Raw genomic sequence first — 144,179 nt, 5'->3', positions numbered from 1 at the left:
GTTTTCTCCGTCTCCGCATCTTTAATAAATCAGTGAACTGTTTCACTGTCTACTGCTGATCGGTAGTGATGAAGGTGAGATTGCCATTGATAATGTCCTAAATATGGTGATTAGTTGACACTGAGGTTTCAGTGAGTCAGGCTAACTGGGTACTCATCAACAAATATTGCAGAACTACCGATTTCAGGTATAGAATTTGCAAGTTTGCCACACAAGGCTGATTTCGAACTTCTATCAGCGAGCATGTCATGTGGGGGCCAATTACATAGGAACATAAGAAATAGGAGCCAAAGTAGGTCATTTGGCCCTTCGAGCCTGCTCTGCCATTTAATAAGATCATGACTGATCTTCTACCTCAATTCCACCTTCCCGCACTATCCCCATATCCCTTGGACCTCTAAGAAACTCCACTTACCTGCACCCACTGAAGGAGGACAGTCACTGTTGGAGAGTTGTGTTTGGGTACCTTACAGCGGACCTGACTGCTTCAGCCCAGTTTGAAAGTATTGTAGTTCTCAATTAAAACACTGGAATTGAATGCTGGCTGACCTGACAGATTTCAGACATTAACAGCTACAGTAACTCATCTTGGTTTAAAAATGTGCCCAATTTGATGTATATAGCCTCATATGTTTAAATGGAATTGCAGGCTATGGATCTTAAATGCCACTCATACATTTCCCCACTGCTGACAGCTCTGTGAGAATAAATTATTGCTGATTTCCTGAACAAGCTTAATGAAGATTTATGTTTTATATTATACCATGCAGTTCTGTTTAAAAAGATCCATCACAGAAGCAGAATATTACACACCAGAAGTAATAAGTAGTTTCAACTCGCCGTGTCCCTCATTATGCATTTGGGGATCGTAGGGAATAATTATATATAATTACAGTGATCAGTGAGTGCAACATGGTGTATATAAGCCAGTTAGACCTCTGAACTACCAATTGGTACTCAGATAAAGAAAAAAGAGACAGCCACCCAGGATCTTAATTATAGTGTGCTGTCTGTGTCTGCATGCATGTTTTAAAAGGGAAAGTATATATTGCACAAAATTGGTACATAACACCTGTCCACTTATCTGCATCTCTGAGTCATCTCTTGTTTCCCTACTTTATATTTCACGAACTGCTGGTTACAGGTAGACTGGGAACAGACATTTGTGTCAATGTTCGCCTCCTGTGCCATCACGAATGGGCAATTCTTCTGTAATCCACTGTTTAATGAGGTCGCGTTAAGGCATGGTCTGTAAATGATGATATAGGTTAATTAGAAACACTGCGTGACTGTCTCTTGCAACCTTACCAAAATGGTCAACAATAGAGAAACTGAATGAGGAGCTATGTAAATTAGGGAAACACCCAAAACCTTAACTTTAAAAAGTCTCCAGAACGTGCTTCTGGCACAGGACCATGCGTTTTCTATGAGTGGTCAATCAAAACTGGAAATGAAGCAGAGAGATAGGCACAAGTGTGATCAGTATCCCCTTCAAAACATTCTTAGCAATTGCCTTTACTCCTTTAAAGCAAACCTGAGCCTGCTTGAAAGAGAAATGTCTTTGGACCTGAGCCCTATCGCAATACACCTACGTGGAAGTGATAGCTCCCAGACGTCCATGGTGCTGTGTATACATTAAATAACCTGAACAACAGAGAAGTCACAGATTATAGTGTAGCCCACCACCCTCACCAGTTGACAAGACCAAGGAAAGCAACAGGTTAGACTCCGCTGAATTTAATAATCAGACCAAAGCCGAACTGCAGGGCATTACACAGCACAAGGGAATATTTGGTTAAAGGGGTCGCAACTTGTGAAAAAGTACTTTGGCAAACTTTTCTCCATTGTATACAAATGCACAACATGCTACTGTCATGTGTTTAACTGTCATTGTTGGAGCATAACAAATTTCGGGCTCTATCAAAAGCCCTTTCCTGGCTGTCCCCCCAGACCTATTCACGACCTTTGCATAGGAGCACGTGTAGCGGTTCTAACAGCATGCTCAATTTGGGAAGAAAGTTACCAAAATAGTTCAGGAGCCCGAGGAACGAACGCAGCTCCGTCGTGTTACGGGGTCTGGGTGCTCTCTGGATCGCTTCTGTTTTGGATGCAGTAGATCTGATCCCGTCTGCTGCTACCCTCATCCCTAGGAATTCTACCTCTGGAGCTAGGAAGACGCACTTCATCTTTTTCAGTCGCAGACCTACCCGGTCCAGTCTGCGTAGCACCTCCTCTAGGTTATGGAGGTGTTCTTCAGTATCACAACCCGTGATGAGGATGTCATCTTGAAAAACCATTGTCCTTGGAATCGACTTGAGGAGGCTTTCCATATTGCTTTGAAAGATCGCAGCGGCCGAGCGAATCCCAAACGGACTCAAACAACCCCTTGTGTGTCATGATGGTGGTCAGCTTCTTCGATTCACTCGCCAGCTCATGGGTCATGTAAACTGAGGTTAGGTCCAATTTTGAAAAAAGTTTGCCACCGGATAGCGTCGCGAAGAGGTCCTCCGGAGGACGGTCCCGTACTGCTGAGGAGGAGTTGGCTGGCTGTCATGAACTGGAAATGGGGCGATGTCAATGCAATTTCTTCTGTGGAGCGAATATCATGTTCACAGGTCCTGGACAAATTTGACTCACTATTTCAGCCCGGCATTGGCACTTTCATGGGGACCAAGGTAGTGATTCACATATGCCAGGTCAGTACACCACAAGGCCAGAGCGGTGCTGTACGTGATGCGGGAAAAGAGTGTACTTGGAGTAACACCCGATTGATGGTGGCCCACCACATATCCTGACCGACCCCTCCACCTTGAGCACCGGCACAATCGGGCTCGCCCAGTCACTGAATTCGACTGACGAGATGATACCTTCATAGAAAACATAGAAACATAGAAAATAGGTTCAGGAGTAGGCCTTAGAGCCTGCACCGCCATTCAATGAGTTGATGGCTGAACATGCAACTTCAGTACCTCATTCCTGCTTTCTCACCATGCCCCTTGATCCCCCTAGTAGTAAGGACTACATCTAACTCCCTCAGCAGGCGGTCCAATTCGCCTTCTATCTTTTCCCGCATCATATACGGCACCGCTCTGGCCTTGTGGTATACTGGCCTGGCGTCCGAGTTTATGTGAATCACTACCTTGGTCCCCATGAAAGTGCCAATGCTGGGCTGAAATAGTGAGTCAAATTTGTCCAGGACCTGTGAGCATGATATTCGCTCCACAGAAGAAATTGCATTGACATCGCCCCATTTCCAGTTCATGAGAGCCAGCCAACTCCTCCCCAGCAGTGCAGGACGGTCCCCCAGGACAATCCAGAGTGACAACCTGTTCTCCGAATCTTTGTGGGTCATGACTACCGTGGTGCTGCCTAGCACCGGAATGATCTCCTTTGTGTATGTCCGTAGCTGTGCATCAATTGGCAATAATTTTGGCCTCCTGGCCTTGGATGCCCACAACTTGTCGAACTGTTGGATACTCATCAGGGATTGGCTGACCCTTGTGTCTAGCTCCATTGATACTGGGATGCCATTGAGGAGCACTTTCATCATTATCGGTGGCGTCCTGGTGTATGAACTGTATATGTACTCCACATGAACTCGCTGAACTTCAGCTTCCAGTGATTTCCCCCAGTGTCCATTTGGCCTTGTAGGGCTTACATCATCCCCATCCTCCTCATACATCAACCTGGCTGCAGGCTTCCTGCACATATGCGCCAAGTGACCGCTGACGTTGCAATTTCTGCAGGTGTATTGCTGATACCTGCAAGCTCTGGCTGTGTGTTTGCCTCCACACCTCCAACATGAGCCTTTGTTGGAAACAAAAGGCCCATTACCAGTCGATCGTCTCTGACTGTCTGTGTAACTGTTTTTAAGCACACCATTAACAGATGTTGATGGCCCCATTACTGGCCGCATTGTGCCTTGTGATGGCATGAATCGCCGTTCAGCTAGCCATTGTCTCTGTTGAATTCCCCCTTTGGATTCGACTACATGCTCGGGCATATCCGATTGCCCCTGTCTGCTTGGGGAACTGTGTGCCACGTTAACAATGTTGACTCCCTGTCCATTTGCTGCATTTAAACCAAGAGTTTTGTCAAACATCATTCTGGTCTCTTCCTTCCCTGAAATAAATTTCTGGGCCATCAAAGCCGTTGTTTCCAGGATCAAGTCTTTGGTCTCGATCAGTTTCCTGAAAACCCCAGCGTGCCCGATGCCCTCAATATAAAAGTCTTGCAGTATCTCCGCTCTGTATACATCTGGAAACTTACATAGGCTCGCCAGTTGCCGGAGGTCTGCCACAAAGTCTGGAACGCTTTGCCCTTTTCACCGCCGGTGCGTATAAAACTGGTGCCTCGCCATGTGCATGCTGCTCGCCGGTTTAAAGTGTTCCCCGATCAACTTACTGAGCTCTTCAAAAGTCTTGTCCGCCAGCTTCTCTGGCGCTAGAAGGTCCTTCATCAGGGAGTAGGTCCTGGATCCACAAACCGTCAGGAGATGAGCCCTGCGTTTGTCGGCCGAATCCTGTTCCAGCCATTCCTTAGTGACAAAACTTTGCTGTAGTCTCTCAATAAAGTCGTCCCAGTCATCACCAACACAGTACCTCTCATCTGTGCTGCTAGTGGCCATGCTCGCGTGGTTTAAATCCAAGTTTCTCGTCGCCAATGATATGTCCTTACTATACAGTACAAATGCACACGAGGCCCATGCTTGAGAGAAGTTCACTCTGTGACCAGCAACTTTAATCCAGCACTGAAGTGATGAAGGTGGGTGGAGCTTCCCCTTTTATACCTGAAAGACCAGGTTAGGAGTGTTTCCCACAAATTCACCACCTGGTGGTCAATGTTCTCACAGTGTACAACTAGTCAGTTTATACATGGGTTACAATGATAGTTAAATACATGACAGCTACTATAAAGTAAAGCACGACTGAAAATTACAAGAACAGTCAGGGGTGACAAAAGGCCATTTGGCCCGTTAAAGCGAATCCATTTAGTACTCTAAATATGGTTTTATATATGTAATCTCAGCACAGCCAGGAAGTATCTCACTGATACCACTACAAAATCACTTTACGGCTGCACTTGCATCATCTTTAGCATTACAGAAGCCACTGAAGTGAAATTCCCAAACTGCAAATCCCAGGCTGCAGTGAAAACATGATTTGAGTTTAAAGGTGCAGAGTGGAATGTGGAATACCATGATGTAATGATGTTCTCTGTTAAGCTTGCCCATCTACTGCTGAAAGCTGTGTGTTTATTCTCAGTCCTGCAGGTTACCAGCAGTTACTCTTTGTCTATTATAACAGAATTTTGCCAGCAAGACAGGTCAGATTTCTTCCTGATTTTTAATTAAATTTGCCATTAAATATCTGTCCAAAGGATAAATAGGACATACTTTCCAGTATTGGTAAGCTTGGCAAACTTTCGTAAATGTGTACAAAGTCTTGAGCAGTAAAAGACCAGGAGAATTGGAGTTTAAGGTCAGTGGAATTTAACTTTCTTGGGAGTTTAGTCTCAGAGAAAGTTCAACATTGAGGTAAAGTTACATTTGGCCTAAAATTACATTTGAGTGGTTTCATTTGATTTAAAAGTTTAATCTAGTATGGGTGGATAGCCACAGTGGGGTATAATATAGCTAGGTATAATGGAGATGTGGTTTAGGATTGGACAGAGCTGGGGATGTAATATTTTTGGTTATAGCATTTACAGGATAAATAGAGAAGTTAAGGGATGGGCTGCCAATATTAATGAAAGATTCTATAAATAATGATGGAACATAAGGACATTCTAGTGGGTACAGTGAATCCACACGGATAGAATTAAGGAATAGGAAATGAAATGATACAATTCTCAGTGTGCATTACAAGCCACCAAACAGTAGAGATAAAATGAAGGAGGAGATCTGCCAACAGTTCCGAGGAACCTGTGAGAACAACAGAACAATAATATTAAATGATTTTAACTGTCCCAGGATAGACTGTGATAAAAGTAATACTTCTTAGAATGCTTCCTAGATCAATATGTTTCTGGTCCAACAAAAAAAGGAGCATTGCTTGATTTCATTCTGGGAAATGAAACTGGGTGAATAAATCATAAGAGAAGGAGAACAATTATGAAATAGCAAATACAACGTATTTAAGTTCACTGTAACAATAGAAAAGGATTTTGAGCCAATTGTACCTGATGTGCCGGATTGTAAAAAATTTAGTGAGATAGCAGTGATAGCTCAAACAGGAGATAGAAAGAGTACAAAATAGATAGAGAAAAAGGGAGTTCCATGGACAACTTGATGAAAACTAGGCTGATATAAAAGGGAGACATTATAATAAAATGAGGATAAAGAGCAGTAAAGAAAATCATGAGAAATAATGAAGATGCATGATATAAGAGGAAATTTGCAGCACAGGCATAAAGTTGTCTATGAAAGAGTTAGATAAAGTTTTCCAATAAACAGAAAACAAAGTGTTGGGGTTAATTGGTGTTGCTCAGATTGGGGAAGGGTTTAAAGTGATGTATCCAAGCAGTCAGTGCTTAGTTAACTTTTTTCCTCGATATAATAGATTATGTAAACTTGTACGTAACGGGCAAGATAATGATGAAATAAATGTGGGTGGGTGGAGGGGGGAAGGGGGGTAGTGAACAGCAAAGAAAATTGTAAAAGGGACTGTACATCAGTGCTACCTGCATATCAAGCTGATATGAAGAATATCAGCTGTGCCAAGACGACAACAACTGGAATGGTATCAATCTACGAACATGTAAGTTCTATGAGCAGTTGCATGTAACTATTGTTCTAGGTATCCAAACTCATCCAGCAGTTGTCCATGCTATCTCACTCCAAAAGACAACAGCCATTGCGAAAGGGACTGACAACCACAACTATTCCATATACTGAGATTGCAGATGGGGACAGTAGATCTGACGTAGATTCATTCCACGAGATCAAAACCAGTCAAACCTGCCACATTGCCAGTAATTACTCCTCCCTTGCAAGAGGCCACATCTTGAGCAGTGAGTGAGTCCATGCTTCCCGAAGACAGAATTTCTCGCATTATGTGGTCACTGCTTCTGATATACTTTGCATTTTCTTGCATATTATGCAGGGAGCATGTGCCAAAGGGCTATAATAAGAAGACTGAGATTTCCCCTCACTTCACCAATAGGGCGTAGTATGCAGACTTTGCTGCAGCAGTCAGAGAATCATTTAGGAGCAAATACTCAGCAAATGTGTCATATAGATTCATACAGAAGGAGGCCATTCGGCTCATCGTGCCTGTGCTGGCTCTTTGAAGAAGCTTTCCAATTAGTCTCATTTTCCCCATAACCCTGCATTTTCCATTTTCAAGTATTTATCCAATTCACTTTTGAAAGTTACAATTGAATCTGCTTCCATCAGCTTTCCAAGCAGTGCATTCCAGATCATAACAATTTGATGCTTTCAAAAAATTTTCCTCACTCCCTCTTTTTTTTTGCCAATTACCTTAAATCCATGTCCTCTGGTTACTGACCCTCCTGCCAGTGGAAACAATTTCTCCCTATGTACCCTTCAACATTTTGAATAACTCTATTGAATCTCCCCTTAACCTTCTCTGCTCTAGAGAGAACAAACCCAGATTCTCTAATCTCTCCACATAACTGAAGTCTCTCATCCCTGGTACCATTCTAGTAAACCTCCTCTGCACCCTCACCAAGGCCTTGACTGGTGACTGAATTAAAGCTAAAAGAAGATAGAACTGTGGGGGGGAGACTCCCTCCCAACACCCCCCCGCCCCCAGTGGACATAAGTTTTTTGGGAACCTGGCTGGTAATCCCACTTGGAGTCAGATGGTCAGAGCTGCCAATATATAATGGTTGGTCAGAAAGGTAACCACTGCCAAGACTGTTGCTGCAATACTGAAATTGTCTCTTTATGTTGTCAGTTTGAAATGGCATTATCACTTCTAGGAAGTCGTCTTTGAGTTTTGCTTTTACTTGCATAAAAGCATTGTGAAAGCATCTGCACATTACAAATTTGTCACTTTATTGTTAAAGCACCATGATTTTCTTGTTCGTTTTATAATCATTCCGAATGTGGTCCAGCCTCTTCAAAAATAAAACAACTGAAATTCTCTCTTTCCCCAAAATGCCAATAATGCACGAGAGAGTTCGAGCAAAGTGACTGAAATCACAAAAGCAACTACAAATTCTGGGGCGGGGTTTATTTGCTGTCTTTACTTTTCTGTTCCCATGAACCACATTCCATAGTTACTAGTGTATGTCCTATTTTAGAGCTGAGGTGGTGTAAACACTTGTGAATTAGGTTTGGACCCATAGACTGGCTTTGGTTTGTCATGTAAATGATTCATGACGGAATGCTCGTCTTTGTTTCCTCTTACACTAATGTTTATTCCTTTTCTTTGAATCTGTTTCCCCTACAGTCTTATATTTTCAGTATGTACAGAATATTGTTTGAAATTGGTGTTCTTTAACAGCACCTAATCAATACAACCGATCGAGCTCTAACAATTGGTATTAGTGTGAATCTGCTAACACTTAAATTAATATGCAGCTGAAACACAGGCACATACGTTTAGACTATAAAACTGTCATTTGAATAAGATTGATTTAATTCAGAGTTTAGTATTTCTTGCATCATTGATTTAATGACAGCATTTATCAGTACATCTTATCAATTTATTAATGCATCTCCATTTTGCAAGTAATTAGGTTGCAACAAGCTGAAAATCATCAATTTCGTGTCCTCCTATTTGCTTCTGCTTTGAAAAATCACTTGGTCTGCACAGACAATCTACTGTTTTCAGGTAGACATACCTCTTTCTGTCTTAAAACTAATGAAACATTTCAAATCTTTAATTGCTTTGTGACTTTTATCAGCCAACCACTATGGAATGGAAGCTCAGGCTGAAAACTATCACCAGTGCATTCATGTCGAGCCTGACAGTGAACAATGAGCTGACTCGTGGGTTCTGCCTGCTTAGCAGAATGACTTCACCCCTGCACTGCTGCAGTGAGATGTTCCAATTACCACACAGTAGGGTCAATCGGGTTGGAGAAGTGATGGGCCCACATCGATTAATCTGTTTTGATGGACTGAACAGGGAAAATACAAATTAGTTCCACTAATGTGTGTTAATTATCTGAGGTTTTGGAATGCAGAATAAGATGGAAGTCAGTTCTGTAGTAATATATTCTTAAGATTGAGGTCTTGACTTTAAAAAAATCTTAATTATGACTCTTTAAGATTTACTGACAAGCTTATCAGTTTGAAACATATGGAAGTAAATATGTGTTTCAGCATCAAATGAATCCTCACATCTTGAGAATGAAAGCCTTATTCACTCAGAACACATTTAAGTCTTTTAATTTATGTTGGCCCATTTCAAAGCTCTCTGTTTAAACCTAACCTATAGTAATTAATATGTTGCAATTGTGACTTTCTGTTTATCTCAGGGGACAGATCCATAAAGGTGATTAATGCGGAAACAGCATTGCCAGCCTGAATGAGTGTGCTGCGAGTTTAACTTGCCCAGAACAAAGTGGCATAAGGCATTCATCATCATCATCATCGTCATCATCGGCAGTCCCTCAAAATCGAAGAAGACTTGCTTTCACCCTAAAAATGAGTAAATACGTCGACTCTATAGTGGACGTATTTACTGAGGCGCACAGGCTCCCGTATTGGACTGTTCAGCCACCAAAGAATTCACTTCAGGAGTGGAAGCAAGTCTTCCTTGATTCCGAGGGACTGCCTATGATGATGATGAAAACTGAGTTCTCAGGTGACTGTATAGTCCAATACAGGAATTACAGTCTCTGTTACAGGTGAGGCAGATAGTGGTTGAAGGAAAGGGTGGGTGGGGAGCCTGGTTTGCTGCACGCTCCTTCCGCTGTCTGCACTTGATTTCTGCATGCTCTCGGCAATGAGACTCGAGGTGGTCAGCGCTCTCCCGGATGCTCTTCCTCCACTTTGGGCAGTCATGGGCCAAGGATTCCCAGGTGCCGGTGGGGATGCACTTTATCAAGGAGGCTTTGAGGCAAGAAGGCATTCAACATAACCAATGGCACCTATTTACGTTTGTCTCTCCTGTCTCCACACCACTTCCTCAGTGGAAGAAACAAAGATTTCCTACTTTGCAAACTTGGGGCCTTTGATTTGATTTCAACCAGGCTATCTGTAGCAAACCCCTATGCCTAATCTCCTTCGACAATCCTTGGACAGGCTTTGGTTACTTTAATGTTAAAATATTTTATTCTATCTGCAGTGATTGAGTTAACATGTAGGATCCCAGGATTTTAGGTTGTGATTTCTAACTACTTTGGCAGAAAAAATCGAAGAGCAAGTTATTATTTAAATGGAGAAAGATTGCAAAGTGCCGCAGTACAGCGGGACCTGGGGGGTACTTGTGCATGAAACACAAAAGGGTAGTATGCAGGTATAGCAAGTGATCAGGAAGGCCAATGGTATCTTGGCCTTTATTGCAAAGGGTGTTATATATGTAAACCTGTAAATACCATGTTTAACCACCAGAAGGCTCATCCCCACAATCCCTTGGGAGCACCTGAATATAAGGAGGCCTCACAGGCTAGAAAGGTACTCTGGAGACCTGTAATAAAGGACTATTGTCACACATTACTTTGAGCTTACAGTATCTGATCAGATTCTTTATTCAAGACATAACAACTGGTGACGAGATACAGATGACGAACCCCACCGCAACAATGCAGAGAACCGTGGGCATTCTGGAGAAATTTTCAGAGGGAGATGATTGGGAAACCTTTGTGGAGTGACTCGACCAATACTTCGTGGCCAATGAGCTGGAAGGAGAAGCGAACGCTGCCAAAAGAAGGGTGATCCTCCTCACTGTTTGCAGGGCACCAACGTATGGCCTCATGAAAAATCTGCTCGCTCCAGCGAAACCCACAGACAAGTCATACGATGAGTTGTGTACACTGGTCCGGGAGCATCTAAACCCGAAGGAAAGCATCCTGATGGCGAGGTACCGGTTCTACACGTGCAAGAGGTCTGAAAGCCAGGAAGTGGCGAGCTATGTCGCCGAGCTAAGGCGCCTTGCAGGACATTGCGAATTTGAAGGACACTTGGAGCATATTCTCAGGGACTTTTTTTATTTGGCATTGGCCATGAAGTGATACTTCACACACTTTTGACTGTTGAGACCCCAATCTTGAGTAAAGCCATAGCGATACCCCAGATGTTCATCGCCACCAGTGACAATACCAAACAAATCTCTCAGCACACGAGTGCTACTGCAAGTACTGTGAACAAAGTAATCTTGTTTTCGAATCGTAACATACAGGGCAGGACTCACATGCCTGCAGCTGCATATCCGCAGATGTCTCAGAGTCCACCATCAGCAGTGGTGAATACAAGGCCATTAACACCTTGTTGGCACTGCGGAGTGATCATCGCTTCCATTCATGCCGCTTCAAAGGATACGTTTGCAAGGGCTGTGGAACAATGGAATACCTTCAACGTACATGCAGGCAAGCTGTAAACCCTGCAAAACCTGCAAACCACCGTGTTGCAGAGGAGGACAGATCCACAGTGGATCACGATGAACCAGAGCCTCAGATTGAGGAGGCAGAGTTTTATGGGGTGCACACATTTATCATGAAGTGGCCCCCGATAATGCTGAAGGTTGAATTAAATGGATTGCCGGTGTCAATGGAACTGGACATGGGCGCGAGCCAGTCCATAATGAGCAAAAAGACTTTCGATAAATTGTGGTGTAGCAAGGCCTCAAGGCCAGTCCTGACTCCCATTCATACTAAACTGAGAACGTACACAAAGGAACTGATTCCCATAATCGGCAGTGCTACCGTAAAGGCCTCCTGCGATGGAGCGGTGCACAATTTACCACTCTGGGGGGCACCGGGCAATGGCCCCACACTGTTCGGCAGGAGCTGGCTGGGAAAGATACGCTGGAGCTGGGACGACGTCTGAGCGCTCTCGTCTGTCGTCGACACTTCATGTGCCCAGGACCTAAACAAGTTCCCCTTGCTGTTCGAACCAGACATCGGGAAGTTCCAAGGAGCAAAAGTGCAGATCCACTTGATTCCGGGGGCGTAATCCAGCCATCACAAGGTGAGAGCGGTACCATACGTGATGAGAGAGAGGGTGGAGATCGAGCTGGACTGGCTGCAACGAGCGGGCATCATTTCGCCGATCGAATTCAACGAGTGGGCCAGTCGGTTTGTTCCAAACCTGAAGGAAGATGGCAGTGTCAGAATCTGTGGCGATTACAAAGTGACTATCAATCGTTTCTCAGTGCAGGATCAATACCAGCTACTGAAGGCAGATGACCTATTTGCGACACTGGCAGGAGGAAAAACGTTCACAAGCTGGACTGGACTTGACCTCAGCCTACATGATGTAGGAGCTGGAGGAATCATCGAAGGGCCTTACCTGCATCAACATGCACAAAGGGATTCGATCAACCGCAGCGATATTCCAGAGGAACATGGAAAGCTTGCTGAAGTCGGTCCCGCGCACCATGGTCTTCCAGGTCAACATCTTGGTTACAGGTCAGGACACCATCAAGCACCTGCAGAACCTGGAGGAGGTTCTTAGTCGACTTAATCATGTGGGGCTCAGGTTAGAATGCTCAAAGTGCATTTTCCTGGCGCCTGGAGTTCCTGGGGAGAAGAATCGCGGCTGATGGCATCAGGCCCATCGATTCGAAGACGGAGGTAATCAAGAATGCACCGAGACCACAGAATGTGACGGTGCTGCGGTCGTTTCTAAGACTCCTGAACTACTTTGGTAACTTCTTACTGGGTCTTAGCACATTGTTAGAACCACTGCACTCTTTACTACATAAAGGAGATGAATGGGTATGGGGTAAAAGCCAAGAAAATGCCTTTGAGAAAGCTAGGAAACTGTTATGCTCAAACAAATTGCTTGTTTTGTATGATCCATGTAAGCGTTTGGTACTAGCATGTTATGCGTCGTCATATGGTGTCGGGGGTGTATTGCAACAAGCTAATGAATTTGGGAAATTGCAACTGGTTGCTTATGCATCCAGAGGTCTGTTTAAGGCTGAGAAGGCCTTCAGCATGATTAAAAAGAAGCGTTAGCATGTGTTTTTAGGTGAAGAAAATGCATCAATATCTGTTTGGGCTCAAATGTGAATTGGAAACCGACCATAAGCCACTTATATCCCTCTTTTCTGAAAGTAAGGGGATAAATATGAATGCATCGGCCCGCATCCAGAGATGGGCGTTCACGTTGTCCGCATACAACTATGCCATCCGCCACAGGCCAGGCACAGAAAACTGTGCCGATGCTCTCAGTTGGCTGCCATTGCCCACCACAGTGGTGGAGATGGCACAGCCTGCAGATTTAGTTATGGTAATGGAAGCATTCGAGAGTGAGCAATCACCTATTACTGCCCGACAAATTAGAACCTGGACGAGCCAGGACCCCTTACTGTCTTTAGTAAAAACTGTGTGCTCCATGGGAGTTGGTCTAGTATCCCGTTAGAAATGCAGGAAGAAATAAAGCCATACCAGCGGCGCAGAGATGAAATGTCTATACAAGCAGACTGTCTCCTATGGGGTAATAGGGTAGTGGTGCCAAAAAAGGACAGGGGCACCTTCATTAGTGACCTCCACAGCACCCACCCAGGCATCGTAATGATGAAAGCAATAGCCAGATCCCACGTGACCCGGTATCGATGCAGACTTAGAGTCCTGCGTGCACAAATATAAGACATGTCCACCCAGGGAGGCACCACTAAGTTTATGGTCCTGGCCCTCCAAAGCATGGTCCATTGTCCATGTCGACTATGCAGGCCCATTCTTGGGAAAAATGTTCCTAGTGGTTGTAGATGCGTACTCCAAATGGATTGAATGTGTGATAATGTCGGCATTCATGTCCGCTGCCACCATTGAAAGGCTGCGGGCCATGTTTGCCACGCACAGCCTGCCTGACGTCCTTGTGAGTGACAATGGGCTGTGTTTCACCAGTGCCGAGTTCAAAGAATTCACGATGCGCAATGGGATCAAACATGTCACATCTGGCCCATTTAAACCAGCGTCCAATGGTCAGGCAGAGCGAGCAATGCAAACAATCAAGCAGAGCTTGAAGAGGGTAACTGAAAGCTCACTGCAGACTTGCCTATCCCGAGTCCTGCTTAGTTACCGCACAAGACCCCACTCGCTCACTGAGGTTCCCCCCGCTGAACTACTCATGAAAAGGGAACTTAAGACAAGGCTCTTGTTAGTCCACCCTGATCTACACAAACAGGTAGAGAGCAGGCGGCTTCAACAGAATACATATCATGACCGTGCAAATGTGTCACGCAAAATCGAGATTAATGATCCTGTATTTGTTTTGAACTATGGACAAGGTCCCAAGTGGCTTCCCAGCACTGTCGTGGCCAAAGAGGGGAGTAGGGTGTTTCAGGTCAAACTTTCAAATAGACTCACCTGCAGGAAACACTTGGACCAAACCAAATGCAAATTCATGGACTATCCAGAACAACCCACAATAGACTCTACCTTTTTCGACCCTCCAACACATACACAAGTGGCAACCAACCCAGCGGTTGACTACAAAGCAGAACTCATCACCCGCAGCAGCCCAGCAGGACTCACCACGCCCAACAGCCCAGCAAGGCCAGCTGCACAGCAGCCCAGCAAGGGCCCAACAAACAACTCACCAAAACCAGCATTTGCACCGAGATGATCAACCAGGGAAAGGAAGGCCCCAGATCGAATCACCTTGTAAATAGTTACACTATTGACTTTGGGGGTTGAGGGGGGGGGGAGTGTTGTTATATATGTAAACCTGTAAATACCATCTTTAACTACCAGAGGGCTCATCCCCTGGAGTCCCAAGGGATTCCACAGTCCCTTGGGAGCACCTGTACATAAGGAGGCCTCACAGACTGGAGAGGCACTCTGGAGACCTGTAATAAAGGACTACGGTCACACATTACTTTGAGCTTACAGTATCTGATCAGATTCTTTATTCAAGACATAACAAAGGGGATGAATTATAAAAGCAAGGAAGTCTTGCTACAGCTATATAAGGTATTGGTGAGGCCACACCTGGAATACCTTGTGCAGTTTTGGTTTCCATATTTACGAAAGGATATACTTGCTTTGGAGGCAGTTCAGAGAAGGTTCACTAGGTTGATTGCGGGGATGAGGGGGTTGACTTGTAAGGAAAGGTTGAGTAGGTTGGGCCTCTGCTCATTGGAATTCAGAAGAATGAGAGGTTATCTTATCGAAACATATAAGATTATGAGGGGGCTTGACAAGGTGGATGCAGAGAGGATGTTTCCACTGATGGGGGAGACTAGAACTAGAAGGCATAATCTTAGAATAAGGGGCCGCCCATTTAAAACTGAGATGAGGAGAAATGTCTTCTCTCAGAGGGTTGTAAATCTGTAGAATTCGCTGCCTCAGAGAACTGTTGAAGCTGGGACATTGAATAAATTTAAGACAGAAATAGACAGTATCTTAAACGATAAGGGAATAAGCAGTTATGGGGAGCGGGCAGGGAAGTGGACCTGAATCCATGATCAGATCAGCCATGATCTTATTGAATGGCGGAGCAGGCTTGAGGGGCCGCATGGCCTACTCCTGTTCCTATTTCTTATGTTCTTATGTCCTTATGTTATTGCTTTATGTGATAAGTTTGGGCTGTCTTCTTCCTTGTGCTGCTAAGTTTGCCCAAATTAACCTGTCACATATGATAAGGATTTTCGGTTGCATGCTTCATAAGGCGCTAATGGCAGTGGGGCGGTAAATTTTGCGCCGCGAAACGGTTTGCGTCGGCATCCACAAAATTCAGCAGCTGGTCCCTGAGTGTGGAGCGCAGTGTCGGGTGAGCAACTGAGAATCTGTTGATAAAGGACAGCTTTGTAGCGCCCTAAGAGAGGCCTCCCTGCAACAAAAAAAAATCGGCACACAAAACACAGAAAACATTCCCAATATATTACTGACCCCAAATAATCATAAATGGCAAAAACAAAAAAAAGAACAATCACACTTGCCTCATGCAGTCATTCCGTCCCTCACTGCTGTCGGGACAGCTCAGACCGCCAGCTTTCCCTGGTGGTCTCACTGCAGGGTTCTACGGGTGCCGTGCCAACCAAGTATCATGCTGCTGTCGAAACCAGGGGCTTTGCACACCGACGCGCTGCTCCCGGGTGGTACTGCTCAACGCCGCCGCAAAACCGGCACCAAATTTCCGGGCAGGGTGCTGGAAGCTGGCCGCCCAGACAGAAACCATTTCCAGACCCATTACCGCCCCTCCAGGCCGCTAACAGAGGCACAATCACAACGAAAATACAACCCTATAGCCTGTATTATTTCTTAAACTTCTCGGGCCCAATTTTGGCCATGACTTGCATCAATTTTTTTGGAGTAAGTTGTTTTTTCTGGCGTCAGTTAAAAAATGCTATTTTCACCCCCAAATTTTCTCCAGAGTAAGTCAGTGAGGTCCGATTTTTTTTTTAGTTCAGTTTTTTTTCAAAAGAGGCATTCCCAGCCACTTACGCCAGTTTTGGCCATTTATGCCACTTTGGCCAGCTAAAACTTACTCCAAATCGACTTAGGTCAATGTATGTGGCCAGCTCTGAAAAACATTGCGGGCAGTTAAGAATTCGGCGCAGGTTAGTATATTTAAAGCACCAAGACTTACAAAGCACTAAACAAAGCACAAAAACAAGCATTCAATAACAAATAAAAAATACAAGGAAGCTGAGGACCTGCACCAAGACTTACAAAGCACTGAACAAAGGCCAAAAAATAATAAGCAATTAATCAATAACAAATAAAAAATAGAAGTCCTATCTTTATGCCAGAATCAAGTTTTTTTCCACTTCCACCCCCTCCCTCCGCCATCAAAACATTCTTTCTCCCCCCCACCCTGCTCATCAAAACAATCTTTCTTCCCCCCTGTCCCAATCAAAACACTCTTTCTCCCCCCCGCAAAACTCTCCTCCTCCCCCCTCCCCAATCGAATCTCTCAAGCACAACCATCAATAAATAAAAATTAAAACTGAAGTCCTACCTCGGCCCAGGAAGTCAGCGGGCCGGCCGGCTGGTGTGGGAGGCCACTTGGCCCGGGATAGGGTGCGGCGAAGATCGGGGCGTCCCTTCGGCCAGGGATAGTGGCTGTGAGCATCGGGTCCTGCTCACAGCCCGCAGGACACCCTGGGAGGGCAGGACCATTCGTGCAGACTTCACTGCGCATGCGTGCAGCTGCCGGCAGTGCTTTCTGCACTGGCCTGTGGCTCCGCCCCCCACTTCACTAGCTACACCATGCTGGGACACCGGAGACTCGGCAGAGCGGGCAGGATAGGGCCCCTTTTTTTCAGCGCCGTTTCCAACACGCAAAGTCGCCGCATTTAAGGTAAGTGCGCCGAAAAAAGGGGTTCGGGAAAATTGGGCCTATAATTTTGGAAAAAAAAAACACTGTTCATTTTATTTTAAAAGCACTATTTCTAAAGGTGCACAATATCAAATGAGCTGGGCATAGATATGTTATCTATACATACATGATATACCTGTACTTATCATTTTATTTAATTGCAGCACAAAAATGGTATATAAATTTGTTTTTGCTGTCCACAACTCTAAATTTGGAGGCATGAAGGCAAATGAACTTGCTGCTTGTATCCTGCGCTTGATATCAAAGATAGCTGGAAGAAAACCTTTCTATGAAATGGTGTGTGTGTTATTGGAGGATAACAGCTGTCAAAGGCAGTGTTGCTCAATATTTTCCTCCTTATCTGTTTGTGATCCAACTCTTTTTCAAAAGAGATGGTTTGGCAGAAGTATGAACATCAGATTTGCCTGTTAGTTCTGACTTCCGAGTTCAAGCTGCACCCCAGGACATAATCTAGGCAGACACTTTGGTGCAGTATTGAGGGAGTGCTGCATTGTCAAGGGAACCTGCTGGGCATTTTAAATGCTCCAGTTGGCTTACCCCCTCCTATCCTGTAGCTTTCCTGTGGGACTTGATGTTAACCTGCTCTTTGTCATTAGGGCCCAACTTCAATCTTAACCCAGGCCTGCACAGGAACGCGCAAGGCCAAATCTGTTGGGAAGAGCAGCCGGGGCCAGAAGTGACCCAGAAATGTATGTTTATTTTAATTATTTTAAATTTCCTTGTGCATCAGGAGAAGCAGAAATTCTTCTCCAGGTCCCACTTGAAAACCTTGGGCCTCCCCCACCCTGGGCTATCCTCTCTGCCCTGATCGCGAAGCCCTCACAACAACCCCGCCCATTCCTGACCACTCACTTTATTGCTGGGGACTGTTCCCTCCTGCCACCCAAAATCCCGCTCCTGCCCACAGGCCACTTGGTGATTCACGTTGGCTTCGAGTGAGAGTCCCAATACTAATATGCAAATGAGGCCCGGGAGTTCAAATCTTCTGGGCCTCATCTTGCGGAAGGCCGGATAATTTCCCATCCACCTTGCTTTCCCCCCCGACCCTTAGCTTAACTGGCTTTTGCTATTTGCGGGACTTTTCTACATATCAATTGGCTGTCGCATTTGCCTGCATAACAACAATAAGCACCCTTGAAAAGTCATTTTAGCATCGGGTGTGAAGCGTTTTGGAATGTCCTGAGGCAATGAAAAGCCTTTACATAGAAACCTATTTTTCCCCTTTCTTTCAGCCTTTCCTTGATTCTTTCTTCCTTCCTTTCTTTCTTCCGGTGTCTATACGAAATAGAGATTGCTTTCTAGGTCTTGCATTGATGGTGTTGTAATTCCTAAGAGGTTTTCTGTTGCTGCCTTTAATGTCAACGTTGACCTTTATAACATTAAATATATCGGTACTAAATAGAAAATTATTCAAAAAAGGAAAGCAGTGAAAATCATGAAGTTGAAATATTGCACATATCCTGATGTTTAACAGGCCAAGGCAATTAGTAAACCTTCAGTACATTCATGCTTTCTCTGTCATTACTGTTAAATCTTTAAAGCACGTTTGTATACGTTTACCACAACCTTTAAGACTACTTTCATTATGCCAAAGGAAATTTGCTCTGGACCAAGATTTGTTCTTCAAAGATCTGTTATTACATTTAGAAAATGCTCATGCAATCCTGATTTATTCGGCACTAAATCTGGCTAATGGGCTTTACAAATGTACATTCTGCCCTCATTAAAAGGCTATCAGTTATAATGTCATGGATTGCGTTTTATGTGCATGCAGCGAGTTAGCATCAGCATGATGCAAATAATGATTTTCTCACCGTACTGCACACGCTATTATTTGACATCCTTTATTAGCACCTTGCTTTTCAAAACCTGATAAATATTTAAATGAAGAAATAATTGCACCTTCCTGTGATTTTATTTGCACAAAGTAACAGAGATGGATTGTTGCCAATGGCGCTTTGGGCCATTCCTATCCTCAAATATTCTATTTTTACAAAAGCTTTTCTTTCTCAGTTTTACTTTAGCTCTCTTCCCCCCTTCATTGAAAATAGTGAAAGATTCGCAGCACAGGCACGATTGGCCAAATGGCCCCCTTCTGTGCTGTATCATTCTTGTTTTCAAGCAGATGTCTGGGATCCTGTTGGATGCATATGTGTGAGCTGACATATTGAACATTGTCGGGCTATTTGACTATGGGGCAACACATTTTGAATTTGTCTTTCTTTGCTATTCTCATATATGTTTTACAGAAGGTATCATTAGTTAGTGATGAGGAGTGGAAACAAAGGGTGTTTTAAAAAACAATCTATCTCCCTAGCCCGAAATGCAGAGGTAAGCTGAGGTGCTCCCATTTGAGCCTTGCCAAATCTAACTTGCTGAGCTCGACGAAAGTTAAGATTTTCCTGATCTGTGTGGCTGAGTACCATGCAACTTTGGAAGCCAGATAAACCAATATTTAATAATAGACACGGTTTGATTCCACAATGGCTTTGCATATCAACAGAGCTATCACCCGAAATCTAATATCAGGATCACACCCTTACACTATCTATTTACATTTTGAAATGTCTGCACAGCCACTTACTGCTGCGCAGCCTAAACTTAAGTTTAGCTGTCCCTTCTAAATACAGAACTCCAATCCACTTCACAAGTCTAAAACCCAAAATACTATTTTTACCTTGTCCTTGTTTCCCCCAAAAGCCTTTGTGCCAAGCTTTGTGCCACAGAGATAACTCATTTCATCAGGCAACATCAGGCCCCTTCTCTTATAATGGGCCTGAATTTGCTGGACTGGCGTGTTTGATGTCGCACGCCCTTATTTGGACTTTTCTGTTTGCCTTTCGTATCGATCGATATTTATGCTGTACTTTGCTGGAGCATCGATTCAGCGATGCCGTGGCCAGGTCAATGGCGAATCAGGGACCCTGTGGACAGAGCAGCCAATGGTTAGCCCCGCAACTCAATCACATGGAACGACAAATAACTGGGACCAGATGCATGAGTCAGATCGAGATGTGGCACTGGGGAACTGCAACTCCTGAAATAAAGCCAAATCATAATTTTATAGTATAAAAAAAAGTTTTGAAAAGCTGTAAAAAAATACTCTCTAGTGTCTGCATATCCTCGTTGTGAGTGCTTCCCCGATGCTCTGAGTTTACATGCAGAATCCTGAGCTGGGCATCGCAGACAATTCGCACATTAGGTGAGTGATAGCGCCTTCTGTTGATAAAAGTGACAGGTTCCTCAAGTGGAGCCTTTAGCGGCACGTGGATGTCATGGATAGCCCGCTGCACCCTGGGGATGCCAGCAATCCTGTTGAAATGATGGCATCGTCTCTTTGCTGCGCAGGAAACTTGTCGTCTTTAATGAAGTCAGATGCCCTGCGGAAGAAGGCATCTGTCATGTTTTGAACTCAGCTCCTTGGCTGAGAGGTCCCCAGTGCCTGACTGGAAGGATGCAGAAAAATTGTAGAAATTGAGGGCCGTCCTCACCTTCAATGCCGCCGACAAGGCCCCGTGGGAGCTGAACCGCAGCTTTAACTCTTCATGGAGCATCTCATATAGGTGAAGGCAGTCTACGCATGCACAGCTCTTCCGACAGTGGCTCAAACAACATCCGTTCCCTGTCCACTCTCTGTGAGGGTAGTGACGAGATCTGTTCAGTCTCCGGCCTTGGTACCACACGACCTTGCCTCTATTCCCTCTGCTCCTCCTCCGCGTCGTCCACAATAATCAGGGATAAGGGAATGCCCAGTGATAGACCATTGCAATGCTTTTGCCTTCCTTACATGTAGAAATAGGTGGTGACCCTGAAAGTAATTGCCTACAGTTATTTACAGCACTCTCGAAGGGAAAGCTGGCAAGACTATACTGCCAAAGCTGAGAGATATCGGAAAAAAATACTCAGAACAATTTCCGGACTCCTGAGGTTCTACAGCTCGAATGGGCCTTTGTTGACCTCCTCGGCTGAGAGTCATGTCTTGGCCATAAATCATGTCGTTACCAGGTCACCCACGCCATGATTTTTTAGTCTAACTGGCTGTGGCATGAATAATGGCTCAAATCCAGCAAATTGACGATTGCACACGACAGAGAGCTGAGCGTCGAGAATGGACTTTTATCAACTTTGGTATGGCTAAAGGGGATTAGTGCCAGAAAACTCCGATGCAACCAATGGCTAAATTCACTTACTCCATTATTTCTTGGAATCTTTACGTATTAACAACAACAACAACAACTTGTATTTATATAGTGCCTTTAATGTAGTAAAACGTCCCAAGGCGCTTCACAGCATAATTTAAGACAAAAACATTTGACACCGAGCCACATAAGGAGAAATTAGGACAGGTGACCAAAAGCTTGGTCAAAGAGGTAGGTTTTAAGGAGTGTCTTAAAGGAGGAGAGAGAGGCAGAGAGGTTTAGGCAGGAAATTCCAGAGCTTGGAGCCTAGGCAACAGAAGGCATGGCCACTAATGAATGAGCGATTATAATCAGGGATGCTCATGAGGGCAGAATTAAAGGAGCCCAAATATCTCGGGGGGTTGTGGGGCTGGAGGAGTTTACAAAGATAGGGATGAGCGAGGCCATGGAGGGATTTGAAAACAAGATGAGAATTTTGAAATCAAGGTGTTGCTTAAACAGGAGCCAATGTAGGTCAGCGAGCACAGGAGTAATGGATGAATGGGACTTGGTGCGAGTTAGGACATGGGCATCCGAGTTTTGGATGAACTCAAGGTTATGTAAGGTAGAATGTGGGAGGCCAGCCAGGAGTACATTGGAATAGTCAAGTCTAGAGGTAACAAAGGTATGGATGAAGGTATCAGCATGTATGAGCTGAGGCAAGGGCGGAGATGGGCGATGTTATGAAGGTGGAAATAGGCAATCTTAGTTACGCTGCGGATATGTGGTCAAAACCTCATTTCAGGGTCAAATATGACATCAAGGTTGCAAACAGTCTGGTTCAGCCTCAGACAGATGCTAGGGGGACGGATGGAGTCAGTGACTAGGGAACAGAGTTTGTGGCTGGGACTGAAAACAATGGCATCCATCTTCCCAATATCTAGTTGGAGAACATTTCTGCTCATCCAAAACTGGATGTCGGACAAGCAGTCTGACAATTTAGAGACCGTGGAGGGGTCGAAAGAACTGTGGTGAGATAGAGCTGGGTATCATCAGCGTACATGTGGAAACTGACACTGTGTTTTTGGATGATGTTGCCAAGAGCCAAAATGTAGATGAGAAATAGGAGGAGTCCAAGAATAAATTGCACACAATTGGGATATGGTAGGTAGCATTGTGGTTAATAATTCAGAGGCCTGAACGAATGATCGAATTAGTTCAAATCTCATCACAGCAGCTGGGGAATTTAAATTTAAATAATTAAAAACTGAACTAAAAACCTAGCATCAGTAATGCTGACCATGAAACTATTGGGTTGTCGTAAAAACCCATCTGGTTAACTAATGCCCTGTAGAGATGAAAATCTGCTGTCCTTACCTGGTCTGACCTATATGTAACTCCAGACCCAAAGCAATGTGGTTGTCTTTTAACTGTCCTCTTAAATGGTCCAGCAAGCCACTCAGTTGTATTTAAGAAGGCAGCTCACCACCACCTTCTCGAGGACAATTAGGGATGGGCAATAAATGATAAGCGCCTGGCATTAATTTTTTCTACTTTTAAAAGTTGACGCCCCAAATTGAGTGCTCCCGAACTTCTCCCCCAAAGTTTCTAACTGTGGGCTCCAAACTTAATTTTTTGCTGTGGATTGAGACATACATTGCGGCTTGGATCTTTTTTTTACAATAGGTCAGATGTTTGGCTCCTGCAACCTGTGTTAAAAATGAGGATGAGGTATAATTTACAGAGCATGCCGAGGGAGGTTTAGTGCCAGTAAGTTAGTAATTTGTAAATATGATCAGCATTTACTTGGAGAGGGTGTACTTATCACTCAGTGGCTGCAATATTTATCTGGTGACACACTGGAGCGTGCAGGAAACCCGGAAGTTGCAGCATTTTAACCCAGCCATGCGTTTGCACCTGGCTTCCGGGGTTTCCCGACCAATTAAATTGACTGGGTGTGATGACGTCACACATAGGTCTATTTCAGCTGATGTATTTAAAGGAACGCTGCAAAGATGATAATTGAAGGTTTGTGGAGGTGGGAGAAAGATAGCGAACTGTATCCAATGGATTCTCAATGTTCAAAAGCTGCCCTTCGCTTTAGTGATGCCTCCCTGGACCTCATGCTGCAAGGTGTAAGGGCCCACAGGGATGTTTCACTCCCTGTGGGAGGAAGATGATTCACTTACGAAGAAGGCATGGCTGGAAATAGCGAAGGAGGTCAACAGCAGGAGTGCCACACTCCTGGATACAGTGCAGGAAGTGATATAAAGACCTCATGAGGGCAGTAAAGATGAGTACAATGTCACATTCAACTGCATCCTGATGTGCGTGTCTCCCCGACCCCCTCACTCTGCCTTCCTAATTCTACTCCTGCAAATCACTCCTCACACCACTGACACTCACCCTCATCTTAATGTAATGTTACGCCTCTCCCTCATAGTCACTCTCAATAGATGTTGTACATCCATTTGTTCCACTCATTCCATTGAGACTCTTTCTCAAAGGTCTCTTGTTTCCCTCCTTGCAGGAGAAATGAGCACAGAACACCAAGGAGAGGCAGAGAACTGGAGGTGGCCCTTCAGTATTCACCAATTTGAATCCAGCAGAGGAGAAGGCGCTTGAAATCTCTGAAGTTGCCGAGCTGTTGGTGGTGAGAGACGGAGAGAGGGGGAACTCCCAGCAACCTGGTGACAGATTTAAATCTCATACAGCCAGAGGAGGAAGAAAGCTCCTCAGAGGAAGTTGCTAACTCTGAGGGTGCACCGTCACAGGACACATGCACACCATGCACCAGCTCAATGTTGGTGGGACTATCAAGACAGACAGTAGTGTTGTCACCTGGTGCCTCACACCTCACATGTAAGCAAGAGCAGATGGTGGAGACAGAGACAGCAGTGGAGAATCGAAGGACGCAGGATGCGCCAAGCTCCGCTCAGCTGATGCTGAACCTCAGGGGCCATCGACAAATTCTGGAGCAGCAAAAAAATGCGGGGTGAGACTCTGGCCCTCATGAATTGCTTGTACACTCTGAATGCCACCTTAACTAGAATAGATCAAAACCTAGCCTTGGCTGTTCAGCACCCCACTGATGTGCAGCAAAGTGCTTTCCAGGTCATTGCTAGCAAGGAAGGGCTATGAGAAGGATGATGGCGAAAATTATCACATAGAAGTGGAGACTCTGCTCAAAGTGTTTCCATTTCTCGCATGTTGTCCCATAACACATATCACATGACTTCAATGGTGGCAAAGTGTACATAATGCCTGCCCTGGGAAACAAGACATCGGTTGCCTGTGTTATTCATTTGTGTCCAGATGACTGCAAAATCCTGCAAATGTCTCCTGCAGGTCCCCGGAAAGAGCCTGAAGCAAATAAGTTGAGGGCAGTGGTGACTTTGGCAGCCATTGATAAAGCATGACCACCAGGCCCAGTTGGCAGCAGGTTTTGTTCCAGCAGGGTGCAAATGTCTGCCATGACCTGCCATGTGTCTGAGCCTTCTGAGGCACTGGTGTTTGGACATGTCAAGGGAGCTGATCTTCTGCCTATATACCCTGTGTTGGGTGGTATTGCTTTTTGCGAGTTGTAGCTCTATGTTGAACCCCTCTCTCCGGTGGAGCGGCAGGTCGGTGAGGAGAAGGCTGCTGCTCTTGCTGGTGCTGCTGGTGCTCATCTTGGTCCTGATCTGAGGTCCAAGGTGAAACAGCATAAATGGCACCCATACTGATCTAATATGACTGATTTACAGTGGAGATCTGATGCACAAACCTCCAAAGTAGTGAGAGTGACCTCCAACATAGTGTATAGTGAAAGACACCTCCAAAGTTAGAGAATTCACCTGCAAAGTACTGACAGCAAACTCACAGAACAAGTGCAGTGGGTAAAAGCCTTACTTCGGCAAGGAAGCAGGTGTGAGGGCTCAGTACATATGGAATTTTTGGACCTGCCATTTGCCAAGCCCTCTCAGTTGCACACTGTGCTCTCGCCTTACTTTCACTGGCGAGGTCTAGGAAGCTCGGGAAACTTGTGGACACACAGTGAAAGTTGAAAACCCCTGTTAAAAAGCCTGTTAACAATCTTTTAATTGCTTTCCATTGGTAACCCGCCTCTCCCGAGGTGGTTTCTCACATGCTGCCGCATGTGCTGCAATGAATTGCGGAAGTCGGCGGGTTAGAACCTTCCCGACGTGCTGTCAATTTCAGTGCATTTTACTGCCCACCCACTCCCAAACCCACTCACTCTTTGATGTTACCATTCCCCCCAATGTTACCATCAACAAACCATTATAGTCTTGACTGGAGGGCAGAAAATGTAACTTGAACAGCCCTACATTTAAGATTATAGTCTGCAAAATCTGATTTTAAGCAAGATTTTATTTTTGCTTAAGTGGACTCTGCTCTCCTTAGCATTATTATTTAATCAAACACCACCGTTGTTGACCCAAAACTAGGTCACGTACTTAATGTCAATGGAATTCAATCAATACCCAAAGATCAAAAGCAGTCTCTTAAAAAAAAATCAATTTAACAATTTTGTAGAAAATCAATCTTGAACAAATTAAGTAACAAAGCATTTGTCTTTACATTTAATATTTAAGATTGGAATGGGTGATGTTGTGAAAAGATGAAAACTTGGTTACATTAATAAAAGTCCTCTTTTGTTTTTAAGATATTAATTTGTTTCTGTTAGTGCAACCATTGTTTTTTATATGACAGTGGCACCGACCTTGTCATGCTAATGCTTGGTGTAAGAATTGATTGATAAATGGGTGAACTTACAATGAGTGATTAAAAATGCAACTATCGCAAGCCTCCTTTTACAAATATTCAAATTATATTTTGGCACACCATCTTTAAAGGGAGATGTTGTCTAAATGTAACATTTAATTATCCCGGGCTACTAATCAAGTGAGTTTTACTGTCCACTCTAATTGCTATGTTCTGAAATACATCAAGAAGGTTAATTGTATTCTTTCCATACAAAACTAGGAATGTGGCATCATTTCTAATTGCACGGATTCCTGCTTTTGAACCAAGGCTGCATTATAGAACTAGAGGTGAAATGAAGCCACCCGTAACTGCCGAAGCCTAAATTAATTGAGCCATTAGGTTCCTCAGACCTATTACTGTATAGATTGGTATATAGCAAGTCCAATGCTTAAAACAACACTCCAAAAATCCTAAACCCTGCTTGAAAAAAACCTTGATTGTGCCGTAAGTTGCAGATGAACTTTACAAAATTTCTGCCCACAAATATTGTATCTCTCTCTCTCCGTTTTCATTTCAAACAGTGGAATACAGTCACTCTATTACTCAATGACTGATATGTAAATAGCAACTCTCCATTCCAAACTTGCACTCAGGCTCTTGCTGCTGGTCTTTAAATCTTTTTTGCCTGCTAGACTGTCTTTATTATTTTTTTCAGATTCCTAGTCCAAGGGCACTGTGGCTAATTGCTGTGCACCTACTGCCGCCTTGGCTGAATTAAGCATACGCAGCACCAACTGGTTCCTTTCTGATCTGTCTGACTGAATCCCACACACTGCGCAGTATACTGACCAGTCAAACGGAAAGAGACTGTTGAATGAGGAAGTAAAGGATAGAGATAATAAACGTAAAAAAGCACTGAGGCAAATACTGAGAGAGAATTTAACAACAAGAAATTGCATTAATATAGCACCGCTAATTTAGTAAAACGTCGCGAGACACTTCACAGGTGCGTTAGCAGACTAAATTTAACACCAAGGAGCTATTCGAACAGGTGGCCAAAAGTGTTCCGCCACCAGGGAGTGCATCCTCTGAAGTCCCAAAGGGATCCTACCATCCCTTGGGAGCACTGTATATAAGCCGACCCCAAAGGCCTGTTCCTCACTCTGGTGTCTTAATAAAGACAGAGGTCATTGTTACTTTAACCTCCCTGTGTGCAGTCTCATCTGTGATAGGAACAAAATAACTGGCGACGAGTATATCCAACGCAAAGATGCAACAAACTGTGGCATCCTGGAGAAGTTCTTGGAGGGTGAGGACTGGGAAGCCTATGTCGAATGGCTAGACCAGTACTTTGTAGCCAACGAGCTAGACAGAGAAGGAAGCGCTGCAAAAAGGAGAGCGGTTCTCCTCACGGTCTGCAGGGCACCAACCTACAGCCTCATGAAGAATCTTCTGGCTCCAGTGAAACCCACAGATAAGTCGTATGAGGAGCTGTGTACACTGGTTCGGGAGCATCTTAACCTGAGGGAGAGTGTGCTGATGGCGAGGTATCGGTTCTACACGTGCCAGCGATCTGAAGGTCAGGAAATGGCGAGCTACGTCACAGAGCTAAGGTGACTTGCAGGACATTGTGAGTTTAATGGCTACCTGGAGCAGATGCTCAGAGACTATTTTGTACTGGACATTGGGCACGAGGTGATCCTACGAAAACTTTTGACTGTAGAGACACCGACCCTCAGTAAGGCCATTGCGATAGCACAGGCGTTTATGTCCACCAGTGATAACACCAAACAAATCTCTCAGCACACAAGTGCGAGCAATGTTCATAAATTAACTGGAACTGTGTTTGTGAGCAGAAATGTACAGGGCAGAAATCACGAGTCTGCAACTACCAGCAGGCCTCAGGTGACCCAGATGACTCAAGAGTCCGCAACAAAGGATGAATGCAAGGCAATTCACACCTTGTTAGCTTTGTGGAGGCTTCCATTCAGCCTATTCATGCTGCTTCAAAGGGTGTGTTTGCAAAAGCTGTGGAACAATGGGGCATGTCCAACGAGCTTGCAGGCAAGCTGCTAGCTCTGCAAAACCTGCTAACCACCACATGGCAGAGGAAGATCGGTCCATGGTGGATCAAAGCAATTTCGAGCCTCAGAGAGAGGAGGCAGGTGCTGAAGTACACGGCGTGCACACATTTTCAATGAAATGTTCACCTATAATGCTAAACGTAACATTGAATGGCTTACCCGTAGATATGGAACTGGACACTGGCACTAGCCAATCCATCATGAGTAAAAAGATATTTGAGAGACTGTGATGCAACAAGGCACTCAGCCCTGAGCCCCATCCACACGAAATTGAGAACGTGCACCAAAGAGCCTATCACTGTCCTGGGCAGTGCCATGGTCAAGGTCACCTACGAAGGTGCGGTGCATGAACTGCCACTCTGGATTGTCCTGGGCGGTGGCCCCACACTGCTTGAAAAGAGCTGGCTGGGCAAAATCCGCTGGAACTGGGATAACATCCGAGTGCTATCACATGTCAATGAGGGCTCATGTACCCAGGTTCTTAACAAATTTCCTTCCCTTTTTGAGCCAGGCATTGGAAACTTTTCCGGGGCGAAAGTGCGGATCCACTTGGTCCCAGAGGCACGACCCATTCACCACAAGGCGTGAGCGGTACCTCACATGATGAGGGAGAGAGTGGACAGGCTGCAACGCGAGGGCATCATCTCCCCAGTGGAATTCAGCGAGTGGGCCAGCCCGATTGTTCCAGTACTCAAAAGTGATGGCACGGTCAGGATTTGCGGCGATTATAAAGTAACTATTAATCGTTTCTTGCTACAGGACCAATACCCGCTACCTAAGGCAGACGACCTATTTGCGATGCTGGCAGGAGGCAAGATGTTCACCAAGCTCGACCTGACTTTGGCGTACATGACGCAGGAGCTGGAGGAGTCTTCAAAGGGCCTCCTCACCTGCATCAACACGCACAAGGGACTGTTCATCAACAACAGATGCCCATTTGGAATGTGGTCGGCTGCAGCGATCTTCCAGAGAAACATGGAGGGCCTACTCAAGTCGGTAACACGCACGGTGGTTTTTCAGGACGACATATTGGTCATGGGTAGGGACACCGTCGAGCACCTACAAAACCTGGAGGAGGTCCTCCAGCGACTGGATTGCGTAGGGCTGTGGCTGAAGAGGTCAAAATGCGTCTTCATGGCAACAGAAGTGGAGTTTTTGGGGAGAAAGATCACGGCGGACGGCATTCGGCCCACAGATGCCAAGACAGAGGCTATCAGGAATGCACCCAGGCACAGAACGTCACGGAGCTGTGGCCGCTCCTGGAACTCATCAACTATTTTGGTAACTTCCTACCGAGGTTAAGCATCCTACATGTGTTATTGCATAAAGGTGAGAACTGGGTATGGGGAAAAAAACAAGTAATTGCTTTTGAGAAAGCCAGATACAATTTATGCTCCAACAAGCTGCTTGTATTGTATAACCCGTGTAAAAGACTTGTGCTAGCATGTGATGCGTCGTCGTGCAGAGTTGGGTGTGTATTACAACAAGCTAACGTTGCGGGGAAGTTGCAACCTGTCGCCTATGCTTCCAGGAGTTTGTCTAAGGCCGAGAGGGCCTACAGCATGATTGAGAAAGAGGCATTAGCATGTGTGTTCAGGGTAAAGAAAATGCATCAGTACCTGTTTGGCTTCAAATTTGAGCTGGAAACCGATCACAAGCCCCTCATATCCCTGTTCTCTGAAAATAAGGGGGTAAATACTAATGCCTCAGCCCGCATACAAAGGTGGGCACTTGTGCTATCAGCATATAACTATACCATCCGCCACAGGCCAGACACCGAGAACTGTGCAGATGCTCTCAGTCGGCTCGGGGGTGGAATTGGCGCAGCCTGCAAACTTGTTGATGGTGGCACAGCCTGCAGAGTTGTTACTGGTCATGGAAGCGTTTGAAAATTATAAATCACCTGTCACAGCCTGCCAGATTAGGACTTGGACCAGTCAAGATCCTCTGCTGTCCCTAGTAAGAAACTGTGTACTGCATGGGAGCTGGGCCAGCATCCCCGTTGAAATGCAAGAGCTAATCAAGCCGTTCCAGCGGTGAAAGGACAAGCTGTCCATTCAGGCAGACTGCCTGTTGTGCGTTAACTGTGTAGTGCTACCCAAAAAGGGCAGGGAGACGTTCGTCTCGGATCTCCGCAGCATACACCCGGGTATAGTAATGATGAAAGCGATAGCCAGATCCCACGTGTGGTGGTCCGGTATCGACTCTGACTTTGAGTCCTGTGTACGGCAATGCAGCGTGTGTGCTCAGTTGAGCAACGCGCCCAGAGAGGCACCACTAAGTTTGTGGTCCTGGCCCTCCAGACCATGGTCAAGGATCCATGTCGAGTATGCGGGCCCGTTTCTCGGTAAAATGTTCCTGGTGGTGGTGGATGCTTTTTCAAAATGGATTGAATGTGAAATAATGTTGGGAAGCACCGCCACCACCACCATTGAAAGCCTGAGGGCCATGATTGCCACCCACGGCCTGCCTGAAATACTGGTCAGTGACAACGGGCCATGTTTTACCAGTGCTGTATTTAAAGAATTCATGACCCGCAATGGGATCAAACCTGTTACCTCGGCCCTGTTTAAACTAGCCTCCAATGGGCAGGCAGAGTGGGCAGTACAAACAATCAAACAGAGCCTTAAACGAGTCACAGAAGGCTCACTCTAAACCCGCCTGCCGGAGTACTGTTCAGCTACCGCACGAGACCCCACTCACTCACAGGGGTGCCCCCGGCTGAGCTACTCAAGAAAAGGACACTTAAAACCAGACTCTCGCTGGTTCACCCCAACCTGCATGATCAGGTAGAGAGCAGGCGGCAGCAACAAAATGTAAACGATGGTCGCGCCACTGTGTCACGGGAAATTGATCCGAATGACCCTGTGTATGTGTTAAACTACGGACATGGTCCTAAGTGGATCGCGGGTACGGTGATAGCTAAAGAAGGGAGTAGGGTGTTTGTAGTCAAACTAGACAATGGACAAATTTTCAGAAAGCACGTGGACCAAACGAGGCTGTGGTTCACAGACTGCCCTGAACAACCCACAGCAGACATCACCTTTTTCGAGCTCACAACACACACCCAAAGGATCAACAACACCACGCCGGACCAGGGAATCAAACCCATCATATCCAACAGCCCAGCAAGGCCAGGCTCACTCAGCAGCCCTGCAGGTCCAACAACACGCCAGCCCAGCGAGGGCACAGCCAATACACCAGAACAGACATTTGTCCCAAGGCGGTCCACCAGGGAAAGAAAGGCTCCCGACCGCCTCACCTTGTAAATAGTTTTCACTTTGACTTTGGGGCGGGGTGATGTTGTGTGTCTGTAAAACATGCACTCCCATGTTCCGCCACCAGGGAGCGCATCCCCTGAAGTCCTGAGTGATCCCAGCATCCCTTGGGAACACTGTATATAAGCCGGCCCCGAAGGCCTGTTACTCACTCTGGAGTGTCTTAATAAAGACTGAGGTCACTGTTACTTTAACCTCCCTGTGTGCAGTCTCATCTGTGTTCGGAACACAACAAAAAGCTTGGTCAAAGAGATAGGTTTTAAAGAGGAAAAAGAGGTAAAGAGGTTTAAGGAGGAAATTCCAGAGCTTAGAGCGTATACAGTTGAAGATACGACCAATACTGGTGGGGCGAAGGAAATCAGGCATGCACATTACAAAGTGATGAAGCTGCACAGTACTGGAGTCAACTATAGTTCCTTCTCTATGTTCTGAGTGGGAGTAGCACTGGTAGGAAGCATGTGGTTTCATTTGGCCCCATAAGGTCTTACCTGTTAGAAAAGCAATCATAAAATAACAATCAAGGTATTTGTGACTGGTATCACTATTGGTGGTCATACCGAGTTCCTCTCTCCACCAGTTAAACTGAGGTGTCAAACCATTTATCTTAAACAAGTTTAACGCTTCTGTAAAATGGTGGCACGATACATTTGGTATAAGTGCATTAAAGGATAACATCACTGACAGTAATATTTACCCTTTTATATTTATTGGCAAAACCTATTTTTAACAAACAAAAATTTGTGAGCTGGATGTTTCAATTTCGGTAATCACAATTACACAATCGTGATTTAGATTTATAGGTGAGGATAATGTAGCTAATACAAACAGGGTACAATTATCACTGAGTGTGTATTTTATATGTCCAAAATTTCATTTCCACAGCATGCTGGCAACTTATAAAAAATCTGTGACAAATATTGATCAGACCAGGTTTGACAAAATGGTTCTGAATTGGAGGGTGTACAGCCCTGCCACAAATCATCTTTAACTTCAAATTTCACGCTCATTTATGTTTCCTTTCATACATCACAATTTTAATGCATTTAAATGCTTTAAAGGCAGAAACCGAGACTATAGTTCAGAGTGTTGGCATCTGAAACAAAATTGATGAATCATTTTTACGATATATAGCTCATTCAATCTTTTAAAATACATCTGTCCCTTTATTACTCCATTTTTCTTATTTTCCAAACAAGGCACCTCTCTCGTGTTGATTTGACCACAGTGGACTGGAAACAGCTACTTGTGCGTAAATTAGTGTCGGAACAGTGGGAGGCATTCAAGGAGGAGATCCGGAAGGCTCTGGCCAAACATGTGCCCTTAAAGAAAAAGGCTGGGAAAAATAATTCTAGAGCCCCCCTGGATGTCTAGGGACTTACAGGGGAGGCTTAAGAAAAAAAGGGACGCTTATGTCACATATCAACGGCTAAATACTTGAGAATCCTTAGACGAATATAGAAAGTTAAGAGGCAAAATTAAATAGGATATTAGGAATGCTAAGAGAGAGCACGAGAAATTCTTGGTCAGTAAAATGAAGAAAAACCCGAAGATGTTCTATAAATATATTAAGTGTAAGAGGGTAACTAAAGAAAGGGTAGGGCCTTTTAGAGACCATGAGGATAATCTTTGTGTGGAGGTGGAAGATGTTGGTAGGGTTCTTAACGAATACTTTGCATCTGTTTTCACAAAAGAAAGGGGTAATGCAGATACTGCTATCGAGGAGGAGTGTGATATTCTGGATGAAATAAATATAGTGAGAAAGGAAGTATTAAGGTTTGAAAGAAGATAATCCCCAGGTCCGGATGAAATGCATCCCAGGCTGTTGAGTGAAGTAAAAGAGGAAATAGCAGAGGCCTTGACCATCATTTTCCGGTCCTCTTTGGATCCGGGCATGGTGCCAGAGGATTGGAGGACTGCTAATGTAGTACCCTTGTTTAAGAGGGGAAAAAGGGATAGGCTGAGTAATTACAGACCTGTGAGCCTAACCTCAGTGGTGGGAAAATTATTGGAAAAAATCCTGAAAGACAGGATAAATCTGCATTTGGAAAGGCAAGGATTAATTAGGGATAGTCAGTGCGGATTTGTTAAGGGAATATCGTGTTTGACAAACCTGATTGAATTTTTTGAGGAGGTAACCAAGTGGGTGGATGAGGGTAGTGCATATAATGTAGTGTATATGGACTTTAGCAAAGCTTTTGAGAAGGTCCCACATGGTAGACTGGTCATGAAGGTTAAAGCCCATGGGATACAGGGCAAAGTGGCAATTGGATCCAAAATTGACTTGGAGGTAGGAAGCAAAGGGTAATGATTGATGGATGTTTTTGTGACTGGAAGGATGTTTCCAGTGGAGTTCCGCAGGGCTCACTACTGGGTTCCTTGCTTTTTGTGGTAGATATCAATGACTTAGACTTGAATATAGGGAGTATGATTATGAAGTTTGCAGACGACACTAAAATTGGCTGTGTGGTTGATAATGAAGAGGAAGAGGATATCAATCTACTCGTCAGGCGGTCAGAGCAGTGGCTAATGGAATTTAATTCAGAGAAGTGTGAGGTGATGCACTTTGGGAGGGCTAATAAGGAAAGGGTATACACATCAAGCGGTAGGCCACTTAATAGTGTAGATGAACAAAGGGACCTTGGAGTGCTTGTCCAGAGGTTCCTGAAAGTAGCAGGCCAGGTGAATAAGGTGGTTAAAAAGGCATACGGAATGCTTGCCTTTATTAGCCGAGGCATAGAATATAAGAGCAGGGAGGTTATGCTTAAATTGTATAATACTTTGGTTCGGCCACAGCTGGAGTACTGCGTGCAGTTCTGGTCACCGTAGTATAGGAAGGATGTGATTGCACTAGAGAGGGTGCAGAGGAGATTTACGAGGATGCTGCCTGCAATGGAGAATCTTAGTTATGAGGACAGATTGGATAGGCTGTGTTTGTTCTCATTGGAACAGAGGAGGTTAAGAGGAGACCTAATTGAGGTGTACAAAATATTGAGGGGTCAGGACATAGTTGATAGCAAGGGTCTATTTCCATTGGTGGAAGTGTCTATTATGAGGGAGCATAGTTTTAAGGTGGTTAGTGTAAGGTTTAGAGGGGATTTGAGGGAGAGCTTCTTTATGCAGAGGGTTGTGGGGTCTGGAACTCACTGCCCAGAGGAGTGGTGGATGCAGAAACCCTCATCACTTTTAAGAGATGGTTGGATGGACACTTAAAGTCCAGTAACCTGCAGGGTTACGGACCTAGAGCTGGTAATTAGGATTAGACTGGATGACCTTTTGTTGGACGGTGCAGATATAATGGTAAGTACTGCAGGGAATAGAATACGGCCAGGGTGATCTCCTGGACTAGTTTCGATCGCCTGGATGGATCGGAGAGGAATTTTCCCAGATTTTTTCTCCCTAAATTGGCCTGGATTTTTATCTGGTTTTTGCCTCTCCCAGGAGATCACATGGCTCCGGTTGGGGTGGAGTGTAGAATGTTTCAGCATAAGGGGTGTCGCAGTTGTGTGAGGCGGACTGGTTGGGCTGGGTGCTCTTTGCCTTTCCGTCATTGTTCATAGGTTTATATTTAACCTTTAGGGCTGCTGACCAAGGGCCGTGTGGCTCTTTGTTGGCCAGCGTGGATACGATGGGCCGAAATGGCCTCCTTCTGCGCTGTAAATTTCTATGTTTCTATGTTTCTATTTGAACCTTTCTGCATTATATCTTTGTCAGTCCGGCTTTGCCTCATGTTATGACAATGAAGAGAGATATAAGTGTGATATATATTGATCACCACACATTAATATAAGGCACTTTTGCATTTAAGTTGCAGTCTTGGTGCAGTCGTGCTCAAAGGGCGATCTCTGGCCTTCGTGTGCTGTTCTCTCCCCTATTCATCTTTCTTAATGGTACAGCTCAAAATCAAAGGCCAAAGCCATGCGATTGATGGTTAAAAGGGACAGAGATCTGGCTCTGCAAAAGAAATCTAGTTCTCCAATGACATCTGGAATTTAGGTCTCTTATGTTAGAGAGTGTCACCAATGATGGAAGTGCAATGTGCCTGACATCGACAACTCTCCTTCAGGAAGCGTGTGCCAAGAAACTTGGATGAGAAGCAGCTTGATGATTAAGGAGCTCAATTAGTGTAGAATTTCAATTTCAGATCTTTTGAAACATAAAATGAGCATTGCAATATGACTATGTGAATTTGTATTGCAGGCTCCCGGCAAAAAAAATGAAAAGGGAAGTTCTGCCATACCCAGTGTACTGCTGAAGAGGGCAGTGTTGAACCATTAATAGCACCACCGATAAACGTGTTATTTTAAATGTGCTTGCTTTACATTATTACTGCAGAAGTATAATAAAACTGCAGTAGTACATATTTCTCACTTATTAGACAAATGGAAAGCCTGTCCACTGTTACTTTTTATTTCCAAGACCATCAATATTACTTTCTGAAAGATGGAGTTAGATAAAGAAATGGTCTTACTATTTTTATTTAATTGTCCCCATAAATCAGTATAAAGATGCATTCGGTGAACTGAGCTATACTTTATTCTGCTAATTAGTACCTAAAAAGTATATGTTGCAAAAAATATAGATGGAATTCATCAGTTGTGGAGGGTAGCTCCTTCAAATATTCTAGTCCAATTGAAACCATACCCTAGACTTTATATTCACTGCATATCTGCATGAAGACCATGGCCTGGTTTTTCCTCCGAGGACCCGACATTGCATCCAATGCTACGCCCATTTTGCTAACGTCAAAATACACCAAAGCATCCTCCCAATCCCATTAGAATACGCCCACATTTAAAATGGGTGCAAATCAGCATAAACAATCGAGACCCAAGGAAACCCTGATCCCACACCAGTGTATTTCTTCTTTGAGACTTAACATTTAGGGCCCGAAATTGGTCGATGCATAAGGTCCGCCCATTTCTCGGTGATGTTAAATGGATTGAAGATTTTAACTTTGATTTACTTTACTTTCTGCAGAAGAAGACATCTGCAATAGCATCCGATCAGCGCCATATCGGGGGAGGACCCACAACCCAGAAGCTCTGACTGACATCGAAATCCGTGCCCTGTCCCTGGTTGGGGATAGCAACAGTGCCACTATCAGCATTGGAGCTGACCCACTCACACAAGATGGTAAGTTGAATAAAATGCAGTCTGTGTTGTGGTCCTCTCATGTCATGTAATGTAACTGTAACGTTGGCCTGATGTAATGTAATGTAAGTTTATTGCACTGTAATGTTGGCCTCATGTGATGTACTGCAATGTTGGGGGCATGTAACACATTGTCAGTCTGCGATATGTAATGCAGTACATTTAAGTAAGACTGCGATAAGTCACTGTACTATGTACTCATGTAACCCCTCCCCTGGTGCCAAGCATTTTTAAATGTTGTTTTGTACTTCCAGACTCGGGGTGTGGTGCTGCACACCGGCTTGCTAACACCACAGGGAGGTCCAGGTTCAGGGGCAGTGGGAAAGGGAAGGCGGAAGTAAGAAAGGGGGAAATAGTCCCAAGGGTGGTGTAGCTCGCAGTCGAGGATGGGGCCGAGGTTGTGGTCGTGGACAGTAAAGAGTCTTTAGTTCTACTTGTTCACTGAATAATTGAGGTTTGATTTGTAAAAATTTATTAAAGTTGTAAAGGTTTTGTTGAAGTTGTTATTATAGTTGTTAAAGTTGTTGCAGTTGTTTTATAGTTATAAGTTTTACAAAGTTTTAATGTTGTATATTTTTGAGATTTTTACATAAACGTTTGAATTGAACTTATGCACTCTGGTATAGTGTCAAACTTTTGGGGTAACAGTCATCAGGGTCCCAAAACGCAGCTCTCCACATTCAAGCAAAGCGTTCATTTATGCGCTGTTGACTTAACAATTTTGCAGTGGCATACGCTCCGCATGCCATCGACAATGGTGTTGGGGGATGGTGCCATGGGTTCATCTGGAATCTCCTCCTCAGCCTCCTCCCCCTTGTTTTCATCTTCTTCCTCCTCCATCTCCTGCACTCTCTCCTCAGGTGGTCCCGCAGTCCTCTGTGGGAATTCCTGTCCCCGCATGATTGCTAAATTATGCAACATGCAGCACACCACTGTGACCTGTTCAGGGTGGTATTGTAGCCTGCCTCCCAATTGGTCCAATCATTGAAAGCTTTGCTTCAGCATTCCAATTGACTTTTCGATTATATTACGTGTGGCTATATGGATCTTATCATATCGTTACTCGGTTTCTGTCTGAGGGTTCCGCAGGGGGGGTCAAGAGCCAGGTGACGAGGCCGTACCCTTTGTCCCCCAGCATCCCGCATTTACCTTGTGGCTCGGACTTCAACAGGTCAGACACAGTGCTCTCACGCAAGATGTGCGCATCATGGATGCTCCCTGGAAAGTTGGCATTCACTGCCATTATGCGCTGTGTATGGTTGCATATGAGCTGCATGTTGAGGGAGTGATATCCCTTACAGTTTTGCTACACCTCTGCCTCCTGTAATGGTGCTCGCAGGGTAATATGAGTACAGTCAACAGCACCCTGCACCTTGGGGAAGCCGGCAATGCGTGCAAATCCCAAAGTCCTGTCACTCTGTGCCTCCCTGGTCATTGGGAAGTTTATAAATTCCATCCGGCATGCATACAGTGCTTCGGTTACCTGTTGAATGCATCATTGAGTAGCATACTGAGAAATACAGCATATGTCCCCAGCTGATGCCTGAAAAGAGCCACATGCATAAAAGGAAAGTGCCGCAGTCACCTTCATCTCGACAGAGAGTGCAGTAATGTTGGTGATACTGGGCTGCAGGTCTGCCTTAATGAGCTGGCAAATCTCATTGATCACCTCTTTTCGGAGTCCAAGTCTGAGCGCTTCTCCCTGAAAGTCCTTTGTGGGTAAGGCCTCCTCCTCCTCCTCATCAGTGTACGACCTCCTCCATTACCCTTATAACTCTACTCAATCAACCTTTTCACATCTGGTTCCTCCATTAGACAGGTTGTCAGCAATATAGGCTGAGATAGTACAGGCCCCATTCTTTTTAAATCTTCATAATATTTTTTGATGAAAAAAATATAACTAAAATGCCTTCTATCTTAATAAGTTACTCAGTAACAATAAAAATACCTTTTCCACTAAATCACACTGTTCATCTCAGAAATACTGAGGTGCTGCGTTAGCTGACTGTTCCCCATTTAAAAATGGTGACTCCGAGCACTCCATCCATTCCTGCCCACTGAACATCGAGTAAAACCACAATTGCCAGGACGGTATTCAGCTCCGGTGGTATGTTGGCGGTCTTCGATGAAAATCGGAGTTTTTGGGCGGTATGCGGGTGGTTCTGCACGGCAGACGGTGTGCATACCGCTCGGTGGTATGTCAGTGATGAATATTTGGCTGAGCGGTATGTCGGCGTTATGTAAGTGTTTTTTGACCAAACTCGCATTTTTGGGCGGTATGCAGACAGTAGCAGGCAGTATGTCGACCAATTTCAACTCATTTAACCATCGCTCATGCACATCAGGCTCTTGTTTTAATGTGAGTTATACTTTCGCCGCATAAAAACATTCAAAGAAACAGAAAATACAGAGCAGGTCTCAGTGAGGAAACTTTTTAAAAGGTACGCAAAAAAATTGCAATTAGGAGATTGAAAAAATGTCTATTTCCTGCCGCGTCTGAAAATCTGATCATAATGTTGAGCGACCCTTCCCTCCCAAAAGAGTGCAATTGGTGGATACTCGCATCTGAGATTGGTGTCGTGGCTAGTTTTGTGGACGGAGATTCGTTCAGATGAAGGGTTTGATGGGCGGACATAAAAGACTGAGGAGACTTGGGTGTATCGTAGTTTTGCAGGTAACTCACTTACATCCAAAATTGCACGATCTTTTAATGTTGCGTCATTTGTCTGCGCCCAGATTACACGTCCCACGGGTGCAAATGTGATGGAAACTCCAGTCCCAAATATATTGATATGAAACGTAAGTATAGTATATAAAACGTACAGACACAGGAATGATCTGTTGATATCATATTACTGTGTTGCTTTACTCAATCCACTGGCTATTCATTTTAGTCTCCTGAGACCAAGAATAATTGTACAGTGTAAATCTACCTAAAGCTTAATGTGGAGGCTCTTTAAAAGGATCTTTTAATGCACATCTTGTAGGTCCAACCCCACAGAGTAGAGAACCTTTTATCTTGCTATTATCAATATCCTGAAGGTTTTTCCTGACAATTAAATATTAAAGAAAATGCCTAATATTTATTGCTGATACTGCATTCAAGTTCCAACTAGTTCATTGCAGTAGACAATGAAATACAAATCCAAGTAATATTTTGAAAGCAACATTTTCCTAAAAGCTGTAAAACAGTTCAGGATCACAGGATTCTCCTCCTTTATATGTTAAGTTTCTCTGAACTTCACAAGTACAACACATCGGACGTATTAAGTGCATAGACATATTGAAGAAACAGGAATTGAAAATGCTTGAAATAAATAGCAGGGCAGTCAGTATTGGTAAAGACAGGCTAATAATTAGGGGACAGATTCTTCATTATGAACTGAAACACCCATCTGTTGTTTCTCTTTACCGATGGACTTAAAATTTCCAGCATTTGCTGTTTTTATTTTATCATGCTGAGAACTTAAGTTTCGGAAAGGTGAATATATTTGTTTCGTAACTTGCTTCATATTTTTCTCCCCTCCTCACCAGAAGATGGTGGGGCCGAAACATACCTCCGACCGAAACAGGTCGCAGTTTCCACTCCTGAAGTGATTTCTCCGACGCGTCAGATGACGTCGCCTCTTCTGGTAAATTCAGCACTTTGTCATTTTTTTGAAGCGGCTGGGAAGTCGGTCATAATGTTGGCGGAAGTGCAGCAGTAAATACTCTAGAGGGGCAGAAGTGGAGGCGGGACAGAGTCTCCGCCGCTGTCAGTCAGCAGCAGAGCGGAGATGACAACATGGCGCACGTGCGTCACCGTGCTCTCCCCTTCACTTAAAGTGGAGAACTTCGCCATTTTCAAACGTCGGTCACTGGGCCACCAGGGAGGGGTTCGGCTGGGCCAGCGGTCTGGCACCCAGGAGGGGGTGTCAGACTGCCTGTTGGCGGCCTGGCCGAACTCGGGGGCATAATTGTCGGTCCGACCTGGCCATTGGCCAACAAAAAAAACATGGCGGCCGCGGCAGTGCACCCTCCCCTTGAAGGGCTGCCACGCTGCCATGGCTCACAGACTGAAGGCAAGGTGTGCTGACAGAAAAAGCCGCATGGCGGATTAAAGATTTTTGGACCTAAATTTTGCGGGAGGTGCGATGGACGGGCGGGAGATCAACCGTGTGCCCTTTGATGATGCACTTCGGATGGTCGGCAGCATCGGGACAGAGGTGGGAACCACCAGAAAAATCCCCGAGCTAAATTTCGCTGCCAGCGGCCATTGGATCGGAAGTCGGCGGCCGCTAGACTCCGCCATCTGGCCACAGCTTTCTGGCAGTAAGAGCCCTTTTTTGGGAGCTGAATTTTGGCCCCGGTGACTCATGCTGAAGTACAGTGTACGAGGTGGTGGTCCATAGAGCCAATGGCCACCTGAAGTAAAGGACCATTCTTCATGGGGGAACCTGGACAGCACACACATAGACCTTCCTTCAGGGCCATAATAATCATGGATAATAATCAGGAGCAGGAATTTAGATGATTCTTTTTTTCAATTGTAGTAGCACCTACCTCCACAACAACAACAGTGTCCCAAGATGCTTCGCAGGAGCTTCTTGGAGATGACTGAACACCAGTGCCTCAGAAGGTTCAAGCTATCACTGTCATGGCAGACATTTGTAGCCTACTGGACCTGCTGCCAAGTGGACCTAGTGGACACGCATTACCAATGGCTGTCAAAGTGACCACTGTCCTCAACTTCTTTGTCTCAGGCTCCGTCCTGCAGGAGACATTTGCAGGATCTCACATTTGGCCGCCCACAAATGCATCACCCAGGTGACGGATGCCATGTTTGACAAGTCAGGCACTTATGTACACATTGTCACTGATGAAGCCAGTCTGACTAAGTGGGCTCTAGACTTTGTGGCTCTGGCTGGCTTCCCACAGGGTATCAGCAACTTCACACATGTGGCCATCAAGACACCCCCCGATCACCTAGGAATGTTCGTGAACCATAATAGCTTCCACTCCATCAATGTGCAGCATGCCAGCAACCACAAAAAGATTGTCAAGCATGTGGGTGCCAGATTCCTAGGGAGCTGTCATGATTCATTCATCCTGTGCCAGTCCACCCTCCCTCAGTTCTTTGCACCTTCAACCAGACTTACTGGCTGGCTGCTTGGAGACAAGGGCTATCCACTGAATATGTGGCTGATGACACCCTTGAGGAGGCCAAGCAATGAGGGCAAAGAGCGTTACAATCAAAGCCAGATGAGGATGAGATGTGTAATACAGCAAGCAATTGGGATGCTGAAGATGGGCTTCAGATGCCTGGACAGATCTGGAGGACCCCTTCAATACACACCAGGGTCTCCAGAATGATTATGGTATGCTGCGCTCTGCACAACACTGCACAGCAGCAAGGACTATAGCTACTGAAGGAGTAAGGCAAAGAGCGCAAAGCCTCTTTGGAGGAGGAAGAGGTGGTGGAGGAGGAGGAGGTGGTGGAGGAGGATGAGGAGGATGAGGAGGTGAAGGAACATGAGGAGGAGGAGGTGGAGGAGAATGAGGAGGAGGAGGTGCTGGAGGAGGAGGAGGAGGATGAGGAGGGTGAGGAGGAGGAGGATGAGGAGGAGGGTGAGGATGAGGAGGATGAGGAGGATGGAGTTGGTGGAGGAGGATGATGAGGAGGAATGGTGATGGAGGAGGATGAGGAGGAGGAGGATGAGGAGGGTGAGAATGAGGAGGATGAGGAGTTGGTGGAGGAGGATGATGATGAGGAGGATGAGGAGGAGGAGGATAAGGAGGAGGATGAGGATGATGAAGAGGATGAGGAGGAGGAGGATGAGGAGGAGGTGAGAGAAGAGGAGGAGGATGAGGAGGATGATGAGGAGGTGGAGGAGGAAACGGAGGAGGAGGACCCTCAAGTGGACATGACACCAATAGCAGCGCACATTGCTGCCTGGGAGGCCCAGGATGGCCTCACAATTTTAGTGAAATTGAACCAGTGCATCCGTAGAGCACCCAGATGCTGAACCAACATTCCCCTCCCCACCAGCCATACCAACCAAACCATTCCTGTCACACACACCCATTGCTCGAGGTTACATAATGTCTTACCATTCTCTCTCACTGACAAGGCCACTGGCCAGGCAGCAGACAATAATAGACAAGGTGGGGAAGTGGTGCAAATAAATAATTTTATGTGGCTCATAAATTCAACAGAAACTTAACCATCTAATGGTTTATAACACACCTATGTGCATGTCCTTGTGCATCTACAATTGTGTCATCTTTCTTTTTCTACAACTCCTACACCAGGCAACCACTGTGGCTTCAGCAGAGGCAGAGGCAGGCTGCTCTGACTGTTTAGGCACTTTTGGCGGACATCCTCTGGGTTTTGGAGCCTATGAGGACCCCGCCAAAGACTGCACCTCCTGCACCTGTGCAGGGGCAGACTCAGCCATTGGGATATGAGGCAACATCTGGGGCTCTGACTGGGGGATTGGAGGGGGGGGGGGCGGCAGGGGGCAATACGGGAGAAGTGGGGGCACTTTGAGCAGAGTCCCCACTTCCATGATACCTCTCACCATCATCCCTCTCATGGCCCACCACACTTCCCTGCTAGCAAGAAGGTGCAGAGCACTTTGCTGCACATCAGTGGGGCAATTAATGGCCAACTCTAGGTTTCGATCCATCCTAGTTATGGCTGCAATCAGAGTCTGCAAGCTGTTGTTCACAGGAAGCATGCACTCGTTGGACTAGTGCATTTGCTGCTCCATGCAGGTGGTCACCCTTTCCATGGAACAACACATCATAGCCACGGCCTGTGGCATCACGCTGCTCCTGCTGGTGATGGACTCCTCCATTCTCCCTACAATCAAGCACATCACAGCTGGGAAAGTTGCCAGAGCCTCCTACAATTTTTGTTGCTCCTCAAGAATCATCCGTTTTGTTGACGGCCCCCTGAGGTTCAGCATCTTCGTCCAGCTGAGCACTGCTTGGAGGGTCATGCATCCTCCGACGAGGACTCTCCCCGACTGTCCCTGTCTCCACCATCTGCTCTTGCTCACATGTGATTTGTGAGATAACATTACTTTCTCTCTTACTGGACCCACTGACGTGTGCGTACCTGCGCTGGTGCTGGGTGTGCTTGGGTCATGTGACGGTTCACCCTCAGATTCCGTGACCTCATCTGAGGAGTCGTCTTCCACCTCTGGCTGGACAGTGGGGGGCACTTGATAGGCCTTTGGGAGCAAAAAAGCATGAATTAGAATTGTTATGATAAGAATGTTTTAAGTTACCATTATGCACATGATCATATTTCACTGGCTCTGACATCAAGTCAACATGAGTGACTGTTGTATACAATGTGGCTGTGTGATATTTAATTCTGTCACTAGGTAGCTGGGAGGTGCCCCTCTCTCCATCACCCACCACCAGCAACTCCACAATGTGGCTCAGCGCCAGGGCCTCCTCCTCTGCTGAAATCAATGGTGTGGTGATTGGAGGACCAACATTGGTTCGCTGCCTCTCCCGCGTGTTCTGTGCTCTCTTTCCCACAAAGAGAGAACAAGAGGTGTCAGAGTGAGAGTGATGGAATGAGTGTGAGGGATGGATGGGCAACATCTATTGAGAGTGACTATGGGGGAGAGGTGTAATATTGCATTAAGATGAGGGTATGTGTCAGTGGTGGTTGGTCAGATAGCGATGTGAGTAAGTGCAGAGACAGTGAGGGATGGGTGCACCTGCGAGGCACGTTGGTGTGAGGAGTGATGTGCAACAGTAGGCTTGGGAAGGCAGAGTGAGGGAGGAGTTGAGATGACATGCATACCAGGATGTAGGGCAATGTGCCATTGTACTCATTTTTTCTGACCTCATGAGGTCATTGAAGTGTTTTCTATACTAGATCCATATCCTTCCAACAACTCTCCTGCTGCTCACTTCTTCTGCAATCTCCAGCCATACATTTTTTGTCAGAGCCGTTGGCCTCTTCTTCCCATCAGCAGGGTAGATGATGTCCCTGAGGGCCCTGACTCCTTGGGGTAATATCTCCAAGGAGACATCACTAAATCTGGGGTGTGCTTTCTGCCTTTGACTCTGCATAATTAAGGATTTAGTATTATCAAAGTGTTATAACACAAACAATGCCCCTCTGTCACAAGTTGGCTTCAACCTCCACCAGCGTGACATCTGTCCATTGCTCCTATAAATATCGCAGCCGAAGTCGAGTCATCTGTGGCATTATCAGACCTATTCCAGTTCATTGGTCGGGAAACCCGGAAGTCCAATTCAATTGCAGTGGCTTCGTTAAAAAGCCTCTCCAACCTCCAGGTTCCCGACACGATCCATGCCACCACCCACCCCACCAACCCCCCTCGCCCCCTCTGCCATCCACACGCAAAGGTAAAAATTCAGGCCTGTATGTCTGAACAGCCTGTGGTCATGTGAAGAAGCAGGTAATGCAAAACAGGTTGTATTGACACTCAAATCATAGGATATATGACGTTACAACAATCACTACACAACAAAAGTAGATAATTGGCTGTGACGTACTTTGGGACGTCCTGAGGTCGTGAAAGGCGCTAAATAAATGCAAGTCTTTTGCAGTAATTTTTGTGAAAGTGTAATGTAAATACAATGATCCATTTTACTTTATTGTTTTCTATCTTGTGTCCCTTATTTACCTTTCTTCATAGACACACACTGGTCAGAGTGAATTCTGATCTTTAATTCTGAAATCGATTGTTGCTCCCCAGTTTTGGCTCAGGTTTGTAAAGGTACTGCCCACTGTGAGATTGAGACATGCAGGTCAGGACGGTTTGATTCACAGGTGATGAATTTGCAGGCAGCACTATTCCACCTGCCTGTTCGTGTCGGCGTAAGATCCAAGCTATTGCGAAGGCCTCATTAGCACGCCACTGGCGAGATAGTTTTGGACTCCATTCATTTATCAAAGTCTATGTTCACATTATCAACTAATTGCAAAATGTGGAAAAAAAGGCCCAGGAATATTAACACTTAAGAATGTGAGTAAGAAAGTAAGTTTGTGATGTGTCACTAATGGCAGTGTACGACTTGTATGAACCCTTGCAGTACTGTATAGAACTGGGATATAAGGAGACGAGAAAAGGAATTGATATCACAATGACTGTCTGATTGTGCAAAGAAGCAAAGGAAATGAAAACTAAAAGCTAACTGCTAACCCTTCAGATGTGCTGGAGAATTATGTGAAAGGACTTTGTCGGTTAATGATTGCTGCATAGAATTATTAAAAGAAGTTCATCCTTTTGACATAATTTGCAGCTTGCAAGTTCTGGGAGAACGGGTAATTAGCCAGCTCCCACGCACTGAGCTGGAGAGCAGGTTGGACCTGAGTGTGAGGGTGGGCGGGAGGGAGGTGGTTGGGAGAGGGGTGGGGGGGGTGCGGTGGGTGGAGGGGTGCCTGGAGTGGGGGATGGGGGAGGGAAGAAACAATGATCTCATGGTGGGTGGGGCTCTAAAGGGCCTGGAGTGTTTTCCTGGGGTGGGGAGAGGGGAGGCACAGGAGGGACATGCATGCTTTTCCTGGCCCACCCAAAAATAAATAATTGAGCATCCTCCAGCGATCCCTTTAAGGACCACTGCTTAGGCCGTTCAATGTCCGGTACAACTAGTGTGTGCGTGTACGGCACATACTCTGCTAATTTGTCCCTGAATTTGACAACGTTGGTCCTACAACTGGTTTAAGACTCCAATTTGCATATTTAAACAGCCACCTGTCTGTTTCAGCAGGGCCGGCTGCTCGTGCATTTACCGGCCCGTCTGAACATTGCAGTAGGCGGGCCTAGGACGTCAATGGGACAGCCAAGGTGACCCCCACTCCCCTCACCCTCCTGCAGTTTTTAGTTGCTGGCTGGTGGTTTTACAGGTGAGAAACAGATTGGTGGGCAGCTGAAAAACATCTACACATTCTCTGCTGAAGGACTAGTTGAGCTGATTTAGTCAGACGGTGTTAGGGAATGGGGTCCCTGTGCTAGTGTTAAGCTTTAAGATGCCATTTTTGTTCAAAAAGAAATTCATTTTCATGTTGTTTGCACAGTTCCCAGATTTCACAAATATGCAGAAACAGAATTAAAGGCAATGAGCAGTGGAATGTCAGTTGTACTTTGCTAATTAAAAAAAAGGTGCATAACTGAAGTAGTTTTTCTTACTCATGGAGTAAAAAAAATCAATGTTTCACCTCTCAGCACCTATTATACTCGCCGTAATTCAAGCTAAGTGTGCTGACAAGTAGTATACTGCCTCTTAGGAGCAGTATTTCTAATGATAGATTTAAAAAAGAAACAGGATCACCATTTAATTCTTCCCTACTGCTATAAAATGGATTTTGCACAGGCTACATTCTCTGCAGAATTACCATTTATAGTAAAACTGCTGTGAATTTTCACCATAACCTACCATTGTTCCAATTAAATTAATCTGAATTACAAAGCATAACAAAGTGACTTTGATATGAAAAGGCTTCACTAATATGGATCAGTAATAACCCACTAGATCCTAGTTAAGATCACAATGGTATGATTATTTTGCAACTTAGAGCAATCGTAAGATTTATTGTCACAAATGAGACAGTTATTAAGGGTTTTGTTAATTGCTTGTAGTTTTATAAGTAAGACATTTGGCAGTTTGGCAATTGCCTGAAACCTGTTAAATATGAATGACTGGTAATGAGTTCATAATAAGGGCATTTTGTGCATAATTTACATGAAATTGTTATGCTGGCAGTCACAGCTGTATGCTCCAGATGCGACAGTCAATTGGTTTACCTCACAGTAGCAGCATTTGCATAACCAAAATCTGTTTGCCTCTTTAAATTAGTTGATCTTGTCTCAATTGATAGCGAGGCCTGAATGGCCTCCTGTCCTTAATAGTTACTGTATTGTGGATCTCACTTTATTCGATTGAGTGGAATTTACTGCTACATTGCAACATGCAAATTCTTTGGCCTAGAAATTCATCTTGGACAGTGGCGCAAACCGGGTGCTGTTGGATAGGCCGCCCATTAAAAGCAGTGCCTGATATTCAGCTCCAGTGCAGTCAATGTAGCTGAATATCAGACGCTGCATATAACAGGCAGCTGATCCAAAACCGCCTATTTCACACCACCACCCGAGACTAATTTCTTGGTCTTTGAGTTTTGTCTGAAGTTGTTGTTTAGATTGTTTGCTGAAAATTCAATGTTATACTTTCAAAGCCTTCTCTTCCTTGTTACTCTAATTGCTAACATAAATTCCTTCTGACTAGAGCCCACGTCTGTTCTCAGTAACCTTCTCACCTATGGTTCTGCCCTGCTTCGCTCAACTCCAAATCCAAAACATGACTTGCATGGCAACCGGAAGTGACATTCTAATCTTCATCAAGCTCACTTCAGACATTCTTCACACAGCTGAGAGTCACACAAACATTCTATTGATGCCGCGATGAAATTCATTGCCAATGCATTTCCATATGAAGCATGTTTACTATGGAGCAAAACAAGCCTTTTACTATTTCACTGAAATTAAATAATGAATTAGAAGAGCATCACTATTGAGAGCAGTACGACGCAAGTCAGGTAAACTGAACTCCTAAATATTGTCAACTGATTGATGTGGAATAAGAAACATAAGAAATAAGAGCAGGACTTGGCCATTTGGCCCTTCGAGCCTGCTCCGCTATTCAATAATATCATGGTTGATCTGATCTTGGCCTCAACTCCACTTCCCTGCCCGCACCCCATAACCCTTGACTCCCTTATCGTTCAAAAATCTGTCTATCTCCACCTTAAATATATTCAATGACCCAGCCTCAATAGCTCTCTGGGGTAGAGAATTCCAAAGATTCATGACCCTCTGAGAGAAGAAATTCCTCCTCATCTCAGTTTTAAATAGGCGACCCCTTATTCTGAAACTATGCCCCCTAGTTCTAGATTCCCCCATGAGGGGAAATATCCTCCCTGCATCTACCCTGTCCAGTCCCCTCAGAATCTTATACGTTTCAATAAGATCACCTCTCAGTCTTCTAAACTCCAATGAGTATAGGCCTAACTGCTCAACCTTTCTTCATAAAACAACCCCTTCATCTCAGGAATCATAATTATCGCAGGAATCATAATTATCCGATAATGGTTTCAACTATGTGGTAGTAAAAAGCATACAAAACTGTGCATAACTTTAAACTTGAAACCTATTAACCAGAACCAACCAAAAATAAATATTTCACTTGTCAAAATTGCACTGACCAACAGTCTATATCAAATATCATGGATTTGTTGTACTGATTTTAAGACTAAGGTATAAAATAGCACCTGGCTCCAATATTTCTAAATATGAAAGTCTTTGAGGATTTCAAAATTCACTTTCACACTGTTAAAGCAATTTAGATTGATGACACTTTCTTGGCTAAAGGGGACTGGCACATGCTTAATAAACATAAGCAGCTCAGCTTACATCTTGATTATTTTAACATGCAGGAGCCATTGACTTTCTACGAAAGTATTTAAGTCTGATACTTTCACCTAGTTACTGTTGATCAAAGAAAGAGTGTTTTGTGTTTGGAAAACCACAGTAGGCATGTTCAAATACGATGGCTTCTATTGTGTAATGCCTGTTACCAACAAAAGCCCTTTTTAGTTGTACAGATACAACTAAACGTCAGTCAGTATGAAAGAGTAGCTGTCAAGTTTTGGTATCTTAAGAACAAAATTGCTTGAGCTGTTTCCCTTCTGTCCAGTTCAGATGCCAGTTTAGAAGTGTTTAGTGGCTGTCCCTTGTAGTGTTCATCTGTTTCATAATATTAAAGAGCTGGAACACATGTGTTGTTCAATAAGATATTGGTGGCAAGATTCTCAAATAGGTCAATGCTTCTTTCTCAAAGCCTCAAAAACTGAGAGAAGGGCATGGTTCCAGAGGATCTATAACTTTGGAGACTGGTTTGACACCTGCTGCTATTTAGATTTAGTGTGGCTTTAAAACAGCAGTTCCAATTTGCGAGAGCAATTGGCAGTTACTGGCAATGAGTTCTGGTACCAGAATATTCTGGTATGATGCCAATCAACGTTCAAGTGAATCTAGGGATAGGCATGAAATGTTATATGCATGCAAATTGTCATTCTGAATATGAAGAGGAAGGGGAAGAAAGTTATTTGTTTTAAAATATGAAATTCACAGCCCAGTTTTGTTAAGTGTGCAGAAAATATGTGATTGTCTTTGAAGTTTCCCATAAAATTGACTGTAATTTAATTTCTCCCAATTATATAAATGATTATGAATTGATTTTAACTTGCCAAAATCTGCATTAATAGGGTAGTAAGGGCCTCAATTTGAGGTTGGTAGACTTACCGCCTTGTTAATGTCGATGATCGCTTGCTGCAACTTTCAGAGAGGTCTATTGCTGGACGGCCAAAGTGCTTGCCTGTTTTAGGCAGTGGCTCCTTTTAATAGGCAAATTGTGGTCCTTTGATGTACATAGGACCACGCTTGCCATTTTAAGATAGAACTGTTCAGCGTGTGCACTGCACACTCTCCGACTGCTTTCACTGGCGATAGAGTCAAAGAGGTCTTTAGAAAGCTACGATCTAAATGAATTCTGTGTGGTCAGGAGGAGCATAGAAACATAGAAACATAGAAAATAGGTGCAGGAGTAGGCCATTCGGCCCTTCGAGCCTGCACCACCATTCAATAAAATCATGGCTGATCATTCACCTCAGTATCCCTTTCCTGCTTTCTCTCCATACCCCCTGATCTCTTTAGCCATAAGGGCCATATCTAATTCCCTCTTGAATATATCTAATGAACTGGCCTGAACAACTTTCTGCGGCAGAGAATTCCACAGGTTAACAACTCTCTGAATGAGGAAGTTTCTCCTCATTTCTGTCCTAACTGGCTTATCCTTAGTCTGTGACCCCTGGTTCTGGACTTCCCCAGTATCGGAAACATTCTTCCTGCATCTAACCTGTCCAATCCCATCAGAATTTTACATGTTTCTATGAGATCCCCTCTCATTCTTCTAAACTCCAGTGAATACAGGCCCAGTCGATCCAGTCTCTCCTCATGTCAGTCCTGCCAACCCGGGAATCAGTCTGGTGAACCTTCGCTGCACTCCCTCAATAGCAAGAATGTCCTTCGTCAGATTAGGAGACCAAAACTGAACACAATATTCAAGGTGTGGCCTCACCAAGGCCCTGTACAATTGTAGTAAGACCTCCCTGCTCCTATACTCAAATCCCCTAGCGATGAAGGCCAACATGCCATTTGCCTTCTTCACCGCCTGCTGTAACTGCATGCCAACTTTCAATGACTGATGTACCATGACACCCATGTCTCGTTGCACCTCCCCTTTTCCTAATCTGCCGCCATTCAGATAATATTCTGCCTTCCTGTTTTTGTGACCAAACTGGATAACCTCACATTTATCCACATTATACTGCATCTGCCATGCATTTTCCCACTCACCTAACCTGTCCAAGTCACCCTGCAGCCTCTTAGCATCCTCCTCACAGCTCACACTGCCACGCAGCTTAGTGTCATCTGCAAACTTTCAATTCCTTCATCTAAATCATTGATGTATATTGTTACTAGCTGGGGTCCCAGCACTGAACCCTGCGGCACCCCACTAGTCACTACCTACCATTCTGAAAAGGACCCATTTATCCCGACTCTCTGCTTCCTGTCTGCCAACTAGTTCTCTATCAATACATTACCCCCAATACAATGTGCTTTAATTTTGCACATTAGTCTCTTGTGTGGGACCTTTTCAAAAGCCTTTTGAAAGTCCAAATACACCACATCTGCTGGTTCCTTCTTGTCCACTCTACCAGTTACATCCTCAAAAAATTCTAGAAGATTTGTCAAGCATGATTTCCCTTTCATAAATCCATGCTGACTTGGACCGATCCTGTCACTGCTTTCCAAATGCGCTGCTATTACATCTTTAATAATTGATTCCAACATTTTCCCCACTACCGATGTCAGGCTAACCGATCTATAATTCCCCGTTTTCTCTCTCCCCCTTTTTTTAAAAAGTGGGGTTACATTAGCTACCCTCCAGTCCATAGGAACTGATCCAGAGTCGTTAGACTGTTGGAAAATGATCACCAATGCATCCACTATGTCTAGGGCCACTACTCTGGGATGCAGACTATCAGACCCTGGGGGTTTATTGGCCTTCAAGCCTATCAATTTCCCTAACACAATTTCCTGACTAATAATGATTTCCTTCAGTTCCTCCTTCTCGCTAGACCCTCGAGCCCCTCGTATTTCTGGAAGGTTATTTGTATCTTCCTTCGTGAAGACAGAACCAAAGTATTTGTTCAATTGGTCTGCCATTTCTTTGTTCCCCATTATTAATTCACCTGATTCTGACTGCAAGGGACCTACGTTTGTCTTCACTGATATTTTCTCTTCACAAATCTAAAGAAGCTTTTGCAGTCAGTTTTTATGTTCCCAGCAAGCTTTCTCTCATACTCTATTTTCCCACTCCTAATTAAACCCTTTGTCTTCCTCTGCTGAATTCTAAATTTCTCCCAGTCCTCAGGTTTGCTGCTTTTTCTGGCTAATTTATATGCCTCTCCCTTGGATTTAACACTATCCCTAATTTCCCTTGTTAGCCACAGTTGAGCCACCTTCCCCGTTTTATTTTTACTCCAGACAGGGATGTTGAACAATTGTTGAAGTTCATCCATGTGATCTTTAAATGTTTGCCATTGCCTATCCACCATCAACCCTTTAAGCATCATTCGCCAGTCTATTCTAGCCAATTTACATATCATATCATCGAAGGATGAGTACTTCTCTGAACCCCACAAATATAATTGGGGCCGTTTCCACCACGGGCTACCCCTTCCATCGGCGATCACGACACATTCGCCTGGATCAGCTTTGTTGCCAGCCTAGCGGCCACTAGCCCTCAGCTCATCGTTTCCAATTAAATAAGGCTGGGAACTCACAGTGATTCCGGCCTCTTTGTCATGGCAATAGACGGACTTGCTCTGCCAATCGGCTGATCTGAAGTTAAAATCGACCCCTGTGTTTACAATAATCAGTCTTCCTCTTGTTCATATTCATCCTCAACTTCATTGTCTTCCACTGATCCAGGATTCGTCTCATATAATACTGCTGGTGACTTTTGAAATCCAATCAACAAATTGGGATAAATGTGTCATTTTCTGATTCTAAACGGTAACTAGGATTTGATGTTGGGGTCTCAACTATTTACAATCTATATTAATGACTTGGATGAAGGGACCGAGTGTAATGCAGTCAAGTTTGCTGATGATACAGAGATGGGTGGGAAAGCAAGTTGTGAGGACACAAAAAATCTGCAAAGGGATATCATCATCATCATCATCTGCCCTCCAGGCCTCCATAACCAGTGCCTGCAAAGAGATATTTGGTCACTCAACCAGAAAACACCGGGACTGTTGAGAATGATCAGGAGATCCAAGAACTAATAGATTGCAAGCGCAGAGCATTTCTGAGCCTCAAGCAAAAACCCAACTTGGGAGCAGCAAAGCAACATTACAGGCGGGTCAAACCGAGGTCCAACAAAAAACCCGGGACCTAAAGAACAGATGGTGGTTGGAGAAAGCACAGGAGATACAACAACTGGCCGACAGCCATGATGTGTGAGGATTCTTCATCGCAGTCAAGGCCACCTACAGTCTAAACACCCAAGGCCCCACCCCACTCCTGGCCAAGAACGGGGAAACACTCATCAAGGACACCGAGGCAGTCAGGACCCGCTGGAAGGAACACTTCGAAGATCTCCTCAACCGAGATTCTGCCTTTTACTCGAGTGTTCTCGACTCCATCCCGCACCATGCAACCCGGCACCACCTCAGTGAAACCCCAACATTGCATGAGGTAGGAAAAGCCATAAGACAGCTCAAGAACAACAAGGCAACGGGAGCGGATGGAATCCCTGCTGAAGCACTAAAGTATGGCGGAGAGGCGCTGTTGGCGTGGATACATGAACTCATCTCTCTCATCTGGAGGGAGGAGAGCATGCCGGGAGATCCCCGAGATGCAGTGATCGTGACCAGTTTTAAAAAAGGGGACAAGTCCAACTGCGGCAATTACAGGGGAAACTCCCTGCTATCAGCCACTGGGAAGTTGTCGCTAGAGTCCTCCTTAACCGTCTTCTCCCTGTGGCCGAGGAACTTCTCCTAGAGTCACAGTGCAGATTTCGTCCCCTATGGAGCACAACGGACATGATCTTTGCAGCGCGACAGCTGCAGGAAAAATAAAGGGGGCAGCGCCTTATACATGGCCTTTTTTGACCTTATAAAGTCCTTTGACACTGTCAACTGCGAGGGTCTATGGAGCGTCCTCCTCCATTTCGGATGCCCCAAAAGTTTGTCAACACCCTCCGCCTGATTCACGATGACATGCAGGCCAGGATCCTTACCAACGGATCCATTACAGACCCAATCCACGTTCGGACCGGGGTCAAACAGAGCTGCGTCATCGCTCCAACCCGCTTCTCAATCTTCCTTGCTGCCATGCTCCACCTCACAGTCAACAAGCTTCCCGCTGGAGTGGAACTAAACTACAGAACCAGTGGGAAGCTTTTTAACCTCTGCCGCCTCCAGGCCAGGTCCAAGATCACCCCAACCTCTGTCGTTGAGCTACAGTACTCGGACGATGCCTACGTCTGTGCACATTCTGAGGCTGAACTCCAGGATATAGTCGACGCATTTACTGAGCCATACAAAAGCATAGGCCTTACGCTAAACATCCATAAGACAAAGGTCCTCCACCAGCCTGTCCTTGCCGCACAGCGCTGCCCCCTGGTCATCAAGATCCACGGCGCAGCCCTCGACAACGTGGACCATTTCCCATACCTCAGGAGCCTCTTATCAACAAAAGCAGACATTGATAAGGAGATTCAACACCACCTCCAGTGCGCCAATGCAGCCTTCATCGGCCTGAGGTAAAGAGTGCTCGAAGACCAGGCCGTCAAATCTACCACCAAGCTCATGGTCTCCAGGACTGTAGTAATACCCGCCCTCCTGTATGGCTCAGAGGCATGAACCATGTACAGTAGACACCTCAAGTCACTGGAGATATATCACCAACGATGTCTCCGCAAGATCCTACAAATGCCCTGGGAGGACAGGTGCACCACCATCAGTGTCCTCGTCCAGGCTAACATCCGCAGCATTGAAGCACTGACCACACTTGATCAGCTTAGCTGGGCAGGCCACATAGTTTGCATGCCAGACACCAGACACCCAAAACAAGTGCTTTATGCGGAGCTCCTTCATGGCATACGAGCCAAAGGTGGGCAGCGGTAACGTTACAAGGACACCCTCAAAGCCTCCGTGATAAAGTGCGACATCCCCACTGACACCTGGGAGTCCCTGGCCAAAGACCGCCCTAAGTGGAGGAAGTGCATCCAGGAGGGCGCTGAGCCCTTCGAGTCTCAATGCCGAGAGCGTACAGAAATCAAGCGCAAGCAGCGGAAAGAGCGTGTGGCAAACCAATCCCACCCACCCTTTCCCTCGACGATTATCTGTCCCACCTGTGACACAGTCTATGGCTCTCGTGTTGGACTATTCAGCCATCAAAGAACTCACTTCAGGAGTGGAAGCAAGTCTTCCTCGATTCCGAGGGACTGCTCATGATGATGATGATATAGATAGACTAAGTGAGTGGACAAAAATTTGGCAGGAAAAATAAAAAAGCAAATTATTATTTAAATGGAGAGAAACTACAAAATGCTGCCGCACAGAAGGGCCTGGGGGTCCTTGTGCATAAAATACAAAAAGTTAGTATGCAGGTACAGCAAGTAAGCAGGAAGGCAAATGGAATAGAAAAATAGAAACATAGAAAATAGGTGCAGGAGTAGGCCATTCGGCCCTTCGAGCCTGCACCACCATTCGATATGATCATGGCTGATCATGCAACTTCAGTACCCCATTCCTGCTTTCTCTCCATACCCCTTGATCCCTTTAGCCGTTGTTGGCCTTTAGTGCAAGGAGGCTAGAGTATAAAAACAGAGAAGACCTCCTACAACTGTACAGGGTATTGGTGAGGTCATGCCTAGAGTACTGCGTACAGTTTTGGTCTCCGTATTTAAGGAAGGATATACTTGCATTGGAAACTGTTTAGAGGAGGTTCACTAGGTTGATTCCGGAGAAGAAGGGATTGACTTATGAAGGTAGGTTGAGTAGGTTGGGCCTATATTCATTGGAGTTCAGAAGAATGAGAGGTGATCTTATCGAAACATATAAGATAATGAGGGGGCTCGACAAGCTGGATGCAGAGAGGATATTTTCACTCATAGGGGAAACTAAAACTAAGGGACATCAGGCTCAATTTTCCCTAGTGTGTTTTTGGAGTAGGCTTTTTTTTTGGCGTATTGAGTTAAATTTTTGGCGTGTTTTTTTTTTAAACATTCCCCCTGTGATCTGCGCCGACGTAACGGAGTTAGTTACAATTTTTCTAGGACAGTTTTTTTCTCCCCCAAAGTGGGTGTTCCATCATGCCTGCGCCGGTTTTTTCAATTGTTCGCAGTTTGGTCAACATTTTTCTTCATTACGTTGGCCTATCTGGCCACTCCCAAAAAAATCTTCTGGTGTGTTAAGAAACCAGCGCACATTCACAAATCTGCGCTAAAAAACACCATTGTTTTTAAATCGAAGATTTTGGAGGGAGTCAAGAACACTGTCAAAATCAATAATAAAGTTCAACTTTTTTTTAACCTGTCAACGTAGAAGTGTAAATTTGTTGGATTTCAGAAGTTTTCAAATTTTTTACTCACTCACACGCCACCACCGAACATCTTGAAGAAGGCCTGGAGGGTTGTAGCTTTGGCCGGCAGAATCGGTCTCGCATCAGAACACTGGCTCGGGGTTTGGCTATAAAACAAGCTGTGGGGGAGGAAAGGAGGGAAGAGGGAGAGATAGACGATTTTACGGCTTGCAGCCCGGGGAGGGAGAGAGATAGCCGCTCATACAGCTAGCAGCCCGGGGAGGGGGAGGGAGAGAGAAGTCACAAGACTCAAGGGATGGGGGGGGGATGGGGGTAGAGAGGAGAGGTCACAAGACCTTTGTGTGTGGCCCATCCATACAGGCCTTGGGGAGAGAGAGAACTATGAACCTGTGCTGCCAACTTTCCTTCCGTTTTGAGCTTCTTTGAAAGTTTAACTTTAAGTATGGGGGCAATACTGACAATGCAATACCTTATGCGAGCCTTCTGCATCATGGTGCTACATAGGGGACAATTGATTAGAGCTCATCGCATCAGGAACATCAGAGCCCGTAGCTGGGCAGGAAGCCTTACCCAAATCGGGTATATCGAGACAGGCGTTCATACCTGCACCTGAGTGATGCAGACTGTGTCAGAAGGCTGCGTTTCCGCAAAGAAGTTGTTCGTGAGATCTGTGAGTTGGTGAAACCAGACCTGCAGCTGAGAAGCAACAGGAGGCCTGCTTTGTCAGTTGAAGTGACGGTTACAGCTGCACTTTCCTTCTATGCCTCGGGATCATTTCAAGGTACAACTGGAGATGTGTGCGTCATCTCTCAAGGTGCAACACATGTCTCCATTTGCCAGGTCAACTGTATGCACAGAGGAATGACTTCATCAAGTTCCCCATGACCGCCCAAGCGATCCATGACAGTGCTGTGGACTTTTCCAGGATTGCTGGCTTCCCAAAGGTCCAGGGCTGCATTGATTGTACCCACAATGCCTTGCGAGCATCTTTGCAGGATTACGAGATGTACAGGAATAGAAAAGGCTTCCACTCCATTAATGTGCAGCTCATGTGTGACGACATGCATCGCATCATGTCAGCCGATGCAAGACACCCTGGCAGCACCCATGATGCTTTCATCCTACACGACAGTGTTATATCTGCCCTGTTTGAGCAGCAGCCAGAAGGGCAGAGCTGGGAGACAAAGGGTACGGCCTCACCACCTGGCTCATGACGCCATCAATATAACATGTCGCACATTGCGATGCGCAGCATCATTGAGAGGACCATTGGCATATTGAAACAGTGTTTCCGATGCCTGGACCATTCCAGAGGCTACTTGCTGTACTCCCCTGAGAATGTCGGTCAGTTCACTGTTGTGTGCTGCATGCTGCATAACTTAGTCATCATGAGACAGCAGCACCTGGTAGTGGAAGATCCACCTGCGGTGAGAGTGGCTGATGATAATGATGTGGAAGATGCAGGTGATGAGCAGGAGGAGGAGGAGGAGGATGATGACGAGGATGTGTCTCAGCGGACTGCAACAATCTCTCCCTAATGGCCAGTACTACCTCTGACATTCCCTCACTCAATGTCAGTGTCGTGGTTTGCACTACCTCTGACATTCCCTCCCTCATGGCCACTATTCCCTCACTGATGGTCCCGGCGAGTGTTGTTACTTCTCCCGACAGTCCCGCTACCTCATCACTCACTCCACTGATGGTGTCCAGGAGTGATCGGGTAAGGTCAATGCTCTTCGCACTCAATGACATCATCTGAACCACATCTGTTACATCCTGCATCTCAGGAGAGCGTGGTCGAGCTCTCCTTCCCCTCCTCACCCAGGGTGTGGCTCGCTGGATCCCACTGGCAATCGCAACCTCGGACGGTGGGGCCCTTGCTGTTCCTCGCTGCATCCCGCTGGGACCCGCTGCCTGGGACAGTGGAGCCCTGGGTGTGCCTCTCTGCACCCCACTACTGGGACCCGCAACATCAGAAGGCGTGAAATCATGGAATGTCCCACCAACACTCAAACCGCTAGTCACGGAAGGGGCTAGCATCTCCATGAGCGACAGCTCCTCCGAAGTCAGTACAACAGTGGGAGCTTCATCCAGCACCATCCCCTCTCTCTCACCCCCAAGTTCTTGGTCTGGAGGGTTGGATTGGAAGATGTTCTCGTCTTCAGGCTCATCCTCATCTGAATCTTCTTCTGCATTGTCAGGGTTGGCCTCAAATTCTGCAAAAGATAACAGAACACAGATAAATGGTTAGCATCAGAGGAGGGGGCAGGATGGGTGGCATGAGTAGGCTCACACAGCGCAGGCCAGGCAACAGGCTGATTTGAAGGACCAGGATGTATCTGCAGGAATTACCCCCTCCCTCGAGTGTGGGCCCAGCTTGTGCAGTGGTGGTTGCTTTTTTCCAGGCAGGACCCATCAAAGCAGCGACCCTCTCTTCCAAGGGTGTCAGTGGGTGCAGATTTGCCGGGCTTCCTCCTGTTCGAATTCTTTCCCTTTTATTATGTGCCACCTTCCTCTGCAAAGATGAAAATGCAACTTTTTAGGGAGGGTGTCTTTCTGCTGGGTGGGACATATACAGCTGGTCACATTTATAATTGCATTGAATAAATGAAAATATTATTTACACTAACTACTTGACCAAGGTCCTGCCATGTCTTTTTACACTGTATTCCAGATCTCGGTATGGTCACTATTGCACAGTAATCGTCTGCAACTTGGTGCCGGCATTTCCTCATTTCTTTGGGTGGAACCTTTATGTGACCTCTGCTCATATCCAGCTCCTGCTATCTGTTCTCAATCACAGTAACTAGTACCTCCACTTCTTCCAGCAAGACATTCTTGGTCCTTGGTCCGTGTTGCATCTTGAATTGCTCCAGCTGTGATTTTTCCAATGCTTTCACACAGCACTCCTTCTCACTCACACAACTGGCTCTTTAAAAATGGCCGATTACCAAATCCGAGCTGTACTGAGCACGCGCATCCATTGGAATGACATCAAAAACATAACTTTTCTTTCCGCAAATGCGCAGAAGGTGCGTCTTCCTTTTTTGGCTCCACCCCCCCCCCCCCGAGGAGATTGGACATGCTGCACAGTGCTAAATTTGAATTATTCATCGGGGAATGTTTGTCAAATATTTCTGGTGCATTTCTGGCCTAGAAAACCAAGCGTAACACTGGCAATACGTAAGAAAACGGGCTTGGGGAAAATTGAGCCCATAGTCTTAGAATAAGGGGTCACCCATTTAAAACTGAGATGAGGAGGCATTTCTTCTCTCTGAGGGTTGTAAATCTGTGGAATTCTCTGCCCCAGAGAGCTCTGGAGGCTGGGTCATTAAATATATTTAAGGCGAGGATAGACAGATTTCTGAGCGATAAGGGAATAAAGGGTTATGGGGAGCGGTTAGGGAAGTGGAGCTGAGTCCATGATCATATCAGCCATGATCTTATTGAATGGTGGAGCAGGCTCGAGGGGCCAAATGGCCTACTCCTGCTCCTATTTTTTATGTTCTTATATAAGTGCCAAATGGATGATCCATCTCGGCCTCTTCCCAAGGTCCCCATCATCACAGAAGCCAATCTTCAGCCAATTCGTTTCACTCCATGTGATATCCAGAAATGGCTAAGCACACTGAATACATCAAAGGCTATGGGCCCTGACAACATGTCTTGCTGAAGATTTGTGCTCCAGAACTAGCCGCGCCTCTAGCCAAGCTGTTCCAATACAACTACAATACTGACATCTACCCGACAATGTGCAAAATTGCCCCGGTAAGTCTGGTGCACAAAAAGCAGGAGAAATAAAATCCAGCCAATTATCGCTCTTTCAGTTTACTCTCAATCGTCAACAAAGTGATTGAAGGTGTTGTCAACAGTGCTATCAAGCAGCACTTGCTCACCAATAACCTGCTCACCAATACTTAGTTTGGGTTCTGCCAGGACCACTCGACTCCAGACCTCATTACAGCCTTGGACCAAATATGGAGAAAGAGCTGAATTTCATAGGAGAGGTGAAAGTGACTGCCCTTGATATTAGGGAGCATTTGACCGAATGTGGTATCAAGGAGCTCGAGCGAAACTGAAGTCAATGGGAATCAAGGGGAAAACTCTCCACTGGTTGGAGTCATACCTAGCATAAAAGAAGTTGGTTGTGGTTGTTGGAGGCCAATCATCTCAACCCTCGGACATCGCTGCAGGAGTTCCTCAAGACAGTGTTCTAGTCCCAATCATCTACAGCTGCTTCATCAATGATCTTCCCATCATCATAAGGTCAGAAGTGGGGATGTTCGCTGATGATTGCACAGTGTTCATTTCCATTCATAACTGCTTAGACAAAGAAGCAGTCCATGCCCGCATGCAACATGACATGAACTACATTCAGGCTTGTGCTGATAAGTGGAACGTTACATTCGCATCACACAAGTACCAGGCAATGACCATCTCCAACAAAAGAGAATCTTGATATTCAACGGCACTACCATCACCGAATACCCTCACCATCCTGGGGTCACCATTGACCAGAAACTTAACTGGACTAGCCACATAAATACTGTAGCTACAAGAGTGCATCAGATTGGTATTCTGCGGCAAATAACTCACCTCCTGACTCCCCAAAGTCTTTCCACCATCTACAAGGCCCAAGTCAGGAGTGTGATGGAATACTCTCCATTTGTCTGGATGAATGGAGCTCAAACAACACTCAAAAGCTTGACACCATCCAGGACAAAGCGGACCCATGATTGGCACCCCATCCACCAACTTAAACATTCACTCCCTCCACTACCAGTGCAGTGTGTACCATCTACAAGATGCACTGCAGCAACTCGCCAAGGCTTCTTCGACAACACCTCCCAAACCCTCGACCGTTACCATCTAGAAGGACAAGCATATCAGGCATATTGGAGCACCACCATCTCAAAGTTCACCACTAAGTCACACACCAGCCTGATTTGGAAATATACTGCCGTTCCTTCAGTGTCGCTGGGTTAAAATCCTGGAACTTCTTCACTAACAGCACTATGGGAGTACCTTCGCCACATGGACTGCAGCGGTTCAAGAAGGCGGCAATTAGGGATGGGCAACAAATGCTGGCCTTGTCAGTGACACCCACATCCCATGAACGAATAAAATAAACTTCAACAATATTTATGGTTTTGTAAGCAACATGTAACACTTCCTATGATCGACATAGACATGCAGATTCCTGTTCCTTTAAAGCAACATTGTTGTCAAGGTTCTCTGGCTTGCAAGTCAGAAATTATTGTATGATGGAGCAGTATGGTGGCACTGCACATTACAGCAGTAATCTTTACTGTGAGCATGTGTGGGAATCCCTTGCTGGGTTGCCAATGTCAGCCATGCTGCTCATTGGCATTTCTTGGCAAAGTGAAATCAGAGAAGGTGTCCCTACTTTGCCACAGTCGTGCTTGTCCTGGCAGTCAACTAAGAGCAGCAATTGGCACTGTCCTGGAAGGTGGCTGCCCACCCACTCTTTTAGCTGCTGTGGTGTGATATCTAAGGGAGGACATTTGAGGGGCAAAAAACAGGAAAAGATCATCGAATGGTTACAGCATGGAAGAAGGCCATTCGGCCCATCGAGCCCATGCCGGCTCTCTGCACGAGCACTTCAGATAGACCCACACCCCCGCCCTTTCCCCGTAGTCCTGCCAGTGTTTTTCCTTCAGGTACTATTCAACTCCCTTTTGAAAGCCATGATTGAGATCCTCAAAGAAATTCCTGTACACAGTCAACTACCATATTTAGGGGCATCAAAAATCATAGGTTGCTCAAACTTGAAAAATTATTATTTTTCTTGAACTATTTGAAAACTATTACATTTCCTTAGTATTTCTGTTATATGCTGAAAGGATCGAGGGACTATTGGAAAATCTAGTACTTGGAACAAAGTGAGAACTTAATTTATAGCTTCTATTATAAACATTTTCAGAATTTATTTTCTTTTCTTGAAATAATTAACGGATAGAATTACAGATTGCATTATTGGATGTTATGAATAGACTCTTCGGGTAGAGACCCAAAGCACATGCTAAAGGATGAACAATTAGTTTTGGATTATATGAATTCACTATTAATTGCTAAATTTCATAATTTCGATTTTATTTGAAGCATCTAATTGCATTGAGGTGCTGATCTGCTACTTTGAATAGTGAAGCCCAGCATGGTGTGTGTTAATTGGAAAGTGGTAGTTGACAAACAGCTGGGTCGAGAACTCTTGTAAAATGTTGAAAGCAGACTGAAGGCTTCGGAGTTATTTTTAATAGATTCAATCAATTTTATGAGTCACAATTTGTGTTTGGCAAGGGTGCCCTAGTGTATGTGTTGGATGGTAAAGTAGAATATTCTGATACCATTCCAAATAGCACTTCAACTGTGAAATTTTGTATTTTACGCAAAAACTAAAAATAAAAGTTTGAAACATGTCCATGGCTGTAGAAAGACAACTGTTTTCAGAAGAAGTTAAGTCTGTGCAATAAAAAGCCCAGCAAGGACTGAGCAATGTATGTGAACACCGAAGAGATGAGTCTGTGTTCCCAGCAGCGAAGCCACATTCACAGGGAGAACATAAGAAGAATGTAAGAATTAGGAGCAGGAGTAGGTCATTCGGCCCCTTGAGCCTACTCCACCATTCAATAAGATCATGGCTGATCTTCAACCTCAACTCCACTTTCCTGTCCCATCCCCAAATCCATGAATTCCTCTGGAGTCCAAAAATCCAATTATCTCAGCCTTGAATATATTCGGTGACAGCATCGACAGCACTTTGGGGCAGAGAATTCCAAAGATTCACAACACACCGAGTGAATAAATTCTCTTCATCTCAGTCTTAAAAGGCCATCCCCATATCCTGAGACTATGCCCCCTAGTCAATGTATTCACTGAGGCATGTGAAAGCATGGGCCTTACGCTTAACATCCGTAAGACAAAGGTCCTCCACCAGCTTGTCACCGCCGCGCAGCACTGCCTTCCAATCATCAAGATCCACGGCGCGGATCATGGACAACGTGGACCATTTCCCATATCTCGGGAGCCTCTTATCAACAAAGGCAGACATTGATGCGGAGATTCAGCATTGCCTCCAGTGCGCCAGCGCAGCCTTTGGCCGTCTGAGGAAAAGAGTGTTTGAAGACCAGGCCTTCAAATCTACCACCAAACTAATGGTCTACAGGGCTGTAGTAGGACCCACCCTCCTGTATGGATCTGAGGCATGGACGATGTATAGAAGGCACCTCAAGTCACTGGAGATATATCACCAACGATGTCTCCGCAAGATCCTGAAAATCCCCTGGGAGGGCAGGCGCACCAACATCAGTGTCCTTGTCCAGGCTAACATCCCCAGTATTGAAGCACTGACTACACTCAATCAGCTTCGCTGGGCAGGCCACATAGTACGCATGCCAGATACGAGACTCCCAAAGCAAATGCTTTATGCGGAACTCCTTCATGGTAAACGAGCCAAAGGAGGACAGCGGAAACATTATAAGGACACCCTCAAAGCCTCGCTGGTAAAGTGAGACATCACCACTAACACCTGGGAGACCTTGGCTGCAGACCGCCCGAGGTGGAGAAAGTCCATCTGGGAGGGCATTGAGCTTTTCGAGTCTCAAAGCAAAGAGCATGAAAAGGCCAAGCGCAGGCAGCGGAAGGAGCACGTGGCAAACCAGCCCCACTGCTCCCTTCCCTCGACGAATGTCTGTCCCACCTGTAACAGGGTCTGCAACTCTCTTAACGGATTGTTCAGCCATCAAAGAACTCACTTTGGGAGTGGAAGCTAATCCTCCTTGATTCCGAGGGACTGCCTATGATGAGTTCTAGATTCTCCAGCCAGTGGAAACAACCTCTCAGCATCTACTCTGTCAATCCCCCTCAGAATCTTATATATTTCAATGAGATCACCTTTCATTCTTCTAAACTCCAGAGAGTACAGGCCCAATCTACTCAATCTCTTCTCAGAGGACAGCCCTCTCACCCCAGGGATCAATCTAGTGAACCTTTGTGGCACCGCCTCTAAGGCAAGTATTTCCTTCTTTAAATGAGGTGACCAAAACTGCACAGTACTCCAGGTGTGGTCTCACCAGAGGCTTGTACAATTGTAGCAAGACTTCCTTACTGTTGTACTCCAACAAAGATGTTCTCTTGGTAGTCTGTCGTATCCAACAAAGACGTTGTTGTGCTAATCATCAATGGCATGTGTCTTCAAGTGGCTGTATAGGCCAATTCTGGATGCACATAGTCTCTTGCACACCAGACAAGGGAAGTTTAGTGTGCCTGATGCTGACAGTACTGCCACCTGATGTCGTCTATCTCTAGTGTCCCGCAGGCATTGACATCGGCTTTCTTCGAAGGTCTGGCAAGCAGTCCTCGTGAGAGTTCGCCACTGGATTTTATTAGCTGCTGTATTCTCGAGGTCCTTTGGTTGGGTGCCACAGTATTGGAGGTTAGCCTTAATGCAATCTTTATAGCGCTTGCAGGGGCGCCCCTGGTGTCTTCGGCCTTCACAGAGCTCACCGTGAAGAAGCTGATGAGGAATCCTTGACTCATCCATGCGGATGACATGTCCAGCCCACCAGAACTGGGCTCGCATGATCATCACCTCAATGCTAATTGATTGTGCTCTCTTCAGAACTTCAAGGTTTGACACCTGGTCTTGCCAGCGTATGTGGAGTATAGATCTGAGACTGTGCATGTGGAAAGCTTCCAGCTTTTTGGTGTGTCGCCTGTAGGGTGTCCAGGTCTCACATCCATAAAGGAGAGATGAGAGAACGACTGCTCTATACACCGACAATTTAGTTGACAGTCGGATGTGGTGGTGACTCAACACCTTGGTGTGCAAGCGACCAAGTGTCTGGCTGGCTTTGCAGATCCTTGCATCAATCTCCTTGTCCAAGGACCCATCACTTGATATGGTGCTGCCAAGGTACTTGAAGCTGTCCACTGTCTTTAGTTGTATACTGCCGATGGAGACTGTGGGAGCAGGTGCTGTGTACTCCAACCCTCTAGCAATAATGGCCAACATGCCATTTAACTTTCTATTTGCTTGCTGTACCTGCATGCTAACTCTGTGTGTTTCTTGTACGAGGACACCTAAATCTCTCTGAACACCAACATTTAATAATTTCTCATCATTTAAAAAATGTTGTCTTTCTATTTTTCCGATCAAAATGAATAATCTCATATTTCCCCACATTATACTCCATCTTCTACCTAATTTAACACTCGCTAAATCTGTCTATATCCCTTTGAAGGCTCTGCATCCTCTTCGCATAGAATCATAGAATGCTTACAGGACAGAAGGAGGCCATTCGGCCTGTCGAGCCCGTGCCAACTCTCTGCAATTGAACTTCAGCTAGTCCCACTCCCCCGCCCTTTCCGCGTAGCCCTGCAAATATTCTTTCCTTCAGGTACTTATCCAATTCCCTTTTGAAAGCCATGATTGAATCTGGCTCCACCACCCTTTCAGGCAGTGCATTCCAGATCCTAACCACGAGCTGTATTAAAAGGTTTTTCCTCATGTCGCCTTTGCTTCTATTGACAGTTACATTAAATCTGTCTCCACTGGTTCTCAACCCTTTCGCCAATGGGAACAGTTTCTATCTACTGTGTCTAGAGTCCTCATGATTTTGAACACTTCTATCAAATCATCTCTCAAACTTCTCTGCTCTAACGCGAACAACTCCAGCTTCTCCAGTCTCTCTACGTAACTGAAGTACCTCATCCCTGGAATCATTCTTGTAAATCTTTTCTGCACCCTCTGAAAGGCCTTCACATCCTTCCTAAAGCACGGTGCCCAGAATTGGACACAATTCTCCAGTTGAGGCCGAACCAGTGTTTTATAAAGGTTCATCATAACTTCCTTGCTTTTGTACTCTATGCCTCTATTTATGAAGCCTAGGATCCCGTAAGCTTTTTTAATTGCTTTTTCAACCTGTCCTGCCACCTTCAATGATTTGTGCACATATATCCCCAGGTCTCTCTGTCCATGCACCCTTTTCAGAATTGAATCCTTTAGTTTATATTGCCTCTCCTCATTCTTCCTATCAAAATATATCACTTCTCACTTTTCTGCATTAAATTTCATCTGGCACATCTCCGCCCATTCCACCAGCCTGTCTATGGGGCCGAAATTGGTGAAGGCCAAGGGCACCCAAGTGCCGCTCAAAGGATCGCCGATGGCCGGCGAGATACCTGACGGTACTTTGGGTGGGAGTTTCGGCAAAAAGGTCCTTGAAAGGGCGCCCGGCGGCAAAAGAGGGACTTACTCCATCAATCTGGGTGACAGCAAGCAGGAGCTTCCAGTCTCGGCGGCAAAGGCTCTTGCCACCCAAGTGCCGCCGAGGATGGACTCACGGAGGGTCGAAGAGCTGAAAGGAAAAATCCTTCAGGTGACCCCATGCAGGTAAGTCGCTGTAAGAAAAATGTTTTAAAAATATTTACTAACCTTTTTTTGCAGGTCTTCATACCTATCGTCGGTGATAGAACAGCCTCCAGCCAACGGTCCTTCCCCGTGCAAGCGCCAACTCCCGCCAACTCTCGCCCGCACCAATCTTGCATCTCGGTGGGCGGGAGATCACTTGCACCACTTGGCCATCCACTGATGTCAGAAAACTGGCGCAGGGCGGAACCCGAAGAGGAATGTCGGCGGATCTCACAGCAGTCGGCAGTAAGGCCATCAATTTCGGCCCCTTTGTCTTCTTGAAGTCTGTCACTATCCTCCTCACTGTTCACAATACTTCTAAGTTTTGTGTCATCTGCAAATTTTTAAATTGTGCCCCGTACACATAAGTCTAAGGGCTAGAAATTTGGTAGCACCCTGTTTGGGGCATTAACTTTTGAAATCTTGAAAAATTAGTGCCAGCCGCTAATGATTCTCAGCTTCTACCAGCCCTGCTGCAGCCACTTGGGAGACACTATGTAGGAGGAGTAGGGAAGGAAAAGGCACTGTAAAGAGGGGAAGTAAGGGTGATTAGTTAGTATTGTTGTATATATTACTGAATTTAGGTAAACTTATGATTGGAAAGTTGCAGATTTAGTACAGCTTTGTCTCAGTTCAGCTTTGGGTTGTAGAATGGAATAAAAAAAAATGATGGAATGATGGGGATGTGCTGAGCGACAGGGAAAGTCCTGTCAAATTCATTTGAAATGAAGTTTGATGAGGCTCTTCCACAAGGCCAATTGAGTGGCTGCCTCCTCTATTGCTGATGTTCGTGCTCCTGTTCCTCCTCATCCTCCTCCTCGTCTTCCTCCTCATCCTCCTCCTGAGATGGTGCAGCTATGCCTGTTGGCAATGGCTTCACCCTCATGATGGCCAAGTTGTGCAGCATGCAGCAGATGATGATAAAATGGGACATCCACTCAACGAGTACTGGAGGGCTCCTCCTGAGTGGTCAAGGCAGCGGAACCATTCCTTGAATACTCCGACGGTCTGTTCAATGATGTTCCTGGTGGCAGCATGGCTCTCATTGTATGAGTGCAGGGCACGAGTGTTGGGGTTGCAGCAGTGGGTAATGAGCCAGGTGGAGAGCGGATAGCCTTTGTCTCCCAGCTGCCAGCCGTGAGCTTGATATGGTGGCTGGAACAGAGCTGGCACAGGATGAAGGCATCGTGGCTACTACCAGGATAGCAGGCATTGAGAGTGAGGATTCGCTGTGTGCGGTCACACACCAAATTCACATTCAGTGAGTGGTATCCTTTGCGGTTATGGAATATTTCAGGATTGTTATGCGGTGTCCGCAAAGCAACGTGGGTGCAGTCAATGGCCCCCTGCAGCATGGGGAACATCGCTATCCTGGCAAAGCCACATGCACACTCCAGCTGCTTCTCTCTGGTCATGGGGAAGGAAATATAGTCCCTTTTCTTTCTGTAGAGAGCATCTGTGACCTCGCGGAAGCAGCAAAGGACGGTGAACTGTGAGATGTTGGATATGCCTCCTGTTGCACATTGGAAGGATTGCTGGCGTAGAAAGTGAGGGCGACGGTGACCTTGACTGCCAATGAGGGAGCCGTGGTTACCCTGGTCTGAGGGTCGTCGTCTAGTTGTTGGAGGTGGCAGAACTCTGTGACCAGATCCTTGGTGAAGCAAAGCCTTCTAGTACACTGGGCCTGAAATTCCGGTCTTGACGGGTCCGTACGGAATACGTGCGGACCCGGTAAAAGCCGGTTTTCAATGCGTAATGTGCATGCGCCGAAAACCGGCTTTTCCGATCTATCAAGTTTTAGCTTGACAGATCCTCCGTATCTCCACAACCAGGACATTTGCATGAGCAAGATTGTGCTATTTGCCCATCTCTTGCCCAGTGAATGTCCTGAAAACTCTTGTGCTTGATAAAAGCAGGCGCATAGCCTACATTTACCAGCGTAAAAGTTTAAAAACATATAAAAATAAAATTTTAAAACACATTTTTATGTTAAAAACCCTGTTCACTAAGGTAAGTTTATTTTAAACTCTAATTACACTTAAAAAAAAATATTTATTTTTTTAAAACATTTCATTAACTTTAATTTCAATTAATGTTAGATATGTGAGGTGGTTTAAAAAAATGTTATGTTGTGTTTGGGGGGCAGTTTCTCATTGACAGTAATAGGAACTGGGAGTTACAGAGCTCCTATTAATATGAATGAGAATACTTTACCCTGATTGGGTGCCCAGAGCCACGTGACTCCAGCTCCAGTTCCAGCTTCAGTTACGTACCTACAAGATGTGAATGCGCTCCGATGCGCATGAAGAAGAAGCCTAAAACTGGAATTGCTGATGGGTGCCTGAGCAAGAGGTAGGTGCGCACTGTTTTCTTCTTTTCAGGCGACCACTCGTGGGAAGCCAAGAACCGGGATTTCAGGCCCAATGTTTCTCAGTGAAATTGATGTAGGAGAACTCCTGTTGAGAGGCCTGTTGGCCCTCCTCCCTCTGGCCATGTTTTGCAATCTTTCTCTCTGTCTCTGCTGCCTCTGACACTGACGCTGGCGGACAAGGTCCATTGTCAGTACAGTCCCCATTAAAGTATGGAAATGTTACACTTTTAAATCTCACCGAAATGAAAGTGAATAATTTTTCTGAGGCAGTAGACTCCTTATAGTGCAAAACGCTGAAATCGCTCAAAATGCCTGTTTGCCTATGTCAAACTGACAACGCACATTTTTTGCCGGCTAAAAATAAAGCAGATGTTGACACCTTTAAATACCGCTCCTCCAGCAGCCATCCGACTGCAAACCTCCTCCTCTACCTGCCGTTGTTAATGGCAGGTGCTCAGGCAGGGGACGAGAGGGAATTTTTGATCCGGAGCGCCAACGGGACACTGCGCACAGGATGACATCACGATCACCGGGACGCTAGAGATCGAGGAGCTCAGTCTTAACGCCAGCTCAAAATCGGCAGGGAATTTCATGGGTTTCGCTCAATTCACCCTACCCGATGGTAAACACATTTGCGCCACATTATCGTCCCTCGGAGGCGCTAACGGGAGGCGCAATGGAGGCCAATTTCTCCGCATGTCATTAATATATATCAAGAAAAGCAGTGGTCCTAGTCATCATCATAGGCAGTCCCTCGGAATCGAGGAAGACTTGCTTCCACTCTTAAAATGAGTTCTTAGGTGGCTGAACAGTCCGAGTACTGACCCCGGGGAACACCACTGTATACCGTCCTCCAGTCCGAAAAACAACTGTTCACCACTACTCTCTGTTTCCTGTCACTTAGCCATTTTCGTATCCATGCTGCCACTGTCCCTTTTTTCCATTGGCTTCAACTTTGCTGGCAAGCCTATTATGTGGTATTTTTTCAAAAGTCTTTTGCAAGTCCATGTACACCATATCAACCGCATTGCCCTCATCAATCCTCTCTGTTACCTCATCAAAAAACACAATCAAGTTTTTTTCCAGCTGTGGCTCAGTAGGTAGCACACTTGCCTTTGAGTCAGAAGGTTGTGTGTTCAAATCCCATTCCAAGGACTTGAGCGCATAAATTTAGGCTGACACTCCAGTGCACTGCTGAGGGAGTGCTGCACTGTCGGAGCTGCCATCTTTCGGATGAGACGTGAAACCGAGGCCCCGCCTGCTCTCTCAGGTGGATGTAAAAGATCCCATGGCACTGTTTCGAAGAAGAATAGGGGAGTTATTCATGATGTCCTCAATCAACACAACAAAAAACAGTGGCATTCTGGAAAGCTGAGACCATGTAGGTGGGTAAGATGTTCTTCAATTTAACCTATTTTGTGTTGTGCTTTGTCAGTGCATTATTTCTGTAAAGCCTTAATAACTCTTTAAATCTGATTAACTAATTAAACATGGAAATTCAAATCAGTTCATGATCTTTTATGCGTCAACGTTAGTCTGCAAGAGGTCTGGAAATGAACAATGTGCTTTATCAAAAACAAAACACTGCGGATGCTGGAAATCTGTAATTATAACAGAAAATGCTGGAAATACTCAGCAGCTCAGGCAGCAGGAGAAAGAAACAGAGTTAATGTTTCAGATCGGTGACATCTCAGAACTGGCAAAGGTTAGAGATGTAACAGGTTTTAAGCAAGTACAAAGGCAAGGAAAGGGTAGGCAAGAACTCTGTTCTGTGATAGGGTGGAGGGTAGGAGTGAGTAAATGACAAAAGGGATGATGGTGCAAAGCAAAAGCAGGTAGTAATGGGACAATTAAAGAAACAAAAGATGGGTGTAAAGAAGCTGTAAATGGCAACAGCAGAACCATAACCAGCACCTGTTGTCCAAAGAAATGGAAGCAGTGGATATGATATGAAATTGTTGAACTCGATGTTGAGTCCAAAAGATTCTATAGCGCCTAATCAAAAGATAATGGTGCTGTTCCATGCGCTTCCTTTGAACTTCATTGGAACAGTGTCGGAGATTGAAGACGGAGAGGTCAAAGTGGGAATGGGGCGGAGAAATAAAATGGCAGGTGACCAGAAGATTGGGGTCACGGAGGTGTTCAACAAAGCGATCATCCAATCTGCGTTTGGTCTTCAATATACAGGAGACCGCATCGTGAGCAGCGAATACAGTATACTAAATTGAAAGAAGTACAAGTAAATCGCTGTTTCACCTGGAAGAGGTATTTGGGGTTGTGGACAGTGGAAAGGGAGGAGGTGAAAGGACAAATGTTGTATCTCCTGCACCTTTATTTTTTATTCGTTCTGGGATGTGGGCGTCGCTGGCAATGCCAGCATTTATTGCCGATCACGAAAGTGGGAGGTTTTGGTGGGGAGAGGAGGGGATGTTGAGGGTGATTGAAGAGTGGACCAGGTTATCCCGGAGACCTTTGGAATGGTGAAAGGGGAGGGGAGGGGAAGATATGTTTGGTGGTGGGATCACGCTGGGAAGTGCAGAGGATAATCTGTTGAATGTGGAGGCTGGTGGGTGGAAAACCATCATGTATTTTATGTTGAACATTGATAGACTTCTACTGCTGAACAATACTTTCGCACTATGTCTTATTTATGAAAATAATTGCATCGGATTCTGAAAATAAAATATTCTCCTCCAAATTCAGATGGCCTTTTGGGTAATATTAGTATTTATTATATTTATTACCTCTGATGTCCCCCAACGTTCTATCCTTCACCTCCTCCTACTTGTCATCGAGATGTGGCCCTAAAATCTGGCACCAAGCTTATGGTCTACAGGGCTGTAGTGATACCCGCCCTCCTGTATGGCTCAGAGACATGGACCATATGTAGTCGATACCTCAAATCGCTGGAGAAATACCCCCAACGATGTCTCCACAAGATCCTGTAAATCCCCTGGTCGGATAGACGCACCAACATCAGTGTTCTCGATCAGGCCAACATCCCCAACATCGAAGCATTGACCACACTCGAACAGCTCCGTTGGGCGGGCCACATTGTCCACATACCCGACACAAGACTCCAAAAGCAAGCGCTCTACTCGGAACTCCTACATGGCAAGCAAGCCCCAGGTGGGCAGAGGAAATGTTTCAAGGACATCCTCAAAACCTCCTTGATAAAGTGCAACATCTCCACTGACACCTGGGAGTCCCTGGCCAAACACCACCCTAAGTGGAGGAAGAGCATCCGGGAGGGCACTGAGCACCTCGAGTCTCGTCGCCGAGACCATGCAGAAAACAAGCGCAGGCAGCGGAAGGAGCACGCGGCAAACCAGACTCCCCACCCACCATTTCCTTCAATGACTGTCTGTCCCACCTGTGACAGAGACAGTAATTCCCGTATTGGACTGTTCAGTCACCTGAGAACTCACTTTTAGAGTGGAAGCAAGTCTTCCTCGATTTCGAGGGACTGCCTATGATGATGATATTGCCCCTTGGTGACATCAGCCAGAAACACAGCATCAGTTTCCACATGTACGCTGACGACATGCAGCTCTACCTCACCACCACTTCTGTTGATCCCTCCACAGTCTCTAAATTGTCAGACTGCTTGTCTGACATCCAGTTCTGGATGAACAGAAACTTTCTCCAATTGAATATTGGGAAGACCAAAGCCATTGTTTTCGGACCCTGTCACGAGATAATGACTCCATCTCTCTCCCCAACTCCTATCTGAGCCTGAACCAGACTGTTCGCAACCTTGGTGTCATATTTGACCCTGAAATTGCTTTTGGCCACATATCTGCAGCATAATTAAGAGCACCTATTTCCACCTCTGCAACATCACCTCAGCTCATCCACTGCTGAAACCTTCATACATGCCTTTGTTAGCTCTGGACTTGACTATTCCAATGCACTCCTGGCTGGCCTCCCACATTCTACCCTACGTAAATTGGAGGTGATCTAAAACTCGGCTGCCCATGTCCTACCTCGCACTAAGTTCCGTCCACCCATTACCCCTGTGCTCACTGGCCTACATTGAGTTAAGCAACACCTCAATTTCAAAATTCTCATCCTTAATTTCAAATCCCTCCATGGCCTTGCCCCTCCCTATCTCTGTAATCTCCTCCAGCCCTACAACACCCCGAGAAGTCTGTGCTCCTCTAATTCTGTCCTCCTGAGCATCCCTAATTATAATCGCTCAACCATTGATAGCCGTACCTTCTGCTACCTAGGCCCCAAGCTCTGGAACTCACTGCCTAAACCTCTCTGCCTCTTTACCACGCCTTCCTCCTTCAAAACACTCCTTAAAACATACCTCTTTGACCAAGCCTGCGCTAATTTCTACTTATGTGGCTCGGTGTAAAATTCTTATCGCATAATACTCCTGTGAAGTGCATTGGGACATTTCACAATGTTAAAGGTGCTATATAAATACAAGTTGTTATTTTTAGCTTGCATCCCAGTATAATAGCAAAGTTTTTAAGCTGTTAATTCAAGTAATCTCAATAGTGCTGGCCAAGGACTTTCCCCAAAGGTAAGTGGTTTAATTGACACCATTTTTGCTCTTTGATTTCCATCTTTCTATCCAATAAATGACTGCAGTTTTTTTTTTCATCTTGTTGAAATTGTTAACTAATTTTGAAGGCTTCCTAGCGTTTTATGATCAGTCCCAAGATTTTCACCAAATACTGGATTACGACCTGGAGTTCCCTCCACATTTGCACTCAGAGAGATATGCAATGTGGGCGCCAACCTCATACGCGGCTTAAGAGATTGCGGAATTTTGGCTTAAGTGATGCTTCGCTGCTAACTACAATACACCAATGTAACCTCGATCTTTTATGCCGACTATCAAACCTTCATCCGAATGAATCTCCGCCCACAAAGCTGGCCATGCCCCCAGCTCTCAGATGAAAATATCCTCCAATGTTCAGGGAGGGATATTTCAATATAGCAACCAGATTGTCAGGCACAGCAGGCAAGGAAACAATTCTTCTGGTGTTTAATTGCGATTTTTGAGCCTTTATTTTTAAAATGTTTCCTCACTGAGACTTGCTCTGTATTTTCTGTTTCATTGAATGGATTTTTATGGTATCAGTATAAGTCACATTAAAAATTGAAGAGTTTCCCCAAATGCAGTTTTGTAAACATGCTATGTCTGATGTGAATGAATAATGGTTAAATGAGTTTAAATTTAAATTTCCACAGTTAAAGAAGAAATATATGGTGTGGATTGTTTATCCTGATTTATGCCCATTTTATGTCTGGGCATATTCTCCTGAGATTTGCAGGATGCTTGGGCTTAACTTGACATCGGCAAAATATGAACGAATTTGGGCGCACTGTCATAGCTAACATCTGGCTTGCACCCAAGGAGGAAACTCCAGGCCCCCATACCAGATACATATCATGCCAAAATTCCGGCCTCGCCGGGTCTGTACCAAGTGCACACGGACACGGCGAGGCCTCGCCAAAGCCCGTTTTTGGGGCATGATGAACACTCGCCGAAATCTGGCTTTTCCGATCTATCAAGATTTCTCTTGACAGATTCTCCGCATCCCTGGGAGAAGGACATCTGCATGGGAGAGATTGGGCTATTTGCCCAACTCATGCCCAGCGAATGTCCTTCAAACTTTTGTGCCTGGTAAAAGCATGTCCATAGCTTACTTTTGCCAGCGTAAGAGTTTTAAAACATATAAAAATTACATTTAATCATAAATTTTTATGTTAAAAACCCTGTCCATTAAGATAAGTTCATGTTAACCCTTATTAAAATACATTAAAAAAAAATTCCAAAATATATATATTTTTTCTAATACATTCAATTAATTTTAATTTCAATTAATTTTAAATACGTGAGGTGTTCTTTTTATTTATTATGTTGTGTTTCTTGGTTTAGGTTATTCTCATTGATAGTAATGGGAACTCGTAAAAATGGAGTTCCCATTATTATCAATAAGAATACTGCAGAATGATTGGTGGTCCAGGCCCACGTGACTCCAGCATTTTTGTACGTACAGAGACCTCCGACCGGAATCGAAGGTGCCTCCATGACCACCAGGTACCTTTGCAATATTTCTTCGGGTTGGAGGCGTTTATCCGAAGGAAGCCTCCGACTGAAATTTCCCCCCCCCCCATCTTTTTATACTTTGCAGATTGTCAGATATCAGAAGAACCTTTCTGGCACTCAGAAGGCACCTCTGTAAGCAGAAACCTGCCTGAAATAAGCACTGCAAACTGTGACCATTTGGTTTCCATAATACCCCCTTTAATGGTCTCTGGCCTGATGTTATCAAATTTCGATTGTGGCATCTGCAACTGTTTAACTCTACAGTAGAAATGCCTTTTCAATATTACGTACCTCAGGCTGTAATTGCTTAGCTAATGGCATACAAGAGGCAGAGTCGTAGAAATGCAGTTTTGAATATGGAATTAAGTGCTTCTAAGTACCATCATGAAATTGGATGAAATAATTAAAAGAAGACATTTGTATATATAGTGCCTTATTATATCTCATAGAAATCTCATACAGCTCGTGACATACAAGTAGAGGTTTGTGAGCAAGATGGGATGACTGACCTCTTAGCCTGTCTTTGGTGTTTGGGTGAGCCAGTCATGTTGGCCAGGATATTGGGAAAACTCACTGCTCTTCTTCCAACATTGCCATGTGATTATTATTTTCCTGAACAGTCAGATGAGACTTTGGGTTAATGACTAATCAGGAACACCCGACCTCCAACAATTCAGCACTCCCAAAGTATTGCACTGGAGCGTCAGTTTGGCTTATTAGCCCAAACTTCTGGTATGCGAGTTGGTATTATAATATAAATTTACAATAGCCCAGAGTGCTACTAAATAAGCCAAGCTGACACATTTCCTTCACACTATTTTATTTATTTATTAAAATTGACTGTGACAGGAATGAATCTACAATGTACCAAGTATTGGTTTAATTTTTTCAGTCACCGTACTTATGGGTTAAAAACATGGATCAGTCTCAGAAAATGGTCCGGTTTTGATTCAACAGCCCCAGAATACAGATGTGTCAAGCCAGATATCCAAGGGAGGGATCAAGCCATTCAATTCAAACACTAGCATTGTGTGGGCTTTGTTTGTATCCATGTTTGATTGTCACCTCTTTCTGAGATAGGGGATTTCGTCCCCTACAGGGCACAATGGACATGATTTTTACAGCGCGAGCTGCAAGAAAAATGCAGGGAACATCACCAACCTTTGTACATGGCCTTCTTTGACCTTACAAAGGCCTTTGACACTGTCAACCACGAGGGTCTATGGAGCGTCGTCCTCCATTTCGGCTGCCCCCAAAAGTTCATCACCATCCTCCACCTGCTCCACGACGACACGCAGCCTTGATCCTTACCACCGGATCCATTACAGACCCAAAGTAATCGCAGGATTGCTACCTGTGCCATGTGCTCGTCAGAGTAGAAATAGCAGAATAGTTAAGATGACTACGTGGCTCGAGGAATGGTGCAAGAGGGAGGGATTCAAATTCCTGGGACATTGGAACCGGTTCTGGGGGAGGTGGGACCAGTACAAACCAGATGGTCTGCACCTGGGCAGGACCAGAACCAATGTCTTAGTGGGAGTGTTTGCGAATGCTGTTGGGGAGGGTTTTAACTAATATGGCAGGGGGATGGGAATCTATGCAGGGAGACAGGTGGAAGTAAAATGGGGCAGAAGCAAAAGGTAGAAAGGAGATAAGGAAAGTTGGAGAGCAGAGAAATCAAAGGCAGGAACAAAAAGGGCCACATTACATCATAATTCTAAAAGGACAAAGACTGTTAAAAAAACAAGACTGAAGGCTCTGTGTCTCAATGTGAGGAGCATTCATAATAAGGTGGATGAATTAACTGCGCAGATTGCTGTTAACGGATATGATGTCATTGGGATTACGGAGATATGGCGACAGGGTGACCAAGGCTGGGAACGCAACATCCAGTGTAATTCAATATTCAGGAAGGATAGACAGAAAGGAAAAGGAGGTGGGGTAGTGTTGCTGGTTAAAGAGGATATTAACGCAATAGTAAGGAAGGACATTAGCTTGGATGATGTGGAATCTGCATGGGTAGAGCTGCGAAACACCAAAGGGCAGAAAACGTGAGTGGGAGTTGTGTACAGACCACCAAACAGTGGTAGTGAGGTTGGGGATGGCATCAAACAGGAAATTAGGGATGTGTGCAATAAAGGTACAGCAGTTATCATGGGTGACTTTAATCTACATATAGATTAGGCTAACCAAACTGGTAGCAATACGGTGGAGGAGGATTTCCTGGAGTGTATAAGGGATGGTTTTCTGGACCAATATGTCGAGGAGCCAACGAGAGAGCAGGCCATCCTAGACTGGGTCTTGTGTAATGAGAGAGGATTAATTGGCAATATTTTTGTGCGAGGCCCCTTGGGGAAGAGTGACCATAATATGGCAGAATTCTTAATTAAGATGGAGAGTGACACAGTTACTTCAGTGACTAGAGTCCTGAACTTAAAGAAAGGTAACTTCGATGGTATGAGACGTGAATTAGCTAGGATAGACTGGCAAATGATACTAAAAGGGTTGACAGTGGATAGGCAATGGCAGACATTTAAAGATCACATGGATGAACTTCAACAATTGTACATCCCTGTCTGGCGTAAAAATAAAAATGGGAAGGCGGCTCAACTGTGGTTAACAAGGGAAATTAGGAATAGTGTTCAATCCAAGGAAGAGGTATAAAAATTGGCCAGAAAAAGCAACAAATCTGAGGACCAGGAGAAATTTAGAATTCAGCAGAGGAGGTCAAAGGGTTTCATTAGGAGGGGGAAAATAGAGTATGAGAGTAAGCTTACAGGGAAAATAAAAACTGACTACAAAAGCTTCTATAGGTATGTGAAGAGAAAACGATTGGTGAAGACAAATGTAGGTCCCTTGCAGTCAGAATCAGGTGAATTTATAATGGGGAACAAAGAAATGGCAGACCAATTGAACAAACACTTTGGTTCTGTCTTCACTAAGGAAGACACAAATAACCTTCTGGAAATACTAGGGGACCGAGGGTCTAGCGAGAAGGAGGAACTGAAGGAAATCCTTATTAGTCAGGAAATTGTGTTAGGGAGATTGATGGGATTGAAGGCCGATAAATCCCCAGGGCTTAATAGTCTGCATCCCAGAGTACTTAAGGAAGTGGCCCTAGAAATAGCGGATGCATTGGTGGTCATTTTCCAACATTCTATAGGCTCTGGATCAGTTCCTATGGATTGGAGGATAGCTAATGTAACCGCACTTACCTCGGGAATCTCTTATCATCAAGGGCAGACTTTGACAACGAGATTCAACACCGCCTTCGGTATGCCAGTGCAGCTTTCGGCCGCCTAAGGAAAAAGTGTTCGATGATAAGGCCCTCATCTCTGCCACCAAGCTCATGGTCTACAAGGCTGTAAAGATACCCGCCCTCCTGTATGGCTCAGAGACATGGACTATATACAGTAGACACCTCAAATCGCTGGAGAAATACTACCAAGGATGTCTCCACAAGATCCTGCAAATCCCCTGGGAGGACAGATGCACCAACATTAACGTCCTTGACCAGGCCAACATCCCCACACTCGATCAACTCCGCTGGGCGGGCCATATTGTTCGCATGATTGACACAAGACACCCAAAGCAAGTGCTTTACTCGGAGCTCCTTCACGGCAAATGTGTGCAAGGTGGGCAGAGGAAACGTTACAAGGCCACCTTCAAAGTCTCCCTGATAAAATGCAACATCCCCACTGACACCTGGGAGTCTCTGGCCAAAGACTGCCCTAAGTGGCGGAAGTGCATCCGGGAGGGTGCTGAGCACCTCGAGTCTCATCGCCGAGAGCATGCAGAAACCAAGCGCAGGCAGCGGAAAGATCATGTGGCAAACCAGTGTCACCCACCCTTTCCCTCAACGGCTGTCTATCCCACCTGTGATAGACTGTAATTCTCATATTGAACTGTTCAGTCACCTAAGGACTCATTCTTAGAGTGGAAGCAAGTCTTCCTCGATTTCGAGGGATTGCGTATGATGATGAGATAGTGAAGTAAATTAGAGTCGTGATCAATCCATCCTGCCCAGGAAAAACGGGTTAATGTGATGGGGGATTTGCTCATTAGAAAATTGGTGAAGTGCACATGAGGACATGTATGGAGGATGACAGTATCCAGTCCTTATAGTTAGGTGATACATTGTTACATCCCTTGCCAAATGACTGGATACCGTAATCCTCTGCACATATCGTACATCTAAACTACTTATGAGACAGAAGGGAGGTGATTTTAACACCCCAGGGTGGGTGCGGGATGAGACAGGTATGGGGTTAAAAATAAAATAATGGGAAACGTGACTGCAACCCGCGCACTTCCAGTTTTAACGGAGGCAAGCCGGGGAGGGGCAGGATACAAATCCGCTCTCGGGGAGGGGGCACGGGGGTTGGGAGAAACATAGAAACATAGAAAATAGGTGCAGGAGTGGGCCATTTTGCCCTTCGAGCCTGCACCACCATTCAATAAGATCATGGCTGATCATTCCCTCAGTAACCCTTTCCTACTTTCTCTCCATACCCCTTGATCCCTTTAGCCGTAAGGGCCATATCTAACTCCCTCTTGAATATACCCAATGAACTGGCATCAACAACTCTCTGCGGCAGGGAATTCCACAGGTTAACAACTCTCTGAGTGAAGAAGTTTCTCCTTATCTCGGTCCTAAATGGCTTACCCCTTATCCTTAGACTGTGTCCCCTGGTTCTGGACTTCCACAACATCGGAAACATTCTTTCTGCATCTAACCTGTCCAGTCCCGTCAGAATTTTATATGTTTCTAAGAGATCCCCTCTCATCCTTCAAACCTCCAGTTAATAAAGGCCCAGTCGATCCAGTCTCTCCTCATATGTCAATCCAGCTATCCCTGGAATCAGTCTGGTGAACCTTCGCTGCACTCCCTCAATAGCATGAACGTCCTTCTTCAGATTAGGAGACCAAAACTGAACATAATATTTCAGGTGAGGCCTCACCAAGGCCCTGTACAACTGCATTAAGACTTCCCTGCTCCTATACTCAAAACCCCTAGCTATGAAGGCCAACATACCATTTGCCTTCTTCACCATTTGCTGTACCTGCATGCCAACATTCAATGACTGATGTACCATGACATCCAGGTCTCGTTGCAACTCCCCTTTTCCTAATCTGCCGCTATTCAGATAATATTCTGCCTTCGTGTTTTTGCCCTCAAAGTGGATAACCTCACATTTATCCACATTATACTGCATCTACCATGCATTTTCCCACTCAACTAACCTGTCCAAGTCACCCTGCAGCCTCTTAGCGACCTCCTCACAGCTCACACCGCCACCCAGTCTGCAAACTTGGAAATATTACACTCAATTGCTTCATCTAAATCATTATTGTATATTGTAAAAGCTGGGGTCCCAGCACTGAGCCCTGCGGCACCCCACTAGTCACTGCCTGAAAAGAACCCGTTTATCCCGACTCTCTGCTTCCTGTCTGCCAACGAGTTCCCTATCCATGTCAGTACATTACCCCCAACACCATGTGCTTTAATTTTGCACACTAATCTCTTGTGTGGGACCTTGTCAAAAGCCTTTTGAAAGTCCAAATACACCACATCCACTGGTTCTCCCTTGTCCACTCTACTAGTTACAACCTCAGAAAATTCCAGAAGATTTGTCAAGCATGATTTCCCTTTCATAAATCCATGCTGACTTGGACTGATCATGTCACTGCTTTCCAAATGCGCTGCTAGTTCATCTTTAATAATTGAGTCCAACATTTTCCCCACTACTGATGTCAGGCTAACCAGTCTATAATTACCCGCTTTCTCTTTCCCTCCCTTTTTAAAAAGTGGTGTTACATTAGCTATCCCCCAGTCCATAGGTACTGATCCAGAGTCGATAGACTGTTGGAAAATGATCACCAATGAATCCACTATTTCTAGGGCCACTATCTTAAGTACTCTGGGATGCAGAGTATCAGGCCCTGGGGATTTATTGGCCTTCAATCCCATCAATTTCCCCAACACAATTTCCCACCAAATAAGGATATCTTTCAGTTCCTCCTTCTCACTAGACCCTCAGTCCCCTAGTACTTCCAGAAGGCTATTTGTGTCTTCTTTCGTGAAGACAGAACCAAATTATTTGTTCAATTGGTCTGCCATTTCTTTGTTCCCCATTGTAAATTCACCTGAATCGGACTGCAAGGGACGTACGTTTGTCTTCACTAATCTTTTTCTCTTCACATATCTCTAGAAGCTTTTGCAGTCAGTTTTTATGCTCCTGGCAAGCTTCCTCTCATGCTCGTTTTCCCCCCTCCTAATGAAACCCTTTGTCCTCCTCTGCTGAATCCTAAATTTTTCCCAGTCCTTAGTTTTGCTGCTTTTTCCGGTCAATTTATATGCCTCTTCCTTGGATTTAACACTATCCTTAAGTACCCTTGTTAGCTACGGTTGAGCCACCTTCCCCGTTTTATTTTTTTACTTCAAACAGGGATGTACAATTGTTGGAACTTATCCATGTGATCCTTAAATGTTTGCCATTGTCTATCCACCTTTAACCCTTGAAGTATCATTTACTCATCTATTCCAGCCAATTCACGTCTCATACCATCGAAGTTACCTTTCCTTAAGTTCAGGATCCTAGTCTCTGAATTAACTTACTTAAGGAAGTACTTAAGAAAGTGGCCTTGGAAATAGTGGATGCGTTGACAGTCATTTTCCAACATTCCATTGACTCTGGATCAGTTCCTATGGAGTGGAGGGTAGCCAATGTAACCCCACTTTTTAAAAAAGGAGGGAGAGAGAAAACAGGGAATTATAGACCGGTCAGCCTGACATCGGTAGTGGGTAAAATGATGGAATCAATTATTAAGGATGTCATAGCAGTGCATTTGGAAAGAGGTGACATGATAGTCCAAGTCAGCATGGATTTGTGAAAGGGAAATCATGCTTGACAAATCTTCTGGAATTTTTTGAGGATGTTTCCAGTAGAGTGGATAAGGGAGAACCAGTTGATGTGGTATATTTGGACTTTCAGAAGGCGTTCGACAAGGTCCCACACAAGAGATTGATGTGCAAAGTTAGAGCACATGGGATTGGGGGTAGTGTACTGACATGGATTGAGAACTGGTTGGCAGACAGGAAGCAAAGAGTAGGAGTAAATGGGTACTTTTCAGAATGGCAGGCAGTGACTAGTGGGGTACCGCAAGGTTCTGTGCTGGGGCCCCAGCTGTTTACACTGTACATTAATGATTTAGATGAGGGGATTAAATGTAGTATCTCCAAATTTGCGGATGACACTAAGTTGGGTGGCAGTGTGAGCTGCGAGGAGGATGCTGTGAGGCTGCAGAGCGACTTGGATAGGTTAGGTGAGTGGGCAAATGCATGGCAGATGAAGTATAATGTGGATAAATGTGAGGTTATCCACTTTGGTGGTAAAAACAGAGAGACAGACTATTATCTGAATGGTGACAGATTAGGAAAAGGGGAGGTGCAAAGAGACCTGGGTGTCATGGTACATCAGTCATTGAAGGTTGGCATGCAGGTGCAGCAGGCGGTTAAGAAAGCAAATGGCATGTTGGCCTTCATAGCAAGGGGATTTGAGTACAGGGGCAGGGAGGTGTTGCTACAGTTGTACAGGGCATTGGTGAGGCCACACCTGGAGTATTGTGTACAGTTTTGGTCTCCTAACCTGAGGAAGGACATTCTTGCTATTGAGGGAGTGCAGCGAAGGTTCACCAGACTGATTCCCGGGATGGCGGGACTGACCTATCAAGAAAGACTGGATCAACTGGGCTTGTATTCACTGGAGTTCAGAAGAATGAGAGGGGACCTCATAGAAACGTTTAAAATTCTGACGGGGTTAGACAGGTTAGATGCAGGAAGAATGTTCCCAATGTTGGGGAAGTCCAGAACCAGAGGTCACAGTCTAAGGATAAGGGGTAAGCCATTTAGGACCGAGATGCGGAGGAACTTCTTCACCCAGAGAGTGGTGAACCTGTGGAATTCTCTACCACAGAAAGTTGTTGAGGCCAATTCACTAAATTTATTCAAAAAGGAGTTAGATGAGGTCCTTACTACTAGGGGGATCAAGGGGTATGGCGAGAAAGCAGGAATGGGGTACTGAAGTTGAATGTTCAGCCATGAACTCATTGAATGGCGGTGCAGGCTAGAAGGGCCGAATGGCCTACTCCTGCACCTATTTTCTATGTTTCTATGTTTCTAACTGTGTCACTCTCCATCTTAATTAAAAATTCTACCATATTATGGTCACTCTTCCCCAAGGGGCCTCGCACAACAAGATTGCTAATTAGTCCTTTCTCATTACACATCACCCAGTCTAGGATGGCCAACCCTCTAGTTGGTTCCTCGACATATTGTTCTCGAAAATCATCCCTAATACACTCCAGGAAATCCTCCTCCACCGTATTGCTACCAGTTTGGTTAGCCCAATCTATATGTAGATTAAAGTCGCCCATGATAACTGCTGTACCTTTGTTGTATGCCTCCCTAATTTCTTGTTTGATGCTGTCCCCAACCTCACTACTACTATTTGGTGGTCTGTACACAATTCCCACCAGTGTTTTCTGCCCCTTGGTATTCCACAGCTCCACCCATACAGATTCCATATCATCCAAGCTAATGTCCTTCCTTATTATTGTGTTAATTTCCTCTTTAACCAGCAACGCTACCCCACCTCCTTTTCGTTCCCGTCTATCCTTAATGAATGCTGAATACCCCTTAATGTTGAGTTCCCAGCCTTGGTCACCCTGGAGCCATGTCTCCGTGATGCCAATTATGTCATATTCATTAATTGCTGCCTGAGCAGTTAATTCGTCCATCTTATTATGAATACTCCTCGCATTGAGGCACAGAGCCTTCAGGCTTGTCTTTTTAACTTTGCCCTTTTTGAGTTTTGTTGTAATATGGACCTTTTTGATTTTTGCCTTGGTTTTCTCTGCCCTCCACTTTTACCGATCATCTTTCTATCTTTTGCTTCTGCCCCCAATTTACTTCCCTCTGTCTCCCTGCATAGGTTCCCATCCCCTGCCATATTAGTTTAACCCCTCCCCAACAGCGCTAGCAAACATTCGCCCTAGGACATTGGTTCCAGTCCTGCCCAGTTGCAGACCGTACGGTTTGTTCTGGTCCCACCTCCCCCAGAACCGGTTTCAATGTCCCAGGAATTTGAATCCCTCCCTTCTGCACCACTCCTCAAGCCACGTATTCATCTGAGCTATTCTGCGATTCCTACTCTGATTAGCATGTGGCACTGGTAGCAATCCTGAGATTATGATCTTTGAGGTCCAACTTTTTAATTTAACCTCCTAGCTCCCTAAATTCTGCTTGTAGGACCTCATCCCGTTTTTTACCTATATTGTTGGTACTTATATGCACCATGACAACTGGCTGTTCACCCTCCCCCTTCAAAATGCCCTGCAGCCGCTCCGAGACATCCTTGACTCTTGCACCAGGGAAGCAACATACCATCCTGGAGTCTCGATTGCAGCCGCAGACACGCCTATCTAGTCCCCTTACAATAGAATCCCCTACCACTATAGCTCTCCCACTCTTTTTCCTGCCCTCCTGTGCAGCAGAGCTACCCACGGTGCCATGAACGTGGCTGCTGCTGCTCTCCCCTGATGAGTCATCCCCCTCAACAGTACCCAAAGCAGTGTATCTGCTTTGCAGGGGGATGACCACAGGGGACCCCTGCACTACCTTTCTTCTACTGCTCTTCCTGTTGGTTAGCCATTTGCTATCTGCCTGTGTAACCTTTCCCTGCTGTGTGGCAAACTCACTAAACGTGCTATTCACGGCATTCTCAGCATCGTGGATGCTCCAGAGTGAATCCACCCACAGCTCCAGTGCCGCAATGCGGTCTGTCAGGAGCCGCAGCCGGATACACTTCCTGCACATGTAGTCGTCAGGGACACCGGAAGCATCCCTGACTTCCCACATTGTACAGGAGGAGCATAACACGTATCTGAGCTCTCCTGTCATGACTTAACCCTTAAATTAACTTAATTGGCAATAACAATGACAAAGGTTACTTACTGATAAAGAAAAGAAAGAGAAAAACTACTCACCAATCACCAGCCAATCACTTACCCCCTTGGCTGTGACGTCACCTTTCAATTTCTTTCTACTTCTTTGTTTACCTTCTGCCCCCGCAGCTGCTGTCGGGCCTTTTATAGGCCGCCTCACGAACTCCCCGCTCAAAGTCCCACTGCCTCCTCGATGTCGGGCCTTTTATAGGCTGCTTTTATAGGGAGACATATCCATTCTCAGGAAAGGGAGGGTTGGGGTGAGAGACAAATCTACTCTTGGGGAGTGGGCTGTCAGGGGTGTCGGGAGATTAATTCACTCTCAGGAGGGGAGAGGGGGATGGTCGGTGGGCAGGATACAAATCCACTCTTAGAATGGGGTTCGGAGGGTGGGAGATGAATCCATTCTCAGGAGGTGGGTTGGTCACTAAAATAGTTTCCGGAGGCTGTGAACCTCCATTTTAACTAATGATTTATTTTTACGTTCTGTAGGCCAGATTTCCCAGGTCTCATGAAACCTGGCAGATGAAAGGAGCTGTAAATGGACGGATCCATGAGGTAAGTGCATTTATTGCATCGCTTGTGGGTCAGGAGGAACAGAAGTACATTGCCCGTCCCAACATGTTTATCTTTTAAACACCCCGTGATCGGCTGCCCCCATCCCCAATGTTTGAGCTCCCGATGTTTGCAAAATGTTCGATTCCCATGTGGTTCATTTTAGTAAATTGTTTGCAACAGAAGGATGGAGAATGAGAGTACAATCAACTTCTCGGGTTGCTTCTGCATATAACGAGGGGGCGTCTTTCCATGACCCATCATGAGAATAAAATAATGCAATGGGGAAACATTTAATATATTAAGTGGTCCTTCCTTAGAAAATACAAGCAGAGCAGCCATTAAGAATGGATGGTTTGAATAACAACATGTCACTCAAGTACCATGCGTATTAGGACACCAGCCTAAAAGTTGAATTCCTCGTCAAAATAACATCAGAGCTCAAAATCTAGCTATCTGATTGGAGCATTTAAAGTCCATGTCCACATTTTGCCGACTAAGGTGGGCTCAGTGCGGCCGAGGTAGGGGGCCGGCTGCAAACACACTATTTTCCCCATGCCGGCTGCCCCCACTACTTTTCCCTAATTGGGCTTGTTAAGCCTGCCTGCGAGGTTCCCGGTTAATTAAAAGGAAGCAGGTCTGATTACATCATTTGATGACACATCATCAGCCGGTTTCCTTAAATGGACAATGTCCACATTGACAAGCACTGCACAAAGATGCACGGCTGCATCCAGGCTCTCCCATGACTCCCTCCATATGCTTATGGAGGGAGTCACAGCATGCAGGGAGGTTCTCTTCCCTTCCCATGGCTGGAAGAGACCTCCACAGGACACCAATGCTGCCTGGTTGCACATTTCACAGGCGGGCATAAGCAGGGATGTCATCAGGAAGACCAGGCTGCAGTGGCGCAAAGATTTCAATGATCTCAGTAGATCACGAAATGTTACTGCAAAGCCACACTTAACCTCATCCTGCTGTGTCACTCATCACATCCCCATCACTCTGACTTCCCTACCCTACTCCTGTACATCCTTATTCACACCAATTGACCTTGCACCTCCACCCATCCCTCTCTCGAGCTACATTATCACATCCCCATTTCACTAGCCACCCCTCACACTCACCTTCATCCTTGTCTAATCATACCAACAAACAACACACAAGGGTAGGCGCTTAGGTCTTTTAGCCAACGTTCATGTAAAGTTTCTGTTAATGTGTTGTCAAACATTGAAATCTTTCAACTTTGCCTTATTGGACAGATTTGTGTGCTCCTTTTGAAATGGCTTAGTGAGTTGTAGTGAATGGTGAGACATAAGGAGGACACAAATATTCACTAAGGAGGGCACAAATAACTTTCCGGATAGAAAAGGGGCCAGAGAGTCTAGTAAGAAGGAGGAACTGAAGGAAATCCTTATTAGTCGGGAAATTGTGTTGGGGAAATTGATGGGATTGAAGGCCGATAAATCCCCAGGGCCTGATGGACTGCATCCCAGAGTACTTAAGGAGGTGACCTTGGAAGTAGCGGATGCATTGACAGTCATTTTCCAACATTCCATAGACTCTGGGTCAGTTCCTATGGAGTGGAGGGTAGTCAATGTAACCCCACTTTTTAAAAAAGGAGAGAGAGAGAAAAAACAGGGAATTATAGACCGGTCAGCCTGACATCAGTAGTGGGTAAAATGATGGAATCAATTATTAAGGATGTCATAGCAGCGCATTTCGAAAGAGGTGACATGATAGGTCCAAGTCAGCATGGATTTATGAGAGGGAAATCATGCTTGACAAATCTTCTGGAATTTTTTGAGGATGTTTCCAGTAGAGTGGACCAGGGAGAACCAGTTGATGTGGTGTATTTGGACTTTCAGAAGGCCTTCGACAAGGTCCCACACAAGAGATTAATGTGCAAAGTTAAAGCACATGGGATTGGGGGTAGTGTGCTGACGTGGATTGAGAACTGGTTGGCAGACAGGAAGCAAAGAGTAGGAGTAAATGGGTACTTTTCAGAATGGCAGGCAGTGACTAGTAGGGTACCGCAAGGTTCTGTGCTGGGGCCCCAGCTGTTTACATTGTACATTAATGATTTAGACGAGGGGATTAAATGTAGTATCTCCAAATTTGCGGATGACACTAAGTTGGGTGGTAGTGTGAGCTGCGAAGAGGATGCTATGAGGCTGCAGAGTGACTTGGATAGGTTAGGTGAGTGGGCAAATGCATGGCAGATGAAGTATAATGTGGATAAATGTGAGGTTATCCACTTTGGTGGTAAAAACAGAGAGACAGACTATTATCTGAATGGTGACAGATTAGGAAAAGGGGAGGTGCAACGAAACCTGGGTGTCATGGTACATCAGTCATTGAAGGTTGGCATGCAGGTACAGCAGGCGGTTAAGAAAGCAAATGGCATGTTGGCCTTCATAGCAAGGGGATTTGAGTACAGGGGCAGGGAGGTGTTACTACAGTTGTACAGGGCCTTGGTGAGGCCACACCTGGAGTATTGTGTACAGTTTTGATCTCCTAACTTGAGGAAGGACATTCTTGCTATTGAGGGAGTGCAGCGAAGGTTCACCAGACTGATTCCTGGGATGACAGGACTGAAATATCAAGAAAGACTGGATCAACTGGGCTTGTATTCATTGGAGTTCAGAAGAATGAGAGGGGACCTCATAGAAACGTTTAAAATTCTGACGGGTTTAGACAGGCTTGATGCAGGAAGAATGTTCCCAATGTTGGGGAAGTCCAGAACCAGGGGTCACAGTCTAAGAATAAGGGGTAAGCCATTTAGGACTGAGATGAGGAGAAACTTCTTCGCCCAGAGAGTGGTGAACCTGTGGAATTCTCTACCACAGGAAGTTGTTGAGGCCAATTTACTAAATATATTCAAAAAGGAGTTAGATGTAGTCCTTACTACTCGGGGGATCAAGGGGTATGGCAAGAAAGCAGGAATGGGGTACTGAAGTTGCATGTTCAGCCATGAACTCATTGAATGGTGGTGCAGACTCGAAGGGCTGAATGGTCTACTCCTGCACCTATTTTCTATGTTTCTATGTTTCTATAATGGTACCGCCGCAATGGTGATGAGTGTGAAAGGAATGGCTTGGACATTGTAGGGATGCTTTAAGTTGCTGGTGTGGGGTGATGTCAATCTGGTATATCATGAGGCAGACAGGGTGTACAGCGTCAAGTAAATCTGACCATGGTGAGGTTATCCCTGGTATGCCGGGCAGCAATGTGGTCGGGTGCTGATTCCCTGTGTTCTGTGCAGCATCAGGTGATTGCAAGAAGGTTTGTGTTGTTGTTGGTGACGCTGGTGTGCCTGGTGATGTTGGTTTTGGGGCTCATGATAGTAGGATTCTGAGGACCAAGGTGAAATCTTTTCAAGGACACCAATGCTGCTGGAATTGATGGCAGCTGAAGTTGAGATGACAGAAGCGATCTGTCAATGGTTAGAGAGGTTACTCCAAGGAGGTGACAGTGGATAGAGAGTTTACTCCAAACACTTCCAAATTGCATAAAGCTGAAAAGTGTATTCCGAACCCTGAAGGCTCCAGTTTCTAACATTGGAAAGTGAACAGCTGTGAAATAGTAGCTTTTAAACCACTTTTGCAGCTGTCACCTATTCAGAGGAATAGAGAGTCATTGAAAACCCAACCTACTTACCTTACGTGATACCCGAGCATGGGGAAACTTGTCAAAAAGCTGTTTAAATACCTTTTAACACCTTTTAACTTTTTGCAATTGGCTCACCCGTCACTTGGTGTCCGGTCTGTAAAGCGCAGGCAGACCTGGCACTTGGGAAACTGACACGGATGCGGGTTCACAGCGGGTTCCAGACCCACTGTCAATCTTTTAGATTTTGAAAGCGGACCCACCTCCGAACCCGCCCTCTAAGCGCGGCAAGATTCTGGCCCATGTTTTAATGTCCAGATAGTATGTTTCGCCGTTGCTGTGATCTGGGAGTGAAAGTACTGAGATTCTTCACTGTAACTGCTTTCTAGTGAAATTATGATGGACAGTTACAGATCTACTATTAACCCATTATTGAAAAATGGCATTAGCACCATAGTCCCCCTTACTGTAAGTTTCTCATTTTGCTTATGAAGTCTGCAGAAGTACTTGGCAGAGGCAGTTAACTAAAACATGAAGGCAATTCACCCCAGCAACTTTTAGTAGCTGGTTTCTAAGCAGCATGGTAGTGGCCCGGAGAAAGTTTGTTGACTGCCTCATTGCCTAAAGAATAATGATGCATGATAAGGGGATAACAAGGAAAAGCAGGGCTAAATAATAATGGGAAAGAACTTAAAAGTAGGCATTGCCTGCCAGAGTACACTACCCTCAGTTCTACAGGATTACATACTTATTAATTTCCTCCAAATGGCTAAGATTTGTGTTTTGTACAATTACCTATTTGTAAGCCGATTTATATTGCAATCCATTGATTATAATTGAATTCAAAAATACCAAACCACTACTATGAAAAGCTTTGTTCAGTTTCCACCAACTCCACCCACATCCCCCCTATGTCCGACACACCCTCCGTCCCCCCGCCGGTATCCGATTACACCCCCGCTGATTGCTGAACTCCCCCTCACCTTGATGTCGGTCTTACCTGCCATGCGCTCCCTGGCTACTTTCCAACCTCTCGAATCCAGGCCCTCAAATCTGCCACCAAGCTCATGGTCTACACACCCTGCACAGACCTGGATGGTGCTAGAAGGATCGGGCCAACGACGCACACCGGGTCCCTTCGGCCAGCCGGCCCGGCCCAACGCCACGCACCGGGTCCCTTCGGCCAGCCGGCCCGACCCGGCCCAACAATGCACTCCGGGTCCCTTCGGCCAGCCGACCTGACCCAACGACGGGCCTAGGTCGCTAGCGGTGAACGCTAACTTTTAAACAACTTGATTAACATTTTAAACTTTTTTTAATCAACTTTTAATCAACTCTTAATCTATTTATTAAACCTTCAATTAACCAGTGTAACTTTAAAAAAAAAATAATTTGGAAATATTTTTAAACTCTCAAACTTTTAAAACAACTTGGAAAGCTTTGGGGAAATTTTTAACCTTGAAAGAAACTCTCCAAAACATCCCTCGGAACCCCAGCGGACAGCTGACCTTCCTAATGCCTGCCCCCCAACCAAGCCTCGGATCACCTACCATCAAGGGCACTACTCAGCGTCGAGCTTGCGGCCAACATCTCGCCATAGGCAATTAGGCCCATACAGCAGTGCATGGTCTCCAGTCGTCTTGGACCCCCTTGCCATTGGACCAAGACCTTGCTCAGCTAAGTCCATGTGGTTGCTGGTGTGCAGCAGCCACCCCACGTTAAAAGAACTCACGCACAAGCATCTTCAACTTCGTTAATATGAAGTTCGGGACTTGGAACGTCAGGACCCTCATGGGCAATTCCAACAGCAACAGGCTAGAATGCCGCATCGCCATAGTTGCCCGGGAACTTAGACGTTTTGACATCAACATCGTCGCCCTAAGTGAGACCCGGCGGGCAGGGCAAGGACAGCTCAAGGAACATGGTGGCGGTTACTACCTTTTTCTAGAAAGGAAAACCAGAGGAAGAACGCCACCTTCATGGAGTCGGCTTCGCCGTCAATAATGAGCTGGTCGACCGCCTCAAAGACTCCCCCTGTGAGGTTAATGAACGCCTCATGACTCTTCGCCTTACCCTATCACGGAACCAATGCACCACAGTCATCAGTGCGTACGCCCCAACACTCGATGCAACGGATGAGGCAAAAGAGGGTTTTATTCCAACCTCAAGACATCCCTGTCCCACGTCCCCACGGGCGACAAATTGATCCTCCTAGGTGACTTTAATGCCAGGATCGGCAAAGACACAGCCCTCTGGGGAGGTGTGATTGGCAGAGAGGGGTAGGGAAAGCCAACTCCAGCGGTACTGATAGAGAATTCAAACAGGCTGCATTTAGACAGACTGTGAAAATTCACAGACCCCCAAGTCAAGGCTGCTACATGCAGTTCAGCATTTTGCATTAAGTCATCAATCAACTTGACATTTTAGGACTTTGGGTAGCGAGCCAATTAAAAGATTAAAAGACTATTAATTGAGCCAATAAGGTCAAAGAAGGCAAGTTCTTTTTTGTAAATTGATCCAGGTATAAGTACAGCCATTTTGACCATGTGGTCTCAGAAGGACATAGACCTGGCTTAAAGCTAGAAGCTTGTTACTGCTGTCTGCCAAAATAAAACTACAATCGGAGTTCGTATTTCATTGGAAATTAAGAGATCTAACAGGTACCCTACTCCTGACAAAATGTCTAGAACAGGAACTCCTCATCACCAACACCCTGTTCCACTAGAGGGACAAATACAAGGCATCGTGGCAACACCTTCGCTCCAAACACTGGCACCTGATTGACTATGTCATTTCCGAGCCAGGAATCGTAAGGATGTGCGCATCACCCGCGCCATGACAGGAGCTGACGACTGCTGGACGGACCATCGCCTAATCTGATCCATCATCGATATTAACATAGCCCCAAAGCAGAGGGGAAAGCAGAAGCAGTGCCGCAATAAAGTTAATGCCGGGGCACTTAAAGACCCAGCTAAGAGAGCCCTATACAGCCAGCGCCTCACAGCTAATCTGGCATGCCTTGATGACCCTGAGATGCTCAATGCCCACAGCGCTTGGTCCGCCCTCCAGGCCTCCATAATCAGTGCCTATGAAGAGACACTTGGTTACTCAACCAGAAAACACCAGGACTGGTTTGATGAAAATGATCAGGAGATCGAAGAACTAATAGATCGTAAGCGCAGAGCATTTCTGAGCCTCAAGCAACAATCCAACTCAGGAGCTGCACAGCAACATTATAGATGGCTCAAGGCTGAGGTCCAACAAAAAACTGTGACCTAAAGAACAGATGGTGGATGGAGAAAGCACAGGAAATACAACAACTGGCCGACAGCCACGATATGTGAGGATTCTTCATTGCAGTCAAGGCCACCTACGGTCCAAACTCCCAAGGCCCCACCCCACTCCTGGCCAAGAATGGGGAAACACTCATCAAGGACACCGAAGCTGTCAGGGCCCGCTGGAAGGAGCACTTTGAAGATCTCCTCAATCGAGACTCTGTCTTTGACTCGAGTGTTCTAAACTCCATCCCGCACCATGCGACCTGCCATCACCTCAGTGAAACCCCAACACTGCACGAGGTAGGCAAAGCCATAAAACAGCTCAAGAATAACAAGGCTACAGGTGCAGATGGAATCCCTGCTGAGGCGCTAAAGTATGGTGGAGAGGCACTGTTGGTGCGGATACATGACCTCATCTCCCGCATTTGGAGGGAGGTGAGCATGCGGGAGATCTCAGAGACGGAGTGATTATGACCATCTTTAAAAAGGGGACAAGTCCGACTGCGGCAACTACATGGGACTCTCACTGCTATTAGGCACTGGGAAGGTTGTTGCTAGAGTTCTCCTCAACCGTCTTTTCCCTGTGGCCGAGGAGCTCCTCCCGGAATCAAAGTGGGGATTTTGTCCCCTACGGGGCACACGGACATGATCTTTGCAGTGCGACAGCTGCAGGAAAAATGCAGGGAGCAGCGCCAGTCCTTATACATGGCCTTTTTCGACTTTACAAAGGCCTTTGACACTGTCAACTGTGAGGGCATATGGAGCATCCTCCTCCGTTTTGGATGCCCCCAAAAGTCTGTCAACATCTTTCGCCTGCTCCACAATGACATGCAGGCCGTGATCCTTACCAGCAGTTACAGACCCAATCCACGTCCGGACCGGGGTCAAACAGGCCTGCGTCATCGCTCCAACCCTCTTCATCTTCCTCGCTGCCATGCTCCACCTCACAGTCAACAAGCTCCCCGCTGGAGTGGAACTAAACTGCAGAAGCAGTGGGAAGCAGTTTAACCTATGCCACCTCCAGGCCAGGTCCAAGATCACCCCAACCTCTGTCGTTGAGCTACAGTATGAGGACGACGTCTGCGTCTGCGCACATTCTGAGGTGACCTCCAGGATATAGTTGATGTATTCACCGAGGCATATGAAAGCATGGGCCTTACGCTTAACATCTGTAAGACAAAGGTCCTCCACCAGCCTGTCCTCGCCACACAGCACTGCCCCCAGTCATCAAGATTCACGGCGCGGCCCTCGACAACGTGGACCACTTCCCATACCTCGGGAACCTCTTATCAACAAAGGCAGACATTGGTGCAGAGATTCAACATCGCCTCCAGTGCGCCAGTGCAGCCTTCAGCTGAATAAGGAGAAGAGTGTTCGAAGACCAGGCCCTCAAATCTACCACCAAGCTCATGGTCTACAGGGCTGTAGTAATACCCGCCCTCCTGTATGGATCAGAAGCATGGACGATGTACAGAAGACACCTCAAGTCGCTGGACATAAATCAGCAACTATGTCTCTGCAAGATCCTGCAAATCCTCTGGAAGGACAGGTGCACCAACATCAGTGTCCTCGCCCAGGCTAACATCCCCAGCACTGAAGCGCTGACCACACTCGATCAGCTTCGCTGGGCAGGCCACATAGTTCGCATGCCAGACAAAAGACTCCCTAAGCAATTGCTCTATGTGGAGCTCCTTCACGGCAAATGAGCCAAAGGTGGGCAGCGGAAACGTTACAAGGACACCCTCAAAGCCTCCCTGGTAAAGTGCGACATCACCACTGACACCTGGGAGTCCCTGGCCGAAGACTGCCCTCGGTGGAGAAAGTGCATCCGGGAGGTCGTTGAGCTCATCGAATCTCAACACCGCAAGCGTGAAGAGGTCAGGCGCAGGCAGCGGAAGGAGCGTGCAGCAAACCAGTCCCAACCCCCCCTTCACCCGACGAATGTATGTCCCACCTGTGACTGTGGCTCTTGTATTGGACTGTTCAGCCACCAAAGGACGCACTTTGGGAGTGGAAGCAAGTCTTCCTCGATTCTGAGGGACTGCCTATGATGATGATGACTTTCCAACCCGACAGACAGGCAAACTGTCAATCTGGCTGGCTCTTGGGTGGGAAACCTGTTGAGACAATTTAAACCCACATTTCCAGATTTCCCATCTGCAAATCCTCCCACACCCAGCTTGCCCCGCTTTCTTCCTGGATCTGTGTCATTATTGGTCCCAGGAGTGCTGTTTAACCTCAACGAATATGAAACTGGTTAGACCCCTTGGGCTGGATTTTGCTGGGGCCAGCGGGCGTGATCGGTGGTGGGTCGGATGGGAAAGTGTTTTTTTTCCCCAGCGGTTTGGGATCCCGCTGTGACCCTGCTGCCACGTGCCTTTCCCAATGTTGTGTCTGTCAGCACTGAGCAGAGCAGGGGACCCAATTCAAATAATTTGCGGCTTGTTTAGTGCCATTTAAGAATCAATATTAGCTCACCTTCTGCATTTGACAGCTCACCATGTGAACCATAATCTGTCAAGCTGAGGCAGGAGTTTAGTGGTCATTGAATCAGCTGTTAAGTTGATAGTTTCAAATGTACAGTAAAAACTCCCACTTTACAGAGATAACTTCCCTCAGCCACAAACTCTTCCTCACAGCATTTCCACAACAGATTCATCATGCTGCAAGTCTTTACACAAGTCTCCATCCAGTCTCATCTCATTATCTCTTCTGTCATCTCTACTTCAGCTACCATCTATTCCAGCACAATGTGTGCCCTTAATACTCTCTCACCTTAGTCCTCAGAATCCCAGCAGGATCATCCCCAACACCAGCAGTATCAGACACAACAGCAGCACCAACAACAACACCAACAACCTTCTCTGCAATCATCTGATGCTGCACAGGATAGAGGGCATCAGCACCCATGGCCTCACCATGGCCAGCTTTACTTCACTTGATGCTGTACACCCTGGTTGCCACATGATGCGCCAGGTTGGCACCACCCCACACCAACAACATAAAGCATCCCTACAATGTCCAAGCCATTCCTTTCACACTCATCGTTTTTGCCGGGGGGGTGGGGTGGGGCGGGGGGGTGGATGGCGGGGGTGGGGGGGGGGGGGGGCGGAGGGGTACCTTTATGTCTTAGCATTCACTGCAAATCACTGAGCCACTATCAAAGGTGCACATGAATCTGTCCAAGAAGGCAAAGTGTCTAAAAAAAGATTTTGATGTTTGATACCATATTCACAGAAACTTTACATGAACATTGCATAAAACACCCATGTGCCTACCTTTGTGTGTTGTTAGTTGGTATGATTGCACTAGAATGAGGGTGAGTGTGAGGGGTGGCTAGTGAGATGGGGATGTGACAATATAGATAGAGAGGGATGGGTGGAGCTGCAAGGTAAGCTAGTGTAAGTAAGGGTGTGCAGGAGTAGGGTAGGGCAGGCAGAGTGATGGGGAAGTGATAAGAGGCACAGCAGGATCATGTTGTGTGTGGCTTTGTACTAACATTTGTGATCTACTGAGATCATGGAAATGTTTGCAGCAGTGCACCCAGCTCCTCCTGACCACATCCCTGCTTGTGCCCTCCTCTGCAATGTGCAACCAGGCTATATTGATCTCCTCGGGAGATCTCTTCTGCCTATGGGAAAGGAAGAGGACCTTCCTGTGTGCTGTTACCCCCTCCACAAGCACCAGTACTGAGGAAAGAAGGAGCTGTTCCGTTGGGATGGGCTCCATTTAGACCGGGCTGGAACCAGTGTCCTGGCAAATCAAATAACTAGGGCAGTAGACAGAGCTTTAAACAAATGAAGTGGGTGGCGGGGGATGGGGGCGGATTCAGGAAAGAGTAAATTTAAAAGCAACAAGAGAAATGTCAATGTTGTAGAGTGGAGCAAAATTTTGGGTAAAAATAAACAGAGTGGGTCAGAAAGGGACAGAGAGGTAACAAAGGTAATAGGGCAACAGTGACTAAGGTGACATCAGGGAGAAATAGAAAAAAGTCAAAGCTAAAGACACTATATCCGAATGCATGAAGCATTCGCAACAAAATAGGTGAATTAATAACGCAGATAAAAATTAATAGGTTTGATCTAATAGCCACTATGGAGATGTGGCTTCAAAGTAATCAAGGTTGGGTACTATATATTCCAGTATACTTAATTTTTAGAAGAGATAGGCAAAATGGAAAAGGAGGAGAGGAGGCCCTGATAATAAAGGATGGAATAAAGACAGTAGAGAGAAAAGATCCTAGCTCCAAAATTCAAGAAGTAGAATCAGTTTGGATGGAGCTAACAAACAACAAGGGGCAGAAAAGATTGGTGGGAGTTGTTTATAGGCCCTCAAAGAGTAGTTGTAATATAGGGCAGAGCATAAATCAGGAAATTAGAGGTGCTTGTAACAAGGGTAACTCAATAATCATGGGGGACTTTAATCTACATTTAGACTGGGCAAACCAAATTTGCAGTAATAATGTGGAGGACGAATTCATGGAATGTATACAATATAGTTTTATAGATCAGTATGTTGAGGAACCAACTGGGGAGCAGGCTATTTTAGATCTAGTACTGTGCAATGAGAAAGGGTTAATTAATAACCTGTAGTAAAGGGGCCCTTAGCGAAGAGTGACCATAATGTGATAGAATGTTATATTAAGTTTGAAAGTGATTTAGTTAAATCCGAAACTAGGGTCTTAAAGCTAAACAAAGCAAACTATATAGGTATGAGGGGCGAGTTGGCCAAGGTAGATTGGGAAACTACGTTAAAAGATATGACGGTAGACGAGCAATGGCTAGCATTTAAAGAATTAATACATAATTTACAACAGATATACATTTCTTTAAGGCACAAAATCTCCACAGGAAAATGGTCCAACCGTGGGTAACACGAGAAGATAGTATTAGATCAAAGGAAGAAGCTCATTGTCATGTATTTCACCATCTTGCAATGACAATAGTTATGTAACTGTAACTCATGCACACTGTACCTGTACCCTTGAAATGCACACCCTGACCACAGGGGGTGAGCTTGCGGGACACACTCCTCACCTGGGTTTCCAGGTATAAAAGGGGAGGTCCATAGAAACATAGAAAATAGGTGCAGGAGTAGGCCATTCGGCCCTTCGAGCCTGCACCGCCATTCAATGAGTTCATGGCTGAACATGCAACTTCAGTACCCCATTCCTGCTTTCTCGGCATACCCCTTGATCCCCCTAGTAGTAAGGACTACATCTAACTCCTTTTTGAATACATTTAGTGAATTGGCCTCAACAAATTTCTGTGGTAGAGAATTCCACAGGTTCACCACTCTCTGGGTGAAGAAGTTTCTCCTCATCTCGGTCCTAAATGACTTACCCCTAATCCTTAGACTGTGTCCCCTGGTTCTGGACTTCCCCAACATTGGGAACATTCTTCCTGCATCTAACCTATCTAAACCCATCAGAATTTTAAACGTTTCTATGAGATCCTCTCTCATTCTTCTGAACTCCAGTGAATACAAGACCAGTTGATCCAATCTTTCTTGCTATGTCAGTCCCGCCATCCTGGGAATCAGTCTGGTGAACCTTCCCTGCACTCCCTCACTAGCAAGAATGTCCTTCCTCAAGTTAGGAGACCAAAACTGTACACAATACTCCAGGTGTGGCCTCACCAAGGCCCTGTACAACTGTAGTAACACCTCCCTGCCCCTGTACTCAAATCCCCTCGCTATAAAGGCCAACATGTCATTTGCTTTCTTAACCGCCTGCTGTACCTGCATGCCAACCTTCAAAGACTGATGTACCATGACACCCAGGTCTCGTTGCACCTCCCCTTTTCCTAATCCCACCCAGGGTTAGCGCTCCTTGGTCCTGGGAATAAAGTGAAGGTCACAGAATGACCGTGTCTGATATATACATGCCTCGTGTGAGTTTGTAACAAGGTGCAGAGACACTACACTTATAATGTTGCCAAAAAGAATAGTAAGCCTGAGAATTGGGAGGATTTTAGAATTCAGCAAAGGAGGACCAAGAAATTGATAAAGAAAGGGAAAATAGAATATGAGAGTAAACTAGTGAGAGACATAAAAACAGACTGTAAACGCTTCTATAGGTATGTAAAATGGAAAAGATTAGCGAAAGTAAATGTGGGGCTGAGACAGGGGAAATTATAATTAGGAATAAGGAAATGGAAGAGAAATTAAACAAATATTTTGTATCTGTCTTCACTGAATAAGTTCACGGGATTGAGGGTAATATATTAGCATGGATAGAGGATTGGCTAACTAACATAAAACAGAACATCGGGATAAATGGTTCATTCTCGGGTTGGCAATCAGTAACTAGTGGGGTGCCGCAGGGATCAGTGCTGTGACCCCAACTATTTTCAATCTATATTAACGACTTGGATGAAGGAACTGAGTGTAACGTAGCCAAATTTGCTGATGATGTAAAGATGGGAGGAAAAGCAGTGTGAGGAGGACACAAAAAATCTGCAAAAGGATATAGACAGGCTAAGTGAATGGGCAAAAATGTGGCAGATGGAGTATAATGTTGAAAAGTGTGAAGTTATGCACTTTGGCAGAAAAAAATCGAAGAGTAAGTTATTATTTAAATGGAGAAAAATTGCAAAGTGCCGCAGTACAGCGGGACCTGGGGGTCCTGGGGCATGAAACACAAAAGGTTCGTATGCAGGTACAGCAAGTGATCAGGAAGGCCAATGAAATCTTGGCCTTTATTGCAAAGGGGATAGAGTATAAAAGCAGGGAAGTCTTGCTCCAGCTACACAGGGTATTGGTGAGACCACACCTAGAATACTGTGTACAGTTTTGGTTTCCATATTTAAGAAAGGATATACTTGCTTTGGAGGCAGTTCAAAGAAGGTTCACTAGGTTAATTCCGGAGATGAGGGGGTTGACTTATGAGGAAAGGTTGAGTAGGGTGGGCCTCTACTCATTGGAATTTAGAAGAATGAGAGGTGATCTTATCGAAACGTATAAGATTATGAAGGGGGCTTGACAAGGTGGATGCAGAGAGGATGTTTCCACTGATAGGGGAGACTAGAACTAGGGGGTGTAATCTTAGAATAAGGGGTTGCCCATTTAAAACTGAGATGAGGAGGAATTTCTTCTCTCAGAGGATTGTAAATCCAAGGAATTCACTGCCTCAAAGAACTGTGGAAGCTGGGTCATTGAATAAATTTAAGACAGAGATAGACATCTTAACAGATAAAGGAATAAGATGTTATGGGGAGCGGGCAGAGAAGTGGACCTGAGTCCATGATCGGATCAGCCATGATCGTATTAAATGGCGGAGCAGGCTTGAGGGGCCAGATGGCCTAATCCTGCTCCTATTCCTTATGTTCTTATGTTCTTATTAAGATGCAAAAACCTCACGGAGATAGTAGAGAACCAAGGGTCTAGTGAGAATGAGGAACTAAAAGTAATTAATATTAGGAAAAAATAGTACTGGAGAAATTAATAGGATTGAAAGCCGATAAACCCCCATGACCTAATGGCCTACATCCTAGGGTTATGAAATGGCAATGGAGATAGTGGATGCATTGGTTGTCATCTTCCAAAATTCCATAGATTTTAGAAAAGTCCAGCGGATTGGAAGGTAGCAAATGTAACCCCACTATTTAAGAAAGGAGTGAGAGAGAAAACAGCGAACTATAGACCAGTTAACCTGACATCAGTAATCAGGAAAATGCTAAAATCTATCATTAAGGATATGGTGACATAGCATTTAGAAAATAATGATAGGAATAGGCAGAGTCAACATGGATTTATGAAAGGGAAATCATGTTTGCCATATCTGTTTTAGAGTTTTTTGACATTGTAACTAGCAGAATAGATAAGGGGGAACCAGCAAATGTGGTATATTTGAATTTTCTGAAGACATTTGATCAGGTGCCACACAAGAGGTTATTAAACAAAATTAGGGCTCATGGGATTGGGGGTAATATACTAACATGGATTGAGGATTGGTTAACGGAGAAAAAACAAAGAGTAGGAATAAATGAGTCATTTTTAGGTTGGCAGACTGTAACTAGTGGGATATCACAAAGATCAGTGCTTGGGCCTCAGCTATTCACAATCTATATCAATGATTTGGATGAGAGGACCAAATATCCAAGTTTGCTGATGATACAAAGCTAGGTGGGAATGTAAGTGGTGAGGACCATGCAAAGTTTGTGGGCAAGAACATGGCAAATGAAATATAATCTGGAGAAATGTGGAAGTTATCCACTTTGGTAGGAAAAATTAAAAACAAATATTTTTTGAACGGTGAGAGATTGGGAAATGTTGATGTTCAGAGGGAACTGGGTGCCCTTGTGCACAAATCACTGAAAGTTAACATGCAGGAAAAAAAGCAATTAAGAAAGCAAATGATATGTTGGCCTTTAATACAAGAGGATTTGAGTTTAAGGTTAAAGTCTTACTGCAATTATATAGGGCCCTGGTGAGACCACACCTGGAGTATTGTGTACAGTTTTGGTCTCCTTACTTAAGGAGGAATATACTTGCCATAGAGAGAGTGCATCGGAGGTTCACCAGACTGATTCCTGGGATGGGGGGATTGTCCTAGGAGGAGAGATTGAGTAGACTAGGCCTATATTCTCTAGAGTTTAGAAGAATGAGAGGTGATCTCATTGAAACTGTTATGTCTGTAATACACTTATGAATGAATCCACGAGGCAAAGTGCTGTACTCAAACTGTCATGACCTTGGTCCTTTATTCATAACTCCAAAGTGAGGCACAAGCATGGTGAGCAGCCTTTTATACTGGGCCCTACACATCTATGCAGGTGACCCTCAGGTCTTCCACCACAGTGCCCTCTGGTGGACAGCCTCTGCCACAGGGACAGGAAACCCCGGTCTCCACCAGTTGCACTCTCTAGTGGTGCCAGCCTAGTATATACACAGTGTAAACCTTCTTGATAGTACATCAAGTAACAAGTCTCCATCTTATGCAACCATACATTGACTACACAGAGAGTATATCTATAGTCTGCATATATAACATCACTCTCCCCCAAGTCCTTTATGCCGATTACCACTGCACTATGTGCTCTGGCTTAGCTCTCCCCAGACTCAAGTGCCAATAGCCCTTGCACCTGGGCTGTGCTTTGGCTTAGCTCTCTCCCTGTTAACCCCCAAGTCCTGTTGCCACAATGTTGGGCAGTGGTTACCAGTTTGGATGGTTCGATGATGCAGTGAAGGTTCCAGTGGATTCTTGGTGTGATCCATGTGTGTGTCCATGGCTACACACATCCATTTCTCCCCCCCGCCCACAGCGAGATCATGCAGCAGGCCCATTACATTAACATACAGGATCAGACACAGTGCAATTACAAAGAAAGGAAGTTACAGTTTGTATTGTGACACCTTGGTTCAGTGACTTTCATTCATTACGTTTTGCGGTCGTGCGCCAGGATTGGGTAGATTGGATTCATGGTTCAGTCATGGTAAGTACTAAGGTAGCAGTACAGGTATGCAAGGATGCAGGTTCCAGAGCAACCTGACGGGGTCCTCGTCGTCTGATAGCAGCGCTGCGCCCCCTGCTAGCGGGGTGGGCTTGGTTCGCTTACCTAGCCAAGACTCAGGACCTTTGCCATTGCCTAGTGGTGGGCAGAGCCACCGATGTGTGTGGCCTTCCTGTCCTCCTTTGAGGGCTGCAGAACCTTCTGCCTGCTCTCAAACCTGGCTGTTCCAGGTCACGTTTGGGGAACTCGTTGGTTCTGACCTTTCGCTCCGGGACATGGCCGAGGCAGTGACTGGGTCTGGGGGCTGCGCCATCTCCACCCGGGTGGTGGGCAATGGCAGCTGACCACGCTGTTTTCATTTCCAGGTCCATGACGAATAGTGCCATCGGGTGCCTGCAGCGTGGGATAGACCTGGGGCAGGGTATCAGGATTAGTGCCTTCACTCTCCTGAGGTTGCTGGCCTATAACTTGTGGGGACACCTGAGGCAGGACATCAGGATTGGTGCCTTTCTCCTCCCAAATTCATTCGCTGCTACTTTTGGGGACACTCTATTCCCGACATTTCACAAAAACATTTTGTTATTTACATTAGGGATAGTACCAACATCTTGCAAAAATGTTTTGTTCACAATCTTAATCGGTTTGTTACATTGATTGCCATGCATACAATGTCTCTTTAAGTTCAGTTGGTTGTTGGTCTCCTTTAAGAGAACGCTGCTGGCTTTACCCCAATCAAATCCTTTGTTAGATACCACGTGTTGGTCCCTCAGCGTTGCCACTCGTGCTATGGCCGCGGCCATCTTCTTTTTCAGCCACGCTGCACCTCACTGCAGCAGGGGCGCCATCTTGCCTCTGTCCTCGCGGTCGACTGCCTTGATCCTTTTCTCCCGCGATTCTGCCACAAAAGCTGGAAGAGTGCCTGTGAATTCGATCTTCCTCCCCAGTAGTCCTGCCACTGGAGCCGGGAAGGTACTTTTAGGTTGTTCCGGTCGGATCATTGCCACGCAGTCATGATGGACGGTCTGTGCCTCAGGTGCTGCGCTGGTCTGTTCTCTGGTGCCTGGCCCAAGCAAGGGTGAGGCTTTGCTCTGCCTCTGAGCACGGGGGACATCGATTGCTGGAGTGAAGAGGTCTTCCCATTTCCACTGGATCTTCCCCATCCACCTTCTTCCGAGTAACATTGGACCATCACCTGCAACAATCCACAGAGGTAACTTGTGCACCACACCATTATGGATTACACTTACATCCGCACTACCAAGGACTGGGATCAGCTCCTTGGTGTAGGTGCGCAACTTTTCCTTAACTGGAACCAGCTCGGGTCGTTTTTCGTTCCATAGCCTCTCAAAGGCATCCTGGCTTAGCACTGACTGGCTCGCTCCCGAGTCCACTTCCATGAAGACTGGAACGCCGTTTATCTCGACTTCCATCTTCACTGGAGGACAATCAGTGGTGCAGGTATACACTCCATACACTTCTTCTTAGGGCTGAGCTGCTTCTCTGGCTAAATCATCATATTCAAAGTCATCTACTAAACAGTGAGTCGTATTTCTTTTACACATACGCTGGAGGTGGCTCTTCGTGTTACAGGCTTTGCATACGTACTCAGCAAACCGACACTGGTGAGCCCTATGGTTTCCTCCGCATTGCTAGCATGGTGCTACTCGATTAGCACCCCTCAGCGGACTCTGAGTTCTGGAACCCTGAGGTCTGTGCTTTCTGCCCTGGGCAAAGCGATGTTCCACAGTCTTGCCTGTGAAAGGCACCATTCTGTGTGCTGTACTTGCCGGTTTGAGTCCACATGATGAATAATTTGCTTGGTGCTGCAGGTCGAGGTCATGTACGCCTGACTGATGCTTATGGCCTTCTGCAGATAATAGCTTGTGAAGGAGGCCCTCGTGGCCAATTCCCATAATGAAGATGTCTCGCAATGCTTCGTTGAGGCGCGTGCCGAAATCACATGGTGCCGCAAGTCTCCTGAGGTCGGCAGCATATTTTGCAATCTCCTGGCCCTCAGGTCTGTGGTGAGTGTAGAATCTGTGCCTGGCTGTGAGGATGCTCTGTTTTGGTTTTAGTTGGTCACGAATTAGTTCAGTCAGCTCATCGTATGTCTTATCCTTGGCCTTCGTGGGTGCCAGCAAGTCGCTGATGAGGCAGTAGACCTCGGGCCCACAACTGGTGAGCAGTATAGCCTTGTGCTTCTCCGCCAATGTGTCCGTCTCCCCTGCCAGGTCGTTTGCCACAAAATATTGCTCGAGCCTTTCCGTGAAGGCATCCCAAACATCACCCTCTGCGAAGTCTTTTAGTGTGCCAAAGGTAGCCATAATCAAGTGAAATTCCATATTCTCATCACCAGTTGTTATGTCTGTAATGCACCTATGAATGACTCCACGAGGCAAAGTGTTGTACTCAAACTGTAGTGACCTTGGTCCTTTATTCGTAACTCCAGAATGAGGCACAAGCATGGTGAGCAGCCTTTTATACTGGGCCCTGCACATCCATGCAGGGGACACTCAGGTCTCCCACCGCAGTGCCCTCTGGTAGACAGCCTCTGCCATAGGGGCAGGAAACCCTGGTCTCCACCAGTTATACCCTCTAGTGGTACCAGCATAGTAAATACACAGTGTAAATCTTCTTGATAGTACATCAGGTCTCCATCTTATGCAACTATACAGTGACTGCACAGAGAGTATATCTATAGTCTGCATAAATAACAGAAACATAAAAAATTATAACAGGACTTCACAGGATAGATGCAGGGAGGATGTGGCTGGGGCGTCTAGAACCAGGGGTCACAGTCTCAGAATAAGGGGTCGGCCATTTAGGACTGAGATGAGGAGAAATTGCTTCACTCAGAGGGTGGTGAATATTTGGAATTCTCTGTTCCAGAGGGCTGTGGATGCTCAGTCGTTGAGTATATTCAAGTGGGAGACAGATAGATTTTTGAATATTAAGGGTCCAGGGATATGGGGATAGTGCAGGAAAGTGGAGTTAAGGTAGAAGATCAGCCATGATCTTATTGAATGGTGGAGCAGGCTCGAGGGGCAAATGGCCTACTCCTGCTCCTAATTCTTATGTTCTCATGTCATGGAAGAGCCTGAGTGCAGCCTTCTGTCTCTGTGCAGTGCTTGTCAGTGTTTGCAGCACCTCAATGTTGTAGAACACAGACAGCTCAAATGTGAAACTAAAGTTGACCATGGTCCCTTTAAGGAAACCAGCTGATGATGCGTGATTAACTCATACCACCAGACCCGCTTCCTCTAATTGACTGGGAAACACACTGGGCGGGGTTAACAAGCCCAATCAGAGGAAATTCATTTCAGAGGCCGGGATGGAGATAGCAAGGGGAGTCGGGACCCAGCACTGGTGTCGCCCACCATGGACCCGCATGAGGTAAGTAATATCACGGCCGTTGTTCCTGTTTTTGCTCTGAAAGCTGTTTAAGAATTCAACATTATGTAAATTGACTTTTTTAGTTACTGTGAAGTCTCTAATCACTTTGCAGTAATATACAATATTGTCACTGAATCATGGGGGATAATTTGAACCTAACTTGCCCAATGGGCAACCTATGGGTTCGGGGAAAACACTTTTTTTCCCCACCCAACATGACTCTACATTGACTTCACCCAATCCCATCAGTTTCCCGATGGGTGGTTCAGGATAAAATTGCCCCGATTGTCCATGTCGTGATGAGAAATATTCTTGGAAAATGAATGACATTTGGCCGGAGTGTTTCTCTGAAAACATATGAACTGAGAGCAGAAATAACAAACATAAATCAGAAATTCAAGAGCTAGGTGAAAAGTATGATTTAATCTTGAAAGATATGCCTCAAATAAATGAGAATGGAAAAGGCAATGAAGTGTGACTGTTATATAAAATATTTTGATTCTGTTTCAAAGTAAACCGATGAAAAATTGAAAATATGGTATTTGACATTGTCAACTCCAGTTTTTCTTTAAAGGTTCAATACCTTCTGACATTTCACAGAAACCACTTTCACATTGAAACATAATGCTGCTTTATGTATTTTTGGTCTGCACCCATGCTTCATTGATATTTATTTATTAAGGCTGTGACTCAGTTTGATGGAACATGGAATGGTGGAGGGGGGAGGGATTCTTAACTAAAACTGGAACCTTCTCATTGAATTATGGAACATTGATTGTCCCAGTGGAACCATGGAAGGGCACAAACTCCTGACCCTTCCTACTTTCCAAGGTCAGCTGAATTTAAATATATTGTGTGAGCTCCAGCCATTGGAGCAACCTCTATTTTTGGAAGGTTTGCCCATTTGGTAGTGTGGAAGCGTATGCTGCTGCAGAAATTAAAGTCCTGTAGCAACTTGAACAGGCAGACATCAAGTTTGTTGTGACTTTTACAGCTGTTGGTACCTGTGGTGGAATAAAAACAGAAATTGCTGGAAACACTCAGCAGGTGAGACAGCGTCTGTGGAGAGAGAGAAAGAGTTAACGGTTCAGGTTGATGACTGTAGGACTATTTCCTACCGGTTTCAGACACCAAGAGCAAGAACCTCCACTTTTGTGGTTATCGCCAGGCGTGGGCATTAAAAAAGGGTTTTTAGATCGCCGGCTTCTCGTCCATTCTCAAAGCACCTAGTCTCCACTTTTAAAAATGGGCGTTACCACGAGCGATATAAAATGGGAGATAGCGTTAATTTTTTTTGATCTTCTAGCGTAAAGTGTGGCCGTCCTCAGCAACGGCCTGGCAACGCTCGATTCCCGCAATTCTTGAGGTCAAGGGTCATCATGGCATGTGCAGAAGAGGAGACAGAGAGGGAGCTCAGAGGGTGTGGTGTGGCTGCTTTGGGAGGAAGGAGGGAGACTTTAGAGCTTCACAGCAAGTAGGCAAAAAAAAAGTAGCTGTTACCAGCCACATATTTAACCGAATTTGGCCAATAATGGAGAGAGAGGAGGAGGCATCACTGGGGAGAGCAGTGAGCTGGGAGAGGAGCACATTGGAGTGCGCAAAAGAGCCAGAAGGTTCTCGGACAAGGCAAATGCCTCCCTCCTGCAGGAGGTCGAGTTACACTGGGGTGATTTGACACAGGGAGGACGTGGGAAGCCCACCCCAAAGGCATACCAGAAGATATGGACCGAGATGGCATGAGGTGGTCTCATTGGCGACCAACGAGATGCGTGAAGGCAACCAATGCCGCAAACGATGGAACAACCTTGTGGGATCCGCAAGAATAAGTATTACATTGATTTAAATGTACTTATGTATTTATATAATTTTATTTATAACAGTCATAAGTGACTATCATCAGATGTGAGGTCTTTCACTTTTACCGGGAATGTTTTACTCAAAGCCTGAGGTCACGGTGCATGTCTTTAGGTAAAGAAGGATAATTTTCAGAATAATGATGATTACATCTGTCGGTTATGTGTTGTATCAGTGTCTGTGACAGTACTGAGCAATGATATCACGCAATGATCTCATGCCACATCATCCTGTTACCTTTTACAGAAGAAACTATCAACGATGACATCCATGCAGAGGCGAGCGGGTAGGGTGGCACCAGTCCCCAGCGACATCACTGACATGGAGGAGCATGTGCTCGCACTCAGGGGAAAGCAGCCACGGACACATCTGCAGACCCTGAAGTGATGCCACGTGATTAAATCTTACACCACAGCATAATGTAAATTCAATAGATGCCACACCTACTCATATCCGAACAATGATATTGTTGTGTTCCTAACACAGATGAGACTGCACACAGGGCGGTTAAGGTAACAGTGACCTCAGTCTTTATTAAGACACTCCAGAGTGAGTAACAGGCCTTAGGGGCCGGCTTATATACAGTGCTCCCAAGGGATGCTGGGATGCCTTGGGACTTCAGTGGATGCACTCCCTGGTGGCGGATCCTTTGGGTGTGTGTTGTGGGCTCAAAAAAGGTGGTGTCTGCTGTGGGTTGTTTAGGGCAGTCTGTGAACCGCAGCGTCGTTTGGTCCAGGTGCTTTCTGCAAATTTGTCCATTGTCTAGTTTGACAACAAACACCCTACTCCCTTCTTGAGCTATCACCGTGCCCATGATCCACTTGAGACCATGTCCATCGTTTAGCACATACACAGGGTCATTCAGGTCAATTTCCCGTGACACAGTGGTGCGACCATTGTTTACTTTTTGTTGCTGCCGCCTGCTCTCTACCTGATCATGCAGGTTGGGGTGGACCAGCGAGAATCTGGTTTTAAGTGTCCTTTTCATGAGTAGCTCAGCCGGGGGCACCCCTGTGAGCGAGTGGGGTCTCGTGCGGTAGCTGAGCAGTACTCGGGACAGGCGATTTTGGAGTGAGTCTTCTGTGACTCGTTTAAGGCTCTGTTTGATTGTTTATACTGCCCGCTCTGCCTGCCCATTGGAGGCTGGTTTAAACAGGGCCGAGGTGACATGTTTGATCCCATTGCGGGTCATGAATTCTTTCAATTCGGCACTGGTGAAACATGGCCCGTTATCACTGACCAGTATGTCAGGCAGGCCGTGGGTGGCAAACATGGCCCTCAGGCTTTCAATGGTGGCAGTGGCGGTGCTTCACAACATTATTTCACATTCAATCCATTTTGAAAAAGCATCCACCACCACCAGGAACATTTTACCGAGAAACGGGCCCGCATAGTCGACATGGATCCTCGACCATGGTCTGGAGGGCCAGGACTACAAACTTATTGGTGCCTCTCTGGGCGCGTTGCTGAACTGAACATACACGATGCATTGCTGTACACAGGATACTAAGTCAGAGTCGATACCGGGCCACCACACGTGGGATCTGGCTATCGCTTTCATCATTACTATACCCGGGTGTGTGCTGTGGAGATCCGAGATGAACATCTCCCTGCCCCTTTGGGTAGCACTACGTGGTTACCCCACAAAAGGCAGTCTGCCTGAATGGACAGCTCATCCTTTCACCACCGGAACAGCTTGATTAGCTCTTGCATTTCAACGGGGATGCTGGCCCAGCTTCCATCCATACACAGTTTTTTTACGAGGGACAGCAGAGGATCTTGGCTGGTGCAAGTCCTAATCTGGCGGGCTGTGACAGGTGATTTATCATTTTGAAATGCTTCCATGAACATCAACAAGTTTGCAGGCTGCGCCATTTCCAACCCCGTGGTGGGCAATGGTAGCCGACGGAGAGCATCCGCACAGTTCTCGGTGCCTGGCCTGTGGCGGATGGTATAGTTATACACTGATAGCATGAGTGCCCCCCTTTGTATATGGGCTGAGGCATTAGTATTTATTCCCTTGTTTTCAGTGAACAGGTATATGAGGGGCTTGTGATCGGTTTCCAGTTCAAATTTGAGGCCAAACAGGGAACTGATGCATTTGCTTTAGCCCGAACACACACGCTAATGCCTCCTTCTCAATCATGCTGTAGGCCCTCTCGGCCTTAGACAAGCTCCTGGAAGCATAGGCAACAGGTTGCAACTTCCCCGCAATGTTAGCTTGTTGTAATACACACCCGACTCCGTACGATGAGGCATCACATGCTAGCACGAGTCTTTTACACGGGTGATACAATACAAGCAGCTTGTTGGAGCATAAAATGTTTCTGGCTTTCTCAAAAGCAATCACTTGGTTTTTCCCCATACCCAGTTCTCACCTTTACGCAATAACATATGTAGGGGCTCTAAGAGGGTGCTTAACCCCGGTAGGAAGTTACCAAAATAGTTGAGGAGTCCCAGGAACGACCGCAGCTCCGTGACATTCTGTGGCCTGGGTGCGTTCCTGTTAGCCTCTGTCTTGGCATCTGTGAGCCAAATACCGCCGCCGCGATCTTTCTCCCCAAAAATTCCACTTCTGTTGCCAGGAAGACGCATTTCGACCTCTTCAGCCGCAGCCCGATGCGATCCAATCACTGGAGGACCTCCTCCAGGTTTTGTAGGTGCTCGATGGTGTCCCGGCCCATGACCAATATGTCGTCCTGAAAAACCACCGTGCCTGTTACCGACTTGAGTAGGCGCTCCATGTGTCTCTGGAAGATTGCTGCAGCCGACCGAATTCCAAACGGGCATTTGTTGTAGATGAACAGTCCCTTGTGCGTGTTGATGCAGGTGAGGCCCTTCGAAGACTCCTCCAGCTCCTGCATCATGTAGGCCGAAGTCAGGTCGAGCTTGGTGAACATCTTGCCTCCTGCCAACGTCGAAAATAGGTCGTCTGCCTTAGGTAGCGGGTATTGGTCCTGTAGTGAAAAACGATTAATAGTTACTTTATAATCGCCGCAAATCCTGACCGTGCCATCACTTTTGAGTACTGTAAAAATCGGGCTGGCCCACTCACTGAATTCTACTGGGGAGATGTTGCCCTCGCGTTGCAGCCTGTCCAGCTCGATTTCCACTCTCTCCCTCATCATGTGAGGTACCGCTCATGCCTTGTGGTGAATGGGTTGTGCCTTTGGGACCAAGTGAATCCGCACCTTCGCCCCGGAAAAGTTTCCAATGCCTGGCTCAAAAAGGAAATTTGTTCAGAACCTGGGTACATGAGGCCTCATTGACATGTGATAGCGCTTGGGTATCATTCAGTTTCAGCGGATTTTGCCCAGCCAGCTCCTTCCAAGCAGCGTGGGGCCATCGCCCGGGACAATCCAGAGTGGCAGTTCTTGCACCGTGACCTCGTAGGTGACCTTGAACATGGTGCTGCCTAGGACCGTGATAAGCTCTTTGGTGTATGTTCTCAGTTTCGTGTGGATGGGGCTCAGTGCTGATCTGAGTGCCTTGTTGCACCACAGTCTCTCCAACATCTTTTTACTCATGATGGATTGGCTAGCGCCAGTTTCTAGTTCCATGGCTACGGGTAAGCCATTCAATTTTACGTTTGGCATTATAGGTGGACATTTCATCGAAAATGTGTGCGCCCCGTGTACTTCAGCATCTGCCTCCTCTCTCTGAGGCTCAAAATTGCTTTGATTCACCATGGGCCGATATTCCTCTGCCACGTGGTGGTTAGCAGGTTTTGCAGAGCTTGCAGCTCATCTGTCAGCTCGTTGGACGTGCCCCATTGTTCCACAGCTCTTGCAAACATACCCTTTGAAGCGATATGAATAGGCTGAATGGAAGCCTCCACAACGCCAACCAGGTGTGAATTGCCTTGCATTCATACTTTGTTGCGGACTCTGAGTCATCTGGGTCACCTGAGGCATGCTGGCAGTTGCAGACTCGTGATTTCTGCCCTGTACATTTCTGCTTGCAAACACAGTTCCAGTTAATTTATGAACATTGCTAGCACTTGTGTGCTGAGAGATTTGCTTGGTGTTATCACTGGTGGACATAAACGCCTGTGCTATCGCAATAGCCTTACTGAGGGTCGGTGTCTCTACAGTTAAAGGTTTTCGTAGGATGGTCTCGTGGCCAATGCCCAGTACAAAAAAGTCTCTGAGCATTTGCTGCAGGTAGTCATCAAACTCACATTGTCCTGCAAGTCGCCTTAGCTCGGCAACGTAGCTCACCACTTCCTGACCTTCAGATCGCTGGTACGTATAGATCCGATACCTCGCCATCAGCGCGCTCTCCCTCGGGTTAAGATTCTCCCGAACCAGTGTACACAGTTCCGCATACGACTATCTGTGGGTTTCACCGGAGCCAGAAGATTCTTCATGAGGCTGTAGGTCAGTACCCCGCAGAGCGTGAGGAGGACCGCTCTCCTTTTTGTACCGCTTTCTTCTCCATCCAGCGCATTGGCTACAAAGTACTGGTCTAACCGTTCGACATAGGCTTCCCTGTCCTCACCCTCCGAGAACTTCTCCAGGATGCCCACAGTTTGCTGCATCTTTACGTTGGATTCGTGTACTCGTTGCCAGTTGTTGTGTTCCTCACACAGATGAGGGTGTTATTGCCTGTGATACTTATGATTTCAGACCAATATTGGTATAAAATTGTTGTTGCTTTAATACAGGGAGGTTAAAGTAACAGTGACCTCAGTCTTTATTAAGACACTCCATTGTGAATAACAGACCTTAGGGGCCGGCTTATATACAGTGCTCCCAAGGGATTCTGGGAACCCTTGGTACTTCAGGGGATGCGCCCCCTGGTGGCGGAACATGGGAGTGCATGCTTTACAGATACATAACAGATATATGATAGATGATTTCTAAAATTGCATAGAAATAATGCTGGCCTAATGAAAATCATTGGAATGCAAATGTGTTGATGGTCATGAAATGTGATGTCTGCGATGATTTTGAGAGCGGTGGTGCTTTTGTCATGCATATGCTGTGTGTAGCGCTGGATGCACCTTGTCACCCTAGCACTCCCTTCTCCTCTAATAACCTCATTTGTGTTTTGCTGTTGAGCCAGCAGCGCAGCCCTAAGGCAAGACCACAGAGGCCAGAAGGTGGGGCCGCGGGGGCAGGAGTCGACGGACGATCCTACATCTGATGCTGAGGAGCTCTGATCCTCGCCTGTCAATCCACTGGGTCTGTTCTCCAAGGATGAGAGCATGGACTTCGAGGAAACTGCATCGCCACGCTCGAGAAGCCATTCCACCACAAGGCCATCTACTTGTCCTCCGGTCATTCCTGTCTCCACTCTGGAGCTACCAGCCCCAAGCACCTCGCCACAGGGCACCCCATTTGTCCTTAGGATGGCGCCGACCCCTCGGAGGTCCCATGGACACAGCAGATCTGTTCCACAAGCGCCACATGACAGCGGAGAGATGGTACAGTTATCAGGAGGACAGTAGACATTGGTGACAAGCTCATCGAAGCATATCCCAACAGCTGGTTACCATGACCGAGTACATTCCGTGGATGGCGGAGGCCCTGGATGCGATAGCCAGAAACACTGCTGCCACAGGCCTCCCAGTGGTCCCCGAACACGGCACTCCACCCCTAGGTTCTGCACCACCACTGCGAATGACAGATAAGAGCGAGGACCAAGATCCTGCTTCTGCATCAGAGAACTTTGCCCGCTCGGCATCCCCAGCTCCTGTACCCGTGCAACCAACGCATCTGCCTTCATCCCCCCGCAATGAGGCACCGCCTGAGGAGCTCCCCGGCCAGGCGCTGTGGAGCGAGGAGGGGAAGGAGTAGAGGTGGGGAGAAGAAGGGGAGGGAGGAAAGAATGTGATGTGCATGTCCGCAGGTGATGGCTGTGTTATATCTCCATCTGAGTGTACGCAATTTGTTGCCATGTATCTGGGCTGGGGACCATGCTCCTGCTTTGCCTTTGTATTCTGTGTTGCTGGACATGTTGAACATGTGATTGATGTCAATGTTGGAAAAAGCGGGGTTTGGGTGTTATTGCCTGTGATACTTATGATTTCAGACCAATGTTGGTATAAAATTTTTGTTACTGAACATAACCTTGTTGCGCATTGTTACACACTGGTGATTCCTTAACATGAAAGGGTTAAATGCAACTTAACATCAATTAACGTAAAGTTTAACTGGCACCAAGGTGATGGGCACCATTGATGTCTGAGCTGCACACACACAGCAGTGTGTCAGCATTATCACTCACATCAACCCTCTTTCAGGCAAATCGTTCAGATTTCAGCTCCTCATGTAAGAGTGGGATTTTAAAAATGCCAGCCACACCGCTGGCATTCATTCAGAACAGTTCCACTTTTTGTGGGCAGATTTTTGGGTGAGCGATATTGTGGCCAATATGTGTGCGAGGTGGTGAAAGTGAAGGTGGGCGATCTGCTGGGTGTTAGTTTCGCCAAATGTGCTCTTTACGGCAAAAAAAAGGGGCCGGGTGGTAATATTGAATTTCGGCATTAATTCCGTGCGGAAAGTAATGCTGGGTGATATTATTGGTGTTGATTTCGCCCATTCTGATGATTCCACCCAAAAAAATGGGTTGCCGGTAATTTTTTTTCCCCAGCGTTAACCACAAGGGGAAAGTAACGGTCGGCAATAAGTTTTCTAAAAATGCCCGTCAGTTTCCATTTTGTGCCAAAATGGGCGATATGTGGGCGTTATACGTCATTTCAGCGGTAAAATGGGCCTTAAGTGGGCTTTAAGCATGCACAAAACATGGAGGTTCGAGCCCCAAGACTTATAAAACACTGAGTTGCAACAAGAATTTAATTTTTCCTAATACACTGGACTTGATTTTTCAATACAATGGCCTTCCCCTGCAATCTCTCTCACAATATCTATCTCTTCTCTTAGGCAGTGCCTCGAATCAAGGATGACTTGCTTCCAGGCCAAAAAGGGATGAATTCAATGAGTTCACAGGTGTGTAAATGAAGGACCTAATATTCCAGGTCCCGATCTGCATATTGAAGGTTGGAAGGTGCCTGTGTGTGGATTTTCTTAGCATGTGGTCGCCATTGCATACCAGCCACTACACGGGCTTGACAGAGCTAGGTCTTGGTCCAGTGGCAAGGGTTAACCAAGACGACTGGAGACCAGCTCTGCTGTAAGGACCACATCATCATCATAGGCAGTCCCTCGGAATCGAGGAAGACTTGCTTCCACTCTTAGCATGAGTTCTTAGGTGGCTGTACAGTCCAATACGAGAACCACAGTTTCTGTCACAGGTGGGACAGATCGTCATTGAGGGAAAGGGTGGGCAGGGAGCCTGGTTTGCCGTACATTCCTTCCGCTGCCTGTGCTTGATTTCTGCATGCTCTCGCTGACAATACTCGAGGAGCTCAGCGCCCTCCCGAATGCACTTCCTCCAATTAGGGCGGTCTATGGCCAAGGATTCCCAGGTGTCAGTGGGGATGCTGTACTTTTTCAGGGAGGCTTTCAGGGTGTCCTTGTAACATTTCCTCTGCCCGCCTTTGGCTTGTTTGCTGTGGACGAGTTACGAGTAGAGCGTTTGCTTTGGGAGTCTCGTGTCTGGCATGCGAACTATGTGGCCTGCCCAGCGGAGCTGATCAAGTGTGGTCAGTGCTTCAATGCTGGGGATGTTGGCCTGGACGAGGACGCTAATGTTTGGGTGTCTGTCCTCCCAGGGGATTTGCAGGATCTTGCGGAGACATGGCTGGCGGTATTTCTCCTTGTCTACTGTACAAGGTCCATGCCTCTGAGCCATAAAGGAGGGCGGGTGTTACTATGGCCCTGTATACCATGAGTTTGGTGACAGTTTTGAGGGACAGATCTTCAAGCACTCTTTTCCTCATGCGGCCGAAGGCTGCACTGGCGCACTGGAGGCGGTGTTGGATTTCATCACCAATGCCTGCTCTTGTTGATAGAAGGCTCCCGAGATAGGGGAAGTGGTCCACGTTGTCCAGGGCCATGCTGTGGATCGTGATGTTTGGCGGGCAGTGATGTCCAGTGAGGACTGGCTGTTTTAGGACCTTTGTCTTACTAATGTTTAGCATAAGGCCCATGCTTTCATACGTCTCGGAAAATACGTCGACTATGTCCTGGAGTTCAGCCTCTGTATGTGCACAGACGCAGGTGTCGTCTGCGTACTGTAGCTCAACGACAGAGGTTGGAGTGGTCTTGGACCTGGCCTGGAGACGCCGAAGGTTGAACAGCTTCCCACTGGTTCTGTAGTTTAGTTCCATTCCAGAAGGGAGCTTATCAAGTGTGAGGTGGAGCATGGCAGAGGAAGATTGAGAAGTGGGTTGGGGCGATGACACAGCCCTGCTTGACCCCGGTCCGGACATGAATTGGGTATGTGATGGATCCGTTGGTAAGGATCATGGCCTGCATGTCGTTGTGGAGCAGGCGGAGTATGGTGATGTACTTTTAGGGGCATCCGAAACGGAGGAGGACGCTCCATAGACCTTCGTGGTTGACAGTGTCAGAGGCCTTTGTAAGGTCGAAGAAGGCCATGTATAAGAGCCGATGCTGTTCCCTGCATTTTTCCTGCAGCTGTCGCGCTGCAAAAATCATGCCTGTTGTGCCCCAGAGGGCACGAAATCCGCACTGTGACTCTGGGAGGAGCACCTCGGCCACGGGGAGAAGACGATTGAGGAGGACTCTAGCGACGACTTTCCCAGTGGTTGATAGCAGGGAGATTCCTCTGTAGTTGCCGCAGTCGGACTTGTCCCCTTTTTTAAAGATGGTCACAATCACTGCATTTCTAAGATCTCCCGGCGTGCTCTCCTCCCTCCAGATGAGAGAGATGAGGCTGTGTATTCGCGCCAGTAGTGCCTCTCCGCCAAAGTTCAGTGCCTCAGCAGGTATTCCATCCGCTCCCGTTGCCTTGTTGTTTTTTAGCTGTCTTATGGCCTTTTCAACCTCATGCAGAGTTTGGGTCTCACTGAGGTGGTGGCGGGTAGCATGCTGCGGAATGGAGTCGAGAACACTCGAGTCAAAGGCAGAGGCTCGGTTGAGGAGATCTTCGAAGTGTTCCTTACAGCAGGCCCTGACTGCCTTGGTGCCCTTGATGAGTGTTTCCCTGTTCTTGGCCAGGAGTGGGGTGGGGCCTTGGGAGTTTAGTCCATATGTGGCCGTTACTGCGGTGAAGAATCCTCGCACATCATGGCTGTCGGCCAGCTGCTGTATCTCCTGTGCTTTCTTCATTCACCACCTGTTCTTTAGGTCCCGGGTTTTTTGTTGGACCTTAGCCTTTAGCCGTTTGTAATGCTGCTTTGCTGCTCCCGAGTTGGGTTGTTGTTTAAGGCTTAGAAATGCCCTGTGCTTGCAGTCTGTTAGTTCTTGAATCTCCTGATCATTCTCACCGGTCCTGGTGTTTTCTGGTTGAGTGACCGAGCATCTCCTTGCAGACACTGGTTATGGAGGCCTGGAGAGCAGACCAAGCGCTGTGGACATTCTGAGTCTCGGGGTCATCAAGGCACGCCAGGTTAGCTGTGAGGCGCTGACTGTAAAGGGCTCTCTTAGTTGGGTCCTTAAGTGCCCCAGCATTGACTTTTTTGTGACACTGCTTCTGCTGCCCCCCCTTCGCTTTGGGGCTATGTTGACGTTAATGATGGATCTGATTAGGCGGTGGTACAGACCTAGTGTGCAAACATATCGCAGTGTGGGCTGGCCCATGCTGCCCCTGGGCCCATGCCTCTTCTTGGCCCCGAACTCATGCCTCTCCTGGGCCCCGATAACATCGCTCTGCAATCTCTCGCCGTTCCTTTGCACCGAGCTTGCCACTCCTGCTGTACCTGCCCATGCTCCAATCACCGACCTGAGTTATGGTGACATCCAATCCAGTCGTCCTCTTCACAGCCGTCACCTTCCTGGACTGGCTCGTGTTGTATCCTGTAGTGGTATGCCGCCACGCAGCTTACAGGCCGCCGCTCACCGCTCTTTTTATGGCCCCGACCTGCCGCTGATGTTCCCACGCAGGTCAAGGCCGAAACGCTGCTCCCGTTATATCTGTGCACTTGCGTTAACATGTTTACGTACAATCTTCCTCGAGTTCTAAGTTTGAGTTGATTATAGGTTCCGAACGTTTGCCTGGCCGGTTCAAAGTTACCTCCCTTCATTTCATTTATTCAGCTCCAGAGAAAGAGCACTCCTTTGACCTTGATTTTTATACCTCATAGCATGCTGGCTTCTAATGGTAGCTTGGTGTCCAGTTTCTCTTTGGCCAGAGATAACATTCATTTTGCTGGTTGGCCGATTCTGATGTCATGAAGCATGCCTTTTTCCTGCTTGAATCCAAACTGCTTGTAATGTGGAATACCCATCCCCCGAGGTCCATTTCCTCCACACTGTTTACAGATGATTGCTTTCTTCTCCCACAATCCTTCATGACCTTTCATCAGAACGGAAAAAAGTTGGTGATGTAACAGGTTTTAAACAAGTGCAGAGGCAGGGAAAGGGGGAAAGGAGAAAAGAAAAAAAGTGGAGGACTGTGAAAGTGTGGAAGGCAGGGGTGATTAAATGACAAAAAAAGGGATGATGGTGCAAGGCAAAAGCGGGTATGAATGGGAAAATAAAATAAACAAAAGATGGGTTTGGAGCAGCTGAAAATTACAAAAGCGGAATCATTACTGTCTGTGGTGCAATTTGGTTGCAGTTTTGCTTTTACAGCGGGTGTCATAACTGGTTGCTCCCCTGGTACATCAAAGCCCCATGATGTACTGCTCCTCAGACAAGTGAGGGTATGTACACTGCTACCTGTATATTCTCATGTGGGGGGACCAGTGGGTGAGTGCAAAGATCCTCTGGCCCAGTCTGACCTGCATATGATCCCTCTGTTTCGTCTCTAAAAACAACATTCTAAGGGGATTCCCACTGGAAAATCCATTGTGGCACAACGGCAGCAGGATTATAAAGAAGGCAGCATCACAGGCAATTGCCCAAGATTCTTCAAAGACCTCTATGGTAACAGGAAAGAAAAGAACAAAAGAGGAAAGCTTTGACAATGGTGACTGATAATGGAGCCTGTTGTGTATCTGTAAAGCATGCACTCCCATGTTTCGCCACCAGGGAGTGCATCCCCTGAAGTCCCAAGGGAGCACTGTATATAAGCCGGCCCCTAAGGCCTGTTCCTCACACTGGAGTGTCTTAGTAAAGACTGAGGTCACTGTTACTTTAACCTCCCTTTGTGCAGTCTCATCTGTGTTAGGAACACAATAACTGGCGACGAGTATTTGAATCCAACACAAAGATGCAGCAAACTGTGGGCATCCTGGAGAAGTTCTCGGAGGGTGAGGACTGCGAAGCCTATGTTGAACGGCTAGACCAGTACTTTGTAGCCAACGAGCTGGACGGAGAAGGAAGCGCTGTAAAAAGGTGAGCGGTCCTCCTCACGGTCTGCGGGGCACCGATCTACAGCCTCATGAAGAATCTTCTGGCTCCGGTGAAACCCACAGATAAGTCGTATGAGGAGCTGTGTACACTGATTCGGGAGAAACTTAACCCGGGGGAGAGCATGCTGATGGCGAGATATCGGTTCTACACGTGCCAGCGATCTGAAGGTCAGGAAGTGGTGAGCTACGTCACCGAGCTAACGCAATTTGCAGGACAATGTGAGTTTGATGACTACCTGCAGCAAATGCTCAGAGACTTTTTTGTACTGGGCATTGGCCACGAGACCATCCTTTGAAACTTTTGACTGTAGAGACACCGACCCTCAGTAAGGCCATTGCGATAGCACAGGCGTTTATGTCCACCAGTGATAACACCAAACAAATCTCTCAGTATACAAGTGCTAGCAATGTTCATAAATTAACTGGAACTGTGTTTGCGAGCAGAAATGTACAGGGCAGAAATCACGAGTCTGCAACTGCCAGCATGCCTCAGGTGACCCAGATGACTCAGAGTCCGCAACAAAGGATGAATGCAAGGCAATTCACACCTGGTTGGTGTTGTGGAGGCTTCCATTCAGCCTATTCACTCCGTTTCAAAGGGTATATTTCCAAGAGCTGTGGAACAATGGGGCACCTCCAACGAGCTTGCAGATGAGCTGCTAGCACTGCAAAACGTGCTAACCACCACGTGGCAGAGGAAGATCGGTCCATGGTGAATCAAAGCAATTTTGAACCTCAGAGAGAGGAGGCAGATGCTGAAGTACATGGGGTGCACACATTTTCGACGCAATGTCAACCTATAATGCTAAATGTAAAATTGAGTGGCATACCCGTAGCCATGGAACTGGACACTGGTGCTAGCCAATCCATTATGAGTAAAAAGATGTTTGAGAGACTGTGGTGCAACAAGGCACTCAGACCAGCCCTGATCCCCATCCACACGAAACTGAGAACATATACCAAAGAGCTTATCACTGTCCTGGGCAGCGCCATGGTGAAGGTCACCTACAAGGGCATGGTGCACTTACTGCCACTCATGTACCCCGGTTCTTAACAAATTTCCTTCCCTTTTTGAGCCAGGCATTGGAAACTTTTCCGGGGCGAAGGTGTGGATCCACTTGGTCCCAAAGGCACGACCCATTCTCCACAAGACACGAGCGGTACCTCACATGATGAGGGAGAGAGTGGAAATCGAGCTGGACAGGCTGCAACACGAGAACATCATCTCCCCAGTGGAATTCAGCGAGTGGGCCAGCCCATTTGTTCCAGTACTCAAAAGTGATGGCACAGTCAGGATTTGCGGCGATTATAAAGTAACTATTCATTGTTTCTCGCTACAGGACCAATATCCGCTACCTAAGGCAGACAACCTATTTGCGACGCTGGCAGGAGGCCAGACGTTCACCAAGCTTGACCTGACTTTGGCCTATACGACGCAGGAGCTGGAGGAGTCTTCGAAGGGCCTTACCTGCATCAACACGCACAAGGGACTGTTCATCGACAACAGATGCCTGTTTGAAATTCGGTCGACTGCAGCGATCTTCCAGAGAAACATAGAGAGCCTACTCAAGTCAGTACCATGCACGGTGGTTTTCAGGATGACATATTGGTCACGGGTCGGGACACCGTCGAGCACCTACAAAAACTGGAGGATGTCCTCAAGCGACTGGATCACGTAGAGCTGCGGCTGAAGAGGTCGAAATGCGTCTTCCTGGCAACAGAAGTGGAGTTTTTGGGGAGAAAGATTGTGGCAGATGGCATTCGGCTCACAGACGCCAAGACAAAGGCTATCAGGAACGCACCCAGGCACAGAATGTTACGGAGCTGCGGTCGTTCCTGGGACTCCTCAACTATTTTGGTAACTTCCTACCGGGGTTAAGCACCCTCTTAGAGCCCCTACATGTGTTATTGCGTAAAGGTGAGAACTGGGTATGGGGGAAAAAAAAAATAATTGCTTTTGAGAAAGCCAGAAACATTTTATGCTCCAACAAGCTGCTTGTATTGTATAACCCGTATAAAAGACTTGTGCTAGCATGTGACGTGTCATCGTACGGAGGCGGGTGTGTATTACAACAAGCTAACGTTGCGGGGAAGTTGCAACCTGTCGCCTATGCCTCCAGGAGCTTGTCGAAGGCCGAGAGGACCGACAGGATGATTGAGAAAGAGGCATTAGCGTGTGTGTTCAGGGTAAAGAAAATGTATCAGTACCTGTTTGACCTCAAATTTAAGCTGGAAACTGATCACAAGCCCCTCATATCCCTGTTCGCTGAAATCAAGGGGATAAATACTAATGCCTCAGCCCACATACAAAGGTGGGCACTCACTCGCGCTATCAGTGTATAACTATACCATCCGCCACAGGCCAGGAACCGAGAACTGTGCGGATGTTCTCAGTCGGCTACCATTGCCCACCACGGGGTGGAAATGACGCAGCCTGCAAACTTGCTGATGGTGGCGTAGCCCACTGACTTGTTGATGGTCATGGAAGCGTTAGAAAATGATAAATCACCTGTCACGGCCAGCCAGTTTAGGACTTTGACCAGCCAAGATCCTCTGCTGTCCTTAGTAAAAAACTGTGTACTGCATGGGAGCTGGGCCACCATCCCCGTTGAAATGCAAGAGCTAATCAAGCCGTTCCAGCAGCAAAAGGACTAGCTGTCGATTCAGGCAGACAGCATGTTGTGGGGTAACCATGTAGTGCGACCCAAAAAGTTCAGGGAGACATTCATCTCGGATCTCCACAGCATACACCCGGGTATAGTAATGATGAAAGCGATAGCCAGATCCCAAGTGTGAAGCCCCGGTATCAACTCTGACTTATAAGTCCTGTGTACGGCAATGCAGCGTGTGCTCATTTGAGCAACGCCTCCAGAGAGGCACCACTAAGTTTGTGGTCCTGGCCCTCCAGACCATGGTCGAGGATCCATGTCGACTATGCGGGCCCGCTTCTCAGTAAAATGTCCTGGTGGTGGTGGATGCTTTTTCAAAATGGATTGAATGTGAAATAATGTTGGGAAGCACCGCCACAGCCACCATTGAAAGCCTGAGGGCCATGTTTGCCACCCACGACCTGCCTGACATACTGGTCAGTGAAAACGGGCCATGTTTTACCAGTGCCGAATTTAAAGAATTCATGACCCGCAATGGGATCAAACCCGTCACCTCGGTCCCGTTGAAACCAGCCTCCAATGGGCAGGCAGAGAGGGTAGTACAAAGAATCAAACAGAGCCTTAAACGAGTCACAGAAGGCTCATTCCAAACCCGCCTGTCCCGAGTACTGCTCAGCTACCGCACGAGACCTCACTCGCTCACAGGAATGCCCCCGGCTGAGCTACTCATGAAAAGGACACTTAAAACCAGACTCTCGCTGGTTCACCCCAACCTGCATGATCAGGTAGAGAGCAGGCGGCAGCAACAAAATGTAAACGATGGTCACGCCACTGTGTCATGGGAAATTGATCTGAATGACCCTGTGTATGTGCTAAACTATGGACATGATCCCAAGTGGATCGCGGGCACGGTGATAGCTAAAGAAGGGAGTAGAGTGTTTGTAGTCAAACTAGACAATGGATAAATTTGCAGAAAGCACCTGGATCAATGAGGCTGTGGTTCACAGACTGCCCTGAACAACCTACAGCAGACACCACCTTTTTCGAGCCCACAACACACACCCAAAGAATCAGCGACACCAACCCAGACGAGGAAATCGAACCCATCATGCCCAACAGCCCAGCAAGGCCAGACTCACCCAGCAGTCCTGCAGGGCCAACAACACGCCATCCCAATGAGGGCACAGCCAACACACTAAAACAGACACTTGTACCAAGGCGGTCCACCAGGGAAAGAAAGGCTCCCGACCGCCTATTTACCTTGTAAATAGTTTTCACTTTGACTTTGGGGGGGAGTGATGTTGTGTATCTGTAAAGCATGCACTCCCATGTTCTGCCACCAGGGAGTGCATCCTCTGAAGTCCCAAGGGATCCCAGCATCCCTTGGGAGCACTGTATATAAGCCGGCCCCTCAGGCCTGTTACTCACTCTGGAGTGTCTTAATAAAGACTGAGGTCACTGTTACTTTAAACCTCCCTGCGTGTAGTCTCATCTGTGTTAGGAACACAATAGAGCCCAAGCCCATCAACCCTGAACAATGTTTTGATGCATTGATTTATGTGAGATTGCTCACAAACTGGTGGATGATTCCTGATCACAAAGTTGGATGGGTGGAAATAGAAGGAGATCCAGTGCCACTGATCTTGACCTATTTTCATGGCTGGTTCTATTAATTTTATGCCATAAGATCAGGTGTAACCAATCGGCACTGCTACCCTCCTGTAATCAGGGGGAAAGGAATGTTAATGTTCACTGAAATCATTTGGAACTTGTTGGAGAGCTTACAATCATGGCCATTAACTGTTTGGAGCAGATGGCACAAACCACACACATTGAACTGAACAAAACCAATGAATGAAGTTCACATTACTAACAACAATAGAGATTGAAATTAGAAATGTTTTAAAGGCTGCAATTACTGTTGCAAGATTCGGATGGCAATTACAAAATGGACCATTTTAACCCTGCCCACTCAGCATAAAATGAGTGGGCTGTTAAACCTGCCCAGTGGACTCATCCGCGATGCCCTGCTCTCTTCCCGCAGGCTTTGATGTTAACCTACTCTTTTGAACAGGGATCTTCTTTAAATGTGCAGGTTGGGCTCTGAAAATGCCATTGGAATTGGACTGTTCTTTTCACCATCGGCCTGGGTGGAGAATGATTGTGGCGAGCAATGTCCCAAACAAATAAGTCTTCATGACTATTTTTTTACTTTTGTTACAGGGCTAGGAGGGGAACAGGAGTACTTCTCCGGGCTCCACAGGGAAAGTTCAGGCCTTCACTTCTCCAGACTCTCCCCCTAATCACAAGGCTCCCCCTTGACTTAGCTGAATGCCAGGGACCATCCCCTTGGTCCCCACCGGTGGTCTACTGTTGCCCGGCACTGCGCTCCCACCCAACAGCCAGCAGCTGCTTCCCACCAGTTTTGTGCTGGAAACTGACTGGGGGGCATAGAGATGCGGTCCGGGAGTTAAATCGCACCATCCTCACTCTGCCAAGGTCAGCGCACTTTGCCACCCACCTCAGCCCGCCTAATGTCCTATTCCCGGGCTGAATTAAAAATGGGGCTTTAATTGCCTGGTTGAAGTAACCTTGCTGGTGTAGGCTCAGTATCTGCTCGTCACCGACCGCCAGGCCTCCCACTCCTCGCTGACCTCCGGGCCTCCCGCACCTTGCTGAACTCCGGGCCTCCCGCACCTCGCTGACCTCCCACTCCTCACCGACCTCCGGGCATCCCGCACCTTGCTGAACTCCGGGCCTCCCGCACCTCGCTGACCTCCCACTCCTCACCGACCTCCGGACCTCCCGCACCTTGCTGAACTCCGGGCCTCCCGCACCTCGCTGACCTCCCACTCCTCACCGACCTCCGGACCTCCCGCACCTTGCTGAACTCTGGGCCTCCCGCACCTTGCTGAACTCTGGGCCTCCCACTCCTCGCCGACCTCCCATTCCTCACCGATCTCCGGGCGTCCCGCACCTTGCTGAACTCTGGGCTTCCCGCTTCTTGCCGACTTCCCACTCCTCACCGACCTCCGGGCCTCCCACTCCTCACCGACCTCCGGGCCTCCCACTCCTCGCCGACCTCCCGCTCCTCGCTGACCTCCCACTCCTCACCGACCTCCCACTCCTCGCCGACCTCCCACTCCTCGCCGACCTCCGGGCCTCCCACTCCTCACCAACCTCCCGCTCCTCGCTGACCTCCGGGCCTCCCACTCCTCGCCGACCTCCCGCTCCTCGCTGACCTCCCATTCCTCACCGACCTCCCGCTCCTCACCGACCTCCCGCTCCTCGCTGACCTCCGGGCCTCCCACTCCTCACCGACCTCCGGGCCTCCCACTCCTCGCCGACCTCCCGCTCCTCGCTGACCTCCCGCTCCTCGCTGACCTCCCACTCCTCACCGACCTCCCACTCCTCACCGACCTCCCACTCCTCACCGACCTCCCGCTCCTCGCTGACCTCCCGCTCCTCACCGACCTCCGGGCCTCCCGCACCTTGCTGATCTCTGGGCCTCCCGCTCCTTGCCGACCTCCCACTCCTCACCGACCTCCGGGCCTCCCGCTCCTTGCCGACCTCCCACTCCTCACCGACCTCCGGGCCTCCCACTCCTCACCGACCTCCCACTCCACACCGACCTCCGGGCCTCCCACTCCTCACCGACCTCCTACTCCTCGCTGACCTCCCACTCCTCGCCGACCTCCCGCTCCTCGCTGACCTCCCGCTCCTCACCGACCTCCGGGCCTCCCACTCCTCACCGACCTCCGGGCCTCCCGCACCTTGCTGAACTCTGGGCCTCCCGCTCCTTGCCGACCTCCCGCTCCTCACCGACCTCCGGGCCTCCCGCTCCTTGCCGACCTCCCACTCCTCACTGACCTCCGGGCCTCCCACTCCTCACCGACCTCCCACTCCTCACCGACCTCCCACTCCACACCGACCTCCGGGCCTCCCACTCCTCACCGACCTCCCACTCCTCACCGACTTCCCACTCCTCACCGACCTCCGGGCCTTCCACTCCTCACCGACCTCCTACTCCTCGCTGACCTCCTGCTCCTTGCCGACCTCCTGCTCCTCGCTGACCTCCCACTGCTCGCCGACCTCCGGGCCTCCCACTCCTCGCCGACCTCCAGGCCTCCCACTCCTCTCCGATCTCCCACTCCTCGCTGACCTCCTGCTCCTCGCTGACCTCCTGCTCCTCGCCGACCTCCCACTGCTCGCCGACCTCCGGGCCTCCCACTCCTCGCCGACCTCCAGGCCTCCCACTCCTCTCCGATCTCCCACTCCTCGCTGACCTCCTACTCCTCGCCGACCTCCTGCTCCTCGCCGACCTCCTGCTCCTCACTGACCTTCCACTGCTCGCCGACCTCCGGGCCTCCTGCTCCTCGCCGACCTCCCGCTCCTTGTCGACCTCCCGCTCCTGGCTGACCTCCCGCTCCTCGCTGACCTCCCACTGCTCGCCGACCTCCGGGCCTCCCGCACCTCGCCGACCTCCTACTCCTCGTCGACCTCCCGCTCCTGGCTGACCTCCCGCTCCTCGCTGACCTCCCACTGCTCGCCGACCTCCTGCTCCTCGCCGACCTCCTGCTCCTCGCCGACCTCCTGCTCCTCGCCGACCTCCTGCTCCTCGCTGACCTCCCACTGCTCTCCGGGCCTCCCGCACCTCGCCGACCTCCCGCTCCTCGCCGACCTCCTGCTCCTCGCCGACCTCCTGCTCCTCGCCGACCTCCTGCTCCTCGCCGACCTCCTGCTCCTCGCCGACCTCCCGCTCCTCGCCGACCTCCTGCTCCTCGCCGACCTCCTGCTCCTCGCCGACCTCCCACTGCTCGCCGACCTCCTGCTCCTCGCCGACCTCCTGCTCCTCGCCGACCTCCTGCTCCTCGCCGACCTCCTGCTCCTCGCCGACCTCCTGCTCCTCGCTGACCTCCCACTGCTCGCCGACCTCCTGCTCCTCGCTGACCTCCCACTGCTCGCCGACCTCCTGCTCCTCGCCGACCTCCTGCTCCTCGCCGACCTCCTGCTCCTCGCCGACCTCCTGCTTCTCGCCGACCTCCTGCTCCTCGCCGACCTCCTGCTTCTCGCCGACCTCCTGCTCCTCGCCGACCTCCCGCTCCTCGCCGACCTCCTGCTCCTCGCCGACCTCCTGCTCCTCGCCGACCTCCTGCTCCTCGCCGACCTCCTGCTCCTCGCCGACCTCCTGCTCCTCGCTGACCTCCCACTGCTCGCCGACCTCCGGGCCTCCCACACCTCGCCGACCTCCCGCTCCTCGTCGACCTCCCGCTCCTGGCTGACCTCCCGCTCTTCGACAATCTCTGGGTCTCCCGCTCCTCGCCGACCTCCCACTCCTCACTGACCTCCGGGCCTCCCGCTCTTCGCCAACCTCCGGGCCTCCCGCTCCTCCCTGATCTCCGGGCCTCCCACTCCTCACTGACCTCCGGGCATCCCGCTCCCCGCCAACCTCCCACTCCTCACCGACCTCCGGGCCTCAACTTCTCGCTGACCTCCTGCTCCTCGCCGACCTTTGGGCCACCAACTCCTGACCGACCTCCCACTCCTCACTGACCTCCGGGCATCCCGCTCCCCGCCAACCTCCCACTCCTCACCGACCTCCGGGCCTCAACTCCTCGCCGACCTCCTGCTCCTCGCTGACCTCCCACTGCTCGCCGACCTCCGGGCCTCCCGCACCTCGCCGACCTCCCACTCCTCACCGACCTCCGGGCCTCAACTTCTCGCTGACCTCCTGCTCCTCGCCGACCTTTGGGCCACCAACTCCTGACCGACCTCCCACTCCTGGCCGACCTCCGGGCCTTCTGCTCCTGGCTGACCTCCGAACCTCCCGCTCGTCGCCGACCCCCAGGCCTCCCGCTACTCCCTGACCTCCGGGCCTCCCGCTCCTGGCCGACCTCCCGCTCCTCATCGATCTCTGGGCCTCCCGCTCCTCGCCGACCTCCCGCTCCTTGTCGATCTCCGGGCCTCCCGCTCCTCACTGACCTCCGGGCCTCCCACTGCCGAGTGCATTACTCCCTTGTGCTCTGCTGATTTCGGATTCAGCTCCAAACTGCAATTCTGACCTCTTCTGACTCACAGCCCTCATCCGGGCTGGTAAGAGATTGGCTGGTTGATTGATAAGTATCTCTCGTTCTGTCATGTATGTAACCTTTATGTAACAACACTGCAATACTGTATATACGTAAGAAATGTACACTTTGACCACAGGGGGTGAACTTGTGGGTGACACTCCTCATCTGGTCATCCAGGTATATAAAGGGAGGTCTCATGCGGGGTCACCACTTCTTGGTCCTGTGAATAAAGGTTCAGGTCATGGAATGACCTTGTCCATATAATGTGCCTCATGTGGATTTGTGGTATTGTGTAAGGACTTTACATTGGCGACGAGAAACGGGAATCAACAACCCACGAGAATGGCCACCGGCAGCACAGATGAACGGTACAGTGTTGGTGAGGACTGGGATGATTTCATTGAAAGGCTCCAGCAGAGTTTTGTCATGAAGGACTGGCAGGAAGGACGCAGCGGACGACAAGCGAAGGGCTCATCTGCTGACCAGCTGTGGACCTAAGACTTGCGCGCTCATGAAAGACCTGCTAGCACCCGAGAAGCTGGCGGACAAAACCTTTGAAGAGCTCAGCAAACTAATCGGTGAGCTCCTCAAACCGGCGAGCAGCGTACACATGGCCCGACACAGATTCTATTCTCGACGTCGGGAAGGGCAGAGCATACCGGATTTTGTTGCAGACCTCCTGCGCTTGGCCAGCCTCTGTAAGTTCACAGACGCCTGCAGGGGGGAGATGCTAAGGGATTTCTTTATTGAGGGTATCGGTCATGCTGGGATTTTCAGAAAGCTAATTGAGACCAAGGACTTGACCTTGGAAGTGGCAGGATTGATGGCTTAGACTTTTATGGCGGGGGAGGAGGAAACCAAGATAATATACGCAAGCAATTCTGCCTCCAACGTGGCGATGGATCAGGGAGTCAATATCATAAACGCGACACAGAGCCCCGCAGACAGGCAAGGGCAGTTTGACACACCCCAGGCAGCAATCGACCCAAGAGTAAGTCTCCAACAGAGACAATGGCAGGCTGAACGGACATTTACGCCTCCCCCAAGTGGACAATGCGGCCCAGGATGGGGCCATTGACACCCACTAACGGTGCTCAAGAGCAGTCAAATGGACAATCAGTGAGGAATGCCTTGTAACAGCTCTTTTGTTCACAACAATGGGAATCTCAGTTCATGCTGGAGGTGTGGGGGCAGACATGCTGCCAGGACTTGCAGGTTTCAACAGTTCGTCTGCAGAAATTGTAACCTCAGTGGCCATTTAGCCAGAATGTGCAGAAAGCCTGCAACTAGGCTAATATATGAGGTGGATGAATCAGGTGAGGGGTCTGCGAGGCAGGATGACGCTTGGGGCAAATCAATGGACGCTGAAGTTCAGCGGGTTCATGTGGCAAACATTCACAGCTCATATACCAAAACACCACCTATGATGATGAAAGTCCTATTAAACGGCATTCCTGTACACATGGAGCTGGACAAGGGAGCCCAGCCAGTCACTCATGAGTGTTCAACAATTTGAAAAGCTGTGGCCACTCAAAGCCAGCAGACCCAAACTAGAGCGCATTGAGACGCAATTACGGACGTACACCAAAGAAATCATTCCAGTGCTAGACAGTGCAATATTGGCGGTCACACACAATGGATTGGTGAACCGGCTGCCACTCTGGATTGTCCCGCGCAATGATCCCGCACTGTTGGGGAGGAGCTGGTTAGCTGAGATGAACTGGAAATGGGGGGATATGCACGCCATGGCATCTGCAGAGCGAAGTTCATGCTCACAGGTCCTACAGCAATTTGAGTCATTATTTCAACCTGGCATCGGAACGTTCAAAGGTACCAAAGTAGTGATACGTATCACCCCGGACGCCACACCAGTGCACCACAAAGCCAGAGCTGTGACGTATGTGATGCAGGAGAAAATTGAGAGCGAGTTGGACCGGTTGCTGAGAGAGGGCATCATCTCACCCGTTGAATTCAGCGACTGGGCGAGCCCCATCGTTCCCGTCCTAAAAGCGGATGGCTCGGTCATGATCTGTGGCGACTACAAGGCCACTATCAACTTGAGTGTCCCTACAAGACCAATACCCACTCCCGAGAGCAGAGGACCTTTATGCCACGTTTTCAGGTGGCAAGCTGTTCACCAAGTTGGACCTCACTTCAGACTACATGACCCAAGAACTGGCTGACGAATCCAAACTACTGACCACCATCACCACGCAAAAGGGACTGTTTGTTTACAACAGGTGTCCGTTTGGCATTCGATCAGCGGCTGCGATTTTTCAAAGAAATATGGAAAGCCTGCTCAAATCCATTCCTGGAACGATCGTATTTCAGGACAACACCCTCATCACTGGTTGTGACACCGAGGAACACTCCGCAACCTGGAGGAGGTGCTACGCCGACTGGACCTGGTAGGTCTGCGACTCAAGAAGTCTAAGTGTGTGTTTTTGGCTCCCGAGGTCGAGTTTCTGGGCAGGAGGGTTGCTGCAGATGGGATTCAGCCCTTCAAATCCAAAACGGAGGCGATTCGACGAGCGCCCAGGTCCTGCAACACATCAGAGTTGCATTCATTTCTGGGATTCTTGAACTATTTCGGGAACTTTCTGCCGAACTTAAGCACATTGTTGGAGCCGCTACACGTGCTCCTGCGTAAGGGTTGCGATTGGTTTTGGGGGGACTGTCAGGAACGGGCTTTCAATCTGGCGTGGAACCTACTTTGTTCAAGTAAGTTGTTGACCCTGTACGAACCCCGTAAGAAATTGGTTCTGACATGTGATGCATCGTCCTATGGGGTTGGGTGCGTGTTGCAGCAGGGTAACGCTGAGGGCTAACTACAACCTGTGGCTTATGCCTCCAGGTCGCGCTCTCAAGCTGAACGGGGATATGGGATGGTTGAGAAGGAAGCACTCGCATGTGTCTGTGAGGTGGAAAAGATGCACCAGTACATTGTTGGCAGGAGGTTCGAATTAGAAATGGACCACAAGCCGTTAACATCCCTGCTGTCAGACAGCAAGGCTGTCAATGCCAATGCGTCAGCTCGCATACAGCGATGGGCTCTCACGCTTGCTGCATATGACTACACCATACGGCACTGGCCCGGCACCAAAAACTGCGCTGACGTGGTCAGCAGGCTTCCACTGGCCACCACTGAGGAGGCAGCGGAGCAAAGCGTTGAGATGGTCATGGCTGTCGATGCCTTTGACAGCGCAGGCTCCCCCAATATAGTCTGCCAGATCAAAATCTGGACCAACAGAGATCCCCTCCTATCCCTGATTAAGAAAGGTGTCCTGACTGGGGATTGGGCGCCAGCACACGGAGCATGCCCTGAGGAGATCAGACCATTTCATAGATGGATGGATGAGCTCTCCATCCAAGCCGACTGCCTACTATGGGGCAACCGGGTAGTCATGCCCCAGAGGGGCAGGGAAGCATTCATCAGGGAACTCCACAGCGAGCACCCAGGCATCGTGCTGATGATGTCCATTGCCCGGTCACATGTGTGGTGGCCGTGAAATGATTCAGACCTGGAACACTGTGTTCACAGGTGCACGACATGTGCTCAGCTAGCTAATGCTCCCAGGAGGCCCCGCTCAGCCCGTGGCCCTGGTCGACCAGGTCATGGTCACGCAGGCCCGTTCATCGGAAAAATGTTTCTCATTGTGGTTGATGCATACTCGAAATGGATCGAGTGCATCATTTTGAATTCATGCATGACATCCACCACCATGGAGAGTCTGCGCGCGGTCTTTGCGACCCACGGCTTGCCGGACATCCTTGTTAGCAATAATGGCGCATGATCCACAAGCTACCAATTCTGGGAGTTCATGTCGGGTAATGGCATTAATCATGTAAGGAATGCACCATTCAAGCCGGCCTCCAATGGCCAGGCGGAACGTGCGGTCCAAATCATAAAACAAGGCATGCTCCGGATTCAAGGACCCCCCCTTCAATGCGGCCTATCACGCCTCCTGCTGGCCTATAGGTCCCGACCGCACTCGCTCACGGGGGTCCCACCCGCGGAGCTACTCATGAAATGAACACTCAAAACTCATCTGTCCCTCATTCATCCAGTCCTGTCCGACATTGTTGAGGGAAAGCGCCAGTCCCAAAACGAGTACCATGACCGAAATTCAAGGGGGGGATGTATTGAAATTGATGACCGCGTATTTGTTCTCAATCATGCTTTGGGTTCCAAATGGTTTGAGGGTACCGTAATAGATAAAGAGGGGAATAGGGTCATAGTGGTTAAACTTAACAATGGGCAGATATGCCGCAAACATCTGGACCAAGTAAAAAAAAGGTTCAGCATGGACACTGAGGAACCTGAGGAAGATCATGAGATGGTATTCACACCACCGCCAGTGAACGAGCAACAAGAACATTCAGCAGCATGCACAGTCCCTGCGGTCAGCCCGGACAGGCCGGAATCACCACAGGTGACAGACATGCATACCAAGGCTCAACAACCAGAACCCCAACTGCGATGCTCCATGAGAGAGTGCAGACCACCCGAGAGGCTTAACCTATGATCCCAATAAGATGTGGAGGGGGAGGTGATGTCATGTATGTAACCTTTATGTTACAAATACTGTATATACGTAAGAAATGCACAACTTGACCACAGCGGGTGAACTTGTGGGAGGCACTCCTCACCTGGTCATCCAGGTATATAAAGGGAGGTCCCACGCAGGGTCACCACTTATTGGTCCTGTAAATAAAGGTTCAGGTCATGGAGTGACCTTGTCCATAGAATGTGCCTCGTGTGGATTTGTGGTATTGTGTAAGGACTTTACACTTTCTCTTTTATAACATATAAGTCTAATTAGAGGGATGGCAGGGCGGCTCAGTCCTGTGGAGTGCATGTCCTGCGACATTGTGGGAAGTCCTGGATGCTTCATGCAGCCTCGACAGCCATGTGTGCAGGAGGTGTCTGCAGCTTCAACTACTTGAGCTCCACATTTCAGAGCTTCAGCGGCGGCTGGAGTCAATACGGTGCATCCGCGAGGCTGAGAGCTACATGGACAGCATGTTTCGGGAGGTAGTCACGATGCAGCTTAAAAGCATGCAGGTAGAGGGGCAATGGGTGACCACCAGATGGAGGAACAATGCTAGGCAGGTAGTGCAGGAGTCCCCCGCTGAGCTCTTCTTGCATTCCAACCGATATTCTATTCTGAGCACCAGCGAGGGCGATGTTGCCTCTGGGGAGTGCAGCCAGAGCCAAGTCCAAGGCACCATGGGTGGCTCAGCTGCACAGGGTGGAGGGACAAAGAACAAAAGAGCTTTAGTGGTCGGGGATTCAATAGTTCGGGGAATAGAAAGGCATTTCTGCAGCTGGTATGGTGCCAGGATGGTATGGTGCCTCCTTGGTGCCAGGGTCAAGGATGTCACAGAGCAGATGCAGGGCATTCTGGGGGGAGAGGGTGAACAACCAGAGGTCATGGCCCATATCGGGACCAATGACATAGGTAGAAAGAGTGATGTTATCCTGCAGGCAGAATTTAGGGAGCTAGGAGAAAAATTAAAGGGTACGACCTCAAAGGTAGTAATCTCCAGGTTACTACCAGTGCCACGTGCTAACAAAAATAGAAGGATAGAGAGGATGAACACGTGGCTGGAGAGCAGGAGGGATGGCTTTAAATTCCTGAGGCATTGGGACCACTTCTAGGGGAGATGGGACCTGTACAAACTGGACGCACCGGGACCAATATCCTTGCGGGGAGTTTTGCTAGTGCTGTTGGGGAGAGTTTAAACTAGCTTGGAAGGGGGATGGGAACCTGAGAACAAATTCAGTAGAGAAGGAAGTAAAGCTGAAATTGGAAAGCAAGAATGTAGAAATTGAATCTGTAAGACAGAGGAAACAACTGTTAGTAAGTAGTAATCAAGGAGGCCTTCCTGTGCTAAATGGTATATACTTCAATGCAAGGAGTATAGCAAACAAGGTGGATGAGCTGAGAGCACAGGTAGACACTTGGGAGTATGACATTATAGCCATTACAGAGACATGACTGAAAGAGGGGCAGGTTTGGCAGCTCAATATTCATGGTTACAACATTTTTAGACAGGACAGAGAGGGGGGTAAAAATGGCGGGGGGGGGTCACAGTATTGATTAAATAAACAATTACAGCTGTGAGGAGGAATGATATGTTGGAGGGAACATTAAATGAGGTCATATGGGTTGAACTGATGATAGAGAATTCAAACAAGCAGGCTGTGAGAAAGCACAGACCCCCCCAGTCAGAGCTGCTATGTGAGTGGGAGCATGTTGCATTAAGTCATCAATCAACTTGACATTTCAGGACCTTTGGCAGCGAGCCAATTAGAAGTTAACAGCATATCAATTGAGTCAATAAGGTCAAAGAAGGCGAGTTCTTTTCTGTAAATTGAGGCAGGTATAAAAACAGCCATGTTTTGCCATGTGTCTCAGAAGGACAAAGACCTGGCTTAAAGCCAAGAGCTTGTTGCAGCTGCCAGAATAAAAGTTATGTTAAACCTACAACCGGAGTTCGCATTTCATTGAAAATTAAGAGATCTAACAATTTTGACGTTGTGAACAGGATCGCTGAGGGAAGAAACTGAATTTTAGACATCAGACCTACATACTGAGGTAAGGACTTCTCTTTACAAAAGTCCTCGATCAATAGTCTAAATTCGCCTCTCCTTCTACGTGATTCTGAAAGCCTCCGGTTTGCGAACCCGCCAGTTGGTAGTCATCTCGAGCTCCCATAGACGTCTAAACTTCGGCGGTGTGTTAGTTAATTAATCACTGACCCACTGATCGGCTGGAAAGCCTACGACTCGAGACCCCAGTAAAGAAATCAGTATTATGGCAGCAGGAGATAAGAGCAAAGAATTGCCTACAACTGTTAAAAGTGGGCAGGCACCACCTGATGTTTCGATAGATGAAATCCTCAAACAGTTGAAAGAATACATAGAGCAGCAATTCAACTTATCTAAAACCTGTATTAAGATCGAATGAAAGTACGGTACCTCCAAAGGACAATGGTCCTTAGACGAGATCAAATGGGTCTGGGGAAAAACGACCCGTATGAAAAATAAAGAGCGAATCAGATGGTCCCTAGCCGTTATGGGACAGATCTGATAGCGGAATGAAATTATAACGCGTTCCCAATATGATAGGGACCTGATCAGTACAAAGGACCAATTGCAAGCTGTTTGTGCACAGCTGCGACAGAAAAGACTTGAAAATGAAAAGTTGGAAGTGGAAGTTAAAGATCTTAAAGGTGAAATTAAAGAATGGAAAACATCATTAGGTCAAGAGACAGTAATAGGAAAAGAAAAATGATTCGGTCAATTCCCAGGGTACCCATTTTGGATAAATTAAAAGCGCAAACCCGAAGATACGACCAAGGAATAGATACGGATTCTGAATCCTCTGACGATACAGGGTCGGAGGATGAAGAATTAGGGGTGCGCATTGCCCCTTTTAAAAAAAGACGAGTTGTAGTCAAATCAGAAGAGACTGCGGATGAGGACGGATCCAAAAAAACGAGGAAAAGGGTGTATGCAGAATACTTAGTTCATGATCCGGCAGACCCAGAGAAAATTGATAAATGGTCCAAGGAATTGCCCAATCCAAAGAAAGGGGGAGTGAAAATGTGGGACCAATTGGACCGCTAAAGAAATATATATCAACTTCATCCCTGGTACGGAGTGCAAATTTTGACCATAATGGTGCCAAAAACACAGGGAAGAAAATTGCACGACAAGGTAGAAGAAGCTTTGGGGCAGGATGAGCAAGAATTAAATGCAGGGTGGGAGGCGATTAAACACTGGCTGCAAGCACTGGCTTCAGTCCAGCCAAGACAGACTGGGGAAAAATTGCAGCCTGCCAACAGAAAGGAACAGAGGAGGTCCTGGAGTATGACCAGCGGTTTAGATGCACGTGGCTAGAACATTCAGGTAGGAATAATACGGATGAGGAAATGGATGAACAAGTGTTTGGACCCCTGAAAGCAGCTTTCGTGGCAGGTCTAAAGCCAGAACTGTCCAAAATGCTTAAGGTAGTGTTACCGGACTGGGAAGGTAGAGGAACTACCTTTGCAGCATTGGTGGATTGATGTAACCAATTAGATCGGGATATGGGAGCTAAAGTCCGAGCTGTACAGGCTATGGGATGGAAATCCCAGGATTCCAATAAACAGTCATTAGGAAAATTACCCGGAAAATGTCATTATTGTGGGAAAGAAGGTCACTGGGCCACGATGTGCAGGGCAAAACAGCAAGGTCGCGGCCGGGGAAGAGGACGCAGCCAGGGATACAATTCAGCCAACAAACCAGGCTTGTCACAAGATAATGACATCATAGAAGCATTTAAGCGACTGACAATACAACAACAGAAGGAGTTACTTGGGATAGCAAAAAACGATTAGAGCCCACCCTGGTCCACCTCCGCGTACTAATACAACAAAGGGGAGCTGGGCTATATATAACTGTGAGGGTGGGCGATAAGGATGTGGACTGTCTTTTAGACACAGGGGCGGAATTAACATGCTTACCCCTACAATATGGAGACTTTTTGCCGTTGGATGGTAGGGCACATACAGCCTATGGAGTTGGAGGCCATAAAATGGAAGTTAAAAGGACAACTCTGGTACTTATAGGGCTGGGTCCACATGAACTAACCACGCCGGTCTGGATAGGCCCAGTAGATCAACCCCTTTTGGGAATGGACGTTCTAATCCAAGTAGATTCATCGTTGCATTTTGAGGATGACATGGTCAATTAGAACTTTGAAGAAAGAAGAATTGAAGGAACACCCGATATGGGCTAAAGATAAGAACGATTATGGCCTACTCCAGGTGGAGCATGCGGCATTTACCGGGACCAAGCCTCCATGCACTAAACAGTATCCCATCAGTCCAACTGCCATTGCGGGAATCTTACCGGTTATTCAGCAATTGGAGAAACAAGGGGTGCTTATTAAAACGCATAGCTCCTCCAATAGCCCCGTGTGGCCGGTACAGAAATCTAATGAGACTTGGCGTTTGACTGTCGATTATAGGAAAGCTAACCAGTGTATTGATCAAAAAGCTCCTTTGGTCGCAGATCTCTCCACCATTTTTAATGCCCTCAAATCAGAACATAAATATTTCTCGGTTATAGATATGGCCAACAGATTTTGGTCGGTGCCTCTGGCACCGGAGATTCAACATTGGTTTGCTTTCACTGTCCAAGGACAACAGTATACTTGGACCCGGTTGCCGCAGGGTTTCCACAATAGCCCTACGGTATTCCACATGGCTTTACAAAGCCATTTGCGAGAATTACCTCCTCTGTCATCCACAGTCATCCAATATGTAGACGATATCCTGCTAGCTTCAAACACGGAAGAACAGCATGAACAAGATTTCCGAGCTTTGCTGGACCACCTTTGGCTGAAAGGACATAAAGCCAGCATTGACAAAGCACAAATATCCCAAGAAGAGGTTATATACCTGGGACAAAAGATTTCACAAGGAAAGAGAGAACTTACCCAGGATAGAACTGCAGTCATTCGGGCTGCTAAAAAACCCACCACTATTCAGGAACCAAGGTATTTTTTGGGATTGTGTAACTTGAACAGAAATTGGATTGACTCCTTCACACAGCTTGCTCAGCCAGTGAATGAATGGTATCTTAAAGGGGAAACGTGCCTCTAAAGAAGCCATCACTAAGGAACAGCAAGAGGCCTTCCTGAGTTTGAAAAAGGCTTTGTGTTCGGCACCGGCTCTGGGAATCCCCGACAGTGGTAAGCCATTTACCTTGTTTGTCCATGAGAAAGCAAGATATATGACAGCTATACTGACACAGGAACATGGGGATTTGCAAAGACCTATTGGCTATTATTCGGCAAAACCGGATGCGGTAGCCCTCGGATGGGGAAGTTGCCTAAGGGCCATGGAAGCTACATGTCGAGCAGTAATGATCACTGCGGGTCTGGTCCTTGACCAAAAGCTGATTGTCAAGTGTACCCACACCGTACATGCTTTGCTGTCCATGAAAAGAATGTCTCAGGTGACAGCAGCTAGATGGACCCGCTGGACAGCAGTTTTGGAAGCTCCTAATCTCCATATCATCCGGGCCAGCCCGGTTAATCTCGCAACTGTGCTCCCGATGTCAGAATCGAGGGAGCAAGAGAGGGGAGAATGTGAAGAGCATGACTGCGTGGAGATTTTAAAAGAAACAGAAGAAGCAGCCTAAGCAGCAGAGGAGCCTCTGCACAACCCAGACCTCATCCTGTTTACAGATGGTTCCTCCTTTGTTGACAATGGTACCAGAAAAGCAGGATGGGCAGTTACAACCTTATATGAGGTAGTGGCAAAAGGATGTTTACCCTCAGGAACGTCAGCACAACAGGCCGAGTTACAGACCCTATCAGAAGCATGTCGAATAGCAGAAGGACAGACAGCTAATGTCTACACAGATTCACTTAATGATTTTGGAGTCGCTCATGACTTTGGTCTGTTATGGCAGGAAAGAGGATTCCTCACTGTTGCTGGTACACCTATCTAAAATGGAAAAGAAGTCCGACACTTACTGGAGGCCATACAATTACCTTAGGAAGTGTCCATCCTGAAGTATAAGGCCCATACCAAGGAAAATACCACGGAAGCACAGGGAAATGCCCTAGCTGACCAGGCAGCTAAAGATGCAGCCTCACAGGGCACTCCCCCAGAAGAACCAACACAGTTGTGCAGATTGAAAGCACTCAGGACTTTGACACGGGACCTTCAAACAATGCAAGGCAAGTGCTCCTGAGAGGAAAAATGGACATGGATTGAGGCAGGAATTAAGCTATGCGAAGATGGTGTCTGGAGACAAAGATTACCGACAAGCCAGTCGCGCCACAAGCGCTTATGCCTTTTTTAGCCCAACAGATCCACTCGTGGAGACACTTGGCCTCACAACAGATGATGGCATGGTTCCAGAAAAGCTGGTGGGGTCGGGGATTTAAAAAACATGCCCAGCTGGTAACAGACCTCTGTGTGGTCTGCCAGAAAAATAATTCTGGACCCATCATGGTAATGCCCCAACTGAGGCCCCCTGCCCCTGTTGGACCATTCCAGCATCTGAGGTTGATTATATATCTCTTCTTTCATGCCAAGGATACACTAACATTCTTGTCATGGTCGACAGATTCTCTAGATTGGTAGAAGCTGTCCCAACTAAAAGAGCCACAGCCAATCACACTGCAAAGGTCTTGTGTAAGGATTATATTCCCCGAAGGGGAGTCCCAAGTAGCATTGACTCAGATCAGGGAACACACTTCACAGGTGCTGTCTGCCAAGAAGTCTGTAGGTTACTGAACATTACGTGGGATTTACACTGTCCTTATCATCCACAATCATCAGGACAAGTAGAGCGAATTAATCGAACTCTGAAACAACAGCTTGCCAAATATAACCAAGAAGCAACACCATGGCCCCAGGCACTACCAATAGTGCTATGTAGCATTAGGGCAACCCCAAACAGAATTACAGGTCTAAGCCCATTTGAAATTATAACAGGAAGACCCATGTCGCTGTCAGGAACTATCGATTTACGGAAAGCTGATGTTCACTTAATGAGTGACACTGTTATCATACTGTCAGAACCTAACCAATGCTATTAGTTCTGTTTCCCGACAAGTATCGGCAGCTTGGGGTAATCCATCTGAAGGAGGACATGACATCATCCCGGGAGTCTGGGTCTATGTGAAAAATTTACATAAAGAACCTTTGGGTGCCAAGTGGGAGGGACCTTACCAAGTGTTATTGACCACCCAGGCAGCTGTTAAAGTCCAAGGAAAGAAAGCTTGGATCCACGCTTCACACGTTAAACGAGCACCCATAACTGAAGCTGAAATCTGATAAGGACAATTACTTTTTGCCAAAATATATAAATTTACTGTATTACTGACTGTAGGTATTCTAGGCATGTGCCTACTTCTTACTAGCCAACCCTCTGCACCAAAGGGAAATAGTAGAGTACCCAGGGAATTTCATGTAAATACCTTTTTATATATGTCATACATTTATGCCAAACAAGGTAACATTTCTAGTTGTTGGGTGTGTGCGCATATTTCTATTCACTCAAAGGGAGGGATTCCCTTGAGGCCAGTTCCCTTGAATATCTCGTAAATAGCTGAGTGGATAATTAATCAAAACAAAACAGGCAATGCATTTCAGGATACGAAAAACTGGGCACGTAAATGGAAGTCAGCAGGTTACAATCTGACCACCTTTGAAGGGGGATACGAACCGTGGTACAATAATTCCAAACGGCCCCCATTTTTTGTTATCACTAATACAACGGGAATAGGAAGACCAGGGGAATCGGTCTGTCTGATTAGAAACATCAAAGGAGGCCAAAATATGGGGTATAGTAACTGCTCCCGGAATTATAATATAATCAAGCCACGGAACCGTCCAAACTGGGCCGATGTGGGAGTTTTTAACGTAATGGGGATTCTGAATAAAACAGATGGAAAAGCCTCGACAGGCCCCGGAGTGTTGCTGACAAAGAAACAGCTCACATTCAATGCCTATAATGGCACCTATTGGGTGTGTGGCCACAAGGCCTACCCTTGGCTGCCCCAGAATTGGACGGGATCCTGCTATTTAGCCTAAATTGTGCCTTATATGCATCATATAAATGCACTGTCGGAAAATTTACACCGTCCTCAGAGAGCTATCACAGAAACAGAGAGGTTCTTTGCCATTCTGATCCCCAGGTATGGGGCCGCCAAACTGGCAAGGGAATCCATTAACATGGCATCCATTGTGGAATGGGTAGCCAATGATACTTCAGAGGCCCTAGTTAAAATCAATGCAGAAATGGTAGCAATCCGCACAGTAGCCCTACAGAATAGACTAGCCCTTGACTAGATCCTGGCTGAAAAGGGAGGTACTTGCGCCCTACTTGGAACTGAGTGTTGCACATATATCCCAGATAGCTCCGAAGAAATTGCCCACTTAGCGGAGCATATCCAAAAGGAGGTAGAAAAACTTAAGCAACCTCATCATTCACTTTGTGGAGCGGAGCCACTGAATGGCTAGGTTCAATAGGAACTTCATTGGTGGAAGGTTTAATTCTATTCATTGTAATTATTTTAGTTTTATATTGTTTTTTGTTTATGTTGATTAAATGTTGTTGCAACCAGGTGGCTGTAGCTGCTGTCCCGCAGGTGAGATACCTTGCAGGTCCCAGCAGACCATCTGTACGTGGCACAGGGGTATGTTATACTTACGGGAAGGTTGTTTACTGGTTGAATTAAGATATTGATTTGGATTAAATTGGAATAAGGTTAATTAGCCTACTAAAACCAGACTTCCATTGTGGCCATGAGGGAATTCGGGTTGATGTAAATTTGTGTAGAAGCTACTGGTCCGGACATGTGGTGAAACACATCAACAAATTTTAGAAGGAAACTCAATTAACATGTATGAGATTATATTGTAGAATGTTTAACCAGTGATACCTGATGTTTTATGATTCAGTTTGTGAAAGAATCAAAGGGGGGATTGATAGAGAATTCAAACAAGCAGGCTGTGAGAAAGCACAGATCCCCCAGTCAGAGCTGCTATGTGAGTGGGAGCATGTTGCATTAAGTCATCAATCAACTTGACATTTCAGGACCTTTGGCAGTGAGCCAATTAGAGGTTAGCAGTATATCAATTGAGCCAATAAGGTCAAAGAATGTGAGTCCTTTTCTGTAAATTGAGCCAGGTATAAAAACAGCCATGTTTTGCCATGTGTCTCAGAAGTACAAAATCCTGGCTTAAAGCCAAGAGCTTGTTGCAGCTGCCAGAATAAAAGTTATGTTAAACCTACAACCGGAGTTCGCATTTCATTGAAAATTAAGAGATCTAACAATTGAAAAATAAAAAAGCGCGATCACGCTGCTGGGCATGTATTATAGACCCCCAAACAGTGGGAGGGAGAGCAGCAGGGAGTCCGGGGATGTCGGAGAGGCCTACAAAAGGCCCAACACGTCGGAGAGGTGAGAGTGCGAGCAGCAGGGAATCCGGGGACGTCGGAGAGGCCTACAAAAGGCCCAATGCGTCAGAGAGGCGGGAGTGCGAGCAGCAGGGAGTCGGGGACGTCGGAGAGGCCTTCAAAAAGCCCAACACATCGGAGAGGGGGGAGTGCGAGCAGCAGGGAGTCTGGGGGCATCAGAGAGGCCTACAAAAGCCCCGGCGTGTCGGAGAGGTGGGAGTGTGAGCAGCAGGGAATCGGGGGACGTCGAAGAGGCCTACAAAAGGCTCAATGCGTCGGAGAGGCAGGAGTGTGAGCAGCAGGGAGTCCGGGGGCAGCAGGGAGGCCTACAAAAGGCCCAATGCATCAGAGAGGCGGGACTGTGAGCAGCAGGGAGTCTGGGGACATCAGAGAGGCCTACAAAAGGCCCAACGTGTCAGAGAGGCGGGAATGCGAGCAGCAGGGAGTCCGGTGACGTCGGAGAGACCTACAAAAGGCCCAACGCGTTGGAGAGGCGGGAGTGCGAGCAGCAGGGAGTCCGAGGGCGTCAGAGTGGCCTACAAAAGGCCCAATGCATCGGAGAGGCGGGAATGCGAGCAGCAGGGAGTCTGGGGACGTCAGAGAGGCCTACAAAAAGCCCAATGCATCGAAGAGGTGGGAGTACGAGCAGCAGGGAGTCCGGGGACGTTGGATCAGCCTACAAAAGGCCCAATGTGTCGGAGAGGCGGGAATGCGAGCAGCAGGGAGTCCGGTGACATAGGAGAGGCATACAAATGGTCCAATGTGTCGGAAAGGCGGGAATGCGAGCAGCAGGGAGTCCGGGGACGTGGGAGAGGCCTACAAAAGGCCCAACGCGTTGGAGAGGCGGAAATGCGAGCAGCAGGGAGTCCGAGGGCATCGGAGAGGCCAGCTGGTGCAGCTTCAGCAGGGAGGCATAAAGAAGTAGAAAGAAATCGAAAGGGGATCAGTGATTGGCTGATGATTGGTAAGTAGTTTTTCTTTTTCTTTTCTATATCAGGAACATTTAGCATTGTTGTTGCCAATTTAAGTTAATCTAAGGATTAAGACATGGCAGGAGAGCTTGGACACCTGTTCTGCTCCTCCTGTACTATGTGGGACGTTAGGGACGCTTCCGGTGTCCCTGACGACTTCGTGTGCAGGAAGTCTATCCACCTTCAGCTCCTGACGGACCGCATTGCAGCACTGGAGCTGCGGGTGGATGAACTCTGGAGCATGCACGATACTGAGAATGATGTGAATAGCACGTTTAGCGAGTTGGTCTCACCGCAGAAAGGTACACAGCCAGAAAGTAAATGGGTGACCAACAGGAAGAGCAGTGGAAGGAAGGTAGTGCAGGGGTCCCCTGCGGTCATCCCCCTGAAAAACAGATACACCGCTTTGGGTACTGTTGAGGGGGATGACTCATCAACGGAGGGCAGCAGCAGCCAAGCTCGTGGCACCGTAGGTGGCTCTACTGCACAGAAGGGCAGGAAAAAGAGTGGAAGAGCTATAGTGATAGGGGATTCGATTGTAAGGGGAATGGATAGGTATTTTTGCGGCCACAACCAAGACTCCAGGATGGTATGTTGCCTCCCTGGTGCAAGGGTCAAGGATGTCTTGGAGCGGGTGCAGGACATTCTGAAAAGTGAGGGTGAACAGCCAGTTGTCGTGGTGCATATAGGTTCCAACGATATAGGTAAAAAACGGGATGAGGTCTTCCAAGACGAATTTAGGGAGCTAGGAACTAATTTAAAAAGTAGCACCTCAAAAGTAGTAATCTCAGGATTGCTATAAGTGCCTCGTGCTAGTCAGAGTAGGAATCGCAGGATAGCTCAGATGAATACGTGGCTTGAGGAGTGGTGCAGAAGGGAGGGATTCAAATTCCTGGGACATTGGAGCTGGTTCTGGGGGAGGTGGGACCAGTACAAACCGGATGGTCTGCACCAGGGCAGGACCAGAACCAATATCCTGGGGGGAGTGTTTGCTAGTGCTGTTGGGGAGGAGTTAAACTAACATGGCAGGGGGATGGGAACCTATGCAGCAAGACAGAGGGAAATAAAATGGAGGCAGAAGCAAAAGATAGAAAGGAGAATAGTAAAAATGGAGGGCAGAGAAACCCAAGACAAAAAACAAAAAGGGCCACGTTACAGCAAAATTCTAAAGAGGCAAAGTATGTTAAAAAGACAAGTCTGAAGGCTCTGTGCCTCAATGCAAGAAGTATTCGGAATAAGGTGGATGAATTCACTGCGCAGACAGCAATTAACGGATGTGATGTAATTGACATCACGGAGACATGGCTCCAGGGTGACCAAGGCTGGGAACTGAACATCCAGGGGTATTTAACATTTAGGAAGGGTAGGCAGAGAGGAAAAGGAGGCGGGGTGGCGTTGCTGGTTAAAGAGGAAATTAATACAATAGTAAGGAGGGACATTAGCCTGGATGATGTAGAATTGGTATGGGTGGAGCTGCGGAATACCAAAGGGCAGAAAACGTTTGTGGGAGTTGTGTACAGACCACCAAACAGTAGTCGTGAGGTTGGGGACAGCATCAAACAAGAAATAAGGGATGTGTGCAATAAAGGTACAACAATTATCATGGGTGACTTTAATCTACATATTGATTGGGCTAACCAAACTGGTCGCAATGTGGTGGAGAAGGATTTCCTGGAGTGTAT

The sequence above is a fragment of the Pristiophorus japonicus genome, chromosome 6, assembly GCF_044704955.1.
Source record: "Pristiophorus japonicus isolate sPriJap1 chromosome 6, sPriJap1.hap1, whole genome shotgun sequence".
In the NCBI taxonomy this organism is placed as follows: domain Eukaryota; kingdom Metazoa; phylum Chordata; class Chondrichthyes; family Pristiophoridae; genus Pristiophorus; species Pristiophorus japonicus.
The sequence above is the reverse complement of the archived record's forward strand: the minus strand, read 5'-3'. Positions refer to the sequence as shown.